The sequence below is a fragment of the Bufo gargarizans genome, chromosome 2, assembly GCF_014858855.1.
Source record: "Bufo gargarizans isolate SCDJY-AF-19 chromosome 2, ASM1485885v1, whole genome shotgun sequence".
Lineage (NCBI taxonomy): Eukaryota > Metazoa > Chordata > Amphibia > Anura > Bufonidae > Bufo > Bufo gargarizans.
Genome location: NC_058081.1, coordinates 62,808,834 through 62,953,012, shown reverse-complemented (window position 1 = coordinate 62,953,012; position 144,179 = coordinate 62,808,834). Strand labels below are relative to the sequence as shown.

At 43.8% G+C, this 144,179-nt stretch overlaps 4 protein-coding genes across 5 annotated transcripts; 1 reads left to right on the top strand and 3 right to left on the bottom strand.

Annotated features, from left to right (window-relative positions):
- Nucleotides 1-35,881: 35,881 nt before the first annotated feature.
- Nucleotides 35,882-62,364, top strand: STAR (steroidogenic acute regulatory protein). 2 transcript variants are annotated; one of them, XM_044279050.1, is made up of 8 exons: nt 35,886-35,955; nt 42,184-42,502; nt 47,648-47,761; nt 47,858-47,985; nt 48,391-48,549; nt 55,731-55,915; nt 56,774-56,867; nt 57,855-62,364. In XM_044279050.1, exons 2-8 carry the CDS (start codon nt 42,439-42,441, stop codon nt 57,966-57,968), a joined length of 858 nt encoding a protein of 285 aa, XP_044134985.1. In that variant the 5' UTR covers nt 35,886-35,955; nt 42,184-42,438; the 3' UTR covers nt 57,969-62,364. The 2 variants fall into 2 exon arrangements, with proteins under 2 accessions (XP_044134986.1, XP_044134985.1); XM_044279051.1 differs by lacking the exon at nt 48,391-48,549 and having other exon boundaries at nt 35,882-35,955.
- A 4,654-nt stretch (nt 62,365-67,018) lies between these two features.
- On the bottom strand, nt 67,019-89,308 carry ASH2L (ASH2 like, histone lysine methyltransferase complex subunit). Its single transcript, XM_044282985.1, has 16 exons — nt 89,180-89,308; nt 87,507-87,573; nt 86,708-86,850; nt 86,531-86,619; nt 84,207-84,301; nt 83,935-84,030; nt 83,383-83,478; nt 82,776-82,851; nt 81,767-81,857; nt 80,572-80,789; nt 80,295-80,462; nt 78,538-78,731; nt 78,356-78,448; nt 69,901-69,999; nt 69,743-69,802; nt 67,019-68,454 (listed from the first exon to the last, which is right to left on the bottom strand). Exons 1-16 carry the CDS (start codon nt 89,278-89,280, stop codon nt 68,347-68,349), a joined length of 1,794 nt encoding a protein of 597 aa, XP_044138920.1. The 5' UTR covers nt 89,281-89,308; the 3' UTR covers nt 67,019-68,346.
- A 35,064-nt stretch (nt 89,309-124,372) lies between these two features.
- LOC122925640 (nodal homolog) lies at nt 124,373-126,733 on the bottom strand. Its single transcript, XM_044276987.1, has 3 exons — nt 126,454-126,733; nt 125,391-126,124; nt 124,373-124,525 (listed from the first exon to the last, which is right to left on the bottom strand). The coding sequence occupies exons 1-3, from the start codon at nt 126,731-126,733 to the stop codon at nt 124,373-124,375; spliced, it is 1,167 nt and encodes a 388-aa protein (XP_044132922.1).
- Nucleotides 126,734-129,740: 3,007 nt separating this feature from the next.
- On the bottom strand, nt 129,741-132,944 carry LOC122929425 (nodal homolog 2-A-like). Its single transcript, XM_044282984.1, has 3 exons — nt 132,701-132,944; nt 130,979-131,736; nt 129,741-129,893 (listed from the first exon to the last, which is right to left on the bottom strand). The coding sequence occupies exons 1-3, from the start codon at nt 132,942-132,944 to the stop codon at nt 129,741-129,743; spliced, it is 1,155 nt and encodes a 384-aa protein (XP_044138919.1).
- Nucleotides 132,945-144,179: the final 11,235 nt, after the last annotated feature.

Here is a 144,179-nt window from a genome sequence, read left to right as displayed (position 1 = left end):
GTTCTCTGGGTCACAGCGATGAGGACCCGAGAAGACAATTGCCATCAAATAAATACCAAAGGAGAGATTCCAACAATACCAGGTAACATATACTGTCAGAAAGTAAGGCTATATAAACTAAGGACAAATCCTGAGTTATTCATTGATGGCAGGCTAAACAAAGGGCTACTAACATGAAACCCTCAGTCGGAACAGACTAAATCATTAACTTAGTAGAGACAGGGGAACAGACAAGAACAAACACGACGACACAAAAGACAAGGAAGGGGGGGGGGGTGGATCGTGGGGGGGGGGGGGGAAGGGGGAAGAACATGACAGCATATCAAGCGGACCAGGTACAGTCACCTGTGACCAACCAGGATTGAAAACGAGAAGAGCTCCTAAATTGTATCCAGGGTTCCCAGGTTAGTGTAAACGTGTGGACTCGATTAAAGGCCTCAGCTTCCATTTCCTCCATCCTGAATAAGGCATCTAGGGCCCGTATCCATGTAATCCTCTGCAGACTGTCTGAAGATCTCCACTGACGTGGTATGATCTGCCTCATAGAAAGGACAAATGTTTTAAGTACTCCCATCTTGACATGTTTGATCCTACCCGGAAAAACAGAGAGCAAGGCAATCAAAGGGGAAGGAGATATAGTAGACCGGTAAAGCGCATTATACAGAGCAAAAACGTCTTGCCACAAAGGAGCGACCCCAGAGCAGTCCCACCAGATGTGCAGCATGGAACCAACCTCTGAATGGCACCGCCAACAGGTGTTGGGAACCAATGGATAGAAATGATGCAACTTAACCGGAGTCCTATACCAACGAGAGAGGATCTTATAATTCAACTCCTGCAAGCGACAAGACATGGATGATTTATGCGTAAATAAGAGAGAGCGATTCCATTGCTCAGAGGACAGGGAGAACGTCAATTCACTCTCCCAACCAGAGGCAAACCCAACACTTCTCATCTGTTCAACGAGTGATGAGTCCCCATCTCCTCCGGCACCCAACAGGCCATAGATCAAAGAGATACCGTGATCTGGGCCTGAATTGGCAACACAAAGCTTTTCAAAATTTGTCAGAGGGGCAGATAACTGCGATCCGGGAGCCAGAGAGCCCAAGAAACTACAAAGTTGAAAATAGTGGAACCAGCGCCCCGGGGAATTTAGGAAAATGTGTGATAACTCTTCGAGAGGTACGAGCCCCGAGCCGTTAAAGATGTCCCTAATTAGGATCCGGGGAGGGGGGACCGTACGGAAGGATGGAAGGTTCCTGATCTGTGAGGGGAGGCCAGGGTGAGCTCCAATGTGCGTCAAAGGGCCCGGCGCTGAAATTAACTTGATTTTGGATGCAAATATACTCCATAGCTTAGTCAGAGTTTGAAGTAGGGGAGAGCAAAGAGTATGTAGAAGGCTAATTTGTGTTGCTGTAGGGAGCCAAAATATCCCAGGTACCATATGAGGTTCAAGGGTGTGTTCTATGTCCACCCACAGTTTCAGAGATCGGTTGTGTACAAGGTCCAGAACACAGTTAGAGATGGAGGCTCTAAAATATGCCTGGATCTAAAATATGCCTGGAAGTCGGGTAAGCCAGCTCCCCCCACACTCTTAGCCCTGGACAAGACTTTGTAACTCACCCTGGCCTTAGTGCCATTCCAAATAAACCTAGAGGCCAATGACCGCAGCTGAGCAAAGAAACTACAGACGTGGACAAAATTGTTGGTACCCTTTGGTCAATGAAAGAAAAAGTCACAATGGTCACAGAAATAACTTTAATCTGACAAAAGTAATAATAAATTAAAATTCTATAAATGTTAACCAATGAAAGTCAGACATTGTTTTTCAACCATGCTTCAACAGAATTATGTAAAAAAATAAACTCATGAAACAGGCATGGACAAAAATGATGGTACCCCTAACTTAATATTTTGTTGCGCAACCTTTTGAGGCAATCACTGCAATCAAACGCTTCCTGTAACTGTCAATGAGACATCTGCACCTCTCAGCAGGTATTTTGGCCCACTCCTCATGAGCAAACTGCTCCAGTTGTGTCCGGTTTGAAGGGTGCCTTTTCCAGACTGCATGTTTCAGCTCCTTCCAAAGATGCTCAATAGGATTGAGGTCAGGGCTCATAGAAGGCCACTTTAGAATAGTCCAATTTTTTCCTCTTAGCCATTCTTGGGTGTTTTTAGCGGTGTGTTTTGGGTCATTGTCCTGTTGCAAGACCCATGACCTGCGACTGAGACCAAGCTTTCTGACACTGGCTAGTACATTTCTCTCTAGAATTCCTTGATAGTCTTGAGATTTCATTGTACCCTGCACAGATTCAAGACACCCTGTGCCAGACGCAGCAAAGCAGCCCCAGAACATAACAGAGCCTCCTCCATGTTTCACAGTAGGGACAGTGTTCTTTTCTTGATATGCTTCATTTTTTCGTCTGTGAACATACAGCTGATGTGCCTTGGCAAAAACTTCGATTTTTGTCTCATCTGTCCACAGGACATTCTCCCAGAAGCTTTGTGGCTTGTCAACATGTAGTTTGGCATATTCCAGTCTTGCTTTTTTATGATTCGTTTTCAACAATGGTGTCCTCCTTGGTCGTCTCCCATGTAGTCCACTTTGGCTCAAACAACGACGGATGGTGCGATCTGACACTGATGTTCCTTGAGCATGAAGTTCACCTTGAATCTCTTTAGAAGTCTTTCTAGGCTCTTTTGTTACCATTCGGATTATCCGTCTCTTAGATTTGTCATCAATTTTCCTCCTGCGGCCACGTCCAGGGAGGTTGGCTACAGTCCCATGGATCTTAAACTTATGAATAATATGTGCAACTGTACTCACAGGAACATCTAGTTGCTTGGAGATGGTCTTATAGCCTTTACCTTTAACATGCTTGTCTATAATTTTCTTTCTGATCTCTTGAGACAGCTCTTTCCTTTGCTTCCTCTGGTCCATGTCGAGTGTGGTACACACCATATCACCAAACAACACAGTGATTACCTGGAGCCATATATATAGGCCCAATGGCTGATTACAAGGTTGTAGACACCTGTGATGCTAATTAGTGGACACACCTTGAATTAACATGTCCCTTTGGTCACATTATGTTCTGTGTTTTCTAGGGGTACCATCATTTTTGTCCATGCCTGTTTCATGAGTTTATTTTTTTACATAATTCTGTTGAAGCATGGTTGAAAAACAATGTCTGACTTTCATTGGTTAACATTTATAGAATTTTAATTTATTATTACTTTTGTCAGATTAAAGTTATTTCTGTGACCATTGTGACTTTTTCTTTCATTGACCAAAGGGTACCAACAATTTTGTCCACGTCTGTATTTGGTATAATACACGGGGCAGTCTGAAACAGGTAGAGGAATTTGGGTAAGATGTCCATTTTTAGGGCATTAATTCTACCAAACCAAGAAATCTGCAAAGGGGACCATTTCTGGAGAGAAACCTCTACTTTCCTAAATAAAGGTTTGTAGTTTAGTTGAAAGAGGAAATTAGGGTTTGCAGGGAGGTTAATGCCTAAATGACGAATCGAGTCAGAAGCTACTTTAAACGAGAAGCCTTCTCTAACATGGGAAATTTCCCTGTGTGACAACGAGATATTCAAGATTTCTGATTTCTGGATATTAACTTTAAAGTTACTAAGTCTCCCAAACCTCTCAAATTCCCTCAAGACCGAAGGAAGGGCTATTCTGGGGTCCGACAGGTAGAGAAGCAGGTCATCGGCAAAAAGGGACAGTTTATGCTCCCTAGTCCCAACTCTAACCCCCTTTATAGCTTGATTACCGCGCAGTGCATTAGCTAAGGATTCCATGGTCAGGATGTATAGGAAGGGGGATAAGGGGCAACCCTGGCGTGTACCATTCTTAATAGCGAAAGGCGCGGATAAAAGGCCATTGGCCCTAACCTGGGCCGAGGGAGAAGAATAGAGAGCTAATATACGCTCGATCATTTTAGAGCCGAGTCCTATACGCTCCAGAGTCAAGGCTAAGAAGCCCCAATTGACCCTGTCGAAGGCCTTCTCTGCGTCCACTGAAAGCAAACACAGAGGAGACCTAGTATTCTTAGCCCTAGCTATGATGCCCAAGGTCTTCAAGGTACTATCGCGTGCTTCCCTGCCCGGGACAAAACCCACCTGTTCCTGATGGATACACTTCGGGATGAGCGGGCGTAACCGCAAGGCTAGCAATTTAGCGTACACTTTGAGGTCCACGTTCAAAAGGGAAATAGGCCTATAATTGGAGCAATAAGAGGGGTCTTTATCAGGTTTGGGTATAACCGTTATGTGGGCCTGCAAAGTTTGAGGAGGGAAGGGGGTTCCTGCTGCAATGGAATTAAAGGATTCAAGCAATAAGGGAGAAAGCTCCTCCAAAAGAAGCTTATAAAAGCGTGGGGTAAGGCCATCCGGGCCTGGGCTTTTCCCATTTTTGAGTTCTCTTATAACTCCCGCAATTTCTGGGGCTGAAAAGTCATCTTCCAGCGCTAGAGATTCTACGTTAGGGATCCGTTCAGGGCCGAATTGGTCGAGATAATCTTTAGTATCTTGTGTAAAGGAAACCGACGTGGGGTCCCTCCCTGTGTTCAGGTCATACAGAGAGCTATAATAGGTGCGGAATTCCGATGTGATTTCGGACGGAGCATAGACAATTCCCTTGTTAGAAGTGTTAATTGAGGGAATCTGGGTCTGGGGTAATCTAGGATGCAGGGCTCTAGCAAGCCACTTCCCACTTTTATCGCCGTACTCAAAAAATCCAAATTTGACCTTATCACGTAGACATAAGGATCTTTGGTCTAGAATTTGAATTATTTGCTGGCGAAGAAGCGAGATATCCGCTTTCAACTGATCTGAGGGGGTTAATTTATTTGAGGTCTCTTTCCTGTCGAGTTGTAAAAGTAGGGAGGCGAGTTTTGCGGATTTTTCCCTTTTGAGTCTAGCGCCATGGGATATGAAGATTCCCCTGAGCACGCACTTAAGGGCTTCCCATTTAATCGGCGGGGAGGAGGAATCTGTCTGGTGGTTAACTACAAACTCAGAGATGGCCTTCCGAATGTCTGACATGCACACCAGGTCGTTAAGAAGATTATCGTTCAACCTCCATGTAAAAGGCCGGGAGGGCGTCTGCTGAAACCTTAGCAGACCATACACAGGCGCGTGATCAGACCAAAGGAAGCCGTCAATTGAGCTGAGTGGATCTGCCTCTAGGAAAGACTGCGAAATAAATAAGTGGTCTAGTCTGGCATAACTATTATGGGCCAAAGAATGGAAACTGAAATCCCTGACTCCCGGATGCAGTACCCTCCAAAGATCTACAAGGCGGAGGGAGGACAGGACGTCCCTAAAGGAACGCAGGGATGCCGGAGAGATAGCAGACTTACCAGACGAAGAATCCAGATCCGGGTCCATCACCATGTTCAGATCACCACCCAGGATGATAGAGGAGCCATCTGCAAAGCGAGCTAATTTCCTGAGAATCTTAGAGCCATACGGGATCTGCCCCTGGTTGGGAAAATAGACATTAGCAACTGTGTACACGCGTGGACCATCAGACAGCTTGAGGAACACATAGCGCCCCCTACTATCAATGTCCGTAGACAAGATCGTAGGCCGAAAAGATTTGTGGAAGGCAATCGAAACACCACCCGCTTTTTTGACGGGATTAGGACTATGAAACCACGTTGTGTAGTACCCACGTTCACATCTGGGAACCGAGGCAAGCTTAAAGTGGGTCTCCTGAAACATAACAACCATGACCCGCTTCCGATGAAAGCGGTATAGAATCTGACTACGTTTTTCTGGCTTATTCAAGCCCCTGGCATTATACGTACAAAAAGAGAGAGGGGACATCTCACCAACCTCTGAGAGAAAAGTGGATAGGATTAAGAAGGGGAGGAAACACAGGGAACCAAACAAAAGGAAGGAGACACGGACTCACAAGCAACACGCAGTTAGAACGACAAAGAAAAAGGAAAATAAAAAACCTCCTATAAGAGAGAGCCAAAAACTACGGCTCCGAGGCAGGCTAGCAAGTGACTATAGCCACGTTCGACACCAAGTGTCGAAACCCCTAACGGGGGGAGGAGAGGTCAAGGGCAAGGCAGCAGCCCCACTGACCCCCGGCATGTAAGTAAGAATAATAAAAATATACAACATATAGCGTAAAACAATATAACATGAATACTGTACACTGAACTAGCGTATCAGAGTAATATATGAAGTCCCGCGAAAGCCGATCAGGATCAAACAAGCGGTCTGGAATGGCGTCTAGGGACCCTCTGCGGTTTCGGATTCGCCTCTTGCCATCCTTCACGATCACTGACGGGCGGTACCATGAGGGGTCTGGGCCAGTCAGGCAGGTCCACCACAGGAAGGTCTAGCGTAGCCAGAAATCCAGGGAGGTCTTCAATAGATTTGAACGTAGCAGATTTCCCATTTCTCCTGGCCGAGAGCTGAAAAGGGTACCCCCATCTATATAGGATCTCGTTGTCCCTGAGTGCGGATAAAAGCGGTTTCAGGGCCTTCCTAAGTTGTAAGGTGCGGCGTGCTAGGTCCGGTAGGATCTGGATGGTATTCGGGCCCATTTCAGGGCCAGCTGCAGCCCTGGCAGCTTTGAGGATGGACTCCTTCTCCTTATAAAAGTGAATGCGGCAGATAATGTCCCTGGGACGTTTCAGGTCCATTGATTTGGGGCCCAGCGCTCGGTGTATCCGATCTATCTCAATGATCGTGTCCGGATCAATTTTTAATAGTGCAGCAAAATGGCTTTGCGCCCAGGTAGGCAAATCCTCCACAGACTCAGGGACCCCCTTTATACGGAGGTTGTTTCGCCTATTGCGGTTTTCAATATCGTCCATATGAGTTAGAATGTCCTGCATTTGGGCAGCGTGCTCATTAATGACTGCGCGATGGCAATCCAGGGTATTAAAGATCTGCTCCTGGGTGTTCTCCACCTCCTCCACCCTCTGCCCCACATGCCTGATATCCTGGTGCAAGGCCGCAATATCTTGTTTGTGGGACGCTTCCATCCTGCTGAGTAAAGCATCTACCTCAGCGGTAGTGGGAAGGGATTTCAAGTGAAGCTTCCAGTCCCAGTCATCCTCATGGGGGAGGGTAGCGGGCGATCTGCTAGAGGCAGCCGACAGAGCAGGGGAGCTGCGGTGGGAGAGCTGTGGGCCCAAGTAGGCCTCTGAATCTCTGGAGGCTGGCGATGAAGGAGCGAACCCCAAGGTGGGACTCACCGCTGCCGCTGCTGCTGCATAGGAGACCGGAGGTCCTCCAGAGACATGATCCCCTTGATTCTTGGCGATGAGGGCCGCGGTTTTCCCTCTAGTCAGAGGAGTGGAGGCGCTCGATTCCCGCCTGCTCCGCCATCTTGGAGGTAGTGGCGCCGGAGCTCAGAGTTTCCGGCTGGCTTGTCGGGTAGAGGAACCTTGTAATGTCCCCCGATTCTCGCGATGCGGGTGCAGGGGTGCCAGCTGTGCCCCTCCTGCGACCCATGAAAGATCTGCGGGCTTCTGGGTACTATATGAGGCTGTAAATGCCGGCGGTGCACGGGAGCTCAGGCAGTGTGCTGCTCACTCCGCCATCGGCAAGCTCCGCCCCCCCCAAACAATCCACACAATTAAATGACCTCCTGAAAGAATAGGAAATCATTTCGTCTGATCATAGGAAATCTGGTCTAACATACAGTTTTACCCTATGAGAAACCCAACGACCCGTTCTTCTAACAATTGATTCATCTAATCCACATCTGGTCGCTTCAGTGGCGGCACCAATCCTAAAAGAGATGATAATTTGTAAGGACTGAGGCCTAATAGATTTAGACATTTCTTAAGAACAGAATAAAATAGAAATTTAGTAAGAAGTGAATCAAAAATGGGCCTTTCAAATTAAATGCCCTGCTATCCACTGGGCATAAAGAAGAACCCTCCCAAGTATTCAACCGAATGAATCTACTCTACCATACTGATCAGTTTTGGAACGCTTCAGAAAAATCTCAACACCATTTCCCCTCAAGGTCACATCCAAAAAATCTAAACCAGAACAAACAGAACGACTACATGCGACCAACTCAGCAATCCTTAAAGCAGCAAAAAATGAACAAAAATTTTACATAAATCACCCAACAAATTAATAAAAACGAGCCTTCTAGTATCCACATTTGAAAAGCCTTTTTTATAACATCTGTTTAAATAGGAAAATATGAAGACAACGATCACTTGCCAAATAACTTTTGAAAGAAAGAAACACCGGCCAAAGTCCTAGAAACTGATGAAAAGGACAATTGCTTCTTAAATAAACTAGCAACAAACAATAAGCCACAACCGAGTTCATCCAAATCACCATCAGCAAAAAACTAATTAAAGAACATTAACCAATCACCCTATGCGGCTGCGTAGGCAGTCCATGGTTTAGTTGCCAATGACTACTTAATACCCTAAGATATCAGTCCCATAAAAGATCCCAAAGATAACAAGGACAAGGGATCTCTTTGAACTCTACTTCCGGTGCTAGTTCCCGAAATCTCATAAACTGAAAATGAGATAAGGAATCTGTTAAGACGTTGTATTTACCTTCCACATACTTAGGGTACTTTCATACTTGCGCTTTTCTTTTCCGGCATAAAGTTCCGTCCTAGGGGCTCAATACCATAAAAGAACTGATCAGGCATATCCCCATGCATTCTGAATGGAGAGCATTCCGTTCAGGATGCATCAGGATGTCTTCAGTTCAGTCTTTTTGACTGATCAGGAAAAAGATAAAACTGCAGCATGCTACGATTTTATCTCCGGCCAAAAAAACTGAAGACTTGCCTGAATGCCGGATGCACTAATACCGGAATGCCAGATACGTCTGAAAACTGAAAAAAGGATTTATAAGTGCAGGGAAAGGATAGGGAGGAATCATTTCACAGAATCTTAATGCAGGGACAGACGTCAGAAGGCGCTAGTGACATTGATAGGAAAGTAATTTACAAGTGCAGGAAACGATTATTTGGGGATCCAAAAAGTCATTAGACAGCTTTGTCATTCCAGCTTTTTGTTATTAGGCTGCAAGTCTTATGTTGGAAAGCCTTTAGTGGCTTATATCTTAGTATCTTATTTAGTACGACAAGAAAAATATATACACATTTCACTTCTGCAGTTATTTCTGTTGAAAGCGTATAGGGGTGTATTACAGTACAACAAGAAAAATATACAGTACAGACCAAAAGTTTGGACACACGTTCTCATTCAAAGAGTTTTCTTTATTTTCATGATTATGAAAATTGTAGATTCACACTGAAGGCATCAAAACTATGAATTAACACATGTGGAATTATATACATAACAACTTGGGTTGTCCTTGTCCTCTTTGGTCCGGATGACATGGCGTCCCAGATTTCCAAAAAGAACTTTGAATCGTGACTCGTCTGACCACAGACCAGTCTTCCATTTTGCCACACTCCATTTTAAATGATCCCTGTCCCAGTGAAAACGCCGGAGCTTGTGGATCTTGCTTAGAAATGGCTTCTTCTTTGCACTGTAGAGTTTCAGCTGGCAACGGCGGATGGCGCGGTGGATTGTGTTCACTGACAATGGTTTCTGGAAGTATTCCTGAGCCCATTCTGTGATTTCCTTTACAGTAGTATTCCTGTTTGTGGTGCAGTGTCGTTTAAGGGCCCGGAGATCACGGGCATCCAGTATGGTTTTACGGCCTTGACCCTTACGCTCAGATTGTTCCAGATTCTCTGAATCTTCGGATGATGTTTGCATCTATCATCATCAACTGTGCATAAGTCTTTGCAATTTTTCGCTGGGTAACACCTTTCTGATATTGCTCCACTATCTTTCTGCGCAACATTGAGGGAATTGGTGATCCTCTACCCATCTTGGCTTCTGAGAGACACTGCCACTCTGAGAAGCTCTTTTTATACCCAATCATGTTGCCAATTGACCTAATTAGTGTTAATTGGTCTTCTAGCTCTTCGTTATGCTCAAATTTACTTTTTCCAGCCTCTTATTGCTACTTGTCCCAACATTTTGGGGATTTGTTGACACCGTGAAAATTTGAAATAACGTATTTTTCCTATAAAATGATACATTTACTCGGATTAAACCTTCGATCTGTCATCTACGTTCTATCACAAATAAAATATTGACATTTGCCATCTCCACATCATTGCATTCAGTTTTTATTCACAATTTGTTTAGTGTCCCAACTTTTTGGGAATCCAGTTTGTACAAAATACTAACAAAATAATAAAAATGTAAATTTAGAATTTTAGGAGCAAAACAGTAATAATGCAGTTACATGAGAAGAATCTGCAGAACTAATCATATACTAAATAGTTGCTAGTCCAATTTATGTATGAGATAGCGAAGATGATTGTCTATAAAATGGTGGTGAGATATGAAGCCTGAAAGTCAAAAGTTCAAAACATTGTTACCCTTTTGCTCATCAGAGTAGATGACTTAAGTTCTCTTGTAGAACAGTACGAACACTTAAAAAAATACTCGCCCTACAGGGATGATCCTACAAGCAAAGTTTAAAGAGCCAAGCAAGTACTGCATTTCCTTCAGAGTTCTTTCCCCTTAATAAAGAAACAAACCCAATCTTATCTAACTTATCAAATGATAAACGACATTCCATTCTATCTGTGTCAATAACCATTCCTAAAATTTCTAAACATAAACAAGGTAAAACAGTTTTTTCCTTAGCAACTGACATACTAAAAAACGACAAATCTCTAAAAACTTAAAGGGTTTCTACCACCTCATTTGAACCTAATTAGCTGTCAGACACTAGCGATGTGCTAGTGTCTGCTCTACCTAACCATGCTATTCTCAGACCTTTGTATGCAGCCGTTACACTAAAAAAACAACTTTTATTGCTATGCAAATGAGCCTCTAGGTGCTATAGGGGCATCTTTTCAGCACCTAGAGGCTCCGTCTACTCACCCTGTATTCCGCCCCGCTCGTCCGTCAAGCCCGCCCATCTCCTCTAGATTGCCAGCCTCGATCTCATCCATCGGTCGAATTCTCGCGCCTGCACCGTGTGCGTCTGTATTTGGCGCAGGCGCAGTGACTGTCTGACCGCTCCCTGCGCCGGCATCTCCACTGCGCCTGCGCCAATTACGCAGGGGCGTACATAGAAATCACTGGGCCCCATAGCAAGAATCTGAATTGGGCCCCCCCAACCCCGCCCACTACCCATCCCTGGCCCATCCCACCTCCTGTCCTGGCTCTTCCCCTGCCACACCCCCATTTGCCAATAAAGAAATGTATACATACGTTCGTACGTATTCGTACTGACCCAGAGAATGAAGGGCACAGGTCAGTTTTGCGGCAAAGGGAATGCCGAAGGAACAAAGCCCTGTGGTATCTGAATCTATGGGACTCCTGTGGATATTCCATAAAAGTTTTATCTGCAGTCCTATGTAACATTACAAATAACACAGTGATAACTCTCTGAGTACAGATAATGTAGTAGATGTCACCTGTAGTCCTATGTAACACCACAAATAACACAGTGATAGCTCTCTGAAAACAGATAGCACAGTGATGGCTCTCTGATTACCGAAAATGTAGTAGTGTTACCTGCAGTCCTATGTAAAACCACAGATAGCACTAGTGCTGATAATTTGGTAGTGTTACTTGCAGTCCTATGTAAAACCACAGATAACACTAGTGTAGACCATGTGGTAGTGTTACCTGTGTCCTTAGTGTGCCTCCCTGTGCTTCTCCCAGGGACTCCATGCTGGCGTCTCTGCCTCCTCTTCCTTCTTCTTTACCTTCTCCCGCACAGAACGTCCTGATGCAGCTGCGTCAAGACATAGGAACACTGTGGGCATGGTGATGGTGACACAAACACAGACACAGGGACAGACACGCACATACATACAGGGAGTGCAGAATTATTAGGCAAGTTGTATTTTTGAGGATTAATTTTATTATTGAACAACAACCATGTTCTCAATGAACCCAAAAAACTCATTAATATCAAAGCTGAATATTTTTGGAAGTAGTTTTTAGTTTGTTTTTAGTTTTAGCTATTTTAGGGGAATATCTGTGTGTGCAGGTGACTATTACTGTGCATAATTATTAGGCAGGCAACTTAACAAAAAACAAATATATACCCATTTCAATTATTTATTTTTACCAGTGAAACCAATATAACATCTCAACATTCACAAATATACATTTCTGACATTCAAAAACAAAACAAAAACAAATCAGTGACCAATATAGCCACCTTTCTTTGCAAGGACACTCAAAAGCCTGCCATCCATGGATTCTGTCAGTGTTTTGATCTGTTCACCATCAACATTGCGTGCAGCAGCAACCACAGCCTCCCAGACACTGTTCAGAGAGGTGTACTGTTTTCCCTCCTTGTAAATCTCACATTTGATGATGGACCACAGGTTCTCAATGGGGTTCAGATCAGGTGAACAAGGAGGCCATGTCATTAGATTTTCTTCTTTTATACCCTTTCTTGCCAGCCACGTTGTGGAGTACTTGGACGCGTGTGATGGAGCATTGTCCTGCATGAAAATCATGTTTTTCTTACCTTGCAGACTTCTTCCTGTACCACTGCTTGAAGAAGGTGTCTTCCAGAAACTGGCAGTAGGACTGGGAGTTGAGCTTGACTCCATCCTCAACCCAAAAAGGCCCCACAAGCTCATCTTTGATGATACCAGCCCAAACCAGTACTCCACCTCCACCTTGCTGGCGTCTGAGTCGGACTGGAGCTCTCTGCCCTTTACAAATCCAGCCATCTGGCCCATCAAGACTCACTCTCATTTCATCAGTCCATAAAACCTTAGAAAAATCAGTCTTGAGATATTTCTTGGCCCAGTCTTGACGTTTCAGCTTGTGTGTCTTGTTCAGTGGTGGTCGTCTTTCAGCCTTTCTTACCTTGGCCATGTCTCTGAGTATTGCACACCTTGTGCTTTTGGGCACTCCAGTGATGTTGCAGCTCTGAAATATGGCCAAACTGGTGGCAAGTGGCATCTTGGCAGCTGCACGCTTGACTTTTCTCAGTTCATGGGCAGTTATTTTGCGCCTTGGTTTTTCCACACGCTTCTTGCGACCCTGTTGACTATTTTGAATGAAACGCTTGACTGTTCGATGATCACGCGTCAGAAGCTTTGCAATTTTAAGAGTGCTGCATCCCTCTGCAAGATATCTCACTATTTTTGACTTTTCTGAGCCTGTCAACTCCTTCTTTTGACCCATTTTGCCAAAGGAAAGGAAGTTGCCTAATAATTATGCACACCTGATATAGGGTGTTGATGTCATTAGACCACACCCCTTCTCGTTACAGAGATGCACATCACCTAATATGCTTAATTGGTAGTAGGCTTTCGAGCCTATACAGCTTGGAGTAAGACAACATGCATAAAGAGGATGATGTGGTCAAAATACTCATTTGTCTAATAATTCTGCACGTAGTGTACATATAATAAATATGATTACATCACACATCACTGCTCCTGCCTGTCTGCTTTGGTAAAGCCAGGCATAGATGTCAGGCTTTAGCAGAGCGGGCACAGGACAGTGGACACAGGGTGTGATATGTATGTAGGCACAGCTGAACGAGTGCAGGGCAGGAGCCCACATACACATCGCTCCTCCTGCCCGTGTCCACTGTGCTAAAGCTGGATGTAGGCCATCCCCCACATCTTAACCCCTTTGCTACCAGCGCCATTTTGTCATCACTTCTCTTACCCCAAACGGTTGCAGTATGCCACTGCCCAAACCTGAGTGTGCACATAGCCACCTACCCCCCCCCCCCCCCAAAGGTGACTGATGTGTTTGGGGGTGGGTGGGTTGGGGGAATATGATTGGTGGCTATGTGCACACTCAGTATCAGCAGCAAGGAGTTAGAGGGGTTATCCAACCCCTAATGCCCCCCAAATGACTGGTACACTGTCCTCTATGAGCCTTCCCACTGCCCCCCCCTCACCCCAAGTCCTCTACAAGCCCCTCTAACCCCCTACTGCCCCCCCAAAATGCTCAGGACAGTGTGCTTTCCTCCTACTCCTTCCCCCACTGGGCATTTGGGGGGGGCATTAGGGGTTGGGGAGCTCATAGAGGACTCGGGGGAGGCTCATAGAGGACAGCGTGCTTTCCTCCTACCCCCCCCCCCCGTGATTTTGGGGCAATGGGGGGGCTTTAGGGGTTGGGGGGCTCATTGAGGACTCGGGAAGGGGGGGGGGGAGGCGCATAGAGGACAGTGTGCTTTCCTCCTGTGGACAGTGTGCTTTCCTCCCCCCCCCCCCATTTTGGGGAACATTAGGGGTTGGGGGGCTCATAGAGGACCTGGGGGGGCTCATAGAGGACAGTGTGTTATCCTCCTATTCCCCCCCTGGGCATTTTGGGGGGCATTGGGGGTTGGCAGGGACTCATAAAGGACTCAGGGGGGAGGCTCATAAAGGACAGAGTAGAAGGAAAGCAGACTGTCCTCTATGAGCCCTCCACTCCCTGTCCGGTCAGGAGCGGACAGCGGTCCTTTAGTCTGGGCTGGGGGCTGCACTTACTAGTGCCACTGCACTTGCTGTCGGCAGGGCAGATGACCAGTCTTCAGCCAGGTGGGTGGCAAGGAAGGATAATACGCTCCCTGAGTAGCTGCTCTGTGTGTAGTTTGCGGCGCCCGCTCCTGCTGCCTATGCCATCCCAGTAATACACTGGACAATCAGCAGCTGCCTCTTTGCGCTGTCTTGCGCTGATTGGCCAGTGTGAAATGCAACACGCCTGCAGCCCGGAGTCCCGATCCTTCAGGTCAATGATTGGCCAGTAGCTCTGAGCTCTGATGGGGGGGGGGGGGAGGCAGTTCGGAAGAACACACGAGCCACTGCGCCGCATATTAACTAAGTGTGCAGAGCAAACGGAGGGGGCGGGGCCTTCCGTGCACTCCGGGCCCCCCTGTGCCACGGGCCCCATAGCAACGGCGTGGTCTGCCTATATTGGCGGTACGCCACTGCAATTACGTCAGAGTGCTCCGAGGAACAGACGACGCTCGTAATCGGCGCAGGGGAGATGCCGGCGCAGGAAGCGGTCAGATAGTCACTGCGCCTGCGCCGAATACAGACGCACACGGTGCAGGCACGAGAATTCGGACGATGGATGAGATGGAGGCTGCCAATCTAGAGGAGATAGGTGGGCTTGACGGACGAGCGGGCGGAATACAGGGTGAGTAGACGGAGTCTCTAGGTGCTGAAAAGATGCCCCTATAGCACCATTTGCATAGCAATAAAAGTTATTTTTTTGTGTAACGGCTGCACCCAAAGGTCTTAGAATAGCATGGTTAGGTAGAGCAGACACTAGCACATCGCTAGTGTCTGACAGCTAATTAGGTCCAAATGAGATGGTAGAAACCCTTTAACAATTCAGAACACAAACTAGAATCCGGATAACCTAAAACCAAAAATTGTCAAGGTAATGTAAAACGCCGCCATCTAGAACCTCAGGCTGAACTAACCAATGAATAAACATTGAAAAGGTGTCAAAATAATAACACGATAAAGAAAAAAACATTGGCAGACATCTGTCAAAGTAATAAAAACTATCAAACTGAAAACCCAATTAAATAAACCCAGAAGGCCTGATTGGCAGAAGATAAAAGACAGACTTTATATCAGTCTTTGCTGGCAAAGCTCCACTTCCAAAACGCCTGAGCAACGATAATGCATTATCAAAGAAAGTGTACTCCACCCAAGCATTAGACGTATCCACCATCAGGAGTGGACTGGGAAGTGAAAGTAGCCCTGGAAAAAAAAAAGTTAAAGTGGCCCAAAGTTGCAGTTGAGTCTAGATTGACAGAAGGTGGGGCAACACAAGTAGGCAGGGCCAACAGAAGTAGTCAAGCCAGCAATACCATAGGGCAGCACAAAATACTGTCCTATCACCATACTGAGGATGGTGATACACTTGAATTCAGGAGGGCATCTGTGGCTGCTTGCCAGGTACCTGATAATCCTAGCATTTATTAAAGGGGTCATCCCATCATAATGATCACTGTTAAATCTGTTAATGATTTGACAGTAATCATTTTTGTAAATATATTTGATTCACAATTTCCAACCGTTTAGGATAAAATTCATCCCCACTTACCTCGTTGTCATTCGGTCTCCCCTGGTTACGGCCACCGCTCTTTTCCGGAATCCCGGTGGCCGTGCTTGCGCAGGAGACTCCTCCTTTTCTCCCGGCCGGGCTGCTCGTTGTCCCGCACGCCGCCGCGCATGCGCGATGGTGACTTCTTCCTGGCAAGAACAGTACAGAGCCGCGAACGCGCACGCCGGCTCTGTACTATACTGGACAGGCATAAGTCACCATGGCGCGTGCGCGTTCAGTTCGGCGCGCAGCCCGGTCGGTAGAAGACTTCAATCAAGATGAAGCCCGCCCCCAGCCAGAATCCAGGAAGTGAACGGTGCACTGGCAGCAGGTAAGTATAAATAGGTGAAGTGGGATAACCCCTTTAATGCTGAGAGCAGCAGATTGCCATGTACCTGGCCAGCAGCCATGAGGAGGGCTTTGAGGGCCGCCTGCGCATCGGCCATCCTGTAAATTTCACTCTATGATATATAGTTAGAAAGAGGAGAAGAACCCGCGCTGACTCTATTTATACCTGAAGAAATGCTAGTAATCTCAGATTTCCCCAAGGTATATAGGACCTTATAGTCTTCAATATCTGTTCTGGTAGCTCTATTCCTGTCAGTACTGAGTGGATAGCTGCGCTAGCTGCGCTTATCCTTTACATGCAAATAAGTGTTGCAGAAGGTAAAAAACTGTTGCGGACTAATAAGGCAGTCTTAGGCACTTACTGTTATGTGCTCCGCTCGGTTCTTTTCTGAAAAAGTTCAATCTTCATGGTATTGATGATCCTCCTCTCTTGTCCCGTTCAATCTTCTATCTTCAGCTTGTTCTGTGTAGCGTGTGCAGCCCCGGCCGGTGGCTTGCGCGCGCACAGAGCAGCCGTTGTTTGGTGCGTTGTCCTGGAGACCTGTAGTGTGACGTCACACCCGAGACTACGGAAGCCTCTAGGGTCCACAATTCCTCCGACGCGTTTCGGAATGCACTGATTCCTTCCTCAGGGATAATTGTGAAGCCTGTTGAGCCGATTTTAAGCATGCAGGTCTCCATGGAAACGTTTTTTGTTGATAGTGCACTTAGAGAAACAGTGCTGGAACTTCAAGGGGTGCCAGGAATATTGAAGAAAGAGGGTTATGTGGTTAGTTAGCAATTAAAATTGGGTTAGTTTGAGTACATGTGATTCCTTTACACTATTGCTCCCCAGAGATATTAGGAGTATATGAAATCTATGTTAATTAGTTTAGCAGAAGGGCCTGATTATTGGAAAGATTTTTTTAATTTTTTTATTTTTTTATTTTTTATTATTGCTGTTGTGATTATTTGTCTTGCGTAATGACTTTCTTACTCTTAGCTATTATATAAGGAATTTATAGGAATGCGAACAATTCGATTTCTTGATTCAGGCCTGTAGGAGCCAGGGTGTTTAGGTTGTAAATCCACTCACTCTCTTTTCGGGACATTGCCTTTATATAATCACCCCCTCTGGGATCACGCCTCACTTGCTCTATACCTCCAAAGGATGACCCTTCAAATTTGCCCTTGTGTTTTTCCGTGAAGTGGCGTGATAGTGGATGGCCCACAAATTTTTTGTTTATATTTTTTACATGTTCCCATATTCTGACCCTTAGCTCGCGTTTTGTTCTCCCTATGTACACCTTTCCGCACGGGCATTTTATGTAGTAAATGACCCCCTTTGAAAAGCAGGACAAGTGGTTTTTTATTTTGTATGAATTGTTTTCACTGGTGATTTCTTTGATAATGTTTTTTTGTTTAGATGCTTGGCAACCAACTGTGATGACACATATAAAAGTGACTACACACTCCACAACACAAGTACAATAACAACAATAGAAGAAGAAAATAACATCATCCCAATTACTCCAGTAGTTCATATATTGAGGAAACATCACATAAAGGAGAAACAAAGTAAAGGAGACAAAATCATCCCAATCATCCCACTCACCCCAACAGTTCATACTCGCAACAGTCAACAGGGGGAGACAATTCCAAGTAGCCCGTTGGAATTACTGAATAGATACAGTCCACTTGAAGATAATTCCACCAATAGATCCAATCGAGGTGAAAATAATTCAACTGTAGGGACCCCAAACCCCTTAAGTTACAGTTCAGTAGTCCAAAAGAATGATTCAAAAAAATCTCATAGATCCAATTATACCATAAACACGAGAAATTCATCAAATCAAGGCATTGGGAACACCAACATAGTGAAAAAATCTATTAGGAAGGATTTTTTTCAACCAAGAACCACAAAAGAAAAACACAAAAAAGAGGACAGAGGGGAAAAAGGCTATCCAAAAAGGAAATCAAAATAACAGGTCAAAAAATCTTCAATCTTAGCAGGTATATACCAACCAATAGTGACATAAAATTACTACAAAAAGGACTGAAATTTGCACCCTCTGCCAAATTCCACCCTTTTGACGCATTTATTGGCCTAAAAAAATTCTTACGCCACTTAGCCTTAAAAAAATATTTTCTAAAGAGGAAAGAATCCCAACCTAATGGCAACAAAACACCCAAACTAAATACATTGACAAAATACGCCAATAGAGGGGTGAATGAAGATAATAAGAATAAAAATACAAATAATAATAAAAACATGAGTACAGAGACTTTGTTCTTACATACCCAACTAAAAAACAAATCCTGGTTCAACCCACTGAACGAATACTCAGAATCATTTAAAACGTTTGAAACCCTAGTCACCAGGGATCTAAGGAAAATTAAATCAAAGAAAAATAATAAATTGTGTAAACACAATCTCAGCAAACAGGAACAAATAAGTATCAAAACACTACAGACAAACAATGACATCATTATAAGACCTGCCGACAAAGGAGGGGGGATAGTGATACTCAATCTTGCAGATTATCAAAAAGAGTCGAACAGAATACTCAAGGACGGAAAAACATACAGAATAATTAAGAATGATCCCACAGAACAATATAAGCTGAGACTCAACAAATTGATATTAAAAGGAAAGAAACTAGGTATTTTAAACAAAGAGGAGGCTGATTTTATAAATATAAGACATCCCCGCATATCCTGTTTTTATTACCTACCGAAGATCCACAAATCAGAGTCACATCCACCTGGGCGCCCAATTATCAGCGGTATAGGCAGTCTAACCAGCAATCTATCCAAATATGTGGATACCATTCTTCAAAAACATGTCCAAGAATTGCCGGCCTACCTAAAAGACACGCAACACATCCTACAAATTTTGGAAACAGTGAAATGGGAACCAGATTACATCTTGGGGACACTCGACGTTACCTCCCTGTATACAGTGATAGAAAATAATAAAGGAAAAGAAGCAGCTCAACATTTCTTGAACAAAAAGGGTAACATTCCACCAGAACAAATAGACTTCCTAGGGGAATGCATTTTATTCATCCTGAATCACAATTATTTTAAATTTGAAGAAAATTTTTTCCTCCAGACGTGGGGGACCGCTATGGGGACCAGGTTCGCGCCGAGTTTCGCTAATCTATATATGGGAAGGTGGGAGGAGCTTACCATCTTCCCTGATGGCGAGCTCCGCGCGGGCCTGGTCCTCTGGCGAAGATTCATAGATGATATTGTTTTTATATGGAAAGGGGGGGTGCCGTCCTTACAAAACTTTTTAAATGAAATAAATAAAAACGATTTTTACCTACATTTTACGTCTACCCACAGTACCCAGGAAATCAATTTCCTGGATTTAACCATTAAAATCCATAATAACACAATACTAACCCAGACGTACACAAAACCTACAGACAGTAATGGATTTATCGCTCTAGACAGTTGCCATCTCCCAATTTGGCTTACCAATATCCCACGGAGCCAATACATCCGCCTACGGAGGAATTGCACCCTAAATGAACGGTTCGAATATGAGGCAAACAATTTACAACAAAAATTCCTGGAAAAGGGTTACAATGCTACAAAATTAGAGGAGATTAAAAATGAAGTCATGAAAATAGAACGACAATCACTGATTCAGAAACAAAAAACTCCTGATAGCGAAAAAAACACACTGAAGGATAACACGGACTTTGTTATACCCATAATAACCCAATATCATGAAAAAGAATACCAGTTTAGACAAATCATAAAAAAACATTGGGACATTTTAAAGCACGATAAAATTATCGGGGAAAAATTACCCAGGGCCCCTAAATTTATTTTTAGAAAATCAAAAAATTTGGGAAATTTAATAGCCCCATCAATTAGAACCACAACTGAAGGGAAAAACAAAAAGGCAACCATACCAGATGACAAAAAAGGTTTTTTTCCCTGCAGAACATGCAAGGCTTGCCAAGCATCTAAACAAAAAAACATTATCAAAGAAATCACCAGTGTAAACAATTCATACAAAATAAAAAACCACTTGTCCTGCTTTTCAAAGGGGGTCATTTACTACATAAAATGCCCGTGCGGAAAGGTGTACATAGGGAGAACAAAACGCGAGCTAAGGGTCAGAATATGGGAACATGTAAAAAATATAAACAAAAAATTTGTGGGCCATCCACTATCACGCCACTTCACGGAAAAACACAAGGGCAAATTTGAAGGGTCATCCTTTGGAGGTATAGAGCAAGTGAGGCGTGATCCCAGAGGGGGTGATTATATAAAGGCAATGTCCCGAAAAGAGAGTGAGTGGATTTACAACCTAAACACCCTGGCTCCTACAGGCCTGAATCAAGAAATCGAATTGTTCGCATTCCTATAAATTCCTTATATAATAGCTAAGAGTAAGAAAGTCATTACGCAAGACAAATAATCACAACAGCAATAATAAAAAATAAAAAAATAAAAAAATTAAAAAAATCTTTCCAATAATCAGGCCCTTCTGCTAAACTAATTAACATAGATTTCATATACTCCTAATATCTCTGGGGAGCAATAGTGTAAAGGAATCACATGTACTCAAACTAACCCAATTTTAATTGCTAACTAACCACATAACCCTCTTTCTTCAATATTCCTGGCACCCCTTGAAGTTCCAGCACTGTTTCTCTAAGTGCACTATCAACAAAAAACGTTTCCATGGAGACCTGCATGCTTAAAATCGGCTCAACAGGCTTCACAATTATCCCTGAGGAAGGAATCAGTGCATTCCGAAACGCGTCGGAGGAATTGTGGACCCTAGAGGCTTCCGTAGTCTCGGGTGTGACGTCACACTACAGGTCTCCAGGACAACGCACCAAACAACGGCTGCTCTGTGCGCGCGCAAGCCACCGGCCGGGGCTGCACACGCTACACAGAACAAGCTGAAGATAGAAGATTGAACGGGACAAGAGAGGAGGATCATCAATACCATGAAGATTGAACTTTTTCAGAAAAGAACCGAGCGGAGCACATAACAGTAAGTGCCTAAGACTGCCTTATTAGTCCGCAACAGTTTTTTACCTTCTGCAACACTTATTTGCATGTAAAGGATAAGCGCAGCTAGCGCAGCTATCCACTCAGTACTGACAGGAATAGAGCTACCAGAACAGATATTGAAGACTATAAGGTCCTATATACCTTGGGGAAATCTGAGATTAGCATTTCTTCAGGTATAAATAGAGTCAGCGCGGGTTCTTCTCCTCTTTCTAATTCTCAACAATAGGTCTCCTCCTATTTTGTGGGCTGTTTTTTGGCAATTAACCCCACAGCAGAACCCTGCAGCGACGGGGCTCACACACAAGTTTGTTTGTAAAAGTTTGCTTGTGTGAGCTCACCCCTACCCCAATTTATCCAGACGGCAGCGCGAGTGTTTATCTATCTTTTTTGTTTTACTCTATGATATATGGCCAATCCACCCCTGTCCACCGTGTGATTAAGAGAATAATTATCCGAAAAATACAGGTGGTGTATAAGCCTAAACTCATCAGGCTCCTTCTTGGGTGCGATCCCCAATGGAGAAAGGCAAAAAATTTAGGACGGGGAGATTGACAAAGGGACCCGCAATTCTACCCAGGTCCAATTCATTTTGCAATTTAAACAAGACAACATCTTCAAGCAAGACAACAGATTTCAAATTCTCTATCCAGCAACAACCTTCACCTTGAAACTCAGAGACACCCAAAAGCGACATTGAAAACATCAAAAATCAGATTAGCTTTTTATTTGATCTGGGTACTGCTCTAGCCATGGTAGCATTTCCAAAAGCTTCACTGGACTCCATGCTTTTGGAAGTCTGTTCCTTGGTGTTAGGCTGTCGCTGTGTAGATTGAGCATTCATTTTAAAACACCACACCATAGGATGAGTGCCCCCACAAAAAGAGCACTCATGTTGGTAACGACAGTTGGCTAGCCACTTACAAGTAGCTTCATTGTAAGGGAAGCATAGCCTGAGAGGAATTAAAAGACTTAAGTGGCAAAGACTTCTGAAGCAACATCAAATGAACCCACAGACCAATATTCTTTACTTTAAGAGACGGATGTACTGCCAATTTTTGGTGAAACATCTTGTCATATTAGAACCACGCCATACATCCAAAATTTTGGTATGCCTCAAGATTAATATCCAAATGTTGAAATAGCCCCGAACAATGATCCGGATGCTTTTCACCAAATACTGCAGACTAAATACAAAAGACTTGAAGCCAATAGTCACAAGATCTTGGCATACAACGCTGTTTGTCATCATCAGTTTTTTCATCCTTCTTGTCCACACAAGCTATATGCTCTTTTGCGGAACGTAAAAATTACATCATTTCAACATACTCCATTCTCCAAATCCGCTCCTTAAAGGGGGTTTTCAAGATATTTTTATTGATGCCCTATCCTCAGCCGCTGTTCTCATCTTAGGCGTTCCACCCAGGCTGTTCCAGACAGCTTTGTAACCAATGTTCTCAGCCGGCAGACTCTGCTCTTTCGAACAGCTGGTGCAGCGGGACTTCCATGGCACACATCCAGCGACGATCCGGTACTCTTCAGTCTGGCCTAGATAAGAGCCGCAACGCCAATTAGGCGAGTTGAGGCAATACAGCAATACAGGTAGATGTTGCAGTGGGGCACAGGAGCGACGTCTCCTGTGATAGGCTACTGATAAGCTTCAGGCCTAGTGCTTGTAGCCTATAATAGGCCGACGCAAGCGGCGCAATGACATCATTATCAATGCGCCGCCTCAGCTGGCTTATTTTTTTAATTTAATTCTATTTTGGCACAGATTATGGGGGGCACTATATAGGCAAATTTTATTCTGGCACAGATTATGGGGGTCACTAAAGGGAAGGAGGGGAAGGTGCACTATGGGGGCATCTACTGGGGGCACTGCCTGGCCTACGTAATGCTAAAACACTCGCGCAAGTGTTTGTTGACAACATTGTGAAACTTCATGGCATTCCCTCTGACGTGGTCTCGGATCGTGGGACTCAGTTTATGTCCAGATTCTGGAAGGCGTTCTGTACTCAGCTGGGGGTACAGCTGTCTTTTTCTTCTGCTTTTCATCCTCAGACAAATGGACAGACGGAGCACACTAATCAGAGTCTGGGAATTACTTAAGATGTTTTGTCTCTGAGAATGGGTGATTCTGTGTGGCTGTCCACAAGAAACATTAAGTTGAAGGTACCTTCTTGGAAGTTGGGTCCAAGGTTTATTGGTCCATATAAGATCACTGCCATTGAAAATCCTGTAGCTTTTCAGCTTGAACTTCCTCAGGCTCTGAAACTTCATAATGTGTTTTTACAAATCCTTTTTGAAGAGATATGTTGAACCTTTGGAGTCTCCCCCCTTGCCACCCGCTCCAGTCATGGTGGTATGCAATTTGGAATTCCAGATTGCCAAGATTATTGACTCTCGAGTTCTCCATAGATCTCTTCAGTATCTTACTCACTGGAAGGGTTATGGACCAGAGGAGTGGATGTGGGTACCAGCATCTGATGTGAATGCCTGTCATTTGGTGATTGCCTTTCACAGGTCTCATCCGGATAAGTTTGGTCCTGGGTGCCCGGAGGTCACCCGTAGAAGAGGGGGTACTGTCTGTGGCAGGCGGAGCACTATGAAGTGCCTTTTGCGCTGTGGCATTAGAAGAATTTTGATATCTCTGACCTTTTAGTCTAACCAGACTGTCTATTACTCTGTAATTCCTCTAGCGCCATTCTATGGAAACAGTAGGTTTAAAGAGCACACCAAATGCTTGAAATAACTTCTTTATTAACTTCAATTTTTCTTCATATAACACTGCCGCCTCCGCAGCAGATAGTCCATGTGCAAAACATGTGTTGAATAAAGTATCATAAAATGGCGGCAGGCATAAGATGGTGGTTCAACTGTTCAATCTTGTCATTCAACATAAAATGGTGGATATATTTCTTTCTTGAGTATCTGTACTCTCACTTTAAGTTATTTAAGCACTTTATGATCTCTCTGCTTGCAGGAAGTCACCATACTTTTGGAGTCTGAAGTGTTCTTTAGGACCTATTTTAGGCCAGTTATTCAGTTTCTCTCTAAAGGCTCTTTGTACTAAGAAAGGATGACCATATCTTGCATTCAATTTTTCCCATGGTTGCCTGTAGGCTTCTTCGTCTTTTCTATAGAAGTTACCTTCAAGAACTTCCTTGGCTTCTCCACCAACATATCTCTGAAGGTAGAATAACTTGTCAACTGGACTAAAGCAATGATGCTCAATGATCATTTCAAAGCTTGCCTTCAACTCTATGAACTTCAGTACTTCTCCCGAAAATACAGTGGGTAGCGGAGTGGGAAGTCTAGCTAGGCCTGTTCTCTGTTGTCTTGCTGGGACAATGGTTGCAACACTCTCCTGAGCATTGCCGTGACATCTAGGAATATAATCATCCGGTTGCTTCTGCTATGTCATTGAGCTTACCTCACATTATATAATGAATCTTAAAGGCATACTATCTTTTCTGCTTCTGTGAATACAAAATATAACTATTACATGACATCCAAACATGAAGTCACTGTAAATAACTAAGCTTTTGTCTTTAACACACAAACATAGGAACTGTATTAAGGTTATTGGCAGGTCTAGCTGTATAAACATATAAGCTATATTAGCAACCTAGGACAGGTCTTAGCTGGCCAGCTACACTGCCACAGATGTACCGAGACATACGGACGTTCCCACGACAGGTGGCAGGAGATCTGCGAGACTGGCAACACATGGTTTGATATGACATGTTTTCATTTTGGATCAGATTATGTCTGTGTTGTTTCTGGTGCTTGCCACACCTTCTTTCCCCAGGTGTGGCTATTCTGGTCATTTAATCTGCTCTATTTATTGTTGTTTCTCCCACTATGCTATGCGATTTATAGCTTCTGTTGGACTTATGGTTAGCTTGTGTTTGGTTCTCATCTGAGTTCCTGGTGCTACCAAAGCTTCATTGAAGATAAGTGTTTCCTTTCCCTTTTGTATTTTGTTTATATACAGTACAGACCAAAAGTTTGGACACACCTTCTCATTCAAAGAGTTTTCTTTATTTTCATGACTGAAAATTGTAGATTCACACTGAAGGCATCAAAACTATGAATTAACACATGTGGAGTTATATACATAACAAAAAAGTGTGAAACAACTGAAAATATGTCATATTCTAGGTTCTTCAAAGTAGCCACCTTTTGCTTTGATTACTGCTTTGCACACTCTTGGCATTCTCTTGATGAGCTTCAGGAGGTAGTCACCTGAAATGGTCCTCCAACAGTCTTGAAGGAGTTCCCAGAGATGCTTAGCACTTGTTGGCCCTTTTGCCTTCCCTCTGCGGTCCAGCTCACCCCAAATCATCTCGATTGGGTTCAGGTCCGGTGACTGTGAAGGCCAGGTCATCTGGCGCAGCACCCCATCACTCTCCTTCATGGTGAAATAGCCTGGAGGTGTGTTAGGGGTCATTGTCCTGTTGAAAAATAAATGATGGTCCAACTAAACGCAAACCGGATGGAATAGCATGCCGCTGCAAGATGCTGTGATAGCCATGCTGGTTCAGTATACCTTCAATTTTGAATAAATCCCCAACAGTGTCACCAGCAAAGTACCCCCACACCATCACACCTCCTCCTCCATGCTTCACGGTGGGAACCAGGCATGAAGAGTCCATCCGTTCACCTTTTCTGCGTTGCACAAAGACACGGTGGTTGGAACCAAAGATCTCAAATTTGGACTCATCAGACCAAAGCACAGATTTCCACTGGTCTATTCCGTTTGTTCTTTAGCCCAAACAAGTCTCTTCTGCTTGTTGCCTGTCCTTAGCAGTGGTTTCCTAGCAGATATTCTACCATGAAGGCCTGATTCACACAGTCTCCTCTTAACAGTTGTTCTAGAGATGTGTCTGCTGCTAGAACTCTGTGTGGCATTGACCTGGTCTCTAATCTGAGCTGCTGTTAACCTGCGATTTCTGAGGCTAGTGACTCGGATGAACTTATCCTCCGCAGCAGAGGTGACTCTTGGTCTTCCTTTCCTGGGGCAGTCTGCATGTGAAACTGTTTCTTTGTAGCGCTTGATGGTTTTTATGAAGCATAGAGGCAGGGCAGAGTGCTGGTTGCAGAATGCGATTGCATTTGTGTTTTTGCGTTTATATGTGTATTTCGCCATAGCAATGTGCACCTGCATACAGGGTTGTGCTGACTGAACCCCCCACATTTTTTTCTTTGTAGTATATATTGTAGGCGTGGCGATCTCCATGCAGTCATGCACACCTGACCAGTTAGTCTGCCCTGGAGGCTTGTTTTAAAGTCAGTATAAAACTGAGTCTGCTTTTATAGCGCCTGCCAGTAGCCACTTGGCTCCAGGAGAAGTATATAGTGGGCTCAGCATGCATGTTGGTACTTGCATCCCTGGATCCGATGGAAGCTGTTATGGCACCGGATGGGGTTAAAAGCAGAGTGTGCCTGGCGTGCATGCTGTACCTGCGCTCCCTGTGTGGCTGTCATGGCCCATAACAGGTAGGAACTAGTGTTAGGGACCACTCATAGAGGCGACCTTGACGTGGTGAGTGGCTTATTACGCTTTGGCCAAAATGTACACTAATGCCTCATTCAACATCCAGCATAGAGGCAGGGCAGAGTGCTGGTTGCAGAGTGCCGTTGCATTTGTGTTTTTGTGTTTGTATGTGTATTTCGCCATAGCAATGTGCACCTGCTTACAGGGTTGTGCTGACTGAACCCCCCACATTTTTTCCTTGCGCTGTGGAATATGTCAGAGCTTTATAAGTGAGGAAAATAAATTAATAAAATAAAAAAATATATATATTGTTGTTGTCCAGGAAGTACAGCAGAGTGTTGCTGAAGCCACATGGTGTGCAGACCCTCCCTTTTCTAAGAGAGACTGAAAACTAGGCATGGAAGACTTCCTAAGAAAAGGGCCCAATGAAGGGGAAGTCTCAGACGAGATAATGTCACAGTGGAAGATAGGTGAACATTGTGAACTGAAACCTGGGGGATGTTATAGTCATCAGGCCTGGTTACCTAAAGGCCCAAGGTACGGCCTGTTTATTTAAGTCGTACCTAAATAAATGGGCTTTTCCCTGTGTAGAGACTAGGGTGAGCAGAATCCTTGACTGCAGAGCCTGGGTCAGAGTAGAAAAACAGAACTCTAAAGAGTTCGGCCTTGGATGGGAGTCATGGAGTTCTGAAGTTTGGAGACTGTGCTTGTTGTGAGAGGCAACCACTTAATGCTCAGCGGAAGAAGATTAACCATTAGAGACCTGTGTGAAGTAACAGTAATTTATGTGTGGATGGTGTGAAAAGAACCGACCCTGTTCTGTCTGGGTGATTTGTGGACTGAACGAATGCTAGGACGTAGGGGTCAGAAGACTCTTGAGATCAGGGCTGGAAGTAGTCAAATTTTAGCCTTCGACTGGAGGGTCAATTTGAGGACCAAATAAGTTTTTAGAATTTTTCATTGGATTTATCATTTCTGGTAAGGCAGGTACCAGACGTGCGGCGCAGAGGGAAGGGAGACCGGGTGTCCTAACACAAGGGAGAGGGAGGAGTGGTGACCCCTAACTCACCTAGCACTGGCACCTGGCTACCCTGACGTCCCTAGATGGGTTGCTTACCCGTATGCCGATCACGTGCCTCGTCCCTGACTTACCCTGAAAGAAGCCCTAGGTAGTGAGAAGGTTGGTGGGAGCACTAGTCCTCACCACTGACACCTAGGGTAACAACAGGGAGTGGACAAACAACACAAACACCACATATAATCCCCGAAGGGATACGACAAACAATAGGAGACAGACTGGAAAGAACCGGAGATCCAACCGCACTGGTTCCAACAGCTCCAGCAGGCTCCACAGCAAAACCATCTGAGGTCAGAATAGATAACAGGGAAGAAGGTCTATATCTGGCAAAAAGAGGAGTAGGAAGAGAGAATATATAGTGGCTAGGAGTGGCAGACAAAAAACAGCTGAAAGGAAAACTACCGATACCTATATAGGACAAAAAGAATTGCAAACCAAAAACAGGAAAACCTGAACCAGAATCCATTTCCACAACTAGGTCATGGGGCGATCCCTGTGACCTTCTGACCCCAGGCACCACAGGGTCAGCGATAGGTCATGACACCCTCGTGACAGGATTTGAATCTAAAAGCCCTAGCCCCCCCCCTCCCCCCTTAGATGTTTGAGAGCATATTTTTGTGAAATAAGTTGTATTTTGGGATACATATTTTTATTGATTGACTTATTATCTTATTAACTCTTTCTGGGAGATATAGAAATAAAGCAGTAATTCCGCCATCGTTTTTTGCGTTATAAATTTTGTACTCTTCATCCTGCGGCATATATAACATGTTAATGTTATTCTGCTGGGCAATACAATTACAGAAATATCAAATATGTTTAACCCTTAGGATACTGGAGGTTTTTTTAATTTATTTTTTGCGTTTGCATTTTTCTTCCCTATATTCCTTGAGCCATAACTTTTTTTATATTTCCGTTCATATAGCTGTATGAGGGCTTATTTTTTTAGGCTGAGTGCTTTCAAATCAATTACTGGCATCCTCACTGGCCACAGAGGATGCCGGTAACATCGTCCGAGTTTTTGCGCATTTAGATACCGTGATATCACTTGGTCACAGCATCTAAAGGCTTTAATTACTGTAATAGGCATTATTGCTGTTTGAAACTATCCATTTGCTTTTTCCATGTAGCCTTAGGTCTAACTATGGCCCCTAGTGGATGTGTAGTACCCCGGAGTGGGGCACTACAAATTTGTTACCTGGCTATGGGTCCCTATGTCTAGAAATGTATCCCATCAGTATGTTTATTGCAAGGTCTTCTCATTTAGTGCCTTAATATTGTTATACAACTGATCTTCATGTTATGTGCCTGGTTTTCCATCAGGTGGCATATGTTCTGGCAGAATATAACCAATTCATTCTACCCCCTTTGGCAGGAGTTGGTTTTTCCCCGTTCTGCACCAAAGGAGGGGTTTTCAGGAAGTTAGAGGAGTTAAGTGAGAGAGTCCAAAGAGATCAGACAAGGCGCAGTGGGGAAAGCATTTTTCCCTCCTACTGCAGGAGCTTTGGGAAAGCAGCTCGTTGAGCAGCACACTCCTGATATTAATAGGACCATGTATCTTGGAGGGGGACAACGGGTCCAAGACACCCCACTCTGTTTGAGACAGTAACCAAAACTTGAAGCTAAAGATAGCATTACAGAACAAACAGTTAAGGCCAACTGCCAGAACCATGCATACTGCTGGAACCCAGAAAGAGAAATATCAAGTACAGTTCTCTTACTGCAAGTCTATTTCAAGTACAAAAAAGTTATACTTCACAAAGTCTGGACTTCATTTCGTTCCTTGCTCCAAGACAATCTCTGCAACGGAGACTGAACCCCCCCCCCCCTCCCCAAAAAGTGACAGCCTGAAGGTAGGAGACGTGACACAAACATTAGGCCACAGTATACCTCTCACATCCTACACATCGGGACTACTCCCCTGTGGGAAAGCACACTGCAGATGTATACACATCCTTCCAGTTCTTCTGCTTGGATCTAGGAGCAGACCCCTGGATGGACAATTCTGGAGGGCATTCCATCCTACTCATTGTTTTTTTTTTTTTTCTAAGAAGGCGTCCACTGATATTTATGGGAAAACATTTAACTGTGTGATTATCCATGTAGCCTTTGGTCTCACTATGGACTAGTGTGTTGATGGCTAACCTTCTGGCACTCCAGCTGTGGTAAAAGTACAACTCCCAAGATGCACACTTGCTTGGCTGTTCTCAGAACTCCATAGAAATGAATAGAGCATGCTGGGAGTCATAGTTTCACCACAGCTGGAGTGCCAGATTTTAGCCATCACTGGTAGTGAATGTATACACATTTGTTGAGTTCTTCTGCTTGGGTCTAGCAGCAGACTTTGAAAGAATTTGCTATTGAGGTCTGATTTGAACACAAATCAAAATCGGAACCTGCGCTGATTCCGATATGTTTCCAAGTATTGGCTCAAAGTACAAGAGGTAAGAGGAAGTGTTCACAATTTCTAGTACATGGAGAAGAAAGTTTGTTTACAGTAGTCTTTATAGTGGTTACCTTATTTAGCAGGTAGTTTATCTGTCCGTAGAGTGTTCTTCTTGTCGGATCCGGTGGGTTGGTTTTCAAAGCGCCTTCAGGTTCAACCTCTAGTGTGGGTGGTGCTCCGGCCGGCAGCAAATCACTCACACGAGGGAACCCCAGTTGAAGTCCGGGAACTTGGCGTGTGACGTCACCACACTGAGTATGGAAGCCTTCAGGGGACAAATTCAATCCGACGCGTTTCTGAGCCTAAACGGGCTCCTTCGTCAGGGATGGTAAGATTTGTCAATCCTGAAAGTAAATAGGCTGTTGTTCCCATGGCAACTACTAGTTTGTTGGCACTAGGAACACTTAACCCCATCCGATCCAGTCAGTATTTTCTTTTGTTTTATTCAAATGCGAACAGTTCAATGCCTTGATTGAGGCCATATGGGGCCAAGCTATTTAGTTTAAAGATCCTTTGCTTTCCTGTCTTGACATTTCTTTTAAGTAATCACCACCTCTCTTATTGGCCGGTACTTTTTCAATCCCTCCAAAAATGGATCCCATGAATTTACATGCATGATGTTGAGCATAGTGACGGGATAGTGGGTGCCCCTCAAATTTTTTGTGTATATTATTCACATGTTCTCTGATTCTTGTTTATAGTTGTCTTTTGGTCCTTCCCACATAGATTTTTTGACATGGGCATCTTATGAAGTATATGACTCCTGCCGTATTGCATGTTATATAGTGGTTTAGTTTAAAAGCGGAGTCTTTTATTTTTAATTCTAGACCTGACTACAGATGATGAACCCCCACATGATGCGATTTTAGAAGCTGTACAGTATGTCAAACACCTAGAGAGATTGCTGATTAAAGAAATGAGGGACCTATGGGAGGTAGCCTCCCTGGAAAATTACCTCAGACATGACTCTGTACCAAAAGGCCTGAAAATCACTAAGGCATTAAATGGCGACCTAGGAGATAGTGACAATTTGAAAGAATGGGATGACCTCCTCCATGAATTCTCTAAAAAAACTGTACTATTTATTATAACAAAAAGGAAAAATTCTCTAAGAAAAAATAATCAGGAAATTATGGGACTTTTCGACAGAATAAGACCGTATAAAGACCATCCTGAAATTAAAAGAATCTCTAAATCAATAAATATGAGAATTAAAACAAAAGAGGATGAAATTATTCTCAAAAAAAACAGCAAACACAATAGAGATTTGCCAAATACGGAAAACACCAATACAAGTGACCTGCCAAGTATCGACAACACAAATAATAAGAAAAACCAAATAAAGAACATGGTGGGAGGAACACCAAATAAAAGTGATTCGGAATATAATACCATCGATGACACAATATGTGATTGCACACTAGCAAACATTTCTATCTATGAAAATAGTTTAGAGGATGACAATCTTCAGGAACAAACAACAATAAACCAAACCCTCCCTCTCCCCCCACAAAGGGTGCACTCACATGGACCAACTGCTAATACTACCAATACACATAAAAACGGCTGTATTGTAGTAGAAAATAGATTTGAAATCTTACCGGTGGATGAGGAGGCTAACGTGGAAACAAGAAGTGAGACCACTGAGACACACACCACAACCAGGGATGTACAAATACAGAATAAAACCCCGGATCCACACGTGGAGGTAGAACGCGTGTGAAAAACTACATGGAATAGGAGAAAAAGCAATATAAACAGCAATACCAATGATGATGCCGCCAATAAAAAGGATGAATACAAGAAAATAACAAAGAAAACAGTGAATAAGGATTTTTTTCAGGCAAAGGTACCAGCAAAAAGAAAAAAACTCAAAGAGGGAGAAGAGTGAAAGGACTGACAAGAAAAATACAACTACAGGATCCAGCAGGCCTGAATATATGTAACCTAAGCTCATATACACTAAATAGGGAAGAAATAAAATTATTAGAAAAAGGCCTGAAATTTGCCCCATCATCAAAATTTTGCCCGTTTAATGCCTTCATTGGCATAAGAAAATCCATCCGCAAACTAGCCCTCAAAAAATATTTTTTTAAAAATACCTCTATGAAAAAAGATGAAATCCTGAAAGAAACAAAAGGAAAAACCAGACAGAATAAGGAGAAAACACAATTCAAAATCGAAGTAGAAAATGGTAGTAATAAACAAGAAAAATCAATGAATAAGAATGATAATAATGAGGGAAAAGAAGATGACAATAATAAAAACCAGAAACCAACGGACAAGGACCATTTCATTCATACGACACTAAAACAAAAATCTAAATTTAACCCAATCAGTGAATACTCAGATGCCATAAGAACCTTCCAAACACTAGTGACCAGGGACCTGCGCAGAATCAACCCGCATAGGAGGAGAGGCCCGGGAAACCTCTGTAAGGGTGAATTAAAAGCCATACAAACACTACAGAATAACAACGGGATTATTATTAAACCAGCCGACAAAGGGGGCAGTATAGTAATACCGGAACAAGAGGCATATCACAAAGAATGTATGCGATTACTATCTGATAATAAAACATATAGGAGACTTCAAATAGACCCTACGGACCCATACAAGAAAAAATTAAATAATCTAGTAAAAAACGGCAAATTAAAAAGCATTCTAACATTGGAGGAAGCGATCTACATTAACAATCAGAATCCTAGGATCCCAATTTTTTACTATCTGCCCAAGATTCACAAAAACAAGACCAACCCCCCTGGAAGGCCCATAATTTCAGGAATTGACGGACTGACATCCAATTTATCAAAATATGTTGATGTCCTACTACAACCTTATGTCCAAAAACTACCTTCTTATCTCAAGGACACCAAACACATCCTACAAATCTTGAATGAAATCGAATGGAAAGATTTTTTTTTTTTTTTTTCAATCTCCATATTTTATTTATGATACAAAAATACATATCGACATGACATTTATAATATCTTAAATGTTGAAATCATCCCCAACCCGCCCCAACCACCCCCCTCCCTCCCAACCTTGCAGGGAAGAAAAAAAAAAAAAAAAAAAAAAAAAATGGAAAGGAAAGATAACTACATCCTGGGAACGTTGGATGTGACCTCACTCTACACCGTGATTGAATACGAGAAGGGAACGGAATTCTTTCTGAGAAAAGATGGCGTTATGCCAGAAAATCAGATCAATTTTATCGGAGAATGCATCACTTTTATCTTAAAACATAATTATTTTAAATACGGATCCGATTTTTACTTGCAGACGTGGGGGACCGCGATGGGGACCAGATTCGCACCGAGTTTCGCAAACCTATATATGGGTCGATGGGAGGAGCTCACCTACCAGACCCTGGGCGAAACCGGTGCGAATCTGGTCCTATGGAAACGTTTCATTGACGACGTGATTTTTATATGGAAGGGAGATGACATTTTACTGGATACATTTTTAAAGGATTTAAATAAAAATGATTTTTATCTTAATTTTAGTCCCACTTGGAGCAGAACCCAGATCAATTTCTTGGACCTAACTATTTCCATCTCAGAGGGTTCCATTTCTACAAAAACCTACCATAAACCCACTGACACCAACAGCTTCATACCCCTCAACAGTTGCCACCTGCCTACCTGGCTGAATAATATTCCACGAAGTCAATATATACGCGCTAGGAGAAATTGTACCAATAACACGGATTATGACGAAGAAGTACAGAAACTCAATGAGAAATTTCTGGACAAAGGATATGACATCAAAAGCCTATTACCAATTGCAGAACAAATCAATAACCTGGACCAACGCACGCTACTACAAACGAAACAAGCCGAGATAACAAAACAAACAGATGATGACCACCCACAAACAATTGACATCCCAATAATTAGTAATTACAGTGAAGGTACGTCCACCTTTAAGAATATCATTAAACGACACTGGGAGATACTCAAACAGGACAAACAAATCGGCGAAATGCTAACACCGCACCCTAAATTTATATTTAAGAAGGCCCCCAACCTCTCCAATTTAGTGGCACCCTCCGTTACAACTAAAACATCATCCATAAATAAATGCAATATGAAGAAGGGCTTTTTTCCATGCAAACTATGCCCAAATTGTAAATTGACCAACAAATTCACAAAAGGACCCATGCTAGAATTAAAAATAAAAGACTCCGCTCTTAAACTAAACCACTATATAACATGCAATACGGCAGGAGTCATATACTTCATAAGATGCCCATGTCAAAAAATCTATGTGGGAAGGACCAAAAGACAACTAAAAACAAGAATCAGAGAACATGTGAATAATATACACAAAAAATTTGAGGGGCACCCACTATCCCGTCACTATGCTCAACATCATGCATGTAAATTCATGGGATCCATTTTTGGAGGGATTGAAAAAGTACCGGCCAATAAGAGAGGTGGTGATTACTTAAAAGAAATGTCAAGACAGGAAAGCAAATGGATCTTTAAACTAAATAGCTTGGCCCCATATGGCCTCAATCAAGGCATTGAACTGTTCGCATTTGAATAAAACAAAAGAAAATACTGACTGGATCGGATGGGGTTAAGTGTTCCTAGTGCCAACAAACTAGTAGTTGCCATGGGAACAACAGCCTACTTACTTTCAGGATTGACAAATCTTACCATCCCTGACGAAGGAGCCCGTTTAGGCTCAGAAACGCGTCGGGTTGAATTTGTCCCCTGAAGGCTTCCATACTCAGTGCGGTGACGTCACACGCCAAGTTCCCGGACTTCAACTGGGGTTCCCTCGTGTGAGTGATTTGCTGCCGGCCGGAGCACCACCCACACTAGAGGTTGAACCTGAAGGCGCTTTGAAAACCAACCCACCGGATCCGACAAGAAGAACACTCTACGGACAGATAAACTACCTGCTAAATAAGGTAACCACTATAAAGACTACTGTGAACAAACTTTCTTCTCCATGTACTAGAAATTGTGAACACTTCCTCTTACCTCTTGTACTTTGAGCCAATACTTGGAAACATATCGGAATCAGCGCAGGTTCCGATTTTGATTTGTGTTCAAATCAGACCTCAATAACATTTTCTTATTACGGTCACCGCAGCAGACCGTGGCAGTGAACCTTGCAGCGATTCCTTGTATGATACAAAGCTTTTAGTGAATCGGGGAGCGCGGGTGGGCTTGTATAATATTCTACAGACTTTGAAAGAACTTTGAAACTTTTCCTTATTTTTGTCCGTCTCACTGATCTGGTCGTACCTGCACTGTTTAAATCTTCACAGCTACGAGCCATATGTTCTGTTAGGAGCTGTGCCAGTTAAAAGGAAAGAGCTACAGCAGAAAGGACATTCCCCCTGAGCTGTCCAGGCTGAAGATAATCTAGAAGAGCCATTGGAGCACTGAATGTAGAGATCTCTGGATCCATGTGAGGTACAGGGCTGGTTCTAGCTTTGTCGTGTACTGTCCAAGGTCAGATTTTTTACATCAATCATGACATAGCCCCCTTAATGACTGTTTGGGTCTTAATTACCATCAACCATAACTTTTGTATATTTTCATTTGATAATGTGGGATTACTATTTTAAAACTTTATTTTATACTTACAGTCCTGTATGCCAATATACTGTTCCCTGTGTCTCTGTCACATGAGCTGCTGTATTGGCAGAGTGTCCTAAGGGCCAGATTTCTGGACAGACAGCTCTAGGATCCTTTGTAGGTCCCCAGGGCTGACTACAGACAGCTTCCTCAGTCTCTCTTTGGGGCACTAGGAAACCCAGTGACCTGATCATAGGGGGAATCCGTTTTGATCATACCGTGACAACTTGTTCAAAAGGGTGGGTCCAAGCCACTCTTTGCACCTTTGCTCCTCCTACTTTCTTTGTCAGTCCACCCCTTCTCCTTTAATGATAGGGTCAGGTTTTTGCATTGTCATCTCATCTGGCCCTGTCAATCAAAAAGGAGAGGCAGGGGCTGGCAGGAGGAGCAAGTGTCACAGAGCGAATTGGCCCCACACTCAGTGCACTTAAAGGGCATCTGTCAGCAGATTTGTACCTATAAAACTGCCTGACCTGTTACATGTACGCTTGACAGCTGAAGACATCTGTGTTAGACCCATGTTCATATATGCCTGCATTGCTGAGATAAATGAAGTTTTATTATATGCAAATAAGCCTCTAAGAGCAATGGGGGTGTTGCCATTACACCTGGAGGCTCTGCTCTCTTTGCAACTGCTGCGCCCTCTCCACTTTGATTGACAGGGCCAGGCAGTGAAAATGTCTCACACCTGGTCCCTTAATCAAAGTGCTGAGAGAGCTGAGCCTCTAGGTGTAATGACAAGGTCTGTCATGAACTCCATTGAAAGTCAATGGGGGACGGATCAGTTTTCTATTGCGTCAGATTGTGTCAGAGAAAATGGATCCATCCCTATTGACTTGCATTGTGGGTCATGAGAGATCCGTCTTGCTCCGCATCCCATGACTGAAAGAAAACCGCAACTTGCTGCGGTTTACTCTCCGGTATAAGAACACAACCAAATGGAACGGAATATTTTGGAGCATTCTGTTCTGTTCAGTTACGTTAAAGATAATATAACCGGAGCCGTTCATAACGGATGCAGATGGTTGCATTATCATTAACGGAAGCGTTTTTGCTGAACCCTGCCGGATTCAGCAAAAACGCTAGTGTAAAAGTAGCCTAATGGAATTTAACATGTGATCATCTGATCACTTCTCTTATAGACTGCAATGATTTAACATTACAGTCTATGGGAGATTCGCTATGCTCTTTTGGAGAATGGCTCCATAAAAACATCTCTGTGGAAGGCAGGGTAGCCTTTAGCAGGCTCGAAGCTACCACAGTGAACTAATGGCTCATCCGATCTCCACACAGGGGAGCCGTTCTGGACCAGGGACACAATTGACCATGGCACAGAATTAAATGTCTGTGATTGGCATTAACAGACATTGCCTCTAGGTGTCTGCTGTTTAAAACAGCATCATCAAAGGTCCTATTCCTCAAAGAAGAAGACAGAAGAGAAGCCGGCTGCGCGATCATGTGGATTAAGGTGAGTTACATTTTTATTTTATTTTTTAACCCCTCCAGCCCTATTGTACTATGCATTCTGTATTAAGAATTCTATTATTTCCTCTTATAACCCCTAGGACGGAACTCTATGCTGGAAAACAAAAACGCTAGTGTGAACCTAAGGCTGGGTTCACACTTGAGCGTTGCGCAAACGCGCGTTTTACGCGCGTTTTTGACGCGCATTTTTATGCGCGTTTTTGTAATAGTAAACGCGCGTTTGACGCGCGTTTGTGTGATTCACTACAGTGTCCTATGGCCACAAACGCCCCAAAAGTCGCTCATGTACTTTTTGGAGCGTCGGGCGTTTTACAGCGCGATCGTACGCGCTGTAAAACGCCCAAGTGTGAACCATTCCCATAGGGAATCATTGGTTTCTCCTTGTTGAGCGTTTTACAGAGCGTAGGAACGCGCTGTAAAACGCTCAGGTGTGAACCCAGCCTTAGGGTACTTTCACACAGGCGTTGTTTCATTTTGGCAGGCAGTTCCGTTGCCTGAACTGCCTGCCTGATCAGGCAAACTATATGCAAACGCATGTCATATTTTCTGACTGATCAGGCATTTTTTAGACTGATCAGGATCCTGATCAGTCAGAAAAATGCCCGATCAGTCAGAAAAATGCATTGCAATACCGATGTCACCAGGCAAAACGGATCCGGTATTAATTTTTTTCTCATTTTTAAAGGTCTACGCATGTGCAGACCGGAAGGACGGATCCGGCTTTCCAGTATTTTGAATGCCGGATCTAATCGGCACTAATACATTCCTATGGAAAAAAAATGCTAGATCCGGCATTCAGGCAAGTCTTCAGTTTTTTTGGCCGGAGATAAAACCGTAGGATGCTGCGGTATTATCTCCATCCTGATCAGTCAAAATGACTGAACTGAAGACATCCTGATGCATCCTGAACGGATTACTCTCCATTCAGAATGCATGGGGATATACCTGATCAGTTCTTTTCCAGTATAGAGCCCCTGTGACGGAACTCTATGCTGGAAAAGAAAAACGCTAATTGCAATCTTTTCTTCCGGCATAGAGTTCAGTCGTCGGGGCTCTATGCCAGAAGAATCCTGATCAGGATTATTCCCATGCATTCTGAATGGAGAGAAATCCGTTCAGGATGCATCAGGATGTCTTCAGTTCAGGACCGGAACATTTTTTGGCCGGAGAAAATACTGCAGCATGCTGCGCTTTTTGCTCCGGCCAAAAATCCTGAACACTTGCCACAAGGCCGGATCCTGAATTAATGCCCATTGAAACGGCCTTATGCTAAACATCGTTTCGGCGCATTGCCGGATCCGACGTTTAGCTTTTTCTGAATGGTTACCATGGCTGCCAGGACGCTAAAGTCCTGGCAGCCATGGTAAAGTGTAGTGGGGAGCGGGGAGCAGTATACTTACCGTCCGTGCGGCTCCCGGGGCGCTCCAGAGTGACGTCAGGGCGCCCCACGTGCATGGATCACGTGATCGCATGGCACTTCATCCATACGCATGGGGCGCTCTGACGTCATTCTGGAGCGCCCCGGGAACCGCACGGACTGTAAGTATACTGCTCCCCAGTCCCCACTACTACTATGGCAACCAGGACTTTAATAGCGTCCTGGCTGCCATAGTAACACTGAAAGCATTTTGAAGACGGATCCGTCTTCAAATGCTTTCAGTTCACTTGCGTTTTTCCGGATCTGGCGTGTAATTCCGGCAAATGGAGTACACGACGGATCCGGACAACGCAATTGTGAAAGAGCCCTAATACATGTTTGTTTGTTTTTTATGATAAAAAACACAAAAAAAAAAATATAAAAATAAAATAATAAAAAATAATACAAATAAAAATAAAAATATTAACATTCAGAGAATAATACAAATAATAGAACTATTTTTTTTTATAATAAATAATTTTATAATCACAATGAAGAATTATGTGTAATTAATTGATCACAAACGAGTGTATAATTCTTGTCACTAATCATGATCATGCATTTACTCTTGTTAAATAGGCTAACTAAAATTGCATCAAAGTAAATAAAATGGAAAGTAGAAAATCAAAAGTACAATTAAAAACTAATAATAAAATAATGTATTAATACATGATTATAAAATTATACCATCAATTCATGTATAAGTATCTAACCACGCTAAAACTAACTAAATTATAGCATATATTAATATAATAAAGTGCATCAGATACATCTATTCCTGTGATATCATCCATATCATCCATAGTGCTCAATGAGAGAATCTGTTAGATCTCAAGATCTAGAGCATGTGCAGTGGTAACCAAATAGTACTTAGAATCAAAGACTGCGAGCATGCGCAGTGAAAGGAATAGTGAAGTAGAAATTCTAAGTTCTCGAGCATGCGCAATAGATGCGCTGCGACGAGAATAAGCCTAAGTTCGCTGGAAAGTACGGGATCAGCAGGGGTCAAGTCCTGGGAAAAAAAGTGTGGAAACTCACCCAAGATCCACTGCCACCCCAACAACCCCCCCCCCCCCCCCTTCACCACCACCAGTGCAGGGTAAGGCACAAATCAGCACAATTGTATTAAATAAAATCAATCATTGACGGAAATATTCTGTCATTACGTCAAAACGTAAACAAAAACTGGAATTTGCGCTATATGTCTGTTCAGGAGTAATTTGTCTGTTTCATATTATAAACTCAGCGTATACCGTATTTTTCGCCCTATAAGATGCGCTCCCCCCCAAAAGTGAGGAAAAATAGCACTGCATCTTATGGAGTGAATGCTGCAATTTTACACTGATACATCGCTGCCGCGCTGCTGCACAGCACGGCCGGCGTGTGTATCAGCGGGAGGGAAGTGGGACTGGGGCCCGGCATGTTGTTTTGTAATGGCAGCGGGGCCCGGTGCGGTCACTGTATTCTACTATAACGGGCCCCGCTCACTGACATAATCATATAGGCATAGTTAAACTGTAAATTCATTCATCCAGGTTGTAGTACGGTACTTACTACTAAATTCCATAGCAGACAGGAGGCCGGGCGAGCGGGCGGGAGACGGCAGCGTAACTCACTATGTCACACGCCTGCGCCGCCTGCTTCATTCAAGAAGTGGATCTCACAAGCAGACCCAGAAACACCAGTGTGAAAGTAGCCATAGCTGTGGCACTCAGCACATTAGTCTGTAGCCACTTTTGCAAGAGGTGAAGTAAGTCATAATACTGGGTCCTCGTAGTCTCAGCTGGCTTAAACCCCCACTGATGTACCTGCTGGGCCCGGACCAACACATTTACCCCCAGTCTTGCCAAAATCTCACCCTTTACCTTTTGGTAGTCGGCCGCTTGATCATACGGCAAGTCGAAAAATACACCTGCTGGGAATTGGATGCTAGGAATGGAGCGACGACCTCAGCCCAATGGTCACCACCTCAATCCACTGCCCTTATGGGCACTTTCTCGCACATCGCCAGGTAGGTTTCGATGTCGTCTGCGTTAGTCAACTTAGGAATCATGGCACGGACTGCTTTCCGGGCGTCGTGGACGCTCGGAGTTGCTCCTGCTGTCTGCAAAGCCATCACGTGTTGTAGCAACTGGTTATTCTCCTGCTGCTGCTTCTTAGCCTTGCGTTGTCTCTCGCTGCAGATTAGCCTCCATGAGGGCCTTCACAACAGTCTCCATTTTGTCGTGGGGCACTGGTTGTAATACAGCTGGTTTAATGTACGACATACAACCGTGCCTGAAAAATGCAGAAACCAAAAATATTGGCGTTCATGCCAGCCTCACTGCTCTTGCGCGCATCCTCCACCAATTATGGAGTTTCGCTCTGGTAGATAGGGTAAGCGGGCGCAGTACAGAGGCAAAATACAAGTTCTTAACTCAAAACGTCAGTGTTTATTCACACTTGAGGCAATTGCACAAAACAGCAGGTAACTTTGCAGTCTTGGTGTTAATTCACACATAATGAAAAGTTCATATAACACAAGTCACCTTGCTGGCAGTTCTGCCTCCAGTAGTCCACAGCAGGCTTTAGGGGGCCTGTTTCCCCAGCATGTGGCTCTCAGCCCTCCAGCACGGCACAAAGCCTCAGATCCCCAAAATAGAGACATCTCTACTGAGCCCAGCTGCCTATTTAAGGACAGCCATGTGCTGCCAAAACCCAGACCGACACTTAAACTCCGGTCCGGTATTTGACCTTACCGGGCTGGAAACCAGCCCACCCGCACATGTTTGCCTTGCCAAACACAACCCCCTCACTGTGTCACAGTGGTCACCTATGAATTTATATTGGAGTATTGGAGTATTGAACATTATGGATGGCCAAGATGGTTTTCTGGTCACCTACCGAGTTTCCGGGTAGAGCTCAATACTTGTGAGCTGATCATACATTTCGTTACCAAGAGTTAACTATTTCTTGCTAGATAGTACACCCAAAAAGCAAAAGTAGACAAAATGGCTACAGGTTGAATGTCTGCATGTAAAACCATATGATCTAGACTTTGCTATCATGCACATGGGGTTAATGGCCCAGTAGTAGTTGCTTCATCATTGCCTTGATGTGTTGGATCAGGGCTTAATCATCACTGACATACTTGTCAGCTCTGTCCTTGCTCCCGCTGGCCTCCAGTAAATGATGTTGCGTCCTTATCTGTGTCATTACAGCCTTGCATCCTTCAGACAAGAGGATTTAAACAGAGTTCTGGATCCTCTCCAGCAATACATAGTAGATATACACAGAGCAAAGACATCCAGTCTACCTTCATAGCTGGCAATACAGAGGACCTTGCAACAGAAGTGGACTTTGGAAATCTTGACCACCAACTGACTATATCAAGCTTAGGAAACCTCATCTGCTACAGACTCCAGAGAAGACAGAGTAACTTCCCCATAGAGACCGGCAACGTAATTCTGTAAGCTATGTTACCTGCCACCTTCAAACTTTGTGCTGGGATATCATACAGACATCTTCGTAACATGACAGGTGAGTTATCAAATTAATCTATGGATCAGTACGGAGAAGTCTACATCTTAGGGTGTGGTATACATCTTTAAGAGGCACATCTACTCCACCTGAAAGCTTAATGTAATATATAATACGGCCTACAAAACACATGTACGGGTGCACTTGATATAGATGTAAAAAATATATGTTTAAGTCGTTATTGAAAGAAAGTAGAGATGAAAAAAGACAAGCTCGGAAAGTTCACCTAATTGTTCTATAGCGTTGATCCAGAAGAAGGCAAAAATGTTGATAATCCCCTCATAGATGGAAAAAGTCTATGAGGGATTTGGGGATTGTGAAGGATGTGGTATTCCCTTAATATATTACAGTAGGTATGTCCTAATATAGAATGACCTCACTGTTGCATGTATCTTTACCTCTTTTTATATACAGTAGATATTGTTACCCTAAAATCAATTGCACCTCGTTGGGTGTTTTTGTTTCAAGGCATTTACAAGGCATTTTATTCAGTGATCCTTTTCAGGATTTTGTGTTATTTGTAGTTTGCACATTTTTTGAGGGAGAAGTAGAGGTTCCTTGGGATCAGAAAAGAAATTGAGGGCATTATCCATGAGCTACAGTAGATATTGACCCCCATGTTAATAATAATATTGCAAGACCTCCTTGAGTCAGCCACCCAATGGTGGGTTATCTTCTAGATGGGTGGTCCTGTCAAAGAAGAGCCAATATACACACGATAAAAGGTCATTGAAACTTTGTCACAGAAAATCTGGTCTTCATAAATAGTAGGCCTTCTTAAAGAGGTGTTTGTTTGGAGAGATTTCACTGATCACATGGTAATGCTCAACATACTGTATTACATTTCTACCAATTCATTTCGGTTATTTGCCACCTTATCTATACTGTCTTCCTAATCCAGTACCTTATTTGAAGGAAACATTTATGGCAGTCAGACTGTCTCACCAGTAAATGGATGGGTCAATGTGAAATACCCAGGTCCCCAATGCAATATCTGTAACAGGAGCCCCACCTATCTTGCAATTTATAATACTGGTGTCTTCTTATATTGTAGAGGGGCCTATGAACCCCCTCAGGCACCAATGCTTGCACCTGAACCCCCATACCTACATCTTTGCCCTGGTTCTTGAACATAAATGGGCCCCTAAAACAAACAGGCCCTTATAGTGAAACTATAACACTTTCGGTCCAGGTGTATAGCCCACTGTCTTCATGGAACAGTATAATATCTTCCAGATTATGGTAGATTATTGGAATAATTTAAATATCCGTCTGCTAAGTGGCAATTCCTATGTTCTTGGCAATACTTAATGAGGGGCGATGATGAGCACATAAACTGGGGTATGATGGAAGTGACATTCAGAAGAAATAATTTAGCAATGCCTAAATCACATAATTTCAGAAAGTTTACTTCTCAGTTGATGTTAATATAACCTCTCACCAGCGTTGCCCTTTAAGTGTTTAGTCAGCATAGCAACTAGAATTCATAATTGAAAAGCAATGCGTCTGATTCTGCTTGTAGGAAGTATAAGATGAGCTCTCATAGACTTCTACATCCAAGCCAGATGATCTTTTATAGTGAGAGAATACTGGATTATGGAGCTATTCTTCTCTAGTAAGGATTTGTAGGGACTCTTTGGGAAGATGAACAAATTCTGCGTAATAGTAAGACAGTGCACCCTCAGACTAGACAGTTTTAAATTGTGCAAGACATTACAAATACACATTACAAATATAATGAACTGAAAGAAACGCCGCCAAAAGCATCAGTAAAAAGTACAGTGTAAGGCACACGATCAATGTTGTGGTCCGCATCCGAGCTGCAGTTTTTGCGGCTCGGGTGCGGACCCATTCACTTCAATGGGGCCGCAAAATATGCAGACAGGCACACGGGCGGCTTCTGTGTTTTGCGGATATGCAATTTTCGGACCGCAAAAAACGTAACGGTCGTGTGCATGAGGCCTAAAACACTTGTAATTCATGGCTTTGTTTTTACAAGAAAAATGCAAAATCAAGTTTGTGTGAAGAAGGAAAATGTATAATTTATCACATCAAAAATATGTTGTCAATTCTCAGAAAATTGCAGCAAAACTCGCAACCTTAAAGTGTAAATGTTACATTTAGTTTTTTGGGGTGATAATGTGTAGGGACAGGGACAGGGAACATTTTTCTAATGTACTTTATTAAGGGAAAACCTTTATTTATAGTAGAACACTAGGGCTGAAATGTCCCTTAAGCAGCCATCTTTTTCAGAGCCTATTCTAAGGGACATCCATCTTCCTAACAGGGCAGTGCTGCACTGACTAGGAAGATGGGCTGGGAGCTGGCGGGAGCCTGCCCTCACTGCTCCCTCATATAGTGGGGATATAACAGATGAAATATATATCTTCTTACTGCCCACTGATCACCAGCGCTGTCAGCCGGGAGTGATGCCTGTGTGAGCGGTAAGCGCTCAATATTAGTAATGCAGGGAGGCAGGGGGAAGCTCCTCTACTGTATACAGAGACAGTAATATACTATAACTGTCCCTATATACAATGTAAGAACTTCCCCCTGCCTCCCTGCATTGCCAGTATTGAGTGCTTACCGCTCACACAGACATCGCTCCTGGCAGTTGTTTGGAGATACCTAAGTTATAGGATTTTTATGTTTTGCTACATTTAAAAAATGTAAAAAAAACTTTAAAAAAATAAAAAGATTAGTTTGTGTGGTCACATTCTGGCATCCATAATTTTTAAATTTTTCTGCCAACAGAGCTGTGAAAGGGCTCATTTTCTGCAAGTTGAACAGTAGTTTCTACTGGGATACATGCAACCTTTGATCATTGTTAATGCAAATTTTTTTGGAAGGTGAGGTGACCAAAAATGAAAATTGTGGCACCCCGTGTTGGAAAGCAGAGAGAGCTTCCTCCATCTATCTAACTGCTCAGATGCCATTGACTGCAGTATCTGGAGGGTTAAACTGCTCGGATTGGAGTTATCTCTGAACCCAGAGTGAGAGCAGGGTGCAAGCTGTATGGCACAGCAGGCACCCGCTAGCGATGGCGCAGGCCCAGCTCCTCAGCCGTGTTATTATGTGCTTATGGAGCTGAGCGTTAAAGGGGTTGTGCCATGCAAAGATATTGATAACCTGTACTCAAGATAGGTGATCAATATCAGAATGGCAGGGGTCCGACACCGCCACCCCACCTTCCAGATGTTTGAAGGGGCAGCGGTGCTTGTACGAGCGCTGCTTCCACTTTAAAATTACCTGTGAATCATCTCACTTGTTGGCGTCACTGTGCGTCAAGTGCAAATGAGACAACGCACAGGTTGACAACGCACTGCTGCCCCTTCAAACATTTGATCATAAGGGGTGTCAGGATTCGGACCCCTGACCATCTGATATTGATGACTTATCCTGAGGATAGGTCATTAATATCTTTCCACTGCACAACCCCATTAACTAACATACACCTAGGAAGTATAGAGGTTGAGCCACCAGAAGAAATGATCACCTAACACGTGTAGGTATTTGATTAGTCACCGACCAAAATTATGAAGTGTCCGAGTCCATGGAGTGAATGGAGCACTGGTTACACATGTGCAATGCTGCTCTATGGGATGGCCAAAAAGGAAACGAGTACAGCACTCAGCTATTTCTGGGCAGTCTCATAGTTCTGAATGGAGCTGCAGTGTGCAGGTGTGACCAGTGCTCCATTCAGTCTGGGAACTTTCGCACCTCATTGTTGTAATTGGTGGTGGCCCCTGCGGTCGGATCTCCACTGATCAGATACGTATAACACTTTTTTGTCAGGTGATCGCATCTTTCATGCAGCCCCTAAAATCATCATTTGTGGGCAGCAGGTTGTCCTAAGTGAACAGGGATGTGCTGCCAAAAGATAATGAATCTGTATGGGGATGAATGATCACAGTAGTGATTGTTCATCCCTACACAGAGATATAGCTCTCTGAATGCAGCTCTACTACAGATCAAGGATTGTGAAAATGGTTCATTTCCAATCAATGCCCTGCACATCAATCCATCTAGAAGGGCCTCAGACTGATCCAAACAAATTGATTAGATACATAAAAGGAAATCAGCGTTCATAGTTTCTTTACAATGTTTTTTCTAGTTGTATGTACAGAGATCAAATATATTCAGTCTCCTTTTTTATATACGAAACCATGAGAAGATCCTCTGTGTAGATCTGTATAAGGATAGAGCTACAGGGAATGATACATCATAACATAATTAAAGGGGTTGTCCCACAATTATTTTATTTTTACAGTTTTCAAACCAGCACCTCCATCTGAATACTTTTGTAATTGCATGTAATTAAAAATTTTGCATTGCCACTGAGTTATTCAATAAAATATATCGGTATAGCACCACCACCATTTTTTTCTTTTTTTTCTTATTTCTTTGACCTGCTCAGTGAGAAGGCTGCACATGCTCAGTTTCATCCTTCAACTGCCTCCTGAGCTGTGATAGGCAGAGCATAGACACGCCCCCTTAGCTGCAGCAGTAAAGACACTCCCCTTGAGCTTTCAGCTTGATATAAGTCTAGCAGAACAATGAATGAGGAGATCTCTGGATCCATTTGAGGTACAGGGCTGGTTCTAGATTTGTTAGAAAAAGGTTGTCATGGAGTATATGATGTGTAATTTTCATGTTTTACACTAGTCATGGGATAACCCCTTTAAAGTAAATCTACTTGCGACCTTCAAGTCAATGTGACACACAACTTGCCTGAAATCCAGCAGGTTTGTATTTGGATTTTTGCATTCACAAGCACCAGCCTTGCACACTGGGAATACCCTTTCAAGAGTGTATTCACACAGTGTGGTGATATCATGGAACTTGCAGTGTTGTCACTATTTCGTGAAAATCAATATGACAACACAGTGTTAATGAACCAAAAACTGCAATAATCAAAATTGTCTTGAGGTTAGAATTCATTAGAACAGGCATGGACAATAATGTGTGGGAATACATGCTAAAGTAAGCATTGCATAACTTAGAGGCTTCCATTGATGGCAACCCCTTGTGGAGACCTACCCATACAGCTCAGTTACCTTTTTTCAGAGATACCCTTCAAAATAATCCCACCATAGCTAATAATGACCCAGAGCTGGCAATGTTAAATAATATATTATTTTTTAGGTCTCAGGAAAACGGCTGCAGTAGCTCTTTCACATGAACTGGAAAAGTTGGCTCTAGTTGGGCCAGGACCCAGTCAATGGATAAATCAAGTGAGAAGAAGAAGCTCGCTACTGAGTAAGTAACTACTATTTTGCTACCTCAAATGTCTTACTCGATCCAGTGGGCAATTCAAGAATGGAAGCATGTCATGGTTATAACTTTTTTCCTTAGGTTCCAGGCTTGATGAGAAACCCTACAATGAAGTTGAGATGTCCTACCTCAAGCAGGGAGAAGAAGCCCTAAAGAAGTCAATGAACATCCTGGAAGAACAAGATGGATGGAAAGTGGAAATTGTGGCGGTACGATCTCTAAATATTCTGTAATATATACAGTACCTTATATCATGTTAGACAATATCATACCTTATTACTATAATCTTTAGAAGGCTGAAGGACTTTAGTTGATTTTAACTTGCAGAGTTGTTAGCGAATATGTTTTTATCTGGTCAGTTCTTTTTATTATTTCATCTGGTCAGAACTGTATTCACAATTTAGATGCCTTGATTAAGGCACCGTTAGAGTTTTTGATCATGGACTACCTTCACAAAAAATAAGAAAAAAAATGAGGGTGTCAGCCCCTGCCGATGAGTTATTGATGACCTAACCTGATGATAGGTTGTCAATATTAACCTCTGGACAACCCTTTAAGTTAATTCTATAACTTATAATAGTATAATATTAATTTAATAATAATTTGTTTTAAAGAAAAATGGAGATAAAGTTCTCAGTAAAGTCCTCCCGGACATCGGAAAGGTCTTTAAGCTTGAAGCCGTAGTGGAGAAGCCATTGGATAGTGTCTATGGAGAACTGGTGGACAATATGGAGAATATGGGAGAATGGAATCCAAATGTGAAAGAAATTAAGGTAGGAAAATGGTTCTAAATGTGGCGAAATAACTGTGCATGTGCACCGAGCCCTGGAGGAGCCGATGCAGAGGATGAGAGTGGTAGTGGCCCTGATAAAATGATGTGTCACAGTGTAATCCCTAGGGATCGGTGCAGTGAAATAGTGGTTTAATGAATCAGGCTAGAAGTAAAAGAAAAAGTCTCTCATTCAGAAGTAGTTGTGTACAGATGATGAGGTATGTTGGCTGGAAAAGTAGTTGATAATAGCACCTCTGGTATGTTATCATGGCACCTCTGGTATGCTATCTTGCTGATACTTGAACTTCTGGATAACAGCTGAAAGCTGGCACTTGTGGCTGTAGGTGTCCACTGTGCAATGCAGGCTTTTAAGTTGGTATGGTGTGAATGTAATCTAGGTAATGGGCATCTGAACCATAGTCCTTCACCTGCAGCAGGGACTGTAAAGCTATAGCGTCCGGTTTGCTCTGCTGACTGTAAACGCTATCGCTTTTTAGGTACAGACCTGATCAAAAGTTTCAGACCACTTGAAAAATGGCAAAAAAATCATATTTAGCATGGCTGGATCTTAACAAGGTTCCAAGTAGAGCTTCAACAAGAAGAAATGGGAGTGAGACAAAACATTTTTGGAGCATTCAATTTAATGAAAACAACGAAAAAACTGAAACAGACTGTTTTTCAGCTGATCAAAAGTTTAGGACCACACCTCCCCAAAAAAACGAAACCCCCCTCCAAAACAGAAATCCAACTTCCAAACATGCGCCGTTATTGTTTATCACTTAAAAAATTTGTTTCGGTATGCTTGATTCAAGCGTTTCCATGAGGTGAGTGGGAACAATGTTCCAAGTGGTGAAGACGGCCGCACGAAGGCCATCTACTGTCTGGAACTGTTGTCCATTTTTGTAAACTTCCCTTGCCATCCATCAAAAAAATCTCATCAGAGAATAAAACTTTCTTCCACCTTTGAATGTCCCATGTTTGGTGCTCTCTTGCAAAGTCCAAACGAGCAGTTCTATGGCGTTCAAGGAGACGAGGTCTTTGAAGACGTTTTTTGTTTTTGAAGCCCTTCAGTCTCAGAAGCTGTCTGAGGGTTATGGGGCTGCAGTCAGCACCAGTAAGGGCCTTAATTTGGGTCGAGGATCGTCCAGTGTCTTGACGGACAGCCAATTGGATCCTCCGGCTCAGTGCTGATGAATTTTTTTGGGGTCTTCCACTTGACTTTTTTGTTCCATAACCCTCAGGATCATTTAAGAAATTCCAAATGACTGTCTTACTGCGTTCCACCTCAGCAGTGATGGCGCGCTGTGAGAGACCCTGCTTATGCAGTTCAACAACCCGACCACGTTCAAAAGGGGAGAGTTTTTTTGCCTTTGCCATCACAACGTGTGACTACCTGACAGAGAATGACAATGAATCCACATCTTTGCACAGACTTGGCCTTTTAAAGGCATGTGGTCCTAAACTTTTGATCAGCTGAAAAACAGCCTGTTTCAGTTTAATTGTTATTTTCAATTAATTGAATGCTCAAAAAATGTTTTGTCTCACTCCCATTTCTTCTTTTTGCATGCTGAAGCTCTACTTGGAACCTTGTTAAGATCCAACAATGTAAAATATGATTTTTTTGCCATTTTTCAAGTGGTCTTAAACTTTTGATCAGGACTGTATCTGTATATTTGGTATTTTTGTAGGGTCTCTGGAGTAGTGGTCTCACAGAAGAGTTCCCTAAGACCCTTGGTATAGGAGCTCAAGCATATGATTTCACATTCCTCACTATTCCTCATTATACATACTAATAATAGTACAATTATCCAATACTTTATAATCCCCGCACACAAGCAGTTTTAATCTACATAGGGGGGTGGGGGTTATTTCCCCTTACAATTAATTATTTTAATAATAACAGAATAAAATGCAAGTTTTAATATAACAGTGAAATTGGGGAAATGTTTTGCTTTAGGGCTTATCTGTTTTTCAGTAATTGAGTAAAAGTAGTATATTAACGCAGCTGTATAATGTAATGAATTTAACTGGTATAGCAACATAGCAGTATAGTACAACTAACTGGTATATTAAAACAGCAGTGTAGTGGATTGAATTCAACTGCTATATCAATGCAGCAGTATAATGCAACTAACCGGTATATTAATGCAGCAGTATAATGTGTTGAATTTAACTGCTATATTAATGCAACAGTATATTGCAACTAACTGGTATATTAACACAGCAGTATAATGCAGTTAACTGGTATATTAACACAGCAGTATGATGTGTTGAATGTAACTGCTATATTAACCAGCAGTGCAATGCTTTGAATTGAACTGGTATATTAGGGCAGTTGTACAATGTGTTGAACTGTGCAATTTTAAACAGTAGCAAAATTGCAACTAGTTTTTAGAAAAAAAAATGCACAATTGCGCAGCGTAGCCAGCGAAATGGTTTATGGGAATTTACCTATAAAACTATTGTAAACTGTGGAAGCTGATTGGCTCACAGGCTAAAAGTCAGCCTGTTAGCCATCCAGGGCAAGTCCCTATCCATCCCAGGATCAGGTGATCCTCCATTTTCATCCTCCCTGCCCTGATTCCCTCCACTATTCACCATAAACTGGCGGGTGCCATCCAAAACAAATCACCAAAATTTTAGATTTGTTTGGCTGCAGAATTTTTGTGAAATTGTGAAAGTATACGATTCTCATCTCTAATTCCATTTCTACAGTTTTCAGTATTGTCTTTTTTGCCATATCATTATTCTGTATTTTTGACACTACAATACTGTATCTTGTGGTAATCCGGTAATTTATAGTAAATCTGTCAGGCCTCAGACACACCTCACAAGTAGACACTGGGATGTTGCCCCATTGATTCTAACTTAAGAAAATTGTTAGGGCCAAAATCAGCGTGGAATCCACGTGTTTTTTTTTTAGCCATGCAGCGGGCACCTTCCCCCAGGGCCCTTTAAGAGGAAAAAAGTACTTGTTTTTGTGACGCCAGTTGCAGAGAATCAACAAGGGCACAGGGCCCCTTTAAGTGATATTGTGGATGGTACTCAGGTGTAGGAATGCCAGAGTGGTGTAGGGTGGCCTAAATGTCCCTTAATGTTGGTGCACATGCCACGGTGCTCCTACCTGGATACGCTGGACCCTAGGCGTTGGCTCCGAAGCAATGAAAAGGGGGTTTGTTGATGAAGGGGATGGAGAGTCCAGACCTTGTGATGAAGTTGATAACAACTTTACTTTACATAAACGTTTCTCCAAACGATTTTCAGAGTTTGTCTTAGTGCCAGCAGGCTTTAGCATGAAACTGGCAGGCAAACTCCACTCTGCTATATCTGTCATTCTCTGGCTCTGCTGTGCTGGCAGGCTTAAATAGAATCTCTGCTTCTGCAGGATGTTGCAACTTCTCTCTTGTAGTCTGACTGTAGGATTGTCCAGGGATCTATACTTCCTGGTTTCAGAGGCTCCTAGCTGTGGCCTCCACATCCAGAGCTCTAGCTGGCCTAGACTTGCTGAACCTTCCCCTAGCAGGGGGTAAGCTGAACTGACTAACTAACTAGTCCCCTCCCCTCCTTAGAGGGAGAGTTAGAATGGAAAGAAGGGTTCCAATCTCTCGAACTGTAGCTCTGCCATGCTTGCTGCCACCTACTGGTGAACCAGGCACATCACATTTGAACATAAACAGTTGCAAAATAGGAAATGCACAGTGTTTGGACCTGAAATAAATACACATGATGACATGAGGTTAGCCAGTTAAAGACAGTAGCGGGGTGCAGAAGTGGTAATGCCACTCTGGGGCGTTACAAGTGCAAAAATACACTTTTTAGTTTTTTTATGCCATTTCTTGACGCGTCTTTTACAGCTTGAGGTTTTTGATGATAGATTTGACGCAGATTTGTACCAAAAAACACGCGGAAAACGCACAAAAAAGGCAAGGACGCAAGGAGATTCAATGCTGATTCTGCCCCAAGATAGGGCATGCTGCTTCTATTTTACATGTGCAAGTGCTACTTACCATTGAAATGAATTGGAGGCTATTTTGAAGTGTTTTTGGAGCTGATTTTGAGGCAGAAACGCTCCAAAATTACCCCTAAAAACTATTTGGCAGGTGGGAGTTAGGCTAGAATATTCACATATGCAGATTACACCATAATATGATAGGATTAGGTTAAAAGTTAAATTGTGTTGCAGTATTTTTTATTTTTAGGGGTACTATGTGGACAGATTTTTTGCCAGAAACAGCACCATCCTGGTATGTTTACTGCATCTAGTATTGCAGTTTATCCGTATTCAAGTCAATATGTGCTATACCAGACCCAGCCTATGGACAAGAGTGGCGCTGTTTCTACAAAAAGTAGATCCTTTTTTCTAACTTCATGACACTCTCCGGTGTAGACGTAGATACCGTGTAGGTGTCTATTACAGTACATGCTTTACAAATATACTGAGGGGGACTTATTGGACCACTACTATTTTTTTTTTATTGCAACCAGACAATGAGCTGACACAAATCTCAACACTGATGTTGACTTGTCAAGACGGAAGCCCCGGATAAACCACGTACCGGTCTCTTCCCTAGTGCAGAGAGTGCCAGATTCATTGACATGGGTGCACGCTGTTGATTCGTATATGTCAAAAAAAATGCTGCATGTACTATATAAGCCAGAAAAGTCAGGGAACCTGTCAGTGGGAAATCCACTAATAAACCAGGCACAGTGCCTTGTAGGTATAACTCAGCTGAATGTTACGATACCCGTTGCTTCATTCTAGAAATAAAAGATTTTTAATTAATATGCAAAAGAGCAGTTAAGTGCACTAAGGGCGGGCCTAAGCAACACAGTGCATCCTTGCCCCTCCTGCTTCCTCTTCTGGCTCCTCCCTCTCCTTCCTGATTGACAGAACCAGATTCCTGCACGGTCAATACCAAAGGTTCTTATATAAATACCATTCTTCAAGTGCTGCCACCTTGAGGCTAGGATGTATAGTTTCATATATAAAATTAGGCTTTTGACTTAGAATCCCAATATTTTTATTTCATGACATTTGTTCCCCCTTTAACCGCTTCATTACCAGAGTGTTTCCCCTCCTTCCTTACCAGGCCAATTGTTTTTGTTTTATCTAACTGCAAATAACTAATTCATTTCTGAGTCAGTCTTCATGTATTTGGCATTATTTTTCACGGGACATCTGAGACCTTCTTTTGTACCATTAGATGACAAATATAATATAAAAAAATATATATTTAAGGAAACACCGTGAAAATGATGAAAAAATATGTAAATTGTTTTATGTTACAAAAGATTTCAAGACAAAACATTTAACATTTAAGAAAGCAAAAAGGAAAAAAAATGTGTGTATGTTTGTATACTTTACACACACAAAGTCCGCTATACCACTGCTAAAACAAATCGTTTTTTTATTTTCTAATGGATGAAAAGTGGGGGGCCGGGGGTGGTGGTTGGGGTAATTTTCTTTATTTCACTTTTTATGAATTCTTTTAAATACATTTTTATTAATTTAATTTTTGTTGTTGAAAAAAGTGAATTAACCTCTTCCTGCCACAGTCAGGGCAGAAAGAGGTTAATTCACAGACTGCAGGCTCACAGTTAATTTTACAGTCAGCAAGGGGTGCTCTCACATCGAGAAGAGTGCTCCCCTCTTGGCTTTTACACTTTACATTGCGATGGATCATTGTAGCACCCTGCTACAACGATGCCATGCAAAGAGATCGCTTCTGTCTTGGGCATACTGTGAACGTGTGACCGCAGAGATCTGCAGCGCCACGGGACAACTATAGGGAAGGAGCATTCCTAGGAACGCTGCTTCCTGATAACTGCCATGTGTAAAGGTGCCACGATCATCCAATGTACTACCGATCACTCGTCCCCATATAGAGCAGGCAATTATCAGGAACGTACAGTTCATTCCAGATAATTGCCTGCTGTGTTGGCCCATGTAAAGAGGCCTTTAGTTCTTGGATATAATATGCCTTCATTAGGCGCTTATCATAATTACACTACTGTCCAACTGACTTGCGGTTTTTCGGCATGAAGAGGTCTCCTGACATGTATTAAATATGCATTTCCTTGGTCCGTTATCACCATGTCCTTGGTGTCTGCTCTGCTGTCTGCCGTTATCTAATCTCGGTTAGTTACAGTTGTGTAGGCTGAGGGCTCACTTGCTGGCGGTGGTTAAAACCACATACCTCAAGTATTCAGATCAGCGGTAGACGGTACAATTTTATTTTTTTAAATAAAATTAAACTTTTTATTTCTACTTGAATTCTAATACTAGGTTTTCAACCTTGGTTATCATTTTTTTTTTTATATAAAGCGCAGCCGATCTATAGTTCTAGTGCCTGAAAAAGCTATGGACTGCTTTGGGGCATTTTGTTTTTCTACTGAACTACATACGGTAAATGTTTGGCTGCAATCATTTTTGCTATTGGGTTTTATTAAAACTGTTGCAGTGTTTGGCTTCTGCAGTTTCTATGTATCACAGTGCATAGCAAGCTGCAGAATACTATTCACAGCAAATCCATCAAAGAACACTCTGACAGCCCAGTCTGTAGCACCTCGTTTTGCTCCCTTGAACGCTTATAAAGCTGACATCCCTTTTGGTTTATTTTACTTGGTTGGTTAGATGATTTGTGTTCAGTAGAACAGAGATAAGGACTAGAGACTGAGCTGTAAGAGAGCTTGTTTGCCGGATTGGACTGTGAATGGTATTCTGCAGCTTGCTGTGTACTGAGATACATATAAGCTGCAGAAGGCTTATAGAAGGCTGCATGTTGAAAGCCATTACAGTAGGAGGTGCTTAAACATTTGCATAAATGACCAGTCATTTCTAATAGCCAATTTTTCCATAAACTTAAAAATGATGCAGAACAATATTATGATTTTAAATATGTTTGATGATCAAGTCAAGACTGAGATGTTCAACGTTCCTCGCTATCAGTATTTTTATTTCCCAAAATGGCGCCACTCTTGTTTATTGGCTGCGTAAGGTATTACAACTCCACCAAGTGAATGGGACTGAGCTGCAATAATACACATAGCCCATGGACGATGATGGTGCTGTTTCTGGCCCCCCTTATCTTTACACTCATCCATACGACCCTGCTCATTCTAGGGTGGAGTGAAAGTTGGAGGTGATTTGGTAAATACTTCCCCTTTCTCTATTTCCGGCAGATTCTCCAGAAGATTGGAAAGGACACAGTAATAACACATGAGAAAGCAGCAGAAACTCCTGGGAATATTATAGGACCTCGGGATTTCGTGAGTGTGAGATGCAGCAAGAGGAGAGGCTCCACCTGTATTCTTGCCGGAATGTCAACACGATTTAGTGAAATGCCTGAACAGAAAGGATACATAAGGTATAAGATGTATAGGCCTGCAGCAACTGTCAATAGAGGAGGCAATTGCAAATGTTGCCCGTGCATCTGGGGTTGGGGCAAATCCCCAACTATCACATCATATATAACCGTGCTGTTCTCTTCTGTGACAGAGGGGTCAATGGACCGCCTCAAGCACCTGGCCACAGGATAGAATATTTCTAACATACAATGATCTTTACAGGGCCATTGTAAATTGAAACCAGACTCAACATACAATGCCTCAGACTCAGATCCAACCAGTCAACATGGCCATTTCTCTGGTCTAGTAGCTCCTCTGTAGTACTAATTGTCCTCCACTGCCCTCTGTCTGTGCCAGGATAAGCCGCTCTTTTGGATACCAGTTGAGCGGCGACTCCCATTTTATTTTTGAAGTACATGTATGAACTATACAAGACCCTGAAGAAGGTCCTGTCATCACCATAGAAAATCATTTACAGCTTCCAGCATCTAGTTCTGTTTTATGTAAGGTCTTGCTTTATATATCTTGGTTATCTGCTTATTTTTCTTAAAACTTCACATTTTCTTATTCTGGGATGACATTTTTGGGCTTTGGAACCAATGACTGGTTTTCCATAGACTCAGGTTACAATGGTTTCACCATACAATGGTCGTCCTGGAACCAAATTATATTGTAACTGGAGGGACCACTGTATATGGTAGGACACGTCATTAATGATAATTATGGTATAATTTTTACCCTTTCCTTTAATACACCAAACCCCTTTAAGAAAATCTGGATGACAAAATATCATAAATCACATAGTGTGTCCTTAAACTCTGGCATGATGACTGTAATAACAGTAAAAATAAATTATATTTGTATATTCTTCCTTCCAGGGCAGAGAACGGTCCAACATGTATGGTACTTCACCCAGTACTTGAAGATCCCTCAAAAACCAAACTAACTTGGCTTCTTAGTATTGACTTAAAGGTATTTAGATATTATAAAGTGCATTTATTAGAATCACAGCCTATTCCTATTGTGGGTCTGTGATCAAGAACCTTGGCTTACACTCATTAAAGGGATTGTCTCATTTGAGGCACTGGTGGCATATTGCTAGGATATGCCACCTATGTCAGATAGGTGCAGATCCCAGAACGGTGAGGTTCCAGTAAAGTGAGGGACAGCACCCCGCGCATGCACAGCATACTCTTCAAAAATTTGAAATCAATGGACGACACAATGGACAAGCGCTGCTGCCGCTCCATTCACTTCTCGGCTATTTTCGTCAGTCCCATAGAAATGAGGGTGGCCACACATGCAGCTGCTCTCCGCTCACTTCGAGGTCCCATTCTGGAGATTGGTGTGGGTCTCAGAAGATAGGTCATCAATATTAAACCACTGCACAACCCCTTTAATTTATAGCGGTGCTGAGATTTCAGCTGACCCCACAAGATGGCTAAATGAACAATTTTTTGTAGTAATAAACTTCAGTTTCACCATAGCCATCTCCAATTCCTCAGTCAACATCTCAAAATACACTCCAGTCACATCTGTGTGAAAAGAGGCATACAGTGCCTATGTAATACCGCCATACAGCATAGGTATGAAAAGCGCAGCTCACTCAGTGTGCTAACATAACTTTTTTTTTAATGTAAGTTCCATCGTAGTCATAGTTTCCTGATTTTACCTCAAAAGAACTTAGTCTCATCTATTTCTCCACTGATCTACCACATAATAGTGCTGAATAATACTACCATACACAACCCATAAAACAATATTAATTCCACTACTTCCATTCTACTCAAGCAACTTTCCCCTCACATTAGGAATATTTGTTGAGGACATTGGCCCATTCAGTTGCCAGCTCCATAGTATCTTCTACACCTACTTTCCATGACCTGCGCAGCCCCCTCTTTAGTTTATGTCATTTTTGTATTTCTTATAATAACCCATTTTCTTCTCTCTTTTGTTCAGGGCTGGCTGCCAAAGTCTATCATAAACCAAGTGTTGTCCCAGATGCAAGTGGATTTTGCTAAACATCTACGTAACAGGGTCGCCATGTCCACTGCCAGCCTGTCACTCTGCTAACCGTTCTTCCTCATCATCATCACATCCGACCTTACAAAATTATGACTAAACTATTATCAAGTTCTTGCTGTTATCTTAAATGTATGGGGTCATTTATCAAACTGGTGTAAAGTAGAACTGGTTTAGTTGCCCATAGAAACCAATCAGATGTCACCTTTTATGTTGGACAGCTGAATGAAAGGTGGAATCTGGTTGCTATGGGCAACTAAGCCAGTTCGATAAATGACCACCTTATTGTTTGTCCTACAGACCTTCTCTTCCACCTTATTTTCAGGGTAGTTCCACTATCTTCTAACATATTTCCCGAATAAAAGTCCTGTGCCTTTGGAAGGTCACCTGAACCTCTTTGGTGATCTGAGAGTTCCGTAATTTGTAGAATCTCGACTATTGGCATTCTTTGATGGAAACTTTTGGAAGCTATGGAACTTTCCGACCAGTGCTGAAGGGGCTGTGGTGCTTTACTGAGAGTTGTTGCCTTTACTCTGGTCTCAGATAGGTAGCCCCAACTCATGGATCCCCATCATAATGTTTTAGAACATGTCTATTTAGAATGCCTCTTTAAGGAGGTCCTGTTCCCCATTGGAGGCAGCCATTTTGTAGATTGAAATATTATGGAACCTAATATTTCATGGTAGCCAGTGAATTCTGTCAGACTTTCCCATAAAAAGGACCAGATTAGAAACCGCAAGACACCTCTAGTACCACTTCTCTCCAGGGGAACTCAAGTTTAAATTCATCCTTGTTTCCTCAAGTTCCCTATACAAATGAAATGGTCGGTAGATCCCGTTGAAACCATTGTGATCACCAGTAAATGTCCAATTTATAGGGCCAGATGAAGAGTTGAGGGGGCTGTTCAGTATTTTTTTTTTTTTACATAAAACTAGAAAATACCTTTGAGCTTATTTCATAGTCAGATTTTACTTGAGACCTTCCTACTCCTTGGGCATTGAATAGGAGCTGGAGGGGGAAGCCAAATTGTCATTACTGTCATGTACTGGTATAATTGTTATGAATGATGGAAAATATTAATGTACATTTTTGTGCAATTAGCATAAGTACCAGCTTGTTCTAAGTTTACTTTAAGGCCTCATGCACACGAACGTGTGCCGGCCAGGCCTGTGTATTGGGGACTCGCTGTTTGCAGGCCACAATACGGTCGTGTGCATGAGGCCTAAAGCAGATCTAAAACGTCAAGTTCTTAAAATCTGCAGTAGGGCAGTACAATATATATTATTATGGACATGACTGTAAGATCATGGTGAGGTGATAGCTGCTGTCTCTGCTCATTTATAGAGTATTTACCCCCCCCCCCCCCCCCACACACACACCCAACAAAGTTCTTGGACTAGAGGTGTATATAGAAAGGGACCCATATATTAAACATGTTCACACAGTCACATACCCATAATAGGAGTATAAATGTTTGCTTATACCGTCGTTGCCATAGAGAGGGTAGTGTCTTTTTTAATGTTCCTACCAACCAATGAATATTAGGATTTGTCTAAGAGGAGCTGTCTCCACCCCCTAGGAGCCAAATGTTTTGCCTCTATAGTAGGGATCAGCAACCTTCGGCACTCCAGCTGTTGTGAAACTACAACTCCCAGCATGCTCTTTTCACTTCTGTGGGAGCTCAGCAAACAGCCAAGAAAGTGTGCATAATGGGAGATGTAGTTTCACAACACCCGGGGTGCCGGAAGTTGCTGATCGGTGCTCTATAGTATATTTACCCTTGCCTTAAAGGAGTTGCGGGCACTTGGTAAAATGCAATTATTACCGGAGAACCCCTTTAAGTCGGAGACTTATTAAAAAAAAATATATAAATACCAGGGGATAATGTATGGTGTTAAAAAAAGGCATGTGGACGGCTGCCAGCCAAATAAAGCACTCTGTGTCACTGGTAACGTGTGCAGGATTGTTTTATATTTTTTACAGGGACGGACTGGAAACTTAAAAGTGGCCCAGGAAAATAAAATAAAAACTAAACGTGTCCCCATATTGTAGCGCCATTTTCTGTCCTCCGGGTACATGATTCTCACAGTGTTAATTACTGCTGAGCTCATTATGTACCCAGCCAGTGACAGAGAGGAGGGCTTGGGTGGACCCCTGGGCATCAGCCCACCGGGAAATTTCCCTTTAAAGTCTATGGCCAGTTCGTTCCTCCCTTTTAAACACCATGACAGCTCCCTGACATTTTACCAGTCTCGGCAACCCCTTTATATCATCCTGTGTCAATTCTGACATTTTCTTTGTAATAATCTGTTCTTTGAAAAGCTGGGCGACAACCAATGTGGCTGCTAGACCAGCTCCTGTAAAGCTGATCACCCGACTTATCAAACTGGTGTAAAGGAAAACTGGTTTAGTTGCCCATAGCAACCAATCAGATTTCGCCTTTCATTTTCCAAAGGAGCTCTGCAAAATGAAAGGAGGAATCTGATTGGTTGCTAGGGCAACTAAGCCAGTTTTCCTCTACACCAGTTTGATAAGTCTACTATGCTGTATTTTCTTCCACAGCTTACCCTCAAATCCTCAGCAGAAAAATCTTCTCCATGTCAGTGTAGTTTTAATCATCACATTGTCACCTAAATGTGTGAAAGATCTGGCGGCTCGTGGCTGCAGCCAATGACCGGTTGAGCAGCATTCACAGCCTTTTTTCACTCCATTTTGAGACAATAGCAAGAGGTGGGATGCGATGGGAACCCAGCACTGTCAAAACTGCATGGGTAGTTTGTTTACAGCATGTGCAGCTCCTGGAAGTTTTAATTTTCTTGAGCTGGAATACCCCTTTAAAGGACCCATTCATGACCATGTCCGTTTTGCGGTCCACAAACAGCGGAAAGGCAAAATACATGTGCGTCCCGCACTTTCCCGTTCTGCAGGTCCCGCACTATTGTGAAAATACCACAGTACAGAGACGAGCGTGAAATTATTATTTTTTTCGGAGCCCCAGAACAGACATACTTTTGCAGCCCCATAGAAATTAATAGGAAAATTCTGTTGTGTACATGGGGCCTAAATATCAGCACAAAAATAGACGTTTTAAGGTCCAAATTGCACCAAATAATGAACACAATATATAAGTTGAGGTCTAATATACAGGTAGTTCGTTTCTGGATAAGTTAGGAAAGTTTATTAATGCACATTTATTTCCCAGGTCAAAAAGGGGAGAATAAAGCGACTTGAGTCAAAAAGAAAGAGGGACACTGGTGGAGGAATAGGGAGGCATGATAACAATGTGACCACCATCTTCATGTACAATACGGAATCCTAGTTTGCCTCCCCCGCCATGGCTTTCTTGGTGTAAATTCAGGCTATTAAAGGGGTTATCCAAAGTATAAAACATGCCCCCCCCCCCCATGGCCGAGCCTATCAGGACCACCCTCGTCCGTATACCCTACTGGATGTTAGAGGATACAACCAGCGTGGATCCTGCACTTTTACACCTTTCCCCTTGTTATATTTTTATATCGTTATTTATTGCTACCCATTAATATTATATTGTATTTAATATTTATGAACCAGTTGCATAACTTATTTATATATTTAATTTTATGGTTGAGCTTTTACTTGATTAATAACCAAGTTGAACTTCAATAAAATATGGTCCTCCTGAAGAAATGTGCCAAAGTGACGAGGTCAGCTAGAGTCAGGAGGGTTTTATATTCTTCATGCAGATCCTTTGGACCAAACTTCCACAGACCCCACCAATCTGGCTGCAGACCATTCCTGGATGCCTATACAGCTGTTTGTGCCTGCATTCTCCATGTCATAACTGGAGCATCGACTCTCATGACTATATGTTGTACCATTCTTTCATTATTCCTGCTAGAAGTTATGAATAAATTACCAGTGGTTTTCAGTGAAGGTCCAGACGAGCATTACCACTTGAGCAGTGGCGTACATAGAGAAGTGAGGGCCCCATAGCAAGGATCAAACCAGGACCCCCACACAGGACAGAAGGGTTTCTGCCTAAACCCTTTTTTCCACTGCTTAATTTGCAAAAAGTTGTTCGTTTAGAAGGTGGAGTCCTGTCCAAGTTTCCCCCCACCCCAGTAGAAGAGGAGATGATTGCAACTAAGACTGGGCCCCCCTTCTTTGTCCTGGGCCCCATAGCAGTCACCTGGTCTGCCGCTACGGTAGTTACACCCCTGCATTTGAGGGTGTGTCCCTGCAAAGTCTGACACTGGCAGCACTGATTGTATAATGTCAGACTGTGTATTGTATAATGTCAGACCCCCCCCCCACCAACTGGTGCCACCCATGTGGACCTTCATTGTAAGCTCATTCATAACTTCTATTAGGCCTCATGCACACAAAACGTATTTTCTTTCCGTTCCGTTTTCTTTTTGCGGACCGTATACAAAACCATTCATTTCAATGGGTCCGCAAAAAGAAAGTTAGAAGTTACTCCGTGTGCTTTTCATTTCCGTTCCCCCAAAAAATAAAACATGTCCTATTATTGTCCACATTACGGACAAGGATAGGACTGTTCTATTAGGGGCCAGCTGTTCTGTAAAATACGGAATGCACGCGGATATCATCTGTATTTTTTGCGGATCTGTTTTTTTGTGGACCATACGTATTGTATTATACCGTCCTGTGCATGAGGCCTTAGGAATAATAAAGGAATAGCACAACATAGAGCCATAAGAATAGATGCTCCAGAATAGTTATTACATGGGGAATGAGAGCAGTTAGTAAAACAGACATGTCAGGGGAGGTGACAGAATTGTGTGACATAATAATCCTACTCAGAAATGATTCAGAGCCAGCAGCTAGAAGATCCAAAATGTCAGGCTATGATGTGTACCAGGTCCAGAGTAATAATGTATTGTACTGCATTGTACCCCACGGACTACACTGATAATGTTCTGTACGACCATGTCTGATAATAAAGGTGTTATGTTCATGAGCAGGTCTCCATGGTCATCTCTATGTTGTGTATTCAAAGAAATCCAAAATGCAAAAGGGAAAGAAGCATCTCGCTAGCGCCACCTTCTGGAAGAGAAAGTCCAACTTTTTAACAAGTTTTGGGATTTGACAATAGAACATAGCCAGGCCAGATATCCATCCGTAGACAGCTGTTTTGGGGTGTTTGCACACAAACGTATTTTCTTTCTGTGTCTGTTCCGTTGTTTTTGCAGCCCGAATGTGTAACTATTCATTTCAATGGGTCCACAAAAAAACTGGAAGTTACTCCGTGTGCATTCCGTTTCGCAAAAAAATAGAACATGTCCTATTAATGTCCTCATTACGGACAAGGACAGGACTGTTCTATTAGGGGCCAGCTGTCCTGTTCCGCAAAATACGGAATGCACACGGACGTCATCTGTATTTTTTCTGGATCAGTTTTTTGCGGAACGCAAAATACATACGGTCATGTGCATGAGCCCTAAGATTCTGTCTGCCTCGGTGTGATGACTTGGAAGCGGCTTAGGCAGGGTGCTGAATCTCCTTAAAGAGATCAGCTGTGTATAGAAACTTATTGGCAATGCTCCATGGGAAAATAACATGCAAAGGAGGTATCTGCCAGGGAAAGAGAACCATCTTGTTAGCATTAACAGGACTGGTCTCTTTACAAGGCATCTGTCTGCAGATTTGTACCCATGACACTGGCTGACCTGTTACATGTGTGCTTGGCAGCTGAAGACATCTGTGTTGGTCCCATGGTCATATGTGCCCGCATTGCTAAGAAAAATGATGTTTTATTATATGCAAATGAGCCTCTAGGAGCAATTGGGGCGTTACCATTACACCTAGAGGCTCAGCTCTGTCTGCAGCGCCCTCTGCACTTAGATTGACAGAGCCAGGCGTGAAAAGATTTACATTGCCTGACCCTGTCAAAGTGCAGAGGTAGCAGCAGTTGCAGAGAGAGGAGAGACTAGGTGTAATGGTAACGCCCCTGTTGCTCCTAGGGGCTCATTTGCATATAACAAACCTACATGTTTCTCAGCAATGCGGGCACATATGATCATGGGACCAACACAGATGCCTATAGCTGCCAAGCGCACATGTAACAGGTCAGCCAGTGTCATAGGGTGAAATCTGCTGACAGATGCCTTTAAGAAGATTCAGCACCCTGCCTAAACTGCATCCACGGCATCGCACTGAGCCAGCCAAAATCCTACACTTCATACTGATGAGGGGCAAGCACCCTGAAACCGCTGTCTATGGATGGATATTGTCACGGATGCGGTGTGGGTGGAAAACTTCACACCGAGCACAAGAGGAAAGGGAAAGGAACGAGGCCTGGAAACTAGGGTAAAGGAGAAGGTCACCTCCTAGAACAACCCTAATCCAAGTCCTGACTAACTATCAGTATTAACTGACCTTGATGGTAGGAAAGTTGATACACAGGAACCTAGAGCCCTAACATACCCTGTAGTATAGTGACAGGACTTGAGACAACCTATTTCAACAAATCAAGGAATACAACAAACAAAATACAAATAGGAAAGACGACACTTAACTTCACGTGGAGCAAAAGCAGCGCCAGGAGCTCAACCGAGAACCATCAACCAGCTAGCCCAGAGTCCAGAAACTGAAGCTATAAAACGCACCCCTAGAAGGGGTAAGCAGTAATAAATAGGGCAAGTTAAATGACCAAACCAACACCACCTGCCAGAGGTGTGGTCATTACCAAAACACACAGACACAAATGACTCACAAGCAACCATTTAAAGTAACCCTCGTGTTGCCAGTCTTTCTAAACTTCTGGCTCCTGTCCGTGACAGTACGCCGCCTTCTACAGGTGACCTCCGGGCACCCAGGACTGACCTTATCCGGGCCACACTTATGAAAGGCTTTCACCAAGCGACTGGCATTCACATTGGATGCATGTACCCACATCCTCTATTCAGGTCCATAACCCTTCCAGTGGACAAGATACTGAAGAGATCCACGGAGAACTCGAGAGTCGATTATCTTGGCGATCTGAAATTCCAAACTACCGTCTACCATGATAGGAGCGGGTGCAAGGAAGATGGCTCCAAAGGTTCAACATATCTCTTCAACAAAGATTTGTGAAACACATTATGAATTTTCAGGGCCTGAGAAAGTTCAAGACGAAACAGGATTAATAATGGCAGTGATCTTATAAGGACCAATAAACCTTGGACCCAACTTCAACTTAATGTTTCTTGTGGACAGCCACACAGAATCACCTACTCTTAGGTCTGGACCATTCACACGTTTGCCAACAGCCACACGTTTGTACTTGTTGCCCATATTCTTCAAATTATTTAGAATTTTTCGCCATATCGATGACTAAAAACGTTCTTCCTCACGGATACCGGAAGTATCCGAACCAGTGCGCCAAACTGCGAGTGAAACCCATAGGCCCTAGAAAACGGCGACTCACCAGTGGACTTCTGAGTACGGTTGTTTATGGCAAACTCTGCCAAAGACAAAAAGGAAGACCACTCCTCCTGGTTCTCAGAGACAAAACATCTCAAGTAGGTCTCCAGACTCTGATTAGTGCGCTCCGTCTGTCTGTTCGACTGAGGATGAAAAGCCGAAGAAAATGACAGTTGTATCCCCAGTCGAGTACAGAACGCTTTCCAGAATCTGTAAACAAACTGAGTCCCATGATCCGAGACCACGTCAGAGAGAATGCCATGGAGTGTCACAATTTTGTCAACAAATACTTGTGCGATTGTTTTAGCATTAGGTAGGCCCGGCAAAGAAATATAAAGTGCACCATTTTATTAACGCGAACAACCTTCTCAATGAGGGTCTTATTCCTTAAGGGGTTATCGATCCACAGGATGGGTCATCAATATCACAGAGTCCTGGCAGCCCGCTGATCAGCTATTTCACTGAGCCGCTGTGCTCACTGGAGCTCCCAGGCGATTTCCAAGCACAGCTCCATACATCGTATAGTGGCTGTGCTTGGTAGCAGCTGGGCCATGTAACCGATGTACGGTAATGTCACAGAGGCTGCGGCTCTGAACGAACGGCTGCGTCTCTGAACGAACTTAAAGCTAAATCGGCAGGGGTCCCAGATGTTGGATCCCTGCCAATCTGATAGGTCTTCCCCGTCACATCCTTAAGGCTTGTAAAAGAGCAGGATCTTGACATGGGGGCCAATTAATATGGTGATCTCTGTAATGGGGACACCCCTTTGCTTGGTTATCCTTCCTCTGAGGGATATCTGACTTTCACTGTGTTGAAGACCCATAACTGGGGCTCCACAATTATTTTGCATATTACGGTTTCCCAGGGAGCTTTGCACTTTGGATTGTTGTGTTGAGACTCTTAAATGAGGCTCCACTGTGTTTTCTATAGCTGGTCTCCCTAAGATCAGCTATTTTTTTTAAAATCTGATATTGATGACCTATCCAGAGAATGGTATCTAGATTACATAGTACATAAGGCCGAAAAAAATACATCTGTCCATCCAGTTCAGCCTGTTATCCTGCAAGTTGATCCAGAGGAAGGCAAAAAAAAACTGAGGTACAAGCCAATTTTCCCCACTTAAGGGGGGAAAAATTGCCTTATTGGAGTCGGGAAGGAATCAGAATAACTCCCTGGATCAACAACCCCTCTCTAGTAGCTATAGCCTGTAATATTATTACACTCCAGAAATTCAGGCCCCTCTTGAATTCCTTTATTGTACTCCCCATCACCACCTCCTCAGGCAGAGAGTTCCATAGTCTCACTGCTCTTACTGTAAAGAATCCTCTTCTATGTTTGTGTTTCAGCCGGGACTTGATCCACGATGTGCACTGTACGTGAAGGGGCGTTCCCCACAATGACTCGGATGTGACCTGCTCACTTTGGCTATAAAAATGTAACTCTCTGGTCATATTAGCAGTTGAGGTAGGCTGGATGGGCCAAAACGCTTCCTGAAATCTATTGATTGTACACTAAAAAGAAAGAATACACCTTACTGAACCAAGGAGCGCTTGCTGGGCTCTTCCTGCATACTATCAGAGAATGGGTCATCAGTATTAATTCCCGGATAACCCCTTTAACCTCATACATTACGTACAGAACGCTCGCTAGCCGATCCTTTCCCATCACGTTGCAAATAAATCACACAAACGTGTTTGTAAATAATTAAAAAAAAAAAAAAGAAACTTTATTTAAAAGAAACACAAGTAATATTTTTACATCCGAGTGAACCACAAGATTCAGCGACACACAAGGCAACCCTCGGTGACCAGGAAGCATATAATACTTTGCTCTAGAGCGTCGAATGGCCCATCATTTGCCATCCTTATTATAGGGTACAACTTGATCAAAGACATGTGAGAAGATGAAAATACTTGGGTCATGAAAAGCAGAAATCTGCTTTAAAAAAAAAAAAAAAAAGGAAAAAATTTGGCCACTCATCTAACTCTGACCCATCACTATCTAACCGTAAAACAACCCAGGGACCCGTCAAGGAATGTTGGATCAATTAAAGGGGCTTTCCTATCCCATTCTCAGGATCAGCGAGACATCCGCTGCTCACTTATGGTACGGTCTCTCAACACGTCAGTGATAGGGGTTGTCCTGTGGTTTGATGATGATGGCTTATCCTTAGGATATTTGTGGGGGTCTGACACCCCACCAATCAGCTGCTACCTTGCAGCTCCAGAACTACACAGCTCCCTGGATGGAGCGGATAACGGCAGAGCAACTCTCCTTCATTGCAATGGGAGCAACACTGCAGTAACCAGCTCCGTCCACTGCATGAAGGAGGGAGCAGTGGATTTCTGACAATGTAGCTACGAGGTAACAGCTGAATGCTGGGGTGCAGGGTGTCAGACCCCCGCCTATCCTTAGGATAAGCCATCAACACCAAAATCCTGGTCAAGCCCTTTAAAAATACGCAATACTCATAAAAGTATATAATGGCACTTTCCATCCTCAAAATATTCTTACAGTACCTGCAATCTTCCTATCTTTGAGCCCATCTATAAACTTTATCCACCATGTTCCCTTAATATAGAGAACAGCGCTGACCAAATCCTGAACATTAAAAAGGTACATTACAGTTTCATCCATTGAAGCTTATTCATTGAATAATAATAATAATAATAATAATAAAAAAAAACACCCTTTTCCAATAAACTTTCGGTATCATTCCTCGCAAGATCTCTGCTTGCTGTCTGTGTATGGCAACCTGTCCTAGCTTACGTTATAGTCTGTCTTGGACATCTAAGTGCGCCGGTCATACAACAGAACCCCGATAACCGGGCTGTGACAAGCCGAGCCCTTGTGCCTCCACCACAGGGAAGACTGTTACCCACTACAAATAGGCAATGAAGATTCCTGTTGAATTACAGCAAGCAGAGATCTTGAAAATGGTGAGGTATTGATACAGAACGTTTATTTCCATTATGCACTAAATAATCTCTAGGGGAGGAGAGAATGAAGGATAAAAATGCCGGCGTTAAGGTTCCCACGGAGGGCTCTTTCGGCCATCGACCTCGGTTTCTACGTGGTAAAGGACGTCTGCCGTGGTGTGCTCGACAACCGCCTTCCAGGCCATATCGCTCATCTGCAGGGATTTAATGACAAAATGTTCACTGCAAGGCGGCCAACTGAAGCCAGGACAACCAAGAATGAAAATGTTGTAATTTCTTTAACCCCTTCCTGACCACGTAACCTAAATAGGCAGCAGCTAGCCAGACTGCAGAGCTGCTGTATACAGTTACAGCACTCCTTCCCTTAAAGGCCATGTACACCTTTTGGGGGCAATTTTTTTTATTATTGCATTGTACTCATTTTGAGCTAAAAATCTTTTTTCAAACTGGTCTATATTAAAAATATGGCGTCCTTTTTTTCTGTACAGAGCTGACATGCTCTAGTAGCACTCTTTGGATTTTCTGTCTTTTCCGTCAGACCAGGAGCTGACGGCTCCTTATCTCTGCTCTTTGACCTCCAAAACACTCATTATAGCTCAGTTCTTATCTTACTAAGGCCTAATGCACACAACATGAGGCCTGAAATATTTTAAGGCAAAAATGAGTAACATGCAATTATAAAAAAAATACAAACAAAAAAAACAAAAAAACACACCTATAAAAAAGGTGTACATAGCCTTCAAAGGCTGCAGCGTTAATGCGGCATAGACAGCCCAGATCTTGCTGTAGCCAACAACATCTGGTCCTGAAGATGGCAGCTGACAGCTCTCTCCCCTGATCCCTCTTTACAAATAAGCAGGGTTAGGTTGGTTTCACAATGCTGTGCTTTTTGGAGTAAAAATAAAAAAATATATAATTTTTTTTTAATAAAAATAAATAATGATCAAAACACCCTACAAACACAGCATTTTTTGCTCCCTTGGCATTATTATTTTCTTCAAAATCATAGCATGCTCCGAATGCATTTTTATTTATTTTTTAACAGGTGGTTTCGCAGACTTTTCTACAAGAAAAAAATGTCAGTAAAATTTTCTGTGACAAAAAAATAAAAATTATAATAAATTATTAATATATATATATATATATATATATATATATATATATATACATATACATACATATACACATACATATACACACACACACACACATACATCCAAAAAAATAAACTTGTAAAAAAAAGGTATTCATTTAATGACAAAAACCACCTTAAAAAAAAAAAAAAAAAAAAAAGGGTGAAAGCACCCCAAGGCAGGAAATCTGGAGCGCTCTGCACTGTAGTCCTGGGAGGCAGCTGCTTGCCTGCAGGCACACGCAATGATGCAGTGGCTGCCTTATATAAAAATGTACAATGCCCTGTAAACAAAGCAGCTAAAACTTCACAAAAAAACAGGTAAATATTTTACAAAATAAAACTCTTACTGGACAAAAAGACAAATTCTTTGGTGGATACTTGAAATGAGGTCCAAAATTGATTGAAACCTATAAAATAAAAAAGGGTACACAAGAGTTACAATATTTTTTTCTATTATTTTGCTTTCCTAAAACGCTATACAAAGCTGAATACACCAGACACTCACTGTGCAGCCTCTGTAGAGGGATATAGCTGGGAAATATACACCTTCAAAAACATCCTTATAGGCTACTCCTTGACTGACCCCATTCTTGTAAAATATGATCTACATTGGAAAAACAGCAGGAAAAAAAAAAATGAAACACATCAGTGTCATAGTACAGCAACACTAAACCTAAAAATAAATACTGTATTTTTCGCTTTATAAGACACACTTTTTTCCCCCCAAAAGAGGGGGGGGGGGGAAATGACAGTGCGTCTTATAAAACGATGGTTGACTTTTTTTTTTTACAGGGCTGACACTGATATCGCCGGCCGCTATGCTGCACAGCACGGCCGGCGATACATCAGTCACAGTGCGGGGAGGGAGGAGGGGCTGGAGGCAAGTCACAGCGGGGCCCGGTGCAGTCACTGTATTACAACGGGCCCCGCGCACAGAAGTCTTTGTATGTAAAATCTTTCATTAATCCTTTATACCGTAAATCGCTCTCCTTTTGATAAACTTTACTAGCCTAATCGTCTGCATCAGTACTCACTATGAATACAGCGTGCGGTCCGGCCGGCGTGTGACTGACGTCACGCTCCTCCCACTTCATTAATGAAGCAGGAGCAGGATGAAGTCATGCTCCGGAGGGACCGCATGCTACATTCATAGTGAGTACTGATGCAGGCGATTAGGCTAGTTTATCAATAGGAGAGCGATGGATTCAGGAACAATGAAAGATTTTACATACAAAGAGTCTTCTGTGCGCGGAGCCAGGTGTGATACAGTGACTGCACCGGGCCCCGCTGTGACTTGCCTCCAGCCCCTCCTCCCTCCCCGCACTGTGACTGATGTATCGCCGGCCACACTGTGCAGCATAGCAGCCGGCGATATATCAGTGTCAGCTAGTTTATCAAAAGGAGAGCGATGGATTCTATTTTACATACAAAGAATAAAGTACTGTAATGCTGTGAAACATACTGCCAAGAGGGGGATCAGCACAAGATGCTTCACAGCACACATCCCCCATAACAGTGCATCACCCATAGATTCCCCCCCATAACAGTGCATCATGCACAGATTCTCCCCCCCATAACAGTGCATCATCCACAGATCCCCCATAACAGTGCATCATGCACAGATTCTCCCCCCCATAACAGTGCATCATCCACAGATCCCCCATAACAGTGCATCATGCACAGATTCTCCCCCCCATAACAGTGCATCATCCACAGATCCCCCATAACAGTGCATCATGCACAGATTCTCCCCCCCATAACAGTGCATCATCCACAGATCCCCCATAACAGTGCATCATGCACAGATTCTCCCCCCCATAACAGTGCATCATCCACAGATCCCCCATAACAGTGCATCATGCACAGATTCTCCCCCCCATAACAGTGCATCATCCACAGATCCCCCATAACAGTGCATCATGCACAGATTCTCCCCCCCATAACAGTGCTTCATCCACAGATCCCCAAAACAGTCTCATCCCCAGACCATTAGTTCAAAATCCACCAAAAGCACACCTTTTGGTTAAAAATATTTTTTTTCTTATTTTCCTCCTCAAAAACCTAGGTGCGTCTTATAAAGCGAAAAATACGGTAAATAAAAAGAGGGGTTTAAATCTTTCCCCATTGTCAGACTGCATGATCCTGACAGACACAGGAAAGCAGAAACCCTGCAACGAAAGCAGGTGTTCATCTCCAGCTGAGGTCGGCACGTTTTTAGCTGGGCAATGGGAACAGCTTAAAACGTTTGTGCTTCAGCACACAAAACAGAGGGGAGAGGCTCCCGCTGCAGCCAGTTGTCTGACAGCCAGGTACGGGACAGTGAGGAGGGGAGACGTGGCTGTTCTCCTGGCAGATATAAAGGACACTTCAGTGTTAAATACAATAGGAGAAAGAAATAAAGGGTGGAAGTGAGCAGAGATTATTTTTTTGTTATTTGTGCACATTATCTATGTTTGGTGTTCCTATAACCCGAAACTGCCAAGGACGCACTGTGCATTCAGAAAGTCTTCAGACCTTTTCAACTCTTTTTTTTATGCTGCGGCCTTGTGCTAACATAATATCACATTTTCAGCCATCAATCTACACATAAATGAGAAAATGAAAACAGAATGTTAGAAATCTTTAAAAATGTATTGAAAAGGAAAACCTAATAGGGCTGCAGCCAACGATTATTTGAATAATCGATTACGGTAGTTGTCGATAATTTCATTGATTAATCGGGAAAAACACCAAAGTGACAAAAAAAAAAAAAAGGGGTTTATATGATTTTACTTGAAAAATTATGTTTAAAGGCCATATTAAAAAAATAAAATTGTGGATGGCACTTATGGGGGGGGGGGGGGGGGCGCGACACCTGTGGATGGCACTGTTATTGGGGGGGCGACACCTGTGGATGCGCTGATCGGCCGATTATTCGATAACGGGATTCGTTGACAACGAATCCAGTTATCGAATATTATCGATAAAGTCGATTAATCGTTGCAGCCCTAAAATCTTGCACTGACAAAAGTATTCAGACCCTTTTCTCAGGACTTAGGTGAAGCCTAAGGCCATAAGGTTTCCACTCCTGGATTTGGGGATTTTCTGCCATTCTTCTCTGCAGATCCTCTCAGGCTCTGTCTGGACGGGGACGGTGGTCAGCCATTTTCAGGTCTCTCCAGAGATGTTTCATTGGGTTCAAGTCAGGGCTCTGGCTGGGCCACTCAAGGACATTCACAGTTGTCCCAGAGGTGTGCTTATGGTCATTTTCTTGTTGGATGGTGAAACTTCATTCAGAATATCTGTGTCATTTGCTCCATTCAGCCAAAAAGTTCGATTTAGATTTTATCAGACAAGAGAATTTTGTTGCTCAAAGTCCGAGTCCTTTAGGTGCCTTATTTGCAAGCTCCAGGCAGCAGAGTGAGAGGCTTCTTTCCGTCCACTCTGCCATAAAGCTCCGATTGGTGGAGTATTGCAGTGATGGTTAACCTTCTGGACGTTTCTCCCATCTGCACACAGGATCTTTGCCGCTCAGCCAGAGCCACCATTGAGTTCTTTAGTTATTACCAAGGCCCTTCTTGCCCGATTACTTAGTTTGGTGGGGGCTCCAGCTCTAGGAAGACCTGGTTGTTCCAAACTTCTTCCATTTTATGCCCCTTTCACACGGGCGAGTATTCCGCGCGGGTGCGATGCGTGAGGTGAATGCATTGCACCTGCACTGAATCCGGACCCATTCATTTCTATGGGGCTGTGCACATGAGCGGTGATTTTCACACATCACTTGTGTGTTGCGTGGAAAAAAAAAAAAAAAAAAAAAAAAAAAAAAAATATGCAGCATGCTCCTCTTTGTGCATTTTTCATGTAACGCAGGCCCCATAGAAATGAATGGGGTTGCGTGAAAATCGCAAGCAAGTGTGGATGCGGTGCGATTTTCACGCACGGTTGCTAGGAGACTATCGGGATGGGGACCCGATCATTATTATTTCCCCTTACAACATGGTTATAAGGGAAAATAATAGCATTCTGAATACAGAATGCTTAGTACAATAGCGCTGGAGGGGTTAAAACAAATATATATTTTTTAAACTCCCCTTAATCCACTTGTTCACGCAGCCGTCATCTCTTCTGTCTTCATCTTTGAGCAATAGGACCTTTGATGACGTCACTACGCTTATCACATGATCCATCACCATGGTGATGGATCATGTGACGAACGCAGTGACGCCATCAAAAGGTCCTATTGCTCACAGATGAAGACAAAAGAGATGACGGCTGCGTGAACAAGTGGATTAAGGCGAGTTAAATTTGTATTTATTTTTTTAACCCCTCCAGCGCTATTGTACTAAGCATTCTGTATTCAGAATGCTATTATTTTCCCTTAAACCCATGTTATAAGGGGAAATAATACAATCTACACTACAAATAACCCAAACCTGAACTTCTGTGAAGAAGTTCGGGTCTGGGTACCACAGTCAGTTTTTTATCACGCGCGTGCAAAACACAACTAAACATCGGAACGCAATCGCAGTCAAAACTGACTGCAATTGCGTTCCTACTTGCGCAGTTTTGCCGCAATGCACCGGGACGCATCCGGACACGCTTGTCTGCAAGGGGCCTAAGAGTTATGGAGGCCACTGTGCTCTTGCAGCAGAAATTCTTTGACCCCTTCTCCAGATCTGTGCCTCCACACAATCCTTTCTTTGAGCTCTACAGGCAGCTCTTTCCTCTGATATGCATGGTCATCTGTGAGACTTTATAAAGACAGGGCTGTGTCATTTACAAATCATGTCCAATCAACTGCATTTACTAGAGGTGGGCTCCAATCAATGTGTAGAAACATCTCAAAGAGAAGTGGGAGGCCCCAGAGCTAAGTGTCATAGCAAAGGGTCTGAAAACTTAGTCGAAACCAGAAGTTTACATACACTATATAAAAAGACACATTTGTATGTTTTTCTCAATATCTGACGAAGTCAGAATAAACCTTTCCCGTTTTTGGTCAATTAGAATTACCATAATTATTATTATTTGCCAAATGCCAGAATAATGTGAGAGAATGTTTTATTACTTTCTGCATTGTCAAGTTCATATACACTAAGGCCCCTTTCACACTAGCGTTGTTGGATTCCGGAAATCCGTATGCAAACGGATGGCATTTGTTTACGGATCCGTCTGACAAATGCATTAAAATACCGGATCCATCTCTCTAGTGTCATCCGGAAAAACTGATCCGGTATTTATTTTATTTTTTTACATTTACCGGAAGACCAGATCCGTCAATGCAGTAATTTTAATGCCGGATCTGGCATTAATACATGTCACTGGAATTTTGGACGGAGAAAATACTACAGCATGATGCAGTATTTTCTCCGGCCAAATATCATAAAAGGAACGGAACACATCCTGATGCATACTGAACGGATTGCTTTCCATTCAGAATGCATTAGGACCAAACTGATCAGTTTTTTCCCGGGATTGAGCCCCTAGGACCGAACTCAATACCGGAAAAGTTTAACACTAGTGTAAAAAGTACCCTAAGATTACTATGCCTTTAAACAATTCTGGACTGCCCATATGATGATGCCATGTGTTTGGAAGCTTCTGTTAGGTTGGCGATTAGAGACCCACCTGTGGATGTAGTAAGTGCACACCTGAAACACACAGCTTCTTTGTGTAGCATCATGGGAATGTTTAAAGAAATCAGCCAAGATATCAGGAAGAAAATTGTAGACTTGCACAAGTCTGGCTAAACCTTGGGTGCAATTTCAAGATACCTGAAGATGCCTCATTCATCTGTACAAACAATTATACGCAAGTACAAACAAGATGGGAATGTCCAGCCATCATACCGCTCAGGAAGGAGACAGGTTCTGTGACCCAGAGATGAACAAGCTTTGGTCCGACAGGTGCAGATCTACAAAAGAACAAAAGCAAAGGACCTTGCGAAGATGATGGCGGAAGCTGGTAAGATTGTGTCAATATCCACAGTGAAACGAGGACTGTATCAACATGGTCTGAAAGGCCATGAGGAAGTTATTACTCCAAAAGAAACAAAAAAGCCAAATTAATGTTTGCAAATGCACACAGGAACAAAGACCTACATTTGGGAGACATGTCCTGTGGTCTGACGAAACTAAGATTGAACTTTTTGGCCATAATGACCATCATTACGTTTGGAGGAAAAAGGGAGAAGCTTGGAAGCCTAAGAACACCATCCCAACTGTGAAACATGGGGGTGGCAGCATCATGTTGTGGGGTGGTTTTGCTGCAGGAGGGACTTTCACAAAATAGATGGCATCATGAGGAAAGAAGATTATGTGGAAATACTGAAGCCACATCTCAAGACATCAGCCAGGAAGTTAAAGCTAGGGCGGAAATGGGTCTTCCAAATGGACAATGACCCGAAGCATACTGCCAAACTGGTTACAAAGTGGCTTAAGGATAACAAAGTCAATGTTTTGGAGCGGCCGTCACAAAGCCCTGATCTCAACCCTATTGAAAATGTATGGGCAAAGCTGAAAAGGCAGGTACGAGGAAGGCGACCAACAAACATGGCTCAGTTACACCAGTCTTGTCAGGAGGAATGGGACCAAAGTCCGACCAACTTTTGTGAGAAGTTTGTGGAAGGATATCCAAAACGCTTCACCCAATTCATGCAGTTTAGAAGAAGGATATCAAATATTAATGAAATGTATGTAAACTTTTGACTTTACAGAAAGTAATAAAAATGCCTTAAAACATTTTCTCTCATTAATCTGGCATTTGGCAAATAATAATTATGATAATCCTAATTGACCAAAAACAGGAAAAGGTTTATTCTAATTTCACGTCAGATATTGAGAAAAACATGCATATGTGTCTTTTTATATAGTGTATGTAAACGTCTGGTTTCAACTGTATGTCTTATGTACTTCTAAAATTCTGTTCTCACTTTCTCATTATGGGGTATTGAGTGCAGAATGATGGAGGAAAACTTTTTTTTATTTTAGCACAAGGCCACATCACCACAAATTGTGAAAAAAGTGGTAGAGTCTGAAGACTTTCCAAATGCACTGTATTTGGAAGCTTTATAAGATGTATTTTCAGCTTTATAAGATGCCCCCTCCCCCCCAAAAGTTGGGGGAAGATGGCAGAGAGTCTTATAAAACGAATACTAGTGAGCGCTTCCATTATGTAAGGGTTCACTAGTATGGAGGAGTTGGCCTTATCCTCTATGGGCGCCGTGCTGAACTGTCCTGACTGTCAGACTGACGTCAGAAGATAGCGCTCAGACTATGACCTGATGCTGCGCACAGTCAGGTCACAGTGCAGCATGGGCCGAGAGAAGATCAGAAAGCGTGACTGCAGCAGAGACCGCTGGACCTGGAGAGTAGCGGCAGAGCAGGAAAGGTAAGCAAATGTATTTTATTTTCTGATGGGCATCTGATCTGAGGTCTGACATAGGGAATCTGATCTAATATAAGGGTCTGATCAGAGATTTGATATGGGGGTCTGATCTGAAGTCAGATGAAGATTGAGAGTTTAGTTTGAGGGTCTGATCAGAGATCTGATAATAAAAAAATAAAATAAAATAAAAACACGCACAACAACATTTTTTTTCTTATTTTCCTCCTCTAAAACCTAGGTGCATCTTATCATCTGCTGCGTCTTATAAAGCAATAAATATGGTAGTATTCTGGGCACAGGGTTTGTTCTGTGTCGTAAGAGAGGGATGTGAATGGAGATGCACAGCCTTCAGCGGCCCCAGGGTGACTTCAGAGGGTCAATCATGCCTCTTACCAGTCAAATAGGTTATGTGCCTTCTGACAGTCACACTTGCGGGGAGGGAGGGAGGGAGGTTATTTTTCCACTAAAGGAGTCAGAAGATGAGCTGTCACACATCTAATAACCCCCTGCAGCTAAATCAGAACATTTATCAGCTCAGTGACTCAAATATTTATGACATTTTAGTTCTGAAGGATCTGTGAGATGTGCAAGTAGATACAGACACAAGAGGCGTGAATGAATCCTGCACTTTAATTTTTGGGAGGAGTTCTATATCGCAGGCTCTGCATGGGCCAGGCTTTAAAGCCACAAAATTTATTTTTTTATGCATTTCATACAAAATATTCTGCAAAAGAACATGAAGGCGTCCAGCCAGCAGCTCATCTCTAGGAGAAATGCATCAGGAAGGAACCCCTTTAGTGGAAGAGTCACTTATAGAAAAGGATTTAGGTGTCCTTGTAGATGGTAGATTAAATTACAGCACAATGTCAATCAGCTGCTTCTAAGGCCACCAGGATATTGTCATGCATTAAACGAGGCATGGACTCGCAGGGCAGGGATGTAATACTACCAATTTACAGAGTGCTGGTGCAGCCTCATCTGGAATATGCAGTTCAATTATGGGCTCCAGTCCATAGAAAGGAAGCACGGCAGCTGGAAAAAGTACAGAGTAGAGTGACTAAACTGATAAGGGGCATGGAGGGTCTTAGTTATGAAGAGTGAAGACAGCTTAAAATAATTGAATTTATTTAGTCTTGAGAAGAGAAGTCTAAGGGGGGACATGATTAACCTGTACAAGTATATAAATGGGCCATACAGAAAATATGGTGAAAAACTAGTCCATGTAAAATGCCCTCAAAAGACAAGGGGGCACTGCCTCTGACTGGAGAAGAAAAAGTTCAGTCTCCAGAAGTGTCAAAGCTTCTTTACTGTAGGAACTGTGAATCTGTGGAATAGACTTCCTCAGGACGTGGTCACAGCAGGAACAGTGGACAGTTTCAAAAAGGGTTTAGATTAATTCTTAAAAGAAAAATGACATTAATGCTTATGGAAATGTGTAGAAATCTGAGTCTCACTTCCTTCTAGGATTCGCGTCCCCACCTATCCCTTGGTTGAACTTGATGGACGTTTGTCTTTTTTCAACCGCATTAACTATGTAATTTTGGGTAAATGTCTATTATGAGTTTGTAATAGATATTGATCAAGAAAACAGGACTAACCTCGCTGCCCGCTGCTTGCTTCAAATTTTTTTCCGCTTTATCTACAAAGTCCTTCTCTTCAAAGTACAGGTAACTCTTGAATTTAATCAAGGCCTAAGAGAGAAGACAGACCAGCAGGTATTAGGACAGGAATGACTTGCCCGTCCATGTCACGAGGCAATGTGCCACACATCTCCCATTACCTTGTCTTTGTAGGTGTCGGGCAGAGCTACTGCAGTCTCAGTGTCATCTGGGAGTTTAATATAAAACCCAAGGGTGTCCCCCTGTCCATAGGAGTCCGAATAGTGTTTTCCTATTGATTGATGGAATTTGGTTCCTTTCTTGCTACGCCAGGAATAGCTGAACTTGTCATAACCCAACGGAGCCTGGAGATTACCTAAAAAGAGAACGAGGGTTATCCCACGAGAACCTTTGTCTCACTAGCCTCCAATATCATGCTCCTACCAAAGCTGTGTTTTAGTCTTATTTGTCCATCCCGGTGAATGGAGGAAGATGCCACATTAAAATGGAGTCTGCCAGCAGTTCTGTCAGTTCAAACTGCTGCCAGACATAAGTGGTGGCAGGACATTTCATTGCCGCTGCCTTTAAAGGGGTCCTCTCACTTCAGCAAATGGCATTCATCACGTAGAGAAAGTTAATACAAGGCACTTACTAATGTATTATGACTGTCCATATTGCCTCCTCTGCCGGCTTGATTCATTTTTGCATCACATTATACACTGCTCATATCCAGGGGTTACGACCATCCTGCAATCCAGCAGCGGTGGGTGTGCTCGCGCACTTTAGGTAAATGCGCAGGCCTCTACGGTTGCTGGGACTATGGGAACGTGCATAGACACACATGCGCAGCAGCTTCTGTACTGAGCACTGCAGCGGTGGTTGCCTAATGTTATGGAAAAATGAATCCAGCCAGCAAAGGAGGCAATATGGAGAATCACAATACATTAGTAAGTGCCTTGTATTAACTTTCTTACATGATAAATTACACCAGCTGAAGTGAGAGGACCCCTTTAATCAATGGAGTGCAGTAAAAATGAACTTTGAATGCTGTGGGAGCCCCTCTAGCAAGTGCACCAGCGGTGGGACTCCAGGCTGCAGTGCTTCCAGACTCAGTGGATGAGCAGCCCCACAACCCTTCCGCTCTGCCGATGGATGTATCCGTCTCCCGGTTGGATGCCACAGCAGTCACTCACAGAAAAGGAGAAGCGTACGGCTCACAGACTTTGTCTTAAGCACCGCAGTCAGCAGGCCCAGCCACGGTGCACTTCTGTGGACTTGCAGAAGCAGCTCCCATAATACTCGACTAAAAGCAGGGACAATGGTATGTCTGTAAGCAGATTTGCATTGACAAAACTGCTGACAGACTCCCTTTGAGAAGGACAAATCAAGTTCTCCTGACATGTCTGTTTTATTCAATACTTGTATTTCCCAATGAAATAATTCTAAGGTATCTTCTCTTAGAACTTCCTGCAACTGGGTGTTGTCATTTCCCTTATCAAATGAGGGGGGGGGGGGGTTGTCTCTATATAGTCTAATTAGTTCTAATAGTGTCAGACTGTTTATACTGGCAAGAGGAATGGACACGCTCAGTTGTCAACGTAGTCATCCATTTCCAGGAGGAATAACAGAGGAACAGCACAACATAAAAAATTATTATTTCAAGGGGAGCATAAGAGTTTATTAAAACCAACATATCATGAGATTGGGCAGGAGAAAGGGGCTCAACAACCTGCATTCTGGCAGTATGTAATACCACCTCAAAGGGGTTGAATCGTCTCTTCCCAAGCTAAGAAGTGACGCAAGTTCTTTAGAAATATAATGTCCGTTTCTGGATCATGGACCAGAACATACGGCAAATATAGAGAATAACTTAGGGTTAGTGTGGCACACATTTCCCCCGATGATCACAACTCCCTCCTTTTAAAAGACTCAACCGTACCTAGAGCCTGTGACCAGCCCAGTCGGGCAGCTGTATCCGGGGGCATTTCATCGATAAATATCTCAAAATACCAGGCTCCTTTTCTCACGCCGTGGGACGCCCTCACCATGGAATATCCCTTCTCTCCCAAAACCGTAAGGCGATCATCAGAGATCTTTAACTGAGGAGCTGGGAAAAAAAATAATAATGATGTTCGAGATGTTCACATGAGTAGAACAGAGAGTCAATAAAAGGGGCACTTTTACATAAAAAGTTATAATAAATAAAACTTCCTCACCCCGGTCATGCAAGGCGAGCAGCACCCTCTCATACAGACAGGCTCTGTACAGGTCTCCTGGAATAGGTTTTCCTGCCCAACAGTCCAATTCTAGTTTCTCTGGGTCGGGTGCATGTGGGTCAGGCTCCGCCAAGATGTATCGGTATCCATCCTTATTGAACGGGTGTTCTAACGGGTACCCGTGAGGAGGCAGGCGCTGTGCGGCAAATAGCGGATCGCTGAAAAGGCCAACACATTATTCACAAATATACAGATTTATAAAGATTACTGCTGCTCCTGACTGTTCACACAGGCCCAGATTTACTAACAGGTCTGCACAGAAAAAAAAAAAAAGTCTAGCATCTAGGGTTTCACTCATTTTCCCCCGGACACGTGGGAAGGCGGCGTGCTACAAGATGCACCATAATGTGCCCAAATTACATCTGTCTCAGGGTACAATCACACGGAACAGTCATGTGGCGCTTGGGAAGCAGCTGTGCTGCGATTGAGTAGGGAGTAATTAAACTAATGAAAACATACTGCTTAGCGGGTCTGTATTGTTAAAGGGGTTTTCACGAGATATTTTTACTGATGACCTATCCCTTGGGGTGCTGGATGTCTAACCCCCACGGATCAGTATCAATAGTTGGTATAGCCAGAGAAAACTCTGTCCTTGCACCACATGTATCATCCAGCCTGAGCCCCAGGGATAAACCTACTGCAGGTATACACCGCCGCTCTAAGCTTACACCATCTTTAGGATTAGTAAATCTGGGCCATACTATGGAGATTTCTAGTTATGATTCAAGCGCCATCTAGTGGTCAAATAATGTTCTGCTTAAGGCCTTATGCGCAGGAGCGTATTTTGTTTCCGTGTCCGTTCCATTTTTTTTTGCGGATAGGATGCAGACCTATTCATTTAAATGGGCCCGCAAAAAATACAGACAGCACACCGTGTGCTATCCACATGTCCTAAAAATATAAAATGTCCTATTCTTGTCCGTTTTAGGCATTGTTACAATGGATCCCCCCCCCCCCCCCTCCTCTGTTTTTTTTGTGGATCTGCAATTTGCAGACTGCAAAACACATACGGTCATGTGCATGTAGCCCAACTCACAGGTGCATGGTCAGAGAACATCTTGGAGCTTTAGTTTTCACAGCTACCTAACCCAGATTTTTGTAGCCGACATTCACCGTTTCAGGACCAAAACATTACCTTCTGGTCTTTTTGGCTGCATTGGAAGAACTGCCGTCTTGTTGCTTGCGCTTTGCTCCTCTACCTTTTGCAGAGCTGGCCGCTGCAGACCCTAAATTCAAACAAAGTTAATGTCTAGTTCATTCAGGCTCTGACAATAAATCTGTGAAGGCAGTCTATAGGAGGTAAGACCATTCTGACAGCAAACTGCACATAGAATTAAAGAGCTACTAGTCGACTCAACGGGAGCTGTATAGAAACATAGAATGTGTCGGCAGATAAGAACCATTTGGCCCATCTAGTCTGCCCAATACATAAATTTACATGTAGTGATCTCCCCCTTGTGGTGACTACAGGCAAACACTATGGAGGTCACTTGTTGGCATATACCTGTCACAGATTGGGTTGCAAGGGAGATTTGCAGCCAAATCTGCAACATTTCCCCGCTCAAGCCAGATTTTAAAAAAAGGGGGAAGAGGAGTGGGCGAGCCGGCATGCCTATCTCATTGATCATTTTCTATGCCTGTTTTAGGCGTAGAAAATTATCTAAATCTACTCCTCTACATAACTTCAGAACATCCAGCACATAGGGGATTAGGATCGGCGTCTTAATAAATGACCCCACATGACGGTGTGAAGGCCAGGCTGCTTCTCAACACAGTGGCATCCGGCTAATTAAGATCAGCAAGGCCAGTTTCAGACGGAATAAACGCCCCATTTGACTTCCACATATCCTGGGCCAACCAACCGTATCATAGTGATCTATGATGCTGTGCCCGACCACGTGTCTGCTGTCCTGTGCTTACAGCAATACTTCAGTACAGGACAACAGACCCATCATAGATTGCTTGGATTTAGCGAATTCGGATTAGCCGAGCAGCCGGAAGACCTGGGAAACGCTGCTGCCATCTGGTCCATTTTCCCCGAACTGTACAAGGGCCATTTGAAACACGGATAAGGACTCAAGAAAACGCAGTTTTAGCAGAGTTCAAAACTATTATGAACACAACAAATATAATAGATTTCTCACCATTTAGACCCCCTCCACTGGACACTGCGCTGCTCTGCCTCTGGTTATCATAAGCAGGGCCAATATTTCCCAAATCCTACAATAACGAGAGTATTAAATAGATCATCAGGTGGAGCTCACGTGAAAGGATATTGTACTAGATACATCGGAGGTCCAAACAGAGCGAATCTGTTCTCAAAGCAGACCACCAGCAGCTAAAACCACAGACGTTCAGATGGTATTCACATAGGAAGTGGGAGGAGACCCCGCAGTATTACATGGCACCCGTTCAAACGACATGGTGACCATCTAGGACAGGGTTCAGTAACCTTCGGCACTCCAGCTGCTGTGAAACTACAACTCCCAGCATGCACACTTGCTTGGCTGTTCTTGGAATTCCCATAGAAGTGAAAGGAGGAGGATTCTGGGAGTTGTAGTTACAGAATAGCTGAAGGACCAAAAGTTGCGGATCCCTGATGTAGAATATGATTATGAATTGGCTCAAGGTGGATGGTCCTGAGCCATAGACCCTTCTAATTAGGACATCCAATGTGAAAAGAGTCGTCTTCGTAGGAGAACCACTTTAGGGATCAGATGGGGAAAATGCCATATTTTAAACTTTGGTCACCTGGTCAAGCAGACCGAATTTTGGATAATCCTCCTCTGGGTCCTTGCTGCCTGGGTCCGGATGCTCTTTAACTAAAAACACATCCCGTTCTTTAGTCTGAAATTAAAAATTAATAAAAATAAATAATCACAGAATAAAAATAAAAAAGATCATATAAGCCCTTCATGGAGAGAGGGAGCTGTCAGTGACCATTGAGGTGCCCATACACCTTCAATAACTGTTGGGCAAACCATCACTTCTGACTCCCCATACACGTTCGGTTTGGCTGAGCCTGTATGTGTCGTCAGTGGGGAGAATTGGGAAAGCCACCGACAGAAACCTCTGGCAACGGCTCATCTCCTGGCAGACCAAAAGGATCCGATGAAAAAAAAAAAAAAAAAAAAAAAAATCACTTCGCCTGATCCTTCTCTCCCACAACATCATCTGTCGGGGGGAGTCCGGAGGCCCACCATACACATTAGAGGGTAGGACAGTCCTGCCAAAAATGGCAGGTTCTGCTGACAATACACTAACGGGGGCCTTCAGACCTAGGCGCGCTAGGATGATACTTACCATAGTCTTCACTATACTGTTGGGCCAGGTCATTTTTCCAGGCCGTTGTCGAGTAGTCAGACTCTCCCAGTACTTATCAATAAATGGTATTATATCCTGCAGGAGACAAAAAGCAAGTAAGAATCCAGCCACAAACCAGCTGGCAAATTATTTCTATTAATCTAGTACTGTTTTTCGGTCATATAGGTTTTTCTTCTCCATCCCCCCCCTTTGAAACCTGTATGTGCTCACGCATACGAGGAGGGGGCATACATTGAAAGTGTAAACCTCACCTTGTCTTTGGAAAACATAGTCTTGGGATGTTCATCCTGGTTTCGGGAATGCCACGTTAAGTTGGCCAAAGTGGTAAGACACATTTCCTTCAGGTCTACAATACAAATTTGTTAATAAAACAAACTGGGAATTTTCCTTGTAACAATCTAATCATCCATGTGTTTAAATGTAACATCTTGCACCAGTAAGTTGCTTTAGTGCACCGGCAAAGAAAGCTGACTAGAGATAAGACTATGGCGGGCAGCAGGGGTGTAAATAGATCTCATAGGGCCCCATAGCAACTTAGCATGGACCCCCTGCCCCACCAATCTCCCAGTGCCCTTGCATCAATAAACCCCAGGCAATGCAGAATCCAAAAGCACAGTGCTGCAGATTTCTTAACAATTGAAAAAAAATATATATAAAAATTTAAGCAGAATAAATTTTAATAAAAATAAATTATAATTAAACAAAACAAAAAAAAAAAAAAGTAGAAAAATTGCTTCAAAATTGGTGCTCACTGAACAGTACATTTTTCAATGTATTTATTCCCATAAATACATTGGTAGATTCTCCAACTTTACATATCACAAAGCTGGCTGCCTGCAGTCACCACCAGGGGGAGCTCTGTGCACAGGAATTTATAGAGTGTAATGGAAGCTATTATAATGTCTTTGCACTTAGTGCCCCCTAGTGGCGGCTGCATGAAAGTAAAGTTTTTCACCTCGGAACGGACGATCTGCCTTTATTGAAGGTACGTGAGCAGCATAACTACCCCTCAGGTTTACCTTCAAGGAAAATATCACATCTATGACCGGCCCAAGCCTTTATATACGTAATCTGAAGACCAAACCCTGCTACTGGTGGACACAGAGGTCAGACCTCCAGCAATCTAATCTTCAATTGCAGTGCGTGTGAATATACCCTTACAGAACAGGTCCAAAGGAAGGAAACGGGAGCAGCTGTTAAAGGATCAGTCATAAGACTCTAAACCAGGGGTGCACAACCTGCGGCCCGGGGGCCACATGCGGCCCTTGATACCATTCAGTGTGGCCCCCAACCATCTGGTAACAGACATGTATGCCTATGTCTTGTGGCTGCTCAGATGTATTTTTCATGTATTTCTCCCATTAGATGGGAGTCCTGGAAGTGTAACTAGACATTATTGGTATATAATGTGTGTTCAATATGCCGTAAGTACAATATTTCTGTTGTTAATACACCTTTAAATTTTAATTTCGGCCCTCGTCATTGGTTCAGTCTGGCGATGTGGCCCCCAACCAGGAAACGTTGTGCACCCCTGCTCTAAACCAAGACTTAAAGGAGTCCGCCGATAATAATGACCTTTTACCAAGTGTCAGCAGCCTACCCAAACAAGCTAAGCATTCATGCTCACCTGTTACCCTCTGTCTCAATATTCTATTCCCCGCACTGTTTACAGCCAGAGGTGCATAGATGTGGTCACATACACTGCTGCAGCCAATAACTGGCTTCAGCAGTGACATGGCCCCAAGCAGCACATCACAGGTGAAGCCAGTCATTGGCTGCAGTGGAGCATGTGACCATGCCCATGTCCCACTAAATTTTACATTGTGGGGGCATTTACGGTGCGGGGACTAGAAGATGGAGACAGCATACAGGACTGGAGCGGCAGGGAGTATGAATCCGTAGGCTGGTGTGGAAGGCTGCTAGCACTTGGTAAAATGTTATTAATACCCGAGAACCCCTTTAAAAGGGTTGCACAGGTTGATGGCCTATTCTCAAGATAGGCCATCAATATCAGATCAGTGGTGGGGGGTCCGACATCCTGCATCCCTAGTAATCAGCTGTTCCGGAGTAGCTCCATACGGTGTGCGATGGATTGAATAGGATGGGGGCAGCGTTGCAGTTACCAGCTCTGTCCACTACACGATAGATGGAGCTGTGGAGTCTCGGCAATGACTTCCACTACAGGGGGTGCAGGGTCTCTGACACTTGCCAAGCTGATACGGACGGTCTATCCTAAGGTTAGGACATCCATATCAAGACCCTGGACAACCCCTTTAAAAATAAAATGGTACATTTCAGGACGACAAATTGCCCAGACCTTTATTTTGTCTAAGGCCTCATGCACACGACCATTGTGTGCTGTCCGCATCCGTGGCTCCATTCCGCGACCCCGCTAAAAAAATATAACATGCCCTATTCTTGTCCGCGCTTTGCGGACAAGAATAGGCATTTATATTGCCGCCGCCCGTTCCGTTCATTGCGGAAGGCAACACGGGCGGCTTCCCTTTTTTACGGATCGGGGGGGCACATCTGTCCAGTCCACGGTGATGAGGTGCATTTGGGACCGCTCACTTACTGGCTTGCTTTCTCAGAAAATATGTGTTCCCGCTGTGGTGGCACACGTTACAATGGAAGCTGTAATTGGTCATAAACGGAAGACATAACCTAAAAAACGTGAAACAATGGTCAGTTAATACACACGCCCCTCATAACCTGGCCATCGAATACGTAAAACCCGCTGGTAGTAACATACGTGGTATCTATGCCAAACATATCCGCTCCAAACCACTTCAAGCAGATGCCACACTGGAGCTCGATCTCGCCAAGCTGGCGGCCATTTTCCTCATCCACCGAGCCTGTTTGGTTGTCCATGACTTCACCTTCAGCTGTGGAGTCCTAGAAGAGGCAGATGTGAACATGGTCTTATCGAGGTGCCTATAACGCGGTCGCCTTCCCTAGAGGATCCCCACCAGCTCCTGCATTAAGCGAAAGGTGGTCGCAGACCCTCTAGCCACCAGTTATTGGGACCCTCGATACTCAGTACTTCACTTGGCTGATCAATCATCCAATATACTTTGTGTATCGATTCCTCACTTTACTCAAGATCTCTGCTTGCTGTCACTCAGTCGGACCCTTCATTGTTGGCCAGACATGGTCCTTAGCAAGGAGTGACATGGCCGCCAGGTGACAATGCTGGAGCTGATTTCTTGCAGAAATGTCTGCTCCTGTCCCAAACAGATGCAGCCATGTCACCTGAGTATTCATGTCTGCCTCCAGCATACTGATGGCGGTCAGGGAGAGGAGCTGACGGCAGGGGACATTGTGTTCCTCTAGACCAGGGGTGGCCAGCCTGCGGCTCTCCAGTTGTTGTAAAACTACAATTCCCACCATGCCCTGCAGTAGGCTGATAGTTGTAGGCTGTCTGGGCATGCTGGGAGTTGTAGTTTTGCAACAGCTGGAGGGCCGCAGGTTGGCCAGCCCTGGTGCAGAGCTTCTTGGACATTGTACGGGAACAATACAAGATGGGAACATCCCAGACAATGACAACGTACCAAGGCGTCCTTTTCATTGGAAGACTCTGTATCCAGTCCAGCGGCCGAGCTCAGCTGTACGGAGTCCCTGCAATGTGGAAAGAATACCGTCAGGTCACAAACCATACAGAACCCGTCTGCCCTGCCAGGTACGGATGAGGGCATCGGACAAGGGGTAGGCTCCTCAGTGTGGAGCTGCATGCTCTGCAGTGTAGGCGCTTGCGGCTAGTGGATTACAGCAGTAGAGATCACCAGGAAATTAAAAGGGGCTTTTAATATTGATGAGCTATACTCAGGATAGGTCATCAATCTCAGATCGGAGGGGGTCCGACACCCGGCACCCCCGCCGATCAGCTGTCTAAGGAGACGGCGCGTGCCGTGTGTATGTGCCATCTCGCTTCCTGCTCATCGCTACTGTCTATAGCAAAGAGCATAGAAGCGGACAGGAAGAGAGACAGCACATACACACGGCGCGCGCCGTCTCCTCATACAGCTGATCGGCAGGGGGGCCGGTTAAAAGCCCGGAGAACCCCTTTAATCTCCTGGTTCTCCATAGGGGGAAGCATGCTGACTCCTATAATTCTGCCCTTAAAGGGGCTGTCTAGGGTTTTTGTTTAATGTCCTTTCCTCCAGCAGAACCTATGAAGAGACTCACATCACCTTGGATAGAGCGATACTGCATGTGTCAGTCCACCCATCCGTTCATTTCTATGGGACTGACGACAACAGCGCTCCATCAGCCCATAGAAGTCAACGGAGGGGTGGACAAACGTGTGCACTCTGTTTCCATTCATACAGGGAACTTGTGGACCCCCTGTTCTCAGAATCACTTGGGGCCCCAAGAGAACTGACATTTATCACTGCTTTTCCTGGAGTAACCCCGTTAAGCTGCCTACACGCATTAGACAGCGGAACAATCATGACCTCCCCTCCCCCCAATACACATGCACACTCATGCGACCGCCCAAAATAAAGAATACTTACCTCCCAGATCCCACACAGCCGCACTGGTTCCATTTGACACGACACATCTGCTGTAGCCAATCAGTGGCCTCGCCGGGTGCACTGCTGAGGCCAGGGATTGGCTGCAGCAGTCACCTGTGACATAACTTATAACAACCAAACTACCCCTTTAATAAAAAGTATAACAAAACGTTCTACAACTTTCTAAGTCACCTTAAAATCATGCTAGCTGTCAGTGAATGGAAACATCCTGAGGCAGATACCCAGTACGTCATTCTCACAGCTGGAGGTCTGGCACAGTTGTATCCAGTCTAGACAATCCTATGTCAGCTGTATCTCACCCTCGTCCTGATGGTTTGCTACAATGTGTCAGTACAGGTTAATAGCACTGTCCTGAACAGATACAACTGTCCAAAAATTTTTTTTGATATTGGGTCTTTCTGTCCGGACTGTCCCCATTCACTGACTGCAAGCAGGGATCTTGACAAGGGTGAGTAACATCAACAGGACAGGTGCCCGGCTGGCAGAGCCCCTGGCACCTGTGGCCGATGACTATAGTGGCACAGGGGGCACCCCCAAAGGCAGGGAAACCAGTGCCCAGCTATGGGCCGGGCACCAGTACATAACAAATGAATGGGAGGCAGCGGCCTGGACGTCCACACACTGCATTCATTAACACAGCTTACAGCCCCAAATTACACCCGTACCCTCTTAGCCACTCCCTTTCTCACCCGGTCCGGTTGTCTCCGCCTCCCGACGGGCTAGACCCGAATCCTGCTGCTCCTCCTCCCGCCTCTGCGCCCTCCTTCTCCGCCACCGACGCCATCTTCATACACAAAAACCACGTGGCCGCTGCCCTGGGCGGGGCACTGCCGAGCATGCGCAGATTGGAGGAGAGAGGTTTCGGACATGTTAGGTAAGGGCAAGCTGGATGTTTTCCCATCGTCTGAGTAAAGCGCGGGAAAAATAAGATGGAGGAGAGAAGGGACTGATAAATGGTTCCCATAATAATAATAAAAATCCAATTTGTTGTCTCTATTTTTGGGAGAGCTGAGTGACTGGTAATTTGGCTGCTGTTCCAGCACCTTTAGCTTTTCTAGATGGGCTACAGTGGATATACTGTATCATGGCGTAAATAAACGTAGCTGCCAAACAGGAGTCTGGGAAAGCTGGGTCACAGCTCGCTGTTAGACGTATGGATCATCGGACGGCGTTCACATGGAGCGCTTGTGGCGAGATTTCGATGACAAAATCTGCTTTAAACGCCTATTATAGCCAGCAGGGGGCAGCATATCTACGTACAATAACCCCTTAAAGGGGTTCATTGGAGTAATGAGGCCCGAAGTCTGCCTCCCGCGTGCCCATCTTCCGTTCCTCGCGCGGTTTACATCCGCCGCAGCATTGGGATGGTCATATGCTCTGCTAAAGTCAATGAGTGGCTTCAGCGGGCACAAGCAGCACGTCACCGCTGAAGCCATACATTGGCTGCAGCAGAACACGTGACCATGCCCATGCTGCGCGGGGACCAGAACATGTGCACATGTGAGGCATTTTTGTTTTTTCCTCCCCACCTTCCAAGAGCCATATCATATTAAGTTTTTCATTCACGTAGCCAAATAAGGGCTTATTTTTTGCGGGCTATGTTGTATTTTTTTAATGGCACCATTTAATTTACCATGTCTTGCGTTGGAAAATGGGAAAATAATTTTGTGGAGTAAAATTAAGAAGAAAAAAAACCTCAATTCCGCCAACGTTTTTGGGCTTTGACAAAAATAACATGGTGTCCCTATTCTGCGGTTCAGTGCAATTACGGAGATACCAAATGTGTACGGTTTTTATTTTGTTTTACTACTTTAAAAAAATTAAAACCTTTGAAGAAAAAAAATAATGTTTCTTTGCATCGCCATTTTCTGACAGCCATAACTTTTTCATATTTCCTTCTACAGAGCTGCAGGAGGGCCTGTTTTTTTTGCGGGACGGACTGTAGTTTTTATTAGTAAAATCGCAAGAAAAGAAAAACTCACGCCATCTCCCGCAGCAAAATTGGACTCCTACACCCAATTTTCCGGTCCAGTAGCGTATCAAGTCCAACAAGTGATCGTCCAGCACCAGGAGGGAAAAAATATCCTCCTTTATTTCTGATACAGATTTAAAGTGTTCCATCGTCAACGCGTTTAGACTGTAAGGCCCCTTTCACACGAGCGAGTTTTCCGTGCGGGTGCAATGCGTGAAGTGAAGGCATAGCACCAGCACTGAATCCGGACCCAGTCATTTCAATGGGTCTGTGTACATTTTTTCACGCATCAGTTGTGCGTTGCATGAAAAAGGCAGCATGTTCTATATTCTGTGGTTTTTTTTACGCAGTTCTGGCCCCATAGAAGTGAATGGGGCTTCAGTGAAATACGCATTGCATCCGGAAGCAAGTGCGGGTACGATGCGTTTTTCACTGATGGTTGCTAAGAGATGTTTGTAAACCTTCCGTTTTTTATCACGAGCATGAAAAACGCATAAAAAGGGATTGCGAAAAAACTGAAGAACTGAACGCAATTGCAGACAAAACTGACGAAACTTGCTTGCAAAATGGTGCGAGTTTCACTGATCATTAATTTGGGAGTCATAAAGCAGCAGGTCCTATCTTGGAGCAGAATTAGCTCTGATTTTCCCATTAAGATCAATGCGAAACAGGAAAAAAATTGACCATTTGCAATGTGCACATATTAGCGTTTTTTTGTGCGTAAACGCGCCAAAAAAAACGCTTGTGGGAAAAGTACTATAGAAGTTCTGAATACATTTTTTAAAAAGGGGAGTGTAGTTTTCTTTGTTTTGGTGCATAAAAGTACAAGTACAAGTTCTTGATATGTTTGGTAAAATTTTCATTAAAGGGGTTGTCCCCATTTTCACCCCTCGGGCCTCCCTGATATCAGCTTCGGAGCATCTCAGGCTTCGATGCTCCCCCTTTCCCTGCGCTGCATCCCACAGGGCAAGGGCTTTTTGTTTAGATTTTCACACTGCTAGGAGGAAGCTGGTGACACTAACGGGCGGGCTTTAACGCTGCCCTCGCCATTTTACAGGCTAGGGCAGCGCTAAAGCCCGCCCACCAGTGTCACCGGGCTCACTGCTAGGTGGAAGCCTCTGCCTAGCAGTCCCCATGGAGAGCCCGGTATGTCACCGGATCTCCATAAAAGCCTTTGTCCTGCGCGACTCAGCGCAGGACAAAGGAGAGCATCGAAGCATGAACTGCTCATATCAGGGGAGCGGGAGGGGTGAAGATTGGAATATGTCCTGGTTCAGCTTTGAATCCGGACAACCTCTTTAATGGAGATCATAGTGAACATACCGACGTGCTAATATATTTTATCTAAGGCTACCTTCACACTAGTGTTTTAGTTTTCCGGTATTGAGATCCGTCATAGGGGCTCAATACTGGAAAAAAACGCTTCAGTTTTGTCTCCATTCATTGTCAATAGGGATAAAACTGAACAGAACGGAGCGCTCCAAAATGTATTCCGTTCCGTTTAGTTGCGTTCCCATACCGGAGAGCAAACCGTAACATGTTGTAGTTTGCTTTCTGTCCTGGGATGCGGAGCAAGACGGAACCGGCATGACCCCCAATGCCAAGTCAATGGGGACAGATCCGTTTTCTGTGCCACAATCTGCCACAATAGAAAACGGATCCGTCCCCCATTGACTTTCAATTGAGTTCATGACGGATCCGTCTTGGCAATGTTAAAGATAATACAACCGGATCCGTACATAACGGATGCAGACAGTTGTATTATCAGTAACAGAAGCGTTTTTTAAGAAACCTGCCGGATCCAGTAAAAACGCTAGTGTGAAAGTAGACTAAAACCAAGAAACCAAACTGGTGAGTCTAAAAAAACCAAAAAAAACATTAAATATCTGCCTGAAAAACGCTTTACAAAAAGCACATAAAAAACGCATAAACGCAATATGAGGCGTAAAAATCTGCTTGGATTCGGCCCTGATTTTTTTACACGTGTATTTTGAAAATCAGCCGTGTGAACTGACCCATACAGTCCTACTTATGGCATGAAATAAAGGTAGACAATCACTTTTTATTGGTACCAATTCATCCAATTTTTTTCAGGGACGAGGTGAACCAAAAAATGGCGAATTGTGGATTTTCATTTTCTTTTTATATCTTGGGCATTTTGGGACATAGCGATTCCTGTTGTTTGTTTGTTTTTTAAATATGTAAAATTGGGAAAGGGTGGTCATTTACATTTTTATACTTTTTTTTTCATTTTCTCCAGAGTAAGGCCTAGTTCACACGACCGTATGGCTTTTATTGTTTTTTGCGGTCCGTTTTTCACGGATCCGTTGTTCCGTTTTTGAGTTCCGTTGTGTTTCTGTTTCCTTTCCGTTCCGTTTTTCCGTATGCCATATACAGTATACAGTAATTACATAGAAAAAATTGGGCTGGCCATAACATTTTCAATAGATGGTTCAGAAAAAACGGAACGGAAACGGAAGACATACGGATGCATTTCCGTATGTGTTCCGTTTTTTTTGCGGACCCATTGACTTGAATGGAGCCACGACCCCCTGATTTACGTCCAAATATAGGACAAGCTCTATCTTTCAACGGAATGGGAAAACGGAAATACGGAAACGGAATGCATACGGAACACATTCCGTTTTTTTTTGCGGAACCATTGAAATGAATGGTTCCGTATACGGACCATATACGGAACACAAAAAAACGGCCCGTACACTCGCAAAAAAAACGTTCGTGTGAACTAGGCCTGAGGGTCCATTCACACGTCCGTAGTGTGTTTTGCGGATCCGCAAAACACGGACACCGGCAATGTGCGTTCCGCATTTTGCGGACCTCACATCGCCGGCACTAATAGATTATGCCTATTCTTGTCCCCAATTGCAGACAAGAATAGGACATGTTCTATTTTTTTCGGGAACGGAAATGTGGACCACGAAAATGAAATGAATGGGTCCGCAATTCCGTTCCGCAAAATGCAGAACGAAATTGCGGACGTGTGAATGGAGTCTAAGGCCACATTCACATCTCCAGTGAATGTTTCCATCAGGTTGTTCCGGCATTGCCAGTTTCTCCAAATCACCGCCGGATCCCTATTGACTGCTTTCCGGCATGAATGCAATGGTTTTTGGGCCAGCTGTCAGCCGGCATTTGTGCTGGATCAGGCAGCTGGAGCATCTTGCTCACAAACAGCGGATCCGCAATATGCAGGCATCGGCCGTGTGCTTCCCTCATCACGGACGCAGACCAATTCACTTGAATGGGTCCGCAATCCGGAGCTGCGGTGCAGAATGGAGGCACGGAACCCCATGGAAGCACTACTGAGTGCTTCCGTGGTGTTTCTGTCCGTGCCGCCGCACCGCAAAAAAAATAGAACATGTTGAATGGGTCTTGATCCGTCCCGGCCACCGCACGTAACAGCACAATGGCTGTGTGCATGAGGCCCTAGGACTCTGACGGATTGGCTCCGGATGCGTTCAGGGTGCCTTCAGTGAAACTCGCACCATTTTGCAAGCAAGTTCAGTCAGTTTTGTCTGCATTTGCGTTCAGTTGTTCAGTTTTTTCTGCGCGGGTGCAATGCGTTTTGATGCGTTTTTTCACGCACGTGATAAAAAACTGAAGGTTTACAAACAACATCTCCGCGCAACCATCAGTGAAGAATGCATTGTATCCGCACCTGCTTCCGGATGCAATGCGTTTTTCACTGAAGCCCCATTCACTTCTATGGGGCCAGGGCTGCATGAAAAACGCAGAATATAGAAAATGCTGCGTTCTTCACGGAACGCAGAACTGATGCATGAAAAAAACGCTCATGTACACAGACCCAATGAAACGACTGGGTCAGGATTCAGTGCGGGTGCTATGCGTTCACGTCACGCATCTCACCCGCGTGGAAAACTCGCTTGTGTGAAAGGGGCCTTAGGGGACTGGAACCTGCGCTCTTCTGATTACTAGTCCCATACATCTCAGACACCGCCCGCTTAGTCACTTAATCATGGGAGGCCTGGGAACCTTCAGAAGGCCCCAGACAGTTAGTGGCGTCGCTAGAGGGGGGCGAGGGGGGGCAATTGCCCCCCCTATGTTGTTCCTTGCCCCCCCAGGTGCCCCCCCGCTGATTCCCCCGAGTGAATACTAATGAGCGCTTCCATTAAGGAAGCGCTCATTAGTACAGAAGGACCAGGAAGTGGTGAACGCTCTGTACTCACCACTTCCTGGTCCTCGGCTGTCGGCTGTGCAGGGCTGCGCACAGCGTGAGGTCGCTCTGTGACCTCACGCTGTGCGCGCCAGTTTAGAGCACGCACAGTCGACTGAGGAGGGAGAAAATGGTAGGCGGCGTCCGTCCAGGAGCAGGAGAGGTAAGTGTTTTTTTTTTTAAATTTTATAAAAAATGTGGCTGCTGGGGGCATTATGGGGGCTAATAGGAGGCATATGCGGCTAATAGGAGGCATATGGGGCTAATTGGAAGCATATTTGGGGGCTAATTGGAGGCATATTTGGGGGCTAATTGGAGATGTATGGGGGCATTTGGAGGCATATTTGGGGGCTAATTGGAGGCATATTTGGGGGCTAATAGGAGGCATATGGGGCTAATAGGAGGCATATGGGGCTAATAGGAGGCATATGGGGCTAATAGGAGGCATATGGGGCTAATAGGAGGCATATGGGGCTAATTGGAGGCATATGGGGCTAATTGGAGGCATATGGGGCTAATTGGAGGCATATGGGGGCTAATAGGCATATGGGGCTAATAGGCATATGGGGGCTAATAGGAGGCATATGGGGGCTAATTGGAGGCATATGGGGGCTAATTGGAGGCATATGGGGTCTATGGGGCTAATTGGAGGCATATGGGGGCTAATTGGGGGCTAATTGGAGGCATATGGGGGCTAATTGGAGGCATATGGGGGCTAATTGGAGGCATATGGGGGCTAATTGGAGGCATATGGGGGCTAATTGGAGGCATATGGGGTCTATGGGGCTAATTGGAGGCATATGGGGTTAATTTGAGGCATATGGGGGCTAATTGGGGGCTAATAGGAGGCATATGGGGGCTAATTGGAGGCATATGGGGGCTAATTGGAGGCATATGGGGTCTATGGGGCTAATAGGAGGCATATGGGGGCTAATAGGAGGCATATGGGGGCTAATAGGAGGCATATGGGGGCTAATTGGAGGCATATAGGGGCTAATTGGAGGCATATGGGGGCTAATTGGAGGCATATGGGGGCTAATTGGAGGCATATGGGGGCTAATTGGAGGCATATGGGGGCTAATTGGAGGCATATGGGGGCTAATTGGAGGCATATGGGGTCTATGGGGCTAATTGGAGGCATATGGGGTTAATTGGAGGCATATGGGGGCTAATTGGGGGCTAATAGGAGGCATATGGGGGCTAATAGGAGGCATATGGGGGCTAATAGGAGGCATATGGGGGCTAATTGAAGGCATATGGGGGCTAATTGGAGGCATATGGAGCTAATTGGAGGCATATGGGGGCTAATAAGAGGCATAATGGGGGCTAATTAGAGGCATAATGTGGGCTAATGAGGCATAATGGGGGCCAATGGGGCTAATAAGAAGAATAATGGGGGCTAATGAGGCATAAGGGCTTATATGGGGGCTGATATGGGAGTGATGAGAGGCATAATGAGGGCTAATGAGAGGCATAATGTGTCATCCACAGATCCCCCATAACAGTGTGTCTTCCACAGATCCACCATAACAGTGCGCCTGTGCACTGACGAGAGACAGAAAGAAGGGGAAAGAATCCGTGGAAGCAAGCAGAGGACGGCACAGCAGACGACTGAATAGCTTCTTTTGTAAGTAAATTGTTTTATTATAACTGTATCCCTGCAGACCGCAACTCTCTCGTATTTTGTAATCTTATTTTGTTTTTGCCCCCCCATTTTTGACTGTGGTATCTTTGTGCCCCCCCTATATATTGTTCCTAGAGTCGCCACTGCAGACAGTCATAGTAATTAATCGAAGACCCGCAAATTTGCTGTGGGGGCTCCGATTGGAAGGCAGAGCCATGATCACTATTGACCACAACATCTGAAGGGTTAAATGACCAGGTTCAGGGTCATTGTGGCCAGGCACCTGCCACATATGAAGTGAGCTCAGCATATGAGTGCTCTTCGTACAACCCCTTAGGCGTAATGACATATGCATACGCGATGATGCGCTAAGGTGATAATGTCAATGAGACCTTCCTTGTTTTACCAGTTGCAGCCAGCAGAGGGCAGTACAACTCTCTTGCATAATGAAAGGCTGGGCTCACATGACTTGGAAGCACCATCGTAGATTCCAATGATAGAACCTGACAGACCGCATTATAAGTTAGCAGGGTTCGTCTGTGTCATATGGCGGGTCTAGCACTCTGGCATCGTCAGCCCTCTGTTCTTATCATGGCAATAACGTTATAACCACTGGGGCACATTTATCAAGCTCGCCTGTTTTTAGGCGTACAATTAGACTGGCGTATTTGATTCGTCCGTCGGTCTTTTGCCAACTATCAAAAGTCGCACAGCCCTTCATGAATTAGACTAGGCGCATTGCTTATAGTCTGACCTCCAGTGGTTCTCTTTCAGTACGAGCGGTTCACATTCGCTAAGACTGGTCTAATTAGTATGCGCATGAAAATATGGCACAAGTGAGCTGAAATAAGGCGCAAGTCTCCATGACAGTAGGCAAGATGTGGCGCAACTCGCCACTCAAAACAGAGGTAGAAAAGTACGCCTGCCATGGAGTGGAGTAGAAATTAGACCGTTTTTGCGACTAAATCAGGCGCAAGATAAGGCGCACCTACATAAATAGGTCATAAAATAAGTTTGAAAACTTCTGAATTACCAGGCGAACGAGGTGCAAATGCATCTGAAAGAGGCGCGGCGATTTCAGCAGTAAATGCGACTAAAAATATAGGGCCACCTAAAACAGCTTTTTTACGCCTAAAAATAGGCGCAGGCACTATAGTGTCTTTATCTGCAGGTGTAACGGGGATTTCAGCTTAAAATCTCATACGCACGCTCACTTTGACACCGAAAATCCACAGCATTTCCAGCTGGTGTGAAAGTACCGTTATTAGGACCTACCGATGAGAGGAATAATAGAGTAACATCACGTTCTCTGTTTTCTATACGTATAGTAAAGATATGGTGTGAACAGAAGCCATTGTAGCAGTCTGGCCTGAAAGTTTCCCAAAAGTAGAGCGTCCATTGAGAGAGGTACCCCGATAAGTTTTATCTAATCAATTTTAATTTGAACTTCAGGATCAGTCATCAATATCAGATGAGTGGGGGTCCGACACCCAGCACCCCTGCTGATCAGCTGTTTGAAGGGGTCACAGTGCTCCTGGGAGCTTATTGTCTTCTTCAATGTTCACCTGCACGTCTTTGCTTTGCAGCGGTGTGCAGTGTAAGGCCTGTTTCACACGACCGTATGGCTTTTTTAGTGTTTTGCGGTCTGTTTTTTCACAGATCCGTTGTTCCATTTTTTGTTTTCGTTGTGTTTCCGTTCCGTTTTTCCGTATGGCATATACAGTATACAGTAATTACATAGAAAAAATTTGGCTTGGCATAAAAATGTCAATAGATGGTTCCGCAAAAACAGAACGGATACGGAAGACATACGGAATGTATTCCGGATTTGCAGACCCATTGACTTGAATGGAGCCACGGAACGTGATTTGCAGACAATAATAGGACATGTTCTATCTTCGAACGGAACGGAAACGGAATGCATACATTCCGTTTTTTTGGGGGGGCGGAACCATTGAAATGAATGGTTCCATATACGGAAGGCAAAAAACGGCCCGTAAACGGAAAAATAAAACAGTCGTGTGAAAGAGGCCTTAGACTTACCGCACGTGAACGTGTGCGCTCCGTGGCAGTATTGCGGATCCGCGATACACGGGCACCGTTCCGTGTGCATTCCGCATCACGGATGCGGACCCATTCACTTTAATTGGTCCGCAAATCCGGAGATGCGGAATGGTGCGGAACGGAAACACGGAACGGAACCCTTCGGTTCCTCAAAAAGATAGAACATGTCCTATCTTTTTGCTGAACGGCCTTATCGCGGATCCATTAAAGTGAGAGGATCCGCTGCGGCTGCCCCACGGTGGGTGTTCGTGCATTGCGGCCCGCAATTTGCAGGCCGCAGCACGGCCACGGGGCGCACACGTCCGTGTGATACAGGCCTAAGGCCGCTTTCACACAGTCAGTGTCTAGTCAGTGTTTGATCAGTGATTTTCAGAGCATATTTTGTATCCATATCCGATTCACGTTTTTTCTCCTTTAATTCAGGACGGAGAAATTAGAAAAAGAGCAAACAGCAGGTGGCGCCATACAGATAGATTTCAGTGAATAACTCAGTGGCGGTACTAAATTTATAATTACATGCCATTACAAAAGGATTCACATCCAGGTACTGGTTTGTAAACTGCATAATATTTTTAGTTGGACCACCCCTTTAAGACCAAAATTGACTGGGTCCTTAAAGGGGTTAGCCACTTTTTTTTTTTTTTACATACCCACCCTCCTGGACAGACATGCAAAGGGAAATCATACTTACCTGCAGTGATGGCCAGTTCGCATTGTTCGCCCGCGAACACATGCGGGCTGCCATCTTTTCTCACAAGTCCGGCGAGGCACAGGTAAGCCTTTACCTGTGCCTGTGCCACGAGCCGGTCTGAAACAAATGCGGTCACCGGGAGCAGGCAGTTCTGAGAACAGCCCGATGAAGGCCCCCGGCGGCTGTTCTCGGAACTGCCTGCTCCCAGTGACCGCATTTGATTTCAGACCAGCTCGCGCACAGGCACAGGTAAGGGCTTACCTGTGCCTCGCCGGACTTGTGAGAAAAGATTGCAGCCCGCATGTGTTCACGGGCGAACAATGAGAACTGGCCATTACTGCTTACATGCTCCCCGCTGCTGGATCCTGGCTCCTCTGCTCCCCATCTTGGTCTGCCTAGCTTGTTCCCCCGCTTTGATGCCACTGCAGCCAATTGCTGGGTGCAGTGGTGACCTGCCCCCCTTGCGTCACGTGACCAATTGACGGGGGCCAGCAACCGGCTGCAGTGACGTCTAAACGGATGTTGACAGCGGGGGACGCGAGCAAGGCAGCTGAGGTCGGGGAACAAAAGAACTAAAGGGGGGGGGGGGGCAGGTAAATATGCTTCCACGTGCAGGTCTGCCCAGAAGGAGGCCAGCCCCTTTAAGGCGTTAATAACTTATAGACATTTATCAGATATATGATTATATAATTTATTAATTTTTTTCATTTAACAAATGTAAGGTCTTATGTCAAAATTTTTAAATTCCCTTTAATTATGCTTCCATACCAGTCCTTTCTCATGATAAAAGCGGCAGAGTGGCACGTGTGAGCTCAGGATTGAGCGGGTGGTCCTCAGTGGTACAAGTTTCCATTGTCTCAGGTGGTGAGAGTCTTCTGGGCGCACTGGGCTCTCCACACATTTCCACCTGGCTGTATGTGACCTGAACATTTATTTCTAAGGGCTCATGCACACGACCATGTGCCCCCCGTGGCCACATTGCGGGTACGCAATACACGGGCACCGGCCATGAGCATTCCGCATCACGGATCGCGGACCCATTCACTTGAATGAGTCCGCAATCACAGAGATGCGGAAAGGAGGCACGGATCGGAACCCTTCGGAAGCACTACGGAGTGCTTCCGTGGTGTTTCTGGCCGTGCCTCCGCAACGCAAAAAAGTAGCGCATGCACTACTTTTTTGCGGTGCAGACCGTCGGATGCGGATCACGGACCCCATTCAAATGAATGGGTCCGCAATCTGCATGCGGCTGCTCCACGGTCTGTGTCCGTGCATTGTGGCACAGGCACGGAGCCCTTACGTTCGTGGACATGAGCCCTAAGTTTGACCCAGCTGCCTAGAAGGGAGAGTCTGGTCTCTGCCGCTATATTTGACCACCTGTCTGTTGGGACCACCTGCACCTCCCACCACTCCTTCATAGAACAGCTGAGATGGGGAGAAGTTCTATCTAAACATTTTGGTTTCACTAAACGTAGGATCATAGATACTGACTTGGCTAAGAACTAACTTTTTGGAAAAACTTTTCCCAGTGTGGAATGTCCCATTCACTTGCAAAGTTTTTCAAATCATTTTCATTAAAATTGCTTGCTTAAAATTGTGTCCTACGTAGCTACACAGCCACCTATACAGCAGGCTATGACACCTTTCTATCATAGCCAGCAGGTTGTGCTACAGTAACTCTTCTGTGGGACAGATTGGCTAGCCTTCAAGACCCATGCTCATGAGCTTTAGGCACTCATGACACTGTTGCATATTGACCAGTTGTCCTTCCTTGGACCACTTTTGATAGGTACTAACCACTGCATATCGAGAACCCCATAAGACCCGTAGTTCAGGAGATGTTCTAGCCCAGGTGTTTCGTCATCAAAGTTAGTTTTTTTCAGAGTCGCTCAGATCCTTATGCTCGCCCCTTGTTTCGGCTTCCAGTGCATGAACCTCAAGAACTGATTGTCCACTTGAATGGGCCAAGCAGTTGTAAATACACGTCTCTTCAAGCGAGAGAAAGCAGTGCTCACATGAGCGCCAGTACCTCTTTAAACAGTTGATCGGCGGGGGTGCTGAGAGTCCTGAGGATGGGTCATCAGTATTAACCCACCGCACAACCCTCCCTTTAATGGGCCTCTTTGACTGTAGATATCCCTAGAGTCTTTGAAGCTAAGTATTTCAATGTAAAAAAAAACACCTGTTTCATATACACTCACCTAAAGAATTATTAGGAACACCATACTAATACGGTGTTGGACCCCTTTTGCCTTCAGAACTGCCTTAATTCTACGTGGCATTGATTCAACAAGGTGCTGATAGCATTCTTTAGAAATGTTGGCCCATATTGATAGGATAGCATCTTGCAGTTGATGGAGATTTGAGGGATGCACATCCAGGGCACAAAGCTCCCGTTCCACCACATCCCAAAGATGCTCTATTGGGTTGAGATCTGGTGACTGTGGGGGCCATTTTAGTACAGTGAACTCATTGTCATGTTCAAGAAACCAATTTGAAATGATACGAGCTTTGTGACATGGTGCATTATCCTGCTGGAAGTAGCCATCAGAGGATGGGTACATGGTGGTCATGAAGGGATGGACATGGTCAGAAACAATGCTCAGGTAGCCCGTGGCATATAAACGATGGCCAATTGGCACTAAGGGGCCTAAAGTGTGCCCAGAATTCTCCTCTTGGCAGAAGACTTGGTTGTTGCTCAGGTAGAAATAGTTATGCTTCTCTTTGCAAATTTTAATGTGGTGCCGATTCCTGACTTTGCTATGGGTTCTATTAGGGTTAAAAGAGTATTCCCATGGTAGACAATGGAGGCATATCGCTAGGATATGCCCCCATTTTCTGATAGGTACGGGTCCCACCTCTGGGACCCGCACCTATCTCGTAAACGCAGCTGACAAAGTCCCGCAGGGTGCACTACGCATGTGCGGCTGACCTCAATTTATTTCTATGGGGCCGCCGAAAATAGCCTAGCTCGCTGGCTCTGCTATTTCCGTCGGGCCCATCGAAATGAATGAGAGTGGTGCGCTCCCATTCACTTCTATGGGGAGAGCGCTTAGTGGTGGCCGTACCCAGGGAAACCTGGGGTCCTTCAGCCAGCACTATTCCCACTCTGTTCTCCCCGCTGTGTTCCCTGCTGGGACCCGCACCTATCAGACAATGGGGGCATATCCTAGCGATATATATCCCCATTGTCTCAGATGGAAATAACCCTTTAAGCAGTAAGTCCCATGTACCCCAAAATTATACTAATGGAACCGCATCTCGTCCTGCAAAAAAATCTACCTGTACATCGGTGGAAAAATATTCTGACCCTTGGAATGCGACGACATAAAAATTGTTTTCACATGAGACAGCAAATAAAACTATACATACTATATAACCATAATGACTCATACCAAAAAATGAACATTCTAATTACATCTCACTGTGAACATCGTAAATGTGCAAAAAAGTGCAAAAAACAATAGTGGAGTAGTTTTTTTTATTACTGTACGCCAAAAATAATAAAAATGAATGTTTTATGTACTACAGAATGGTTTCATTAAAAACAACAATTCAGTAGAATAATAAAAGTTATCACCAGAAAAATAGTAAATTAAAAATAATTGAGAAAAATCGATAATCGTCCTTAAAATGAAAATAATCGAGATTAATTTATTTTGCCAAAATTCCCCTACTCCACCACTTCATCTTTGATGGACCAACAAAAATATTACCCCCCCCTGCGGCTATTCTCCAGCAGACCTTTTGATCGATCAAGGTAAGCTTAATGAAATGTATGGACGTTAGTCCTGTAGGACAGGTGGTCCTTACATGACCAGACTGAAACCAGTTGTTGTAGACTGGTCGCAGCAGCTGAGCCCTGGAGGGACATTCAGGTATTTGGGGCCTGAGCTCTTGGCACCTATTAACCATTTGCCCGGTTTCAGTTTTGATGTTGGTTCAGTATTTTTATTATCTGTCGCTCCCATGTTGTGTCATGTTGTGAAATCTAGTCAAAATGATCTACAGATGTGTCACAGATAGATAGATAATGAGATAGATAGATAGATACAGTAGATAGAAGGTGAGAGCATACCAGAAGCTGACAGTGTACCAGAGCCTGCAGAGAGACTACAAACTGGCCTCATATCTGGAGAAACTAGGGAAACCCAGAAACGGGAAAATCCTGAGCCGCTACAGACTAGCGCCCACAGCCTGGCCATTGAATCCGGACGGCATCGACAGAGCTACATGCCTAGAGAAAGCAGACTGTGCCCGCAGCGCCACCTGGAGGCGTGGAGGATGAGGCCCACTTCCTGATATACTGTCACAAATTCTCAGCACTGAGGGACATCCACTTTAGGAGACTCTCTGATCTACTCCCAGACTCCAGCTCCATGGAGGAGGAAGAGAACACAGTGGACATAGCAGCACAATATATCAGGACTGCTGGTACCAAAATGAGGATGGGGCAAGGGAAAACTAGGAAAAGGAAGCCACCGGCCCCCTATTAACTTTGAACAAATAAAACTCGGACAACTTAGTTTATAAACCAAACTTTTACTGGATGGTGATCGGCCACAGCAAATTGTTTCCTTATTACAAAAACGGTATCAAAAACCCCACCTCCTCCACGAATCACTTCTCCGATGCGGTATACCACCCTGGGTCCCCAGGGCGTACGTTCGCCAATAACTGTTTACCACGATCTTTCCTTTCCAAATTCCGCCACGGAGGAGGACCGTGTCACACGGGATTCCGACCACCACCCAGCAAACTAAAAGCCTGTTCAATGCCATCCTGCAAACCCGACAAAAAGATATCCAGACCTATATCTGTGAGATGCACCCCATCCGGCCTCATCAGAGGTCTATTATCGCCCTCCAACTGCCAATGCCGGACCACTATTCCTCCCTTTGAACGCACAAATCGGGACATTCGGGCATTCAATGTCCTCCTGCATTTCTCCATAGCCTCCCCGTCCCTGGCGCCGTGCCAAACTATTCTCGGCACAACTTCCGACCATACAATCACTAGCTCCGGGAAAAACGCCGGGAAGCGCTCCAAATCAGACCTCATCAAAGCCATGAGCTCCAACATTCTCTGGGAACACAGGTCATTTCCCCCCGCATGTAACACCAGTATAACCGGCCCCACCGATCTACGCCCAATCTCCACCACTTCTGGCAACACTTGCGCCCATCTCAGCCCCCGAAGACCTCTCCATTGCACATCTACTTCCCTGAATCCCAGGCTACGACCTCCGGGCCTGCATTCCGCCCTCTGCGCTGCCCAGAATATGTAGGAGTGCCCCACCAACCAAATCACCGGACGACCGACTCCTGCGAAGAAAAGAATCATTAAAAACACCATAAGTCAAACACATCATATATATATTCATCCATTTATTTATTTTTTTTAAATCTTTTGTTAATTATTTTTTTTTTTATTTTTTTTTTATATATACTAACTCACCAACAAATCCGGCCTCACATATCGCGCAAAGCAGGCCGACCTCCACCGCCCAATTCGCATAACTTCCGATTCCGGCAATCCTGCCCTAGCCGCTTCCGTCGCCGCACCTATCCTAAAGGAGTGAGTACCGAATTCCCCCGGATCCAACCCCAACTGCCCCAAGCATCTACGCAACACTGAAGCGAACTGAAATTTCGTCAAGGGAAACCCGTCGGCATGAACGAAAAAATTCCTCCCACTCCCCCTAACAGCCATGTACTCCGAAACCAATCTAATAGGGCACGCCCCGCTATCAACCGGGTGGATAGGTAACCATACTCCATTACCGAACTGATCGGTCTTCGAACGACGAACCCGGACCCGCAGCGCATTATTGTTCAAAATCACATCCGACCATAACAAACCTCCCGGCCGCGAGCTGGAAGGAGCCACCACTTCCCCCACCCGTAAAGCTGCAAAAAAGGCCACGCTAAAACACGCCGCCACCAAAGCACTCTCGAACCCTGAAGAACACACGACTCGACACACCTCTACCAATCTCCCCAGCAAACTAAACGATATTGGCCGTCTACTCTCCCGCACCACATATTCCTTCTGCCACCCTTTCAACGCCTGCCTGATCAAGAAATTCTTCGTCACATCCGGCCACCCCTGCAGCTTGAAATAAAAACCCACACCGGCCAATTTACGCCGGGCCACTGGAGCAGAAACCCCTTGACCCCGCAACCATAACAGCCACTCTATCGTAACCTCCAGACACACTCCCCCCCCCCGCCGACACTTCCCTATTACCTTTCACCGTCAACCACTCAGCCCAGGCCTTACCATGCGCCTGCCAGGTGGCCGGAGTCACCGAAGAGCTGACCAACGGCATCAATTGTTGAGCACCAGACGCCATAGGAAATCCGGGAACACTCGTCCATCCCTGTCCGCCTCCGGAAGAAGATCCCGAAAAACCTGCCAACGGAACCGAGAAAGAGCATCAGCGATCCTGTTATCCACCCCCGGGACATGGCGCGCCCTAAAATAAATATTGCGCTCCAAGCACCTTAGCACCAAATGTCGAAGCAACGCTAAAACCGGCAACGATGAAGAAGACAACCTATTAATACATTGAACCGTACCCAAATTATCCGACCAAAAACATACATGACGATTCTCCAGTCTGTCACCCCAAATCTCAACCGCAACCACAATAGGGAACAACTCCAGCAATGTTAGGTTACTTACCAACCCCAAATCTCTCCACTCATCCGGCCACGGAGATGCACACCATTCCTTACCCAAAACCGTACCAAATCCACAGGAGCCAGCCGCATCCGACCACAGCTCAAGCTCGCAACTAGATATCTCCTGCGAAATATAACACGTGTGGCCATTGTAAGAACACAAAAATTCACGCCACACAACCAAATCAGCCTTGAGCGACTTGGTCAGTCGAATGCGATGCCACGGGGATACCACTCCCCTTGTTGCCAAAGACAACCGCCGCGAAAAAACACGCCCCATAGGCATAACCCGGCAAGCAAAGCACAGCAAACCCAAAAGCGACTGCAGCTGCTTAAGAGTCACCTTCCTCACCACCAAAAACCCCTCAATCAAAGCCTTCAACCCAACCAACTTCTCCTGCGGTAAACGAAAGACCATGGCCACCGAATCTATTTCAATACCTAAAAAAGACAACCGCGTCACCGGACCCTCCGTCTTCTCAGCTGATATGGGGACCCCAAAACGCTCCATCAATGACAAAAAGGCCGATAACAGCGCCTGGCAACCCCCCCCACCCTCGGGCGCCACAAACAAGAAGTCATCGAGGTAGTGAATCACCGACGAACAACCGGACTCAAAACGCACCACCCACTCCAAAAACGAACTAAACAACTCGAAATAGTGACACGAAATGGAACAGCCCATAGGCAAACAGGTATCGTAATAGAAGAAACCCTCAAAACAGCCCCCAAGCAAATGGAAACAATCCGGATGAATAGGCAGGAGCCGAAACGCCGATTCCACGTCCGATTTCGCCAACAGAGCCCCTTTCCCAGCCTCCCGTACCAACGCCACCGCCCGATCAAACGATACATACGACACTGATGCCTCCTCCGGAAGTATAGCATCATTCACAGATGCGCCCTTCGGATGGGACAAATGATGTATCAGCCGAAATTTACCTGGTTCCTTCTTCAGAACGACCCCCCACGGTGAAACCCGCAAGTTAGAAAAAGGGGGTTGCACGAAGGGACCCATAATCCTACCCGCTGCCACTTCCTTCAGCAGCTTATCCCTGAGAACCTCCGGATACTCCCTAGCCGATTTGAGATTTTCGGAAAACAACGGGGACCTATTGAGAACAAACGGTATGAAAAAACCTTCCGAAAAACCCTTCCGCAAAACGTCCGCTGCCCCCTTATTGGGGTACCGGTCTAACCAAGGGGCCATCCTTACCACGCTGACCGGGGTCCTTCTGTTCAAATGGGGTATGGGGTTTACCTCTCCCCTGGGATCTAAGGCACCGACCCGCGGGATGGGGGCCCCCGCATGCCGAACATTCATGCCTGTACCTACACAACCCAGCGTATTTACAGTGCCCCTCGTTGTACAACCAACAAGCCCCCGGGCGTCTAACGGCCACTGGCGCCTGGGCGACTGAGGCCCCGACTCCAGCGGCCGCCCCTGGAAAGGAAGGCGGCCGAGACGCCGTCATCAAACGTAGCCAAACATCCGTGGCTTTCACCCCCCAGCCCATTCCCGGCTGCAAAGCAAGACGCCTCCGAAATTCTTCGTCATACTTCCACCAAGCACTACCCCCATGCGCCTTGTACGCACTATAAATCGTGTCCATATAAATAAACAGTTCAGCGCACCGCTCCGGGTGCCGCTGACCCATTACACACCCCAAAACCGCAAACGCCTGTAACCAATTATTCATCGTCCTAGCCACCTTCATCCGTTTATCATAAGGCTTGTCCACAAAACGTTTCTCCTTATCCACTCCATGCTGGTCCACCGACACCAGGGCCCATATATCCACATATTGGTGGGACCAGATCCTCTCCCTCACCGAATCCTCTAAATGAGCCCCCAAAGGACTAACGCCACAGAAACAGGAATCCTTATGGATCCCAGCCAAAACCACTGAAGGCTTCGTCACCTGACCAGAAGCCGTCACCGGCGTCTCCACCACTCCCGCTGCCGGAACCGCAGAAGGGACAGGGGGAACAGACAACCTATCTAACAAAGCTTGCAATAACGGCTCCACATGCACATTAACACCTCCCCCTCCCCATGCCCCCGCATAATGACACTCACCAGAAGCCGGAACCGCCAGCGGAGCTATTGCAGGTACAGGCACCGCATCCCTGTGTACTGCCACCGAAGCCAGGCTAGGTGCCCTGGAACTCTCACCAATCGCCAGTCGTCTACGCCCAGACCGCGGTGTACAATCAGACTCTTCCGAGGATCCCTCTGAAGATGACGGGGAACGCCACCGGGAAGATATGGACCGCCTACTGAACAGGGATGACCTGGATCGCCGACTTGAACGCCGCCGCCTGCGGCTGCGCCTCCCCCGACGCCTATCCTCTCTGGAGGGGGTGGGGGACAAAGATCTCTCCCTGCCTCTGCTCCGGCCCGCCGAAGAAGCCGCTGTAGGAGGGGTGGGATGAGGTTGTAAAAGCGGGGGGGGGGGGGGGGGTACCAGTGCTCAGAACTGCAGCACCAACCGCCAAAGAAGCACCCCCACTAGGAGGGGCCGGGCTAACAGCCGCACCACCCATATAAGAGGGGGCTAAGGAAAGGACCGCTGCAGGGAAGGGGGGAGGAAGGGGGGGGGCAGCCTGTGATGGTGGCGGGGTAATGGGGCGGTCATCCGCCGACAGCGCGCCAGATTGATTAGCCCCCATGACCGCCAATGCGCTCGCCTGCCACGCCGAGACTCCTATTTCCCGGGGTGAAGGGGGCAGAAGGGGAGGAGCTACACTGCGGCCTACTTCCGGCTCCCATCCCCGGCCTTTGTCACCGCCACCGCGTGAAGCGGCCGCACCGGAACGGCCAGAAAACACTTGCCGCAATTTAGCAGGGGGGCGGCGACTACGCGCCGAGCGCCGCAGACCCCGATCCCTCCCAGCGTGACACTCACCCAGCGGCGTCTCTGGAGGAAACGGCGGAGCAGAAGCAGGAGGAGCGGAGGCAGAGGAAGGATCAAAGCTGCGCAAAAAGGAGCGCAGCCATCCTTCCCCCTCCGCCTGAAAACGCGCCAAGAGAGAAGCGCGCAGCGCCTCATCACCCGCGGACATCCTGGAGAGTCAAACCGGAGGTAAGCACTTACCAACACGGCTTACCCGGTCAAGAGGAAGTGACAACCACTGTCCTCCCCTATATAAACCTGCCTTACTCCTCCCACCACCGTCTCCTCCTCCATACCCTCTCCACCTACATTTCCTTAACCCCTTACCTCCCTCTTCACTACCATAACCTAGGGGCCTATTCCTCAACCCCAACCAGGGAAACTAAGGGAGGGGAAGGGGGGGACCAACAGTCCCTCATCACCCTCCATACCCAGTCGGGTGCTCTCCATGCCTGCCACAGACTGAGAGGAGCCTGATAAGCCACAGACTCCTATACACCGACCCCGGGTGTGTCCCCTTTACTCAACCCCCTATTTCCCCACATGCCTTGGCAATACTAATGTATAATTTTAGACCTGCCAATAAAGCTTTATTGATAGATAAATAGATAGATAGATAGATAGATAGATAGATATAGAAATAGATAGATATGAGATAGATAGATTGATGATAGATATGAAATAGATAGATATGGGATGGATAGATTGATTGATAGATAGATATTAGATAGATATATAGATAGATAGATAGAAGATAGATAGAATAATATAGATAGATAGATAGATAGATAGATAGATAGATAGGAGACAGATGATAGATAGATAGAAGATAGATAGAATAATATAGATAGATAGATAGATAGGAGACAGATGATAGATAGATAGATAGATAGATAGATAGATAGATAGATAGATAGATAGAAGATAGATAGAATAATATAGATAGATAGATAGATCGATAGATAGATAGAATAAGATAGATAGATAGATAGATAGATAGATAGGAGACAGATGATAGATAGATAGATAGATAGATAGATAGATAGATAGATAGATAGAAGATAGATAGAATAATATAGATAGATAGATAGATAGATAGGAGACAGATAGATGATAGATAGATAGATAGATAGATAGATAGATAGATAGATAGATAGAATAGATAGAATAAGATAGATAGATAGATAGATAGATAGATAGATAGATAGATAGAAGATAGATAGAATAATATAGATAGATAGATAGATAGATAGATAGGAGACAGATAGATGATAGATAGATAGATAGATAGATAGATAGATAGATAGATAGATAGAAGATAGATAGAATAAGATAGATAGATAGATGATAGATAGATAGATAGACAGATAGATGATAGATAGATAGATAGATAGATAGATAGAAGATAGATAGATAGATAGATAGAAGATAGATAGATAGAAGATAGATAGAATAATATAGATAGATAGATAGATAGATAGATAGATAGATAGAATAATATAGATAGATAGATAGGAGACAGATAGATGATAGATAGATAGATAGATAGATAGAATAATATAGATAGATAGATAGATAGATAGATAGGAGACAGATGATAGATAGATAGATAGATAGATAGATAGATAGATAGATAGATAGATAGATAGAAGATAGATAGGAGGCAGATAGATGATAGATAGATAGATAGATAGATAGATAGATAGATAGATAGATAGATAGATAGATAGATAGATAGAATATAGATAGATAGATAGATAGATAGATAGGAGGCAGATAGATGATAGATAGATAGATAGATAGATAGATAGATAGATAGATAGGAGATTGATACTGTAGATATAAACAAGAAATAATTAAAAGAAAAATCAACAAATATTCAAAAATATATTTTTGTTAAACATAAAAACCCAATTTAAACACGAGGCCATTTTGTGATGACACATTCCCTTTAACAGGCAAAATAGGATTTGTGACTAATTCAAAACAGAAAAAAACATTACTGTCTCATTCTAACTGGCCTGAAAAATTTTCACTGACACATTTCATTTAACGGCTCATTTATAAGTGGGAATAAACATCTTCAGTGCATCAGAAGATTACAGACTAAGGACCCATTCACTTCAATAGGTCCGCAGTCCGGAAGATACGCTGCGGTACGGTTCGGAAGCCCACGGAAGCACTCCATAGGGTTTTCTGTCCGTGCCTCCAGCCTCCTGCATGCACTACTTTTTTGCAGAGCGGACCATCGGATGCAGACTGCGGACCCAATTCAAGTGAATGGATCCGCGTCTGCAGGCGGCAGGCACACGGTCTGTGCCTGTGCATTGCTGACCGCAATTTGCGGACTGCAACATGGGCACGGAGACCGCCCGTTCATGTGCATGAGGCCTAAAAGGTATTGATAAATTATGCTCACAGAGCAGCTTGGGTTAATACTGAAATTTAATAGTGACAGCCTCCATGTAAAAAAAACAAAAAAAAAAGCATTTTGCAAAAGTATAAAAAACAATCACACACATGGTAAAGCTTGTAATGAAACAGCTGCAGGAGAACTGGACCAGCGCCACAGAGAATGGAGCCAGAGAAAGGGGCGAGTATACCATCATTTTTTATTTTGAGCCATTATACTGATTGTCTGAAATTTTTTATTAAAGTTAATCATGAAGAATACTCATTGAGCAAAAAACAGTGCTTGGATATCACCAGTACAGCGATTGGCTCCTATTATGTGGATAGGGGATAAGTTAATAACTTGGCTCAACCCCTTAAACAAACAGTCCCATAGAGAATGAATGGAGTGGCAATGGTCATGCCTGTCCTGCCGATCCATTGGAAATAACCCCATGTACCCCAAAATTAAGTCCCATGTACCCCAAAATTATACCAATGGAACCGCATCTCGTCCTGCAAAAAAATATACCTGTATGTGGCTACATCAGTGAAAAAGTATTCTGACCCTTGGAATGCGACAGCATAAAAAAATTGTTTTCACATGAGACAGAAAAAAAACTATACATACTATATAACCATAATGACTCATACCAAAAAATGAACATCCTAATTACATCTCACTGTGAACATCGTAAATGTGCAAAAAAGTGCAAAAAACAATAGTGGAGTAGTTTTTTTTATTACTGTACGCCAAAAATAATAAAAATGAATGTTTTATGTACTACAGAATGGTTTCATGAAAAACAACAATTCAGTAGAATAATAAAAGTTATCGCCAGAAAATAAGTAAATTACAAATAATTGAGAAAAATCGATAATCGTCCTTAAAATGAAAATAATCGCGCAGCCCGGCATCTCCTTCTGTCTTCATCTTTGCTGTGCACAGGAAAAGGACCTGTGGTGACGTCACTACGCTCATCACATGGTCCGTCACATGATCCATCACCATGGTAAAAGATCATGTGATGGACCATGTGATGATCGCAGTAACGTCATTAAAGGTTCTATTCCTCAAAGAAGAAGACAGAAGAGAAGCCAGGCTGCGCGAGCAAGTGGATTAAGGTGAGTTAAATTTATTTTAAATTTTTTAACCCCTCCAGCCCTGTTGTACTAAGCATTCTGTATTAAGAATGCTATTATTTTCTCTTATAACCATGTTATAAGGGAAAATAATATTGATTGGGTCTCCATCCCGATCGTCTCCTAGCAACCGTGCTTGCGGATGCTTGCTATTTTCACGCAGCCCCATTCACTTCTATGGGGCCTGCGTTGCGTGGAAAACGCACAAAGAGGAGCATGCTGCGATGTATGTCATCTTGTATCCAGGCTAGAGTCTGTATCTCATCTTGTATCCAGACAAGAAGCCGTATCTCATCTTGAATCCAGACTAAAAGCTGTATCTCATCTTGTAACCAGGCTAGAGGCCGTATCTCACCTTGTATCCAGGATAGAGGCCATATCTCATCTTGTATCCAGCCTAGAAGCCGTATCTCATCTTGTCTCCAGGCTAGAGGTCGTATCTCATCTTGTCTCAAGAATAGAGACCGGAACTCATCTTGTTTCCAGGCTAGAGTCCATATCTCCTCTTGTATCCAGGCCAGAGGCCATATCTCATATTGTATCCAAAGTAGAGGCCATATATTGTCTTGTATCCAGGCTAGAGGCCGTATCTAATCTTGTATCCAGGCTAGAGGCCATATCTCATCTTGTATCCAGGCTAGAGGCCGTATCTAATCTTGTATCCAGGCTAGAGGCCATATCTCATCTTGTATCCAGGTTAGAGGCTGTATCTCACCTTGTCTCCAGGCTAGAGGCTGTATCTCATCTTGTATCCAGGCTAGAGGCTGTATCTCATCTTGTATCTAGGCTAGAGGCTGTATCGCATCTTGTATCCAGACAAGAAGCCGTATCTCATCTTGTATCCAGACTAAAAGCTGTATCTCACCTTGTAACCAGGCTAGAGGCAGTATCTCACCTTGTATCTAGGATAGAGGCCATATCTCATCTTGTATCCAGCCTAGAGGCCGTATCTCAACTTGTCTCCAGGCAAGAGGCTGTATCTCTTCTTGACTCCAGGCTAGAGGCTGTATCTCATCTTGTCTACAGGCTAGAAGCCGTATCTCATCTTGTATCCATGCCAGAGGCCATATCTCATCTTGTATCCAGGCTAGAGACCATATCTCATCTTAAATCCAGGCTAGATGCCGTATCTCATCTTGTATCCAGGCTAGAGGCTGTATCTCACCTTGTATCCAGGATAGAGGCCATATCTCATCTTGTATCCAGCCTAGAGGCCGTATCTAATCTTGTCTCCAGGCTAGAGGCCTTATGTCATCTTGCCTCCAGCCTAGAGTCCGGATCTCATCTTGTCTCCAGGCTAGAGGCCGTATCTCATCTTGTCTCCAGTCTAGAGGCTGTATATCATCTTGTATCCAGGCTAGAGGCCATATCTCATCTTGTATCCAGGCTAGAGGCTGTATCTCATTTTTTTTAGTCATGCTAGAGACCGTATCTCATCCTGTATGCAGACCAGAGGCCATATCTCATCTTGTTTCCAGGTTAGAGGCCGTATCTCATCTTGTAACCAGGCTAGAGGCCGTATTTCACATTGTATCCAGACTAGAGGCCGTAACTTATCTCACCTTGTATCCAAGCTAGAGGCTGTATCTCATCTTGTATCCAGGCTAGAGGCTGTATTTCATCTTGTTTCCAGGCTAGAGGCTGTATCTCATCTTGTATCCAGGCTAGAGGCTGTATCTAATCTTATATCCAGACAAGAAGCTGTATCTCATTTTGTAGTCAGGCTAGAGACCGTATCTCATCTTGTATCCAGGCTAGAGGCTGTATCTCATCTTATATCCAGGCTAGAGGCCATATCTCATCTTGTATCCAGGCTAGAGGCTGCATCTCATCTTGTATCCAAGCTAGAGGCCGTATCTCATCTTGTATGCAGGCTAGAGGCCATATTTAATCTTCTATCCAGGCTAGAGGCTGTATCTCATCTTGTATCCAGGCTAGAGGTCATATCTGCTCTTGTATCCAGGCTAGAGGTCATATCTGCTCTTGTATCCAGGCTAGATGACGAATCTCATTTTGTAGTCAGGCTAGAGACCGTATCTCATCTTGTATCCAGGCTAGAGGCTGTATCTCATCTTGTATCCAGACAAGAAGCCGTATCTCATCTTGAATCCAGACTAAAAGCTGTATCTCATCTTGTAACCAGGCTAGAGGCCGTATCTCACCTTGTATCCAGGATAGAGGCCATATCTCATCTTGTATCCAGCCTAGAAGCCGTATCTCATCTTGTCTCCAGGCTAGAGGTCGTATCTCATCTTGTCTCAAGAATAGAGACCGGAACTCATCTTGTTTCCAGGCTAGAGTCCATATCTCCTCTTGTATCCAGGCCAGAGGCCATATCTCATATTGTATCCAAAGTAGAGGCCATATATTGTCTTGTATCCAGGCTAGAGGCCGTATCTAATCTTGTATCCAGGCTAGAGGCCATATCTCATCTTGTATCCAGGCTAGAGGCCGTATCTAATCTTGTATCCAGGCTAGAGGCCATATCTCATCTTGTATCCAGGTTAGAGGCTGTATCTCACCTTGTCTCCAGGCTAGAGGCTGTATCTCATCTTGTATCCAGGCTAGAGGCTGTATCTCATCTTGTATCTAGGCTAGAGGCTGTATCGCATCTTGTATCCAGACAAGAAGCCGTATCTCATCTTGTATCCAGACTAAAAGCTGTATCTCACCTTGTAACCAGGCTAGAGGCAGTATCTCACCTTGTATCTAGGATAGAGGCCATATCTCATCTTGTATCCAGCCTAGAGGCCGTATCTCAACTTGTCTCCAGGCAAGAGGCTGTATCTCTTCTTGACTCCAGGCTAGAGGCTGTATCTCATCTTGTCTACAGGCTAGAAGCCGTATCTCATCTTGTATCCATGCCAGAGGCCATATCTCATCTTGTATCCAGGCTAGAGGCCGTATCTAATCTTGTATCCAGGCTAGAGGCCATATCTCATCTTGTATCCAGGTTAGAGGCTGTATCTCACCTTGTCTCCAGGCTAGAGGCTGTATCTCATCTTGTATCCAGGCTAGAGGCTGTATCTCATCTTGTATCTAGGCTAGAGGCTGTATCGCATCTTGTATCCAGACAAGAAGCCGTATCTCATCTTGTATCCAGACTAAAAGCTGTATCTCACCTTGTAACCAGGCTAGAGGCAGTATCTCACCTTGTATCTAGGATAGAGGCCATATCTCATCTTGTATCCAGCCTAGAGGCCGTATCTCAACTTGTCTCCAGGCAAGAGGCTGTATCTCTTCTTGACTCCAGGCTAGAGGCTGTATCTCATCTTGTCTACAGGCTAGAAGCCGTATCTCATCTTGTATCCATGCCAGAGGCCATATCTCATCTTGTATCCAGGCTAGAGACCATATCTCATCTTAAATCCAGGCTAGATGCCGTATCTCATCTTGTATCCAGGCTAGAGGCTGTATCTCACCTTGTATCCAGGATAGAGGCCATATCTCATCTTGTATCCAGCCTAGAGGCCGTATCTAATCTTGTCTCCAGGCTAGAGGCCTTATGTCATCTTGCCTCCAGCCTAGAGTCCGGATCTCATCTTGTCTCCAGGCTAGAGGCCGTATCTCATCTTGTCTCCAGGCTAGAGGCTGTATATCATCTTGTATCCAGGCTAGAGGCCATATCTCATCTTGTATCCAGGCTAGAGGCTGTATCTCATTTTTTTTAGTCATGCTAGAGACCGTATCTCATCCTGTATGCAGACCAGAGGCCATATCTCATCTTGTTTCCAGGTTAGAGGCCGTATCTCATCTTGTAACCAGGCTAGAGGCCGTATTTCACATTGTATCCAGACTAGAGGCCGTAACTTATCTCACCTTGTATCCAGGCTAGAGGCTGTATCTCATCTTGTATCCAGGCTAGAGGCTGTATTTCATCTTGTTTCCAGGCTAGAGGCTGTATCTCATCTTGTATCCAGGCTAGAGGCTGTATCTAATCTTATATCCAGACAAGAAGCTGTATCTCATTTTGTAGTCAGGCTAGAGACCGTATCTCATCTTGTATCCAGGCTAGAGGCTGTATCTCATCTTATATCCAGGCTAGAGGCCATATCTCATCTTGTATCCAGGCTAGAGGCTGCATCTCATCTTGTATCCAAGCTAGAGGCCGTATCTCATCTTGTATGCAGGCTAGAGGCCATATTTAATCTTCTATCCAGGCTAGAGGCTGTATCTCATCTTGTATCCAGGCTAGAGGTCATATCTGCTCTTGTATCCAGGCTAGAGGTCATATCTGCTCTTGTATCCAGGCTAGATGACGAATCTCATTTTGTAGTCAGGCTAGAGACCGTATCTCATCTTGTATCCAGGCTAGAGGCTGTATCTGATCTTGTATCCAGACAAGAAGCCGTATCTCATCTTGTATCCAGACTAAAAGCCGTATCTCATCTTGTAACCAGGCTAGAGGCCGTATCTCACCTTGTATCCAGGATAGAGGCCATATCTCATCTTGTATCCAGCCTAGAGGCCGTATCTCATCTTGTCTCAAGGCTAGAGGCCGTATCTCATCTTGTCTCCAGGCTAGAGGCCGTATCTAATCTCATTTTGTAACCAGGTTAGAGGCCGTATCTAACCTTGTATCCAGGTTAGAGGCCGTATCTCATCTTGTATCCAGGCTAGAGGCCGTATCTCATCTTGTAACCAGGCTAGAGGCCGTAGCTCACATTGTATCCAGGCTAGAGGCCGTATCTCATCTTGTATCCAGGCTAGAGGCCGTATCTCATCTTGTATCCAGGCTAGAGGCCATATCTCATCTTGTATCCAGGCTAGAGGCCGTATATCACTTTGTAGTCAAGCTAGAGACCGCATCTTATCTTGTATTCAGACTAAAAGCTTTATCTCATCTTGTAACTAGGCTAGAGGCCGTATCTCACCTTGTATCCAGGTTAGAGGCCATATCTCATCTTGTATCCAGGCTAGAGGCTGTATCTATTTTTTTTTTGTCATGCTAGAGGCTGTATCTCATCCTGTATCCAGGCTAGAGGCTGTATCTCATCTTGTAACCAGGCTAGAGGCCGGATCTCACCTTGTATCCAGGCTAGAGGCCATATCTCCCCTCGTATCCAGGCCAGAGGCCGTATCTCATCTTGTATCCAGGCTAGAGGCTGTTTCTCATCTTGTATCCAGGCTAGAGGCTGTATCTCATCTTGTATCCAGGCTAAATGCTGTATCTCATCTTGTATCCAGGCTAGAGGCTGTATCTCATCTTGTATCCAGACTAGATGCTGTATCTCATCTTGTATCCAGGCTAGAGGCCGTATCTCATCTTGTATCCAGGCTAGAGGCCGTATCTCATCTTGTATCCAGGCTAGAGGCCGTATCTCATCTTGTATCCAGGCTAGAGGCCGTATCTCATCTTGTATCCAGGCTAGAGGCAGCCAACAGGGTCCTAGAACCTCCATCAATTGTTTCCATTCAATAAACGTCTCCTCTCCTCTAATATTGCAATCTCCTACATTCATCATCATTATATTTACACATAGAAAGTTTCATTCCAACATCTACTCATATTATTTTTTGTCAGTGAGTGTAGAGAGATATGATATAGATAGATGGATGTGAGATAGATATGAAAGGTAGTAGATAGATAGAAGATACATAAATAATAGAGGGTGGTCTAAAATTATGGAGACTCCTGAATCAATGGAAAACCGTCCAGTGTGTGGAATGTTGCTAAGGTGAAGGGAGCAAATCTGTGAGGGGCGGTGTCCAACACGGCGGCCATTTTAACAGGAGGTTAACATGCAAGGAGAGGACAGAGATTGCTGCCATGGCACAGTTGGCAAATTGCTTGCCAAATTTACCAAACTGGTTCTGTGTTGGAGCTGCCAAAAAGTGGACGTAACAAAACAGCCACAGATGAAGCAGGAGCCCACCTGGCGTCTGTCACAGGAGAGTGGGGTGAGTCGACCCACCATTGGGTGTATACTGGATGTAAACAAAGGCACCCATACAAGGTCCAGTTGCTGCATCATCTCAATGAGGACGATCCCGTTTGCCGTGTTGAATTTGCAGGATGGGTTTCACAGCAATTACAACCAGACCCACATTTGGCAGGTCCAACACAAAACCTATGTGGTGAAATTTGGCAACCAATTTGACAACCAATTTGACAACCAATTTGACAATTTTTTTTTGCAGCTGGTATGCGGAACCATTCACTTCAATGGGTCTGCAAAAAACGGAAATGACTCTGTGTGCATTTTGTTTCCCTATGTCCGTGTCCGTTCCACAAAACAAAAGAACTTGTCCTATTATTGTCCTTATTATGGACAAGGATAGGACTGTTCTATTAGGGGCCAGCTTTTCTGTTCCGCAAAATACAGAATGCTTACAGACGCCATCCGTATTTTTTGCGGATCCGGGTTTTGCAGACCGCAAAATACTTACGGTCGCGTGCATGAGCCCTAAAGCACATACAGTATTTGGATTTCTCAGCAAATTCTCTATCTAGATCCACATGTCACATGCCCACCTTCTCATTTGAAAATATCAACTTGGTTCCAAGATGGAAGCTTTCAAAATGGCCGCCGTGTTGGAAATCGCCCCTCACAGATTTGCTCCCTTCCCCTTAGCAACATGACACAGAGGATGATGTTCCCAACCACAGTTTTCCATTTAACAGGTGTCTCCATACTTTTGGACCACCTTGTAGATAGATATGATATACGGTATACATATGAGACAGTGTGCAGATAGATAGATACATAATAGATAGATAGATAGATAGATAATAGATAGACAGATAGATATGAGATAGATAGATATCAGATGGATAGATAGATATGAGATAGATAGATATCAGATGGATAGATAGATATGAGATAGATAGATATCAGATGGATAGATAGATAAGGAAAGAGAAAAAATCTGACACCGCTATAAAAAAGAAAAAAAGAAGGAAAAACGGGTGCAGGCCCAAAGGGACTAGAATGTTGCCCAATATACAAAAAACGAACAGGCAGCACTCCAAAAATTCAAAATAAATGTCTTTATTCATCCATGTGGATACGCAGCGTTTCGGCTCAACCCTAGAGCTTTTCTCAAGCTTGAGAAAAGCTCTAGGGTTGAGCCGAAACGCCGCGTATCCACATGGATGAATAAAGACATTTATTTTGAATTTTTGGAGTGCTGCCTGTTTGCTGTTTTTTTTTTTTTTTTAGATAGATAGATAATAAATAGATATGTGATAGATAGATAGATAGATAATACAGGTGAAATTCGGAAAATAATAGGTAGATAGATAGATAGATAGAAAGATATGAGATAGATAAATAGATAGATAGATAGATAGATAGATAGATATGTGATAGATAGATAGATAGATAGATAGATAATAGATAGATAGATAGATAGATAGATAGATAGATAGATAATAGATAGATAGATAGATAGATAGATATGTGATAGATAGATAGATAGATAGATAGATAGATAATAGATAATAGATAGATAGATAGATAGATAGATAGATAATAGATAGATAGATATGTGATAGATAGAAAGATAGATAATAGATAGATAGATAGATAGATATGTGATAGATAGATAGATAGATATGTGATAGATAGAAAGATAGATAATAGATAGATAGATAGATAGATAGATAGATAGATAGATAGATAGATAGATAGATATGTGATAGATAGATAGATAGATATGTGATAGATAGATAATAGATAGATAGATATGAGATGGATATGAGATAGATAATAGATATGAGATGATAGATAGATAGATAATAGATAGATAGATACTAAATAGATAATACAGGTGAAATGTGAAAAATTTGAATATCTTGCAAAGTTCATTTATTTCAGTAATGTAACCTAAAAGGTGACACTAACATACGAGAGACGCATTACATGCATAGTGTGATATTTCAGGCCTTTATTTGGTATAATTTGGATGATTATGGCTTACCGCTTATGAAACCCCAAAGTCACAATCTCGGGTCCCTTTGCTCGGGGGGTACGGATTAATTAGCTAAGTCTGACACTTTGAGCCTAGAATATTGAACCTTTTCACAAAATTCGAATTTTAAGTTGCATTTACTGAAATAAATTGAGTTTTTCACGATATTCAAATTTTTCGAGTTTCACCTGTAGATAGATATTAGATAGATCAATCAATCAATCAGTCTTTGTATTCATATCCACAGGTCCCGCTGCGACCTCCCCATTACTGGGAGTGCACCCGTTCTCATTGTAAAGTAATTAAGAGTTTCCAGACACGAGGAGAAGGCCTGAAGGGTGCTGATGTGCAGGATGTGGATTGGGTCTCTTCAGACGTGTTTTGTCTTCGGGGCTGAGGCCTGTGTTTTGTTATTCTTGCCGGTTCATGTACCAGTCAATCCACATGGTGCAGTCCATTGAGGTCACCCTTGTTCTACCTCCCAGCCTCACGTTATCATCCGCTCATGAATACCTCCAGTGCATTGACATGTAGATCAGGTGGGTATTGAGGTAGGACAGTGTGGATTTCGGTTCTAGGTATAAACTCTCTATATTCTCCTACCTCCATCAATGCCATAGATACAGTATTAGCTTGCGTAGGCAAACCACAGACGCTAGCACCCACAAATGGTAACAGGTACGGCGACCATTATGGTTTCCATTGCACTTTAGTGGTTTGCCAGTAACAATAAGAAAGTCCTGATGGACCCATGAGTCCATGGGATCCATCACGATGCAATGCGCTGCTGAAGGATGCATCTTACCGATCCTAGCTTCCGTTTTCCCAGCGTGAACAGAGCCACAGCAATGGAATGATCCACCATTGATTTGGACTGAAATGTCCTAAGGGCTGTTTGACACGAGTGTATCCTGTGCAGAAATCACTCTCTCTGTTATGGGCACCATAATGATTTATAATGCTGTGTGTCTCTGCTAGACCTTACTGCTACAGAATCATAGTGACAGCATTATGTCAGTGTTAGGCCTCATGCACACGACCGTTGATTGGGTCCCCAGTCGAGCCACATTTTTTGTGTCTCAGATGTGGACCAATTCACTTCAATGGGGCCGCAAAAGATGCGGACAGCACTCCGTGTGCTGTCCACGTCCATTGCTCTCTTCCGTTGCCCTGCAAAAAAATAGAACATGTCTTATTCTTGTCTGTTTTGCGGACAAGAATAGGCATTTCTATCGTGGGTCGCCCATTCCGTTCTGCACGCGGCCGTCGTCTGTGTTTTGCGGATCTGCAATTTTCAGACCGCAAAACACGGCGCGGTCGTGTGCATGAGCCCTAATTCAGTAGACACAGGTCTTGCAGAGACACACAGCATTATAAATCAGTATAATGCCCTGCGCACCTGTGAAACTAGCAGTGTCCGTCTTCTGCGCTGCCGGAGGATGCGCCTAATTCATGACGAGGTGCAGGCCCTATCAACTAAGCGCATTCTCCTGTAGTCTATGCACCTAAACAAATCTATGGCAGCTCTGATTTGCTATAGTTTTCTGGTTACATTTGCGCAGAAAACTGTCATAAATTAAGATAAATTTGTCGCAGTGACTGGCCACGCCCCTTCCTGCCCTTGCCACCCCACCTTTTAAATCCACATCATGCCAATTTAGGCCTCATGCACACGGCCATTTATATTTTGCAGTCCACATTTTAGATCGTAGCCTACTCTGGTCTGCAAAATGCGGTCCAGGGACCCATTGAAGTCAATGGGTCCGCGAAAAAATGCCGACGGCACATGGACAGTATCTGTATTTGGCGGATGCATGGTTAGCAGGCCTCAAAATACATACGGTCCTGTGCATGAGGCCTTTTGCTGTGGATTTCACCCTTTGCAATGCATAGGGTGCAATCCTCTAAAAACCGGCATTTGCCAGAAATGACGTTGAAGAATATCTGCCCGGGATTAGAAAAACAGGTCCGCTTTCTGCCAGAAACTATGCCACACCTGCCTGAGGGTTGAGTCTGGTATTGTGGCTCAGCTTGAAGTCAATGGAGTTGCAATACCACAGACAGCCTGTGGATAGGTGTGGCATTGTTTTTGAAAGGAGGCAACAATGAGAGAAATTTGTTAAAGGGGTTGTCGGGGTTCAGAGCTGAACCCGGACATATCCCCGTTTTCACCCCTCCGGCCCCCCTGATATCAGCATTTCATGTTCTGATGCTCTCCTTTGCCCTGTGATGAATCGCACAGGGCAAAGGCATTTTTGGGGGTTTCCGGTGACATACCAGGCTCTCCATGGGAAATGCTAGGTGGAGGCTTCTACCTAGCAGTGAACCCGGTGATGTCACTGGCACTAATGGGCGGGCTTTAGTGCTGCCCTAGCCTGGAAAACAGCTAGGGCAGCGCTAAAGCCCGCCTATCAGTGCCAGTGACGTCACCGGCAACACTGCTAGGAGGAAGCCTCTGCCTAGCAGTGTAAAAATACCTAAATAATTATTAGGAACACCATACTAATACTGTGTTGGACCCCCTTTTGCCTTCAGAACTGCCTTAATTCTACGTGGCATTGATTCAACAAGGTCCTGATAGCATTCTTTAGAAATGTTGGCCCATATTGATAGGATAGCATCTTGCAGTTGATGGAGATTTGAGGGATGCACATCCAGGGCACGAAGCTCCCGTTCCACCACATCCCAAAGATGCTCTATTGGGTTGAGATCTGGTGACTGTGGGGGCCATTTTAGTACAGTGAACTCATTGTCATGTTCAAGAAACCAATTTGAAATGATTCGAGCTTTGTGACATGGTGCATTATCCTGCTGGAAGTAGCCATCAGAGGATGGGTACATGGTGGTCATGAAGGGATGGACATGGTCATAAACAATGCTCAGGTAGCCCGTGGCATTTAAACGATGGCCAATTGGCACTAAGGGGCCTAAAGTGTGCCCAGAAAACATCCCCCACACCATTACACCACCACCACCAGACTGCACAGTGGTAACAAGGCATGATGGATACATGTTCTCATTCTGTTTACGCCAAATTCGGACTCTACCATTTGAATGTCTTAACAGAAATCGAGACTCATCAGACCAGGCAACATTTTTCCAGTCTTCAACAGTCCAATTTTGGTGAGCTTGTGCAAATTGTAGCCTCTTTTTCCTATTTGTAGTGGAGATGAGTGGTACCCGGTGGAGTCTTCTGCTGTTGTAGCCCACCTTTCTTTCCCATTCTGACATTCAGTTTGGAGTTCAGGAGATTGTCTTGACCAGGACCACAACCCTACATGCATTGAAGCAACTGCCATGTGATTGGTTGACTAGATAATCGCATTAATGAGAAATAGAACAGGTGTTCCTAATAATGCTTTAGGTGAGTGTATAACCAAAAAAGCCTGTGCCCTGCGTGATCCAGTGCAAGGCAAGGGAGATCATCGGATCATGAAATGCTCAGAGGGGCCCGGAGGGGTGAAGATGGGAATATGTCCGGGTTTAGCTCTGAACCCGGACAACCCCTTTGAGCGTCTACGCCAGTTTTATAGCATAGAAATGTCACATATTTCGTTAACTGGCCATAGCAGTGACCCTTCTCAACCAGTGATTTGCAGAACAGACCTTTCCTGGCATGTGAGGAAGAACCAGAAATTGGAGATCAGTGGAAACCAGACCAGTGTCGGAACGGCAGGGGCGGGGGATCAGAGAAAGTGAGCATGGCCTATTTTTTATTTTTAACTCTTTATGCTCTTAAAAAATTTTTTTTTTTATTATATCCCCTTTTAAAGCTTTTAAAGGGGTTTTATGTATGTTTAATATCGGTGACGTATCCTCAGGATAGGTCATCAATTTCAGGAAGGTTTAGCTCCCAGCACAGCTGTTTGAGAAGGCCGCGTTGCTCTGGTGGGTGCAGCTTATCAAGTACAGCGCCGTCCATTGTATAGAGGTTGTGCTTGGTATTGCAACGCATCCCTATTCACTTGAATGTGATTGAGCTGCGCTTAGGCCACACGACCAATGAATGTGAAGTCACTGGCCTCGGAAGAGGCCGCAGAGCTCACCAGAGTGCTGCAGCCTCTTCAGACATCTGATCAGTGGTGGTTCCGGAAGTCTACAATTGATGACCTATCCTGAGGATAGGCCATCAATAGCAAAATCTCAGACAACCCCAATTATCCTGAATAATGTTACAATAAAACAAATACAGATAATCTTGTTTTATTATTTAAAAAAATGCATGAAAAATGCTACAAAAATAAATATACAATAGCATATGTACAATAATTACACAGTATCAGAGTTTTTGATGCGTGTCCATGGCTAGCTGCAGCCACACTCCTCTACAATCATCTCTTCATGATGGCTCACAACTACATCATTGCCTTCATAATACAGCATGGACAGCGGGCTCATCCTAATTGGAACACACGAAGGGCATTCCACCCTCTCGGGCTGGTACAGCTTCACCACGCTCTGCAACAGAGGAATTAATTAGTTACTGGACACATAATACATGAAGTATGCACACACAGGTACCATATGTAATGTTCTTGGGGATTTTTTAGTAAACGTAAAGGGGGTTTCCAGGATTTTAATATTGAAGATGTATCATATAGCTCCTCAGCATCAGAAAGGTAAGAGTCTGACCCATAGCACCCTTGCCAATCAACTGACTGCAGAGCACCAGAACCAGGCACAGCTCCATACACTGTGTAGTGGTCGTTTCTAGTTACTGCAGCTCAAGTTAATGGGGAGAAAGCTGCAGTAACCAGACATGGCCACTAAACGGTAGATGGAGCTGTGCCTGGTTCTGGTGGGCTGTGGCCCCTGCAATCCACTGATTCAGATCCCTGCTGATCTGATAGAGAGGACCTATCCTTAGGACAGGCCATCTATATAAATGTCCAAGTAAATCCGTTTAGGTGGCCCATATACATAAGATAAAAGTGGATTGGACCATTTTGGCTGACCCTTGTTTGAGAATTATACAGAAAATGTAATCTGTCAAGGTGGATTTTTTTTAGCTAAAATTACTAGTATAGGGTATTAGCTACCAAATTCAGCCAGTCATTTGCCACTTACGTTCAAGCCCACTCTTTTATTTATATGTTATTTTTATTTTTACACTGTCTCTGTGATCTGCTAGTGTAGTCTGGCATGTTGTTGGTCAGATCGTTTGTGTGAACTATCCAATCAGTCGCTGATCGGCCACATTCTGGACGATCATCTTATGCTTATGGCCAGCTTCAGATTCATTGAAGTATTACAACTTCAGAAATCTTAGACAGAGGCCTCACGTTAATATTTAAAATAATTTGTAATCAGAGTTTCATCTTACCTTCATGTAGGCATGGTTTGTAGGCTTGAAGGTCTCATTCAGTGGAACGGGACAGGCGCCCACACACCTGTAGGCATTAAATGTTTTAGGATAGAGAATCCAGCTCCCCCATCCAATTTCACCAAAGTCTACAATCATGTCCACTCTGCGGCAAAGTGGTTTTCCACTTTCTATAGGCCCAGATGGACCATTGCTCTTGAACAGATGATGGTTCTCATGTCTGTTTCTTCTGTGCCTCCTAATGTTGGGCAGTCTGTTGTCATTTACAAGTGAAACATGCTTGGAGGACTCTACTGTTTTGATGAGGCTAGGAGAACCAGAGATACTGTCAAAGGACTTTGCAAACACCACGAGTACAACTTTCTCTGCCATGGATGCATAGTCTCTACTTGGGGTGTGTTTTATCATGGTGGTGTCTAGGTCCCTCTCTCTCATATAGTTTGTCTTCTTGAATTCATCCGTATATTTCTCTCCTTTGTGGAGGAAGTACTGAATTATTTTGGTGAGGTCAAAGTTCCTCCAAGGGGACTCTTTCATATCAGAAGGATCGATTTTGAAGGACCCAAGGAAGAAGTTGTTACCCTTTTTATTGTGATAAATGTCCAGGGTAAAATTTTGTGAAATCTCCAAAGAAGGAATATGAATTCTGAGTTGTGCCAACTTCAACTCGTTGCTAGCAGAGATCGAGGACATGTCAAAGGATAACATTACATGATTATTGACTATGGTACAATCTGAAAAAGACAAAAAGAAAAAGATTTGTGTGCTGAACAAGCCAAGCAAAGGCAACATAAGCATTTGCCATATGTAAAAACACAGACTGCTCATTGCAAGGATATTTTCTAAAAATACACAAACGTTTATGGTACGATGACTGTTTTATCACTTATTCTCAGCAGGGATAAGTCTGGTTGTCAGCCATCCATCTCTGTTCATCAAAGGTAAACAAGATGATCTTGTGAGCATCTAAAGCTTTGCTGAGCATTAAGGTTTACTTTACTAATCAGTTTCAAAATGTTAGAATTTTATCCTCAAAATGCATAAATCATATCATGGTACTCACTCTTTGCGATGAGGCTCAGTACAGAGTCATAGTCAGGAATGTCATTATGCTGAAGGTTGGAGAGGTTGGTGTCATTCTTCGTTAGAGAATGGTAGAGCTGCATCATGTACTGGGGATATTTTATGTCCAATAAGTTTCGCTTTCCAAAAAGGAAGGATGAAGCTTTTAGTCCCATGTTAGTCCATGGCAAGCCAACCCTGGCCTCTGTTTCTAAAGCAGTCGGCATAGCCTGGACCATGAAGGCATATAGGAGGTAGAGAGCAATTCTCAATAAAGTCATCTCTGCATAGACCTTGTGCAGCTTCTCCCACCTCAGGAGATGTGACCAGTTTTCTCCCTTTTTGATTTAACACTGGGCTCTTGCACTGTATATATAGCAAGGAAGCCTGGGCTGTTGCTTTACTCTTCACACCTAATGACCTTTTGATCTAAATGACCTCTGCATCAAAAGCCAATTGCGTCTAGGGATACGTCAACTTAATGGCTTCCTACTGCTAAACGAATGACACCACAGTTGGAGATCTTGTCGTACATCATAGATCTTTCCATACCAGCTTCATTCAGTTGTCTAGAATGTAGAAAACTTAAACATTTTTGTTTGTTGAACTCTTATATATATACCTTTTTTCTTTATAATGTGTTTATATCTGCTGTCAAATTGTAATGTTTGAAGGAGTTCACCACATTTCTGTCCAAAGATGAAAAATGTAGGATTGAATGTGGGATTGCACCCCCAAATCTGGACACCAAAAAGATTTTTCCTTCTTTAAGAGATACCCTCATGTCTACAGTGTAATATAATGTATATTCTAATGATCTTTTAAGTTTGATTGTAGTGTGTGATGCAGACTAAGGATGAAGGAAACTAGATACATAATAGGTACTCATGGGATAGGTCAACGTTGACCAACTCTTTGATATTTTTAGCATATACCACAAAAGCTATACATACACATTAATGTTTATGGGGGCCTCCTGACTTTTCCTCAATGGAAGTTGTCAGGAAAGATTAGAGTAGAGCTGTTGGATTTCAACATGACCAATCCTTTTGTTCTTAGGGTGATAAGCCACCACCAGAGGTGTCTGGCACAGGCTTACTCCAGTGTCCCAATGCAGAGCATATGCATGCTAGGCTGAGTTGAGCATGGACGTTTATGAACAAGTGTTTGGCCAGCAGATATCTCAAGTCTATGGCCAGCCTTACCTGCTGAGGCTTAATGAGCAGGTATAAAATGTATCTAGATCTATAACTGAAACTGAGATATGTTCATTATGATATAAATGTTCTCTGGTTATTATAAGAACCAATAAAAAACTTTAATTGTGAAAAAACTTCAAAAAGTCTGTGGTGTGGCCCCCGCCTAAATGTCAAGCAGCCTTGTCTCCCTTTGCACAGTTGTTTGCCTAGTAGTGGGTAATCAAAAAGTATTCAGAAGGCTACAAATTGTAATTGTTCTCACTTCACTTGTGGAGATGCCCCCTATGAATGTATCATTTATAATATTGATTATTAATCTCCTTATACTCTGGAGGAGATCACTACATGTAAATGCAGAGGTCTCCTCCACCAGCAATCAGCAGATTGTCGGGAAGGAACGCTTCCTTCCCAACAATCTGCTAGATTGTCGCCACGTGTAAAGGGACCTTTAGATGTTAAGCTGGCCATACACAAGAGACAAAAGTTGACCGGAATGGGCATTGTTTGTTATGGCTTACTTAATCCTTGCCCATTTTCAGCCCTGGGACAGCTCAATCAGTTGTAATCTGTGAGGAAACCTGGAAACAAGAGTTTCCTCTATAGTCTGTAAGGCAAGAAGAGGACAGGTCTTTCAGCACGAGAGACAATCGTGGAATTTGCCATCTTCCCCATGTCAGTTGTCCCACCGATTTAAATTTTTGATATGTTATTAGAATCAAATGTTTTACCAAAACTCTGTGACTTTTTTAACTGTAAAAACCTCAACTGCATTGAAAACTTGCATCAAAACCGCATCATGGATTTTCCAGTTGCTGTTTTGATGGTGTTTTAACCACATCTCAACCGCTACATGTGGACATACCCTAACAGATAAAGGTGCTGGACAGGATATTGACTTCTTAACTCAGAATTACCTTATACTTTATAGGGCCTAATTTACAGGGCCAAACACCACATTGCAAATCTGCAATACTTGAGAAAACCGCTCTACCTTTATGGGCACCTCAATCTCAATGGAGAAAATAATTTTTACAGGTTCTTTGTGGTTCTAGTAATAACCCAACAATATCCCCGACACGCCAGTCTTGTTTTACATGGTGTGCATCTTTTATAATGCAAGGCTTTCCTCTCATCTGAAGAAGGTCAGAACCTCTTGTGAACACGTCCCTGCTAAAGCCAGTCCTTGTCTGCAGTGGAGTGGGTGATCATGTTCAGGGGGAACATGATTGCCAGACAACCCCTTTGATTGTAAGATACAGGCACACCGTGATTGTGAAGTCTGTAACAACTTGTCTTTGTCCAGGACTAAGAATTTAAGCCAGTGTGGGTCAAGTTTCTAGTATACATTATATACTCAAGATATCTTGAGGATCACTTGTTTTATAGACACACATTTATTGGGTACGTTCCTATAGTTTGCATTTGTGGCGGTCGGCACAGAGCTTACAGTGGCACCCACATTTTGGTGTTTAAAAGTGGCCCCTCTATCACATAGGAGTATATCAGTACTATAAATGGAACATGATTCTTACAGAATCCTGGTATAGATTTTGAAGCATTAAATTACCCTTCTGGGTAAGGCTGTGCACAAATTTTTTGCCCCAGTTGTAGCCTTAGGCTGCGTTCACATCTCTGAGCAATGTTTCCAGTATTTTGTTCTGGCAGAGAACAGCTTGCTGGAGTTCACCAGATCTGGCATTGTTCACCGCCGAATCCCCATAGACCTCATAGACTGTAATGAGGTCCGGTGGCAATCCGGCCAGCTTTTGGCCGGACAAACACTGTCCAGTTGACAGCCGCCATTTATGCCGGATCATCTCTGACGCTGATGTGAACGTAGCCTTTGAGATTCACAACAGCTGCTCAGTATTTATTCTATGAATCTCTTAGGCTACATTCACATTGGCATTCTATTCTACTCCGTTGTAGGAGCAGGATAGCGAAAATAACAGAAGCACCAGATCTATTGCGTGTGTTAATTATAGGCATAATAAAAGTGTGCACTGTATAAATTGTCCAAAATATATATTTATATAAATATCTTATCTACAGTATTTACAGAGCATATTCAACAAGACATCATAACTTCTCAGTTACATCCACACTCTTCTACAATCATATCCTCGTGGTGTTTCAGTGTGACTTTTTCATCTTCATAGATAAGCATTGACATTGCACTCATCTTCACAGGGACACAGGAAGAGCACGCCACCTTTTCAGAATCATACATCTTGACCAGACTCTGAAAAAGCAAAAGGAACACATTAGTTAGTACCTTAATGGGGATTTTCAGCTTGTAACTGTTGATGAGGATCAACTAGAACCTGACACCCAGAACCCAGAACAGTCAGCTGTTTTTTGGCAGTCACCGTGGCCAGAAGCAAACTACTCGACAGAGCTGAATGCAGAAAGCTCCATCCACTGTGCAATGGCTATTCAGAAGTACAGCAGCTCAGCTTCCATGCAGTACTCCAGCATGGCCACTACACAATGGATGGAGCCTTCTGCTTCAAGCCTGTAGATCAGGGATGCTCAACCTACAACCTTCCAACTGCTGTAAAACTACAATTTTCATCATGCTCTGCTGTAGGCTGATAGCTGTAGGCTGTCCGGGCATTCTGGGAGTTGTAGTTTTGCAACAGCTGGAGGGCCGCAGGTTGGGCATCCCTGTTGTAGACTGTAGCAAGTGCTATGTCTCTCGCAAATCAACATCTATTGACTTATAATGATACGAGCTATTTAACAGCAAGAACAGTCCCGCATTCTACATTACATAGTCAAAAGTGACAGGAAACCCAATGGAACCTCCAGTGGTGTGTCCAAACCTATATGTGAACACATCTTACGTAACACAAACTATGACATAAGTTATAATTATTTTGCCTTTAAAATTCACCTGCTGTGTCTCTTAAAGCACTTTACCATCATTTGACATTTATGTTTAGTCACAATGTCCCACCTTAGGTTAGGGACCCCACCTGTTATGAGAATGGAGGTTCTTTAACCCCACTCCACCTGTTGAATAAGCTGCACATCCTTGCTTGGCTTGGACATGATTGGAATTATGCACATGTGACTAAATTTATATTCAATCCATACCTAGATGCAGTGGCCATATTCTTTATAGGTATGGACCACATAGACTATGGGAGAGCCATAAATGGTTGGAAATCGCCTTTAACCTTAAGCATGCACTATTGTTGAACGCAGTCAACAAATATGAAACTATTTTATCTGTATTAGTAATAAGTAATAAGAACATATGAGTTGAACCCTCCTACTAAATTCTAGAATATGACTTTGTAGACATACATGTTTGGTACTTACTTTTATAAAAGCATGGTTTGTTGGCTGAAAGTTCTCATTCAGTGGAATTGGACATGCTCCTTCACACCTATAGGCGTTGTACCTTCTTGGATAGACAATTCGGTCGCCCCATTCAATCTTATCAAACTCCACCCACATGTCCACTTTTCTACAAAGAAATGCGCCTGTTTCCTTGGCTATGGCTTGCATACTATTGGCTATCATGTTGTGTTTTAGGTTGTGGTTTCTCCTTTGTCTTCGAAGCTCATTTCCTTTAGTTGTTCTATCCGCCATGATGTACTTTGAGGACTGTACAGTCTGAATAAGGCTGGGAGAGCCAAAATGTCTTGTCGTTGGCTTCTCTCTGGCAAAGACAACAAGAATTGCCCTGTCTAATGCAAAAGGCTTATCAGTGAGAGGTTCTGCGTTGTGCTGTGAAGTTTGACCAGAATCTAAAGCTCTGCTGGGTACCAGGTCCTCTGCTGGAATGTATTCTATACTTGAATCTGGTTCTCCTTGGTAGATGGAATTCTGCAGAATTCTGGTCAGATTAAATATTTTCCAGTTTTCATCCTCCTGGGTTGTAGGGTTTGTCTTGAAAGATCCCATGAAGAGCTTGTCTTGGCCTTCTTTGGTATGGTAGATCTCCACCGTGATATTACGTGACTTCTCAAAAGGAAGGAAACGAACTCTGAGCTCCACCAACTTTATTTCAGTACTGCTGGAGATAGAAGACATATCAAACGATATCATCCAACGGTCCTCTCCTTCAGTGTAACCTTAGGAATACACAAAGAAGTAATATTAGAATCCAGATAGTCAAAACAGCATAGTATCACGAGAACATTTTTTGTATATTCATTTTGCCCCTCTTCTCATGTAAGTCCTGTCAGCCACTGACAGACAAAACAAAAACTGTCTGGCCAAATGTCACAACATAGTATGTGTATTGTGACAAGTGTATAGGTCTTTTTTTTTTTGTCCTGGTACAAGACTTAAACCGAATACACAAAATCTAATGACATAATGAGCATTTAGCTCCATTCTGGAGTCTGCCAGCCAGTCATCTATCATGGAGAGGAGGAAGAGCATAAATAAACAGATGGAAGACTAGTCTGATAAAGGTCTTCCCAATCCTGTCCAATCAACATGTGTGTGAGTAGTAACTAAACCTAATGATATATCCATCATCTACTGCTAAACTTAATACAAGAAAGCATGATCCATTTTGATAACATTGGATAATCCAGGGAGAACGTCTAGTTACTAGGCACTATTTTATAAGTGTTTTGAGACCAAAATGGGTCCACCAAACATTGTATTGAGGATTTACAAGCTACACGTTCTTAAGCTGGCCATATTCTTTAGCTAAATGTTATAAGAACCTTATGATTTTGCATGGCCAATCAACCATCTAATCTGTATGTGGGCCTCCCAACTCTCTGCTGATCGCAGATGTTGTGGGGAGATAAGTATGCTTTGGTTCTTGGTGAGATAAGCCACTGTCAGAGGAGTCTGGCAGAAACTTTCTCCCCTTTCCTCATTCAAGACACATGCACACTTGACGATAGAAAGAGATAGCCATCTACCGAACAAGTGTTCAGCTGACCGATATGCAATGCCTGCGGCCAACTTTAGGCCAAGGTTTAGGACTTCACGAAAAAGCAGCTTGACCTTGTATGTCCTCCACATGCCTATACAAAGTTGAATATTGATATTGGCAATTAAAGAAAATGTACTTACTCCTTGCATTGAGACTCAGGACAGTGTCCGATTCCTGAAGGGCTGGGCGTTCTAATCCAGAGAGATCAGTCACGTTCCCCATGATGAGTGACTGGTAAAGCTGCATAATATAGAGCGGGTAGTGTATTCTCTGACTGTGTCTCCTGCTATAATATGACTCTGGTAATCCTTTGCGTTCCTGGAGAGGAATGGCCAAAACGACATAATTAAGTGCCAAGCAGATAAGGGCGCTCAGGAAAGCCATGTCTGAAGTGGTCTTCTGTTGGAGAGGTCTCATTCTGATGTGAGCGATTTCTATCTGACTTTATATAGTGTAGACACCTCTTCACACCTAAAACACTTCACACGTTCATTCAACCTATTCAATATCATGTTCCACAAACCAGCCCATGCCAGTGTCTGGGTAATCGCCTTCTTCTGTTATGCTAATGCCTGGTGTCTAAACTCTCCTACATCATTGGCTCATTCATGAGACACTCAGTGCCAAGCTTGAATCCTTGTACATAAAGCAGACAGAGGTAGACCTATAGCTGAGAATTAGTGATTAAGATTAAGATTAATTTGCTACTAAGCGTTCAGGATAATCCATTAAACCTATGTGATTGCTCTAGTATAACGTGGATAATTAGTTTCAGTTAACACTTCAAATTAGTGTTCTGGAAGAAAACAAACATTGGCCTGATGCCTGTTTTCTAGGCCTAGGCGACTTTCACACATGCGCTAAAGCTATAGGGCTGTACACCGTTTTGGGCAGCCATCATAGCCAGTAACTATAAAGTGAGTGGAAGGCTCCATGCAGCTCAGCTACCATTCACTGTACCCTGGCATCATAATTTCACAGTGGATGTCTTCTGTTATCATCTCCATCCACTGTACAGCTTCTAGTGTCGGCAGTTGCCTGAAACAGCTGATTTGGCAAGGTGCTAGGTGTCGGAAATTCCTTTACGATGGTCATACACTTTCAGTACACAGGGGTTTAATGTTCTTTGGGCCTGTAGATATTCCTAAATATGTCGACATACATATGAGCACTCCGTTCGGCAGAATGCACATATGTTTTCAATCCCTTTTTGCCTCCGGCATATGCCAAATGAACGTGGGGGCTGAATATTTCATACACTCTATATGGTCGGCCGAATCTAAATCTAATGTGTATGGTCACAAATAGGTAGTTAGTCAAGGCTAGATGGCTAGTTGTGTTGGGCATTGGGATGTGGTAGGCATTTAAAAAAATCCATTTTCAAATACTCCCATTATTCAATTATAGATTAACAGAGCCCCCATCCTCCTGTTCAAGACCCCCCTCTATTATCCACAGCAGAGAGTGCCTACAAATAGTGTTTCATTGGTATCACATTGATTTCAGTGAGAACTTAAAGGAGTTATCCAAGACCTAGAATGCCCCTCCCCCCCATATTCCTGGGCCCCTCATAGAGATTGTACTTACCTTGCTCCCCAGGCCCCCACATTGCTTCTGATGCTGGTACGGCCGCCGCTGCATACCTCTTTCATGCTGATTATAATATCATTTGGGGGCAGGCAATAGCAGGCCACGATGGGAATGAGCCTCCCTAGCGTCACCCGCGATGCTAGGGAGGCTCGTTCCCGTTGCGGCCTTCTATTAGCTGCTAAAAGACTTCCTTCCCCCCCCCCGGTCGCCGGATGTTTTCACCCACGCATCGGAGAAATGCAGAGGCGGCCGTGCCAGCATCAGAAGCGACGTGGGTACCAGGGAGCAAGGTAAGAACAATCTCTGTGAGGGGCCCGGGCATATGGGGGGCATTATACATCTTGGATAGCCCCTTTAACTTCCCTGGTGATGTTCTGCAGATGAAATGAACCCGTTGCCCAGGAGCAGGACACCATTGGTCAGAGACCCCACTAGCAAAAAGTGATTGTCCAAAGTTGAAAACCCAATCCAAAAAAGCAATGATGTATTATGGAGGTGTTCTCTCTTAGAAGCATTGCTTCTAACCATGACATACCAACCAGGGAACCAAACAACATTGAGTGAAAATGTGACTTTGTGCACGTTTGTACACAGCATCTGGGTTCTTTTACATGGTCTTATGCGGGGCCATAATGAGTGCTAATCAAGGTCCGATTTTAATGAATCAGTTGGGACATTCGACTTGGGTATTAATAAATCTGACCCAAATCGAAAGTTCTCAGATTGCCCTGAGAATTGGTGTATCACTCTAAGGAAGGCATCTCAAACTGCGGCCCTCCAGCTGTTGCAAAACTACAACTCCCACAATGCCCTGCTGTAGGCTGATACCTGTAGGCTGTCCGGGCATGCTGGGAGTTGTAGTTTTGCAACAGCTGGAGGGCCGCAGTTTGAGATCCCTGCTCTAAGGTCTCCTAATACTCCTAGTATGTTTTTTTTTCTAATTTATTTTCTCTCTTTCCCTCTCCTCTTTTGGTTTCTTTAATCCAAAGATAGCATTAAACGTCAGCGTGACAGTGACATATATAGCTGTGGGTAAACGGGTGGTTGACTGCACTTTTGGATTCATTATCCTTTTAAAAAGGCAAAAAAATAGCAAAAAATATTCCTTATTGAGTGCCTGTGTTTTTACAAAATATGTGCTGCTGAAAAATATGCTTATTGTACGTTTATTAACTGTAGAAGCTTGGCTCTTTAGGGAAAAAGTGTCCAGTGCAACTATGATGCGTAAAGCATCATCAGCCAGCAGATTATTATTATTTTTTTTATATGAATGGCTCCTGCACACAAAAATATTACCGATGTTCGGTGCAACAGTCTGCGTCTGTTTTGCGCAATCTGTCGGAATCGAATTGTCAAAACTTTGGCTGTATTTGGGAAGGATGGGTCATCAATATCGAAAACTCCTCCTCCAATAATTTCACTGTCATTGGTCATCTAACATGTTTATTCCTTCCTTGTTCATTTTCACCTGATAAATGATCGTTTTGATTGAAATTTGTATCACCTTTAGATTAATGTGTATGACCGCCTTAGGACTAGGTAGACAGACACGTCGTTAGCATTATTAGCCACTGTTTATTTAGTGCTTTGTTCATTGCAGGTGAACAGTTGTTCTAATAAACAAAAGTAAAGAACCAACCATGACGTTATCCATTCTCCCAGCTCTAAACACCATCCCCACCTTGTCTAATTGTGTATTTTGTTTTATTCTTCCTCACCCTCTATTTTCTACTTCGTCTAGTCGTTGGCATTTTTCTCTCACTCAGCAGGTGCCTGAACATCCAATGAGGTAACTTCTAAATGTGAGATGGTAAAATCCATAGCACAAGTTTAGGCTTGTCTTGGAAGACCCCTAGATTTTTGATCCTTCAAGCATGATGAATTTCTGCTACTTGATACTGTGGGCTCATCGATGGGATTAACATACAATTTGATGCTCATGTTCTTGGCTAAATCAGGTAACCTTCTGAATGTCTGTCAGATCTGTACTGGCTCCATAGTCATCTCTGAAAGTTGTTTTCCAACACTTTTGGTAATGATCAACTTCACTTGAAGAAGATCATGATAGGACAAGTAGTTTCTTTGGGGCTCACTTCTGTGATATAGGGCTGTCTCCCAATATATCCCACTGAATGAATGTATATATGCTTAGTTTTGATAGGCACGGTATTATATTATTGTGCTAGCCTGCAGTTTATTTTGTAGTAATGCCATTTTCCATCCAATGAACGGGCCCAGGAAAAAAACAGACGCACCCAGATGCCATATGACTGTTCAGATATGTCCATGTTTTGTGAACATAAGTTGGAATGGCCATCTGAATGTGGCCTAACTATTAGTTGATCTGGTTAAGCCTTGTACTATTGATTATTGACTCATAGGGGGCAGTTAATTAATGTGTAATTAAGAGAACTGTCAGCTCATTTGTGATTAACAGCTAATAATCTTGTGCTAAATATTTATCATGTTGGACCATTTAATCACTACAAAGTCTATTATTACAAGGTTGTTTTCTGCATTTTTAGATACTAGTAGATACTACTATGGAAATATCTCTTTTGGGTCACAATAGACTTTCTAAAGCTGGCCAACCAAATACGATTGTGGGGCCAAAAGCTTCTGAGATGCCCCTATTAATTAACTAGATGAAATATTTCTGTAGAAGCGGGCCCAAATACTTCTGACATCAATAACTTTAAAGTGGCCATACACATTAGATGAGCATTGGCCAAACCCATCAATTTCAGCAGGACTGGCCAACCATGTAAATTGTATTGGGTTATGGTGACCCAATGGCAGATGTTGGGTTAAGTTCAGGCATATTGGATTTGAAGGGAGATAAGTTGCTATGCTAACATAGGTGTTGGGCAGCAGTTTACTATATAGGGAAAGGGACATTTCCTTCAAAAATGGTGGAATCCATCAATGATTATATTTTATTATGTCTATCAGCAGCATCAGCAAATGTAGTAGATGTTGGAGTTCTGCACACTGTTAGACTGGTGCCAGTGAAGGACTCGGCAGTCACTTGTATACATTAATAAATTTGCGGCAATTCAACGTGTGGCTGTATTATATAGCATCACATTCAAAGTGCAAGATCCAGTTTGAGGCAATAATCCATATATGACCACATTTGTGTGGTGAACTTTTTGGTCCAATAGGATTCTTCAGCGGTCTTATCTGTGGCCTTGATTGATATGTGTCATGGAGGTTGGAGGTTTATCTGAGATTTGCAGGGCAAATTCTGTTAATATCTTGCATGTTTAACATTTCTTATCATTTGTAACACTAATTGTCTGCAACCTGTGATCATGCCAGTTACTGCCCATGGCGATGGTAATAGTGATGTCATTGCGACCAACACATCATCGTTGCTCCACCATTGTAAGCAAAGGCCTGCATGAGGCACTGAACCATTGTGCTAGATCGGCGGGGAATTTAAGAGGTAAGTTTCCACATATCCAGATTATTGCCCGTTTTTTAGAAGCTTTAAAGACCCAGTTGAGAGGACAAATGTATAATTTGCTTAGAAATTTGAGTTATTTTTAATTTCATTCTAAAATTCGATCACTTTCCTTTTTTTTATGTCTTTATTATTTCACCCCTTAAGGTGGCAGCCCATTTTGGCCTTAAAACAGTAAGTTTTTTTATGTATATTTTTTTTATGTGTCCACCAGGCAGGATTTATAATGTGTTAGTTGTATAGTACAGGTGCAGCAATACCAAATATCTATAGTTTTTGTTGCTTCCTGTTTCTACATAATAAACCATTTTAATGAGAAAAATATGACTTTGTGGCCTTTTTTTATGCTATTCCCTCTTTTAGACATAAAAAAAAAAAAATATATATATATATATATATATATATATACCGTATATACACAATATATATTAATTTTAACATTGTATTAGCCTAACTAAAGCCGGTCAAAAAATCTGAATTCGACCAGTCATTACAATTACCTGCCCATGTTTCCAGACATAAAAGACCATGCTTGGCGCCAAACAAGGATATTTGTAAAAAATTCGATCTGACTTCTTGGATTTTTTCAATTGGATACAAAGGTTGGTAATAATCAAATTTGTCTTTAATTTCCCAAAAATTTAGATTGCAGCCGAATCCGAATCTTTTGCAATTCAATTCGGACAAATCTCTCAAAATGGTGGCCACCATTTCACAGGTCAGAAGACAAAAAAGAAGGCACCTGCCACCAAAAATAATTTATGGACCATGTTTTAACGTAAAAATAAAATCTGAAGATGCAGTGTGTTATTAAACAGGGTGCTTGCTACCATCCATTTAGCACTTTTGATTTGGACCAAATTTATTCACACCTGAATTGAATCTGCCAACTGGTTCATTAGAATTAAACCCAAAAAAGAATTTCGATAATTGTTCTAATCTCTAGTGCCCTATGAATAGTTGGCCAGAGTAGATCAGCCAAGATCACAGATCATGGTGAGAATCGATCGCCGATTTGTCACTGTAATTTATGTCACTGACCGACAACCTCCACAGACCAACCTTGAATGGCCGTCTGTAATCTCTAGTATATGTCCAATTTAACACTTCTTTGGTGTGGTCCGTCTCCTGTCACTTCTTAAAAATGCAGACGTGAATTGTTGTCTAACGTCATGTCCGATTCAACACAATTTCCAGTTAATGTTCTCTAGTGACTACGATGCATTAAGACAATACTTGATTGTAGAGATACAAAATACTCTTAGATTCCCCTTTCCCCACCATTATTTGTATGCTAATGTTCCTAGCCTTCACATGTGTCATTCCATTTTAGACAAAACAGAAACTGTTAGGCCAGTTGTCAAAACACTGGAGATGTTTACTAAAGGCCCTCAAGCGGTGGAACAGAGAACCGAGGGGCAATCCACAAGCCTAATGAGATAATGAGCTTTTAATAACCCCAACACAGATACAAGCAGCTGTCCATATACGAAGTATGGAGGACATTTATCATCCCCTGAACGCCAGAAAACTGCCATCAAAAAGTTTGGTGCACAACATGCTTGTGCAAAATTTAGCTAATTTTGGAGGTTTAGAGCCCCACTCACCGCTTTTCCAAAGAGCGGACAGAATGGGGTGGAGAATGGATGGTGCTGGGACCATCGTGGCCAGCATGGCACATATGTTGTAATCTACGCCAGGAAACTGGTGTCAATTATATCAGAAATGTTTTTGTGCATGAACTTGCACAGATGCACCCTAAATATTAAGAGGAGTGCCCCAGTCTTGATAAATGTCCCCCAATGCGTCTCATTTATGCAAAATGGGTGTGCTAATTACTTTTTTTATTTTATTATGCTTACATTACATTTTAATATATGGGGTCCCTGTACTTTCAAAAAACTTTTGATCTATCATAGCGACTAGTGTTAAGCGAATCAAGCTTCGGATCCAAGATCCGAAGTTGATTTGTTCGAAACTTCGTTTGAATGCTGTACGGAGATTCGTCTCCGAACAGCATTCAAGTGTATGGGCTCCGGTGAGGGAAATTCGGACTTCGATTTTTAAACTTGGATCCGAAGCTCGATTCGCTCAACAATAATAGCGACATATGAGAGGTTTTGATTGGTGGCAGTTGGTGTCCTGAGACCCTCACCGATTCCTAGAACCAGGAGAAAGAAGTGCTCATACAGAGCTTTCTCTCTCCTCGCTGCAGGAGACAGGCTCATAGACTTACTATTCTATTTCAGCAGTGAGGAGAGCGATTCCTTCTGCGCGCTCTAGCGATCATTGGGGGTCTCAGCACTCAGACTCCCATGATTCAAAATCTTTAAAATGCTGCTATGACATATCAATTGGTCAGGGACACTTTAGAGCACTGTGGCCCAGATTTACTAATGTGTGTCCACTTAGAATAGCTGACAAAGGCTCTGGACGGGTCCTATGTAACAACTGATGTTGCGATTATAAAAGCATATTTAAGAAAGCGAGTGCCGGGATCATCTGTTTCCACTTAAAATCTGTCTAAAAAGTGGTGAAATTGGTGCAGTGTTAGCACAAATAAGGTTTCAGCACTTTTTTTTCCAACTTGCACAAAAAGCTTGCGGGCCTTCTTGGGAAAGTGGCATGGCCCGCGATGCACTGGCATTGCACCAAAATTCTGGCATGAAGTTCTGTCTAAATAAGCCAACCAATAGCCGGTACAGAGTCAGAGAAACGTGCCTGTCCCCGCTCCACATTTATCATCCAGCCTGAGCCCCTGTGATAAATCTGGTGAAGGTTTAGATAGCCGGTCTCAGCTTACACCGTCTACAGAATTAATAAATCTGGCCGTGTATTTTATTTTCAAAACCTACTAAAGGAACGAAAGGTATTTTGTGGCTACGACTGCACATTTTTTTTATAGAATGGCTGCATTTGGTCAAGTAAGGCAAGTAAAATAATGTAACATTTCAATTTATTACATGTATTGACAGTACCTATTGCTCATGTATATATATATATATATATATATATATATAAATTGGGAGTTAAGGAGGACCTTTCATGGGTCTAGACTTTATAAACAAAGTATCAGGGTATGTATGGCGTACAACGGGGATTTAATAGCGCTTAATATTTTTTATGGGCGCCGCTCCGTTCGCCCGCTGTGGCCCCTGTTAAATTCTCCGCCCCTGTATGCTAATTGGTACAGGGAGGAGGAGACTGCCCTGTTTCTCAATGGGCGTCTCCTTCTCCCTTGGCTGTGAGCTGTCCAATCACAGCGGAGAGCGTCACAGCCAGGGAGAAACAAAACCTCACCTTCTACCTGGCTGTGACGCTCTGTGCTGCGATTGGACAGCACTACAGCCAGGGAGAAGGAGATGCGCATAGAGAAACAGGGCAGTCTCCTCCTCCCTGTACCGATGCGAAAATTAGCATACAGGGCTGGAGAATTTAACAGGGGCCACAGCGGGCGAACGGAGCGGCGCCCAGAAAAAATTGTAAGCGCTATTAGATCCCCGCTGTATGCCCTACATACCCTGATGCTTAGTTTAGAAAGCCTGGACCCATGAAAGGTCCTCTTTAAAAAATAAATAAAAAAATATCACGTGAAAAAGTTATACAGTTATACAGTAGATTACACTGCTAAACTTTAATGGGTTGTGGAGTCACTAAGGCTCTGTTCACACCTCACTGCTGCCGTCTAAGAGAGGAGCATACTGCTCACTGAGCAACCAGCTACTGGGGTAGATATGGAAGCTGGAGATCAGCAGGAACAGGCAAGTAGCTGGGTTAATGTAGTTAGAGGGAGAAGAAAGGGATCCAGGAGAAGGTAGACCAATTCTGTTTCAGTGCTTCCATGTAAAAATTGCCAAGTTGGAAGATGATGCAAGGGTGTCAGCTTCAGAAATGGCAGCCCTAGTGGATACTGTTGTCCCTAACAGCTGGAAGAACTGCCCAGCTAGTAGTAGGAGGATGGTAGTGCAGGTAGGCCTGCCCTAGACAGTTAGTTTGGTGTCTCCCTGGTGCCAGGGTTCGGCATGTGGTGGAACGGGTGGATGAATTACTGGGAAAGGCTGGAGAGGATCCAGCTGTCGTGGTCCATGTTGGTGCCAGTGACAGAATAAATGGTAGGCGGAAGGTGCTTAAGAATAATTTAAAAAAACTAGGCTCCAAGCTGAAGGGAAGGACCTCCAAGGTAGTGTTCTCTGGAATACTGCCTGTGCTATGCGCTACACAGGGCCGTCAGCGGGAGCTTAGGGAGTTAAATGCATGGCTTAAGTCTTGGTTTAGAGCAGAAGGGTTTGGAAGCGCACACTGTTGGTATTTAGCGCACTCAGATGCCATGGTCAGGTTTGAGAGGTTAAATGTCCGTGATCGGCATTGCCGCTGGTTGCGGACATTAGCCATGGGGTGCCTGCTGTATGAAGCACTCAGGAGCGGGCGACATCTTTAAAGACCGTAATGGAAAAAAGAGGAATATGCACTCTTATGTTTTTTTGTGAGGTGCTGTGGTATATGGGTCAATGCCCATAGGTACTTGTATAGAGAAAACCACGCACTCTCTATATAAGTATCCAAAGTAGATTTATTGTGGTACACTCCAAGGTGGTGCAGAATAGTGCAAAAAATAGGGAATAAAGAGAGATTGAAGTTAGGTTTACAGTTGGTTGCCTGAATCCCCAGGCAAGTCTTCTCTGGTGACAGACATACTGTACATATTACAGCTCTGAATCTTGTCCAATGAGGCTGCGATATGTAAGACGTTTCGGTTGTTATTGACCTTTATCAATCTATCGCGGAGGTAAAACGTGCGAGGGAATGTAGAATGACACAGAGCTGCTCTGTATTGTATGTAACACCCCCTGATTAATTCTCTAACTTAGGGCTCGTTCACACGACCGTTGGTGTCCCGCACCCGTGCTGTGAACCGAAAATTGTGGTCCTCAAAGCAGGGGCACCTTCCGTGGGGCAGGTGCATGGGGATTGCAGACCCATTCACTTGAATGGGTCCGCGATCCCTCCGTTCCGCAAAAAGATAGAGCATGTTCTATCTTTTTGCGGTGAGGAGGCACGGAACGGAACCCCAGAAAGCACTCCGTAGTGCTTCTGTAGTGTTCCGTTCCGCATCTACTGATTTGTGGACCCATTGAAATGAATGGATCCACATCCGTGATGCGGAATGACAACGGAACGGTGCCCGAGTATTGCGGATCCGCAATACGGGAACGGGACACCAACGGTCGTGTGAACGAGCCGTTATAGAGGAGTTTTGCATATTTCTTCTTCTTCAGTGACGCAGTGCCTCCACCTGAGTCTTGACAGGCGCCTGTGAGGTATGCAGGAGGATTTATCTCTTCTGCCAGGGATTGACTCAGGAAACCCCCGCCCAACTCCATACACACAATACACTATAAGGTGATACGCTCACAAAGAAATGTTAAATTAAACTACAGTATATACAATTTAATGTCTGTGAAGGTTCTCATTTATCCAGGTCCTGGATCTATCTGTAAAGAATAAATCAAGGCAACTGGACGTACTGTAGATTTCTTGGAAACGTTTCACTTGTTCTTCCAACGAGCTTTCTCAATTCTGAGTGACTGTACAAGAATTCTCTGGGAACAAATATGTAACTGAATCCACATCTGGTAATTATATCCAGCATGGGGTCAAAGGTGTTGATTCCATTATCCTAATCAGTTACATATTTATTCCCAGAGAATTCTTGTACAGTCACTCAGAATTGATAAAGCTCGTTGGAAGAACGAGTGAAACGTTTCCAAGAAATCTACAGTACGTCCAGTTGCCTTGATTTAGTCTTTACAGATATACAATTTAATGTTTGGATAGTAAACAATATGGGATTTTGGTAAAGTTACAAGTTAACAATGAATAAAGAAATTATTATTATATTACAGTTTATCATTTTTCTCTCCCTAAGGCCTCATGTACATGACCATATGTATTTTGTGGTCTGCAAAAAACGGATCCGCAAAAAATACAGTTGATATCCGTGTGCATTCCGTATTTTGCGGAACAGAACAGCTGGCGCCTAATAGAACAGTCCTATTATTGTCCGTAATGCGGACAATATTAGGACATGTTCTATTTTTTGGCGGAACTGAAATACGGACATACGGAAACTGAATGCACACGGAGTAACTTTAGTTTTTTTTTGAGGACCCATTAAAATAAATGGTTCTGTACATGGTCCGCAAAAAAAACTGAACGGACACGGAAAGAAAATACGTTTGTGTGCATGAGGCCTAAAGGTGAGACAATCAGAAATAAGAATGGGATATTCAGATAAGACAAATGGTACTGACCAGAAAGATATGATATTGATGATATGACATCTCCTCGCAATCCTCCAACGATTGCATGTATTTTAAGTATATGTGATGTGCTATAACTTATGCTACAATCTGAATATCAAATCTAAGGTCTGCACCTTGGGGCCCTTTTGCCGCGGATGTTGGCGCGCTTAATAAACCGTAGGTGCACTTAATGACACAGGAAAGATTTGTAGTAACTCTCGCTTCAGCATTAAATAGATAATATTCTGTATGGCCTTATTC

What these genes read in the sequence shown, in the direction of transcription:
- STAR (XM_044279050.1), top strand. Translation starts at nt 42,439, where the DNA reads ATGTTACCTGCCACCTTCAAACTTTGTGCTGGGATATCATACAGACAT. An exon ending in CAAATGTGAAAGAAATTAAG is followed by an intron (nt 48,550 to 55,730) that starts GTAGGAAAATGG and finishes TATTTCCGGCAG; the next exon opens with ATTCTCCAGAAGATTGGAAA. An exon ending in GAACAGAAAGGATACATAAG is followed by an intron (nt 55,916 to 56,773) that starts GTATAAGATGTA and finishes TCTTCCTTCCAG; the next exon opens with GGCAGAGAACGGTCCAACAT.
- ASH2L (XM_044282985.1), bottom strand. Translation starts at nt 89,280, where the DNA reads ATGAAGATGGCGTCGGTGGCGGAGAAGGAGGGCGCAGAGGCGGGAGGA. An exon ending in GCTCGCCTTGCATGACCGGG is followed by an intron (nt 80,463 to 80,571) that starts GTGAGGAAGTTT and finishes TTTTTTTCCCAG; the next exon opens with CTCCTCAGTTAAAGATCTCT. An exon ending in AGCAAGCAGCGGGCAGCGAG is followed by an intron (nt 70,000 to 78,355) that starts GTTAGTCCTGTT and finishes TTTCCAATGTAG; the next exon opens with ATCATATTTTACAAGAATGG.
- LOC122925640 (XM_044276987.1), bottom strand. Translation starts at nt 126,733, where the DNA reads ATGACTTTATTGAGAATTGCTCTCTACCTCCTATATGCCTTCATGGTC. An exon ending in ACTGAGCCTCATCGCAAAGA is followed by an intron (nt 126,125 to 126,453) that starts GTGAGTACCATG and finishes TGTCTTTTTCAG; the next exon opens with ATTGTACCATAGTCAATAAT. An exon ending in CAAACCATGCCTACATGAAG is followed by an intron (nt 124,526 to 125,390) that starts GTAAGATGAAAC and finishes CCTCTGTTGCAG; the next exon opens with AGCGTGGTGAAGCTGTACCA.
- LOC122929425 (XM_044282984.1), bottom strand. Translation starts at nt 132,944, where the DNA reads ATGGCTTTCCTGAGCGCCCTTATCTGCTTGGCACTTAATTATGTCGTT. An exon ending in CCTGAGTCTCAATGCAAGGA is followed by an intron (nt 131,737 to 132,700) that starts GTAAGTACATTT and finishes TGTATTCCTAAG; the next exon opens with GTTACACTGAAGGAGAGGAC. An exon ending in CAAACCATGCTTTTATAAAA is followed by an intron (nt 129,894 to 130,978) that starts GTAAGTACCAAA and finishes TTGCTTTTTCAG; the next exon opens with AGTCTGGTCAAGATGTATGA.